We start from the raw sequence: 141,350 nt of genomic DNA on the forward strand, positions 1-141,350 counted from the left end.
TGAAACTCCCGTATTGCTAGACATGCTTATCTCAAAAATCACCAAAACAACCAGAACTTAACAGGTAGAACCCTGTCTCAACACGGGGCCCAGCACTGCGCGGGCCACACTTGGAGCAGGGACATCTAGCCTGTAAAAGCGGACAAAAGTGAGCGGTGAGTACCAGCTCGCTGCTGCGCAAATGTCTTGGATGGAAACAGCCTTGAACAAAGCCCAGGATGTAGCCAGACCACGAGTAGAATGAGCACGCAGGCCCGTTGGTGCCTGCAAACCCTGACTCGTATAAGCCAGTGCAATCGCTTCCACAATCCAGTGGGAGAGCCGTTGCCTGGTAACGGGCTCGAGTTACTTTGTAACAGTAGAAGACAGACTGTTTATTGTTTTTATTGTTTTTCTTTTCATTTTTATTGACTGCGCCCTTGGCTTCAAGCCTGGAAATGACAGTGGAAAATTATTTATTAGGAAACAATAATGATGACATGTGTTTGTGTGACTTAAACAGGCAGCAGAACTTGCTGTCTTTGATGTTAAGTCCATTTCCCTTATGGCGCAAACTTGAGGATGACGTTCTGGCATCACTCGAGGCGGCGGGAAGATGGGGGCATGATGGCACCCCGAAAACACATGAGCATCTAACACTGGAACGTGCTCTGGAGCTGGGGAACAGGGAACTTCCAGCTCTCTCGTCGAGGAGAGGAGAGGAGGCTGTCAGGCCGCCCGCTTCTTCTTCCTCGCCTGGTGGAAGAAAACCTGGGTCGGCTGTGCCTGAGCGGCAGCTGCCGGAACCGGAGATCTTCTTGGCCAGCTCACCCTCACCTCGTGCCTGGGCTGGGGACCCGGGACGGGCTGTGGTCTCTGCTGCTTTGGTATCTTGAACCGGGCAGGACGTGAGGCAGCTTGAGTGAAGGCCTGCCGCGGGACCGTTGAAGGTGGCAGCTGGACCCTTCGGGGGAGACAGAGCTGCAAAGCCTCGTCTTCCTTCTTTTTTGATTCGCATCTCAGCTGCATCGAAGCGAGAGCGGAGCCAAATATGCCCTCGGGAACAATAGGCATGTCCACATCCTCTTTTTCCCGGTCTGGAAGGTTTGTCAGGTTGAGCCACCTGGCTCTCTCCTGTACCACCATAATTCCCAGTGCTTTGCCCGTGGCTTGGACTGCACAGCGCTACACACGGAGGCAAATGTCCGTGATCACTGCGATCTCGTCCCACAAGGTACGCTCAGGTTTGCTCGACAAGTCTTCGCAGAGCTCCGCCTGGTAGGCGGTCAGCAGCGAGGAGACATTGAGTGCCCTGGCGGACAAAGCTGCGGCTTTATAGGCCCGTTCGGTCATCGCTGACTGAAAACGGTCTGCCTTTGCCGGTAGCGTGGGGTTCCTGCTCGGTGTCGAAGCCAGCCTCGGTTGGAGGTGGGCTGCCACCAGCGGTTCCATGGGTGGCATGCGGAGCAGGCCGAGCCTCTCCATACCGTCCAAGTCCAGGGAGGAGGCACTCTGGATTGGGGCCTTGTTGCTGAAAGGGCGGTCTCTCCACGAGACCGACACCTCGTCCAGCATCTCCGGAAAGACTGGAAGGAGCGGCCTCTTCGTCTTCGCTGCTTGGGGCAATTGCTTCCCCTCGTAGCAAGATCTGGAGTTCTCCTTGGCCACTTCAGGCCATGGGATGTCCAGCCTGGACGCAGCGCGTTGACACATGGCCTGCAGGTCCACACTTAGGCAGGGCGAAGCTGGTGTGCTTTCGCCCGGGAGAGCGGACATCGCTCCCGGCTTTGCAGCCTGAGCCGATGAAACGAAGATGTCATCCTCGTGCTCATCCGAGTCGGACAGGAGGAACTCAGAGGCATCCTCTTCTTCCTCCATATAGTCCAACTCCAGGACATCCTCCGCGGGTGGAACCATGGTGAGGTCCAGTTGGGACCCCCGGCTTGACACAGCGCAGGGCTCCGCTCTCGCGGCTCTTGCCGTCACCGGACCCCAGCCTGACACGGCGTGGGGCTCCGGTTCAGCGGCTGCCACTGTTATTGAGCCCCAGCCTGACCCAGCGCGGGGCTCAATCTCTGCGGCGGACACCACCATGTCTTGATTGCCGGCCGGCGAATCAGCGGACATGAGGGGGTCCTGTCCCGACAAGCTAGCTTGGCGTGCTAGTCGTCGGCGGAGGCTCTTAATGGTGAAGCGGGCACAATGCCCGCACGAGCCAGGGTTATCGATATCCTCCTGGGCGTGTTCCAGCCCGAGGCAGGACGAGCAGACCTGGTGTGAGTCTGTGCCTGAGATCTTAAACCCGCAGCCGCATAGCCGAGCCTCCGAGTCCCTGACTCCTCTGGTGTTAGGGAGAGAAGGCTCCCTCTTTGTTCGCCTGGGTGTCTGCGTGGAGTGGACACGCTAGTAACAGGTACGTTACTGAGAAAAATATCCAACATTGTCGTTAATCCGAAAGGAAGAAGCGACGGCGTAGATTTTATTCTTTAAAGAATATTAACTGGTGTGTTAATACCTTTTGTTTTTATCTCCGTCTCCTCTGGTGTGAGAGAGAAAAGAGAACGTCCTCGCTACCGTGGTGTCGGTGTGGAGGGAAGAAAAACTAGCAACAGGTATGTTACTAGCTTGAAGAAAAAATCAAACCTTACCGTAATTTTGAAAGAAAGAAACGGCGAGGCAGATTACAATATTAACTGGTGTGTTAATATTGATCAGTCTTCTTGCAAAGCAAAAAAGTAACCGGCAAGCGCCCGTCGACCGAATGTTAGCTTTGGGTTCAGTCTGTGGACCGTTAAGCTAGCCCGGCTACTGATAATTCGAGATGTGCTCTGAAGCAAGAAGAGGTGTTTGAATGACGCTGCGTCGTAGCGCAAGCTACTTATAGGGTGGGTGGATTCCCTGACGTAGACGTCAAGATCACCAGCCAATCAGGATTGGCGTAATGAGATTGATGCTTCTGTTTGCATACGCGTTGAGGCGTATCCCATAGTGAGACATCGAACGGAATGTTATGAATGAGAACATTCATAGTTTATTAAATATGAAGGTTCCTTAGACGTTGTTTCCTGCAAATGACGCGATTTCTGCCCCGGATAAGGGTCCGTGGAGTTAAATGATGACGTTGGTCCCAGCTATCAGCTCTGTTTCCTTCGAAAAAAAGTCCTTCCTATTTCTATGTGCTCCACATCCCGAGAAAACAATCTTCAATTATAGTCAGAGCCTCCAGCCAGACTGATGAATAATATCCCGCCTGCTTCGTCTTATTGACAAACACCTTCATTAATCACAGAACATGCACACAATTCAGTCTCCATCTGCTACCAAGATAACAATGGCCCTAGTTTGCTAAATTCTCCACACACTGGCTTCTTACTGCTCTCTGTCATTCCTCCCTCTCTTAGCCTTGAGCTTTTCTTTGGGTTTTTCTCTTATTCAAAGTCACTTTGAGGTTTTTTTTTCCCTCCCCAATCTGGACTTGAAGCCATGAAGCCCAGAAAAGATTCCAGACTTCTGACTGGTCCGGGCCACAGAGCGGATCAATGTGCAGCACACCCAAGATCAGGCTCTCTCCAGAGGCTGAGACTGACTCATATATAACTCATATGTCCATTTGATGAAACGCCAGCAGAATATATATAGATATATCAATATAAAGAGCAATCTGAAAGGAACACCTTTTACACCCTGTGACAGTATGAAATAGCTCAGGGGGTTTTATCAAACTGCTCAGGATTTGCTGTAAAAACATCAGCTCCATGTTGAACAGACTTGTTGTCGCCTCTAAATTTAAACCAGTAAAGGACTGTCAACATCTTGAACTCAAACTTTTCCGATGAGGGAATGCGGCACAACTTCTGCAGGGAAATTCACTGCAGTAACTCAGTAAAAATTGTGCACAAGTTATTATCAACAAATCAGCAACTTGGAAGGCCCTTTAAGAACATTTGTTTGATTTTATAGCCTGGAACTTAACTGTAACTGCACTTAAAACCCTGTTCCAGTCACAGCAGGCGGCTGCTTTCAGCAAACAAGCTCTGATAAACTGACTGTACACAACATGCTGAGCAGCACACAGTGAGAAATCAGAAGGTAAAGAAAGTGACAGCTGCTAACAGCCAGATCATTCTCAGGAGCTGGTGGGGACCAAAACAGAGCTGAAAGAAGAGTAAATATAGTACTGCCAGTGGTGGAAAAAGTATTCAGATGCTACTTGAGCAAAAGTACTAATACATTATTGTCAAAATACTTCATTACTAGTGAAAGTCCTGCATACAAAATATTACTTAAGTAAAAGTACATTATGTTGTATCAAAAATATGTACTTAAAGTATAAATACAGTTGTAGACAAACATAGTTGTGATTGACTTTTTGTAAAATATTTAAATAATTTGATTGTGACTTAAATTAATTCATATTTTTTAAATAGCGAAAGCTGTTTAATAAATGTAGAGGATTAAAACTAAACTATTTCCCATTTCTGAGTAGAAGTACAAGGTAACATAAAATGGAAATACTCAAGTAAAGTAAAAGTACCTAGAAATGGTACTTAAGCACAGTACTGGAGTAAAAGTACTTAGTTACTTCCCACCTCTGAGTACTGCTATTCATCATGTCGTAACAAAAATGACTAATGGGTTTTTATGTTAGCTATTACACAGAAATATGGTGATACTACTGTATGTCAGGGTTGTGTGTCTGTGAGTCTGTTGGGAGGTTCTGCAAATCAATGCGAGCAGCTTTAATGAACAAGCTGCACACCTGTGTTTAACAGTCTAAGCAGCAGAGGTGTGGACTCCAGTCACATGACTTGACTCGAGTCCGACTCCAGTCGCATATTTGTGGACTTGAGACTTGCTTGACTAACATTGATAAAAGACTTGAGTTGACTTTGACTTGGTATTCATGACTTGAGACTTGACTTAAGCTTGAGACAGATGACTTGAAAGGACTTGACTTTTTAAAATGAAATATTTGCGTTTGTTTTTTTATTCAGATTTTACGTTTAGTTTTTTCGAAACCTGGCAACCCACTAGTAGGCAGGAGTGTCAGTTAACATGGCAGCGGCTAGCGTTAATCCCATGGTTACTCCACAAATAGTCACGTTTGGCCAGTGCTCGACAATAACGGCCCATCCACACATTCGACGGATGCGTCAGCCAATCAAATCACGTTTATGAAAATCTGCCAGTACAACTGCTAGCCAATCAAACCGCGTGTATGCTGCGAGAGCCATACCGCAGGTCATTTCTACATGTTCCATAAAATGGAGGAGAAAATAATCATTGCGGTAGTGAATCACCCGGTGCTGTATGATCAGTCTCTGTTCATCTACCGGGATACAAACCGGAGGAGCCAGGCATGGAGGGAGGTGGCAGAGATAGTGGGTGAAACTGGTAGGTTTTCGCCTGTTTGGGGAGTTTATATCCAGTGTACCTCGTTTTAACATTGAATGGAATGCTAGCAGGCATAGACAGTATACTGTATATAGCTAGCATGGAATGTTTTTTGCTTTGTATGTCGGGGGCGGGAGATTCATGTGATTGGTTGTTGGTTGCGTTGCTCGCGTTGACTCCCCAAGCTTCAGACACGCCCACCGACAAGCGTCAACGCACGCTGCTGTGTGGACGCTCCATAACGGTTGCCAGGTTGCCATTGGCAACCATTCAGAAAAAATGTCAACCACTTATTGGCCTTTGGTTGCCAACAGTGGCAACCAGTTTTTAACATAGAGAAATAAGGACAGCAAACAGCTAAATGTGCACCCCAAAATAGATAAATTTGTTTGTTTTAGAACAAATGGCGAAGCAAATTAAGTTGTTTGACTGTGGGGTAAAAAGTTTGGCCAACCCGTCAACATCTCAAACGAATGTTCAAAGTGATTCAACTGATAAAGCGCAAGGTGAACCCGAACGAAAGCAAAGAGGGAATGTGTTGTGTAAAGTCTTGGGAGGCGACATATATATGTACATTCTGCCCGTTGTGCATTCACTTCCGGTAAAAGTTCCTTCAAAATAAGAGTCCCGATCTTATTACTACCAAAATAAAAGTGCAAAACGAAACTTTACCATAAAAAAATATTGGCATAAAAATATAATCACTTCTATAAAAAGGTATTTTAAATATAGTTAGACATATCAAAGGTAATTTACAGCATTAATAATTAATACCTAATTCTTAACTGTGAATGGTTTTCATTTATTTAACATTATAAATTAGGGCTGTCAAACGATTAAACATTTTAATCAGATTAATCACAGCTTAAAAATTAATTAATCATGACAATCACCATTCGAACTATGTCCAAAATATGCCATTTCTTTATGTATATTGTTGTGGGAATGGAAAGATAAATGAAAGAAGGCGGATATATCCATTTAACATACACATTTATGTTTATTATAACATTGTTCTGTGTGTCAAAATGAAAGACCTATCAATAATCAAACCGCGGGGTCTTATTTCATTACGTGTTGATTTCTATCAACACGTAATGTTGTATCGATGTAGGCCTATATAGAGATGCACTACCGCAAAAGTATTCTCCGTCAGGACTTCCTGCAACAACACCACGCCGTTATCTTGATTCTGATTGGCCAGAAGACATTATCCAAGATGTTCTATTGAGAAGACGATTACTACGTGACAAAAGTTTTAAAAAACGTTTCTAGTCTTCGGTATTTCCAGACAAGTGGCTGCTGAAATCAATCTTACTAACTGCTGTCTGTGCAATTTACTCGGCGCGAGTTGGCGGACTTTATTTTGATTACTTTAACATCATTTTTCAAGGTGGGGCTAAGCCATTTCTTGGTAGGGCTGTAGCCTACCCCAGCGCTGCCACTGGTGGGATGTATGGGGCGGGCCATTCTGCGCATGCGTTAAATGCGTTAAATCTTTTTAACGCAGTTAATTAAAAAATTTAATTACCGCCGTTAACGCGATAATTTTTACAGCATTATTATAAATGTATTAGTCTGGCCAATCCAAGATTTCAATGCTGAATGGCCAATGGATCTATGGTGGGGGTCAGCACAAAGGTCAAGAAAACCCACATTTGAAAGAGAGACAACGGATGGTCAAGAAACTAGTGATCTGTTATGAACCGAACAACAGCTGCACTACTGGTGTTTTGTATGCCAGCAATTGAGGGTGGAAAAGTTTCCTACCATTTAAGTTTCAAATAATTGTGTTAATTACCTATTGTAAAGCATTTGAACATTCTTTTGTGTCACATGTTCATTATTAAGTTGATGTATAACTGCAGTGTTTCCCCTATATGTTTTCAGCAGCGGCGCTTAAAAACATTAAAAATGTATTAAAAGAATTATAAGTGCTGCCCCCTAGCGCTCGCGGCAACTTCGAGCCACCGATACGCGGGAAAGCTGTCATTTTCAGAGCTGAAGGAAAACTGCCTGACAAGACAGACAACAGCAAGTTGAAGCAGACATAACTTTATTTGGACACAATCACCTCAAGAAGAAGGTCATAACGCCATAAATGTAAGTTATTATAATTTAAAATGTTGTTACATTTAGATTAAGTAAATTAATACTTTGATAAAAGCCTACAGTTAAGAATGAATTACATCTAGCTAACTTAGCTAGTTTGTAAGGGATAATGTGCAGCGACGCGGTCATTATGGGGAAAAGAACACCCGACAGGCTGATCAGGAGCCCAACGCGAAGCGGAGGGATCTAGATCTGCATCCGCTTATTACATGGCCACATTCTCAACAAAGTAACGATATGACTCCCAATATTAATTGAAATGCTTTTATAGATTTAGAAAATGTTTTTATTGATTTAAAAAATAGTACGCTATTATTTATTTAAAATGACATGCATCCGCTAAGAAAAATAGTCCTTTGTTACTTGTTTGAACTAACGTAGCAACGGCAGGAACTGCTTCGATAGCGTTTTTGAGGAGCTTTCTGATTACAGATTTGAAAACATCGCTGCTTGCTTTAAAAGTAGCACAATTCATTATGTCAAAGCTTGGAAAGTATCTAGATATCCCTGCCCTAATGCCAAAGTAACTGGCAACTGAATATGTGTCGCCGTTTGATGTCTATGTCTGGACCGTTGCGTAAAAAGGAGGGTTTCTGCCCCGTTAATTCTCCGCTGTTTTTCTTGTCCCAGTTTGAAAAGCAAACTGCATGCAGTTTGCTTTTCGGCCATACTATATACAGTTAAATCGACCGAAGTTCTTTGTAAGCGTCCTTAACAACGGTCAATAAGTCCTTGACAGCGGTCTGTCTGTTCTGGATTAACAACGTGTCACGTGTTCTGAATTGACCAATCAGAATAGAGTATTCAACTAAGCCATGTAATAAAGCTAGTTAACACCCAGTGTAATAGATTGTTCATCACATCTCATGTTATTTTCAGATGAGTTTAAAAGGCTGGCTTGTCAGCAAACGAAAGAGAAGTGATGATCGTGGTGATGAGGAGGAGGTTAGTTGGGTGAAGTTAGGGAGGTGGGTCTCTGTTGTCTGGCAGCAATGTTTTGAAAGGGGAGCAAATGGATACACACTTTTTGGGAAATCGTTTTTAAGTAGTTGTTTAAATTTACAATTGTATTGACTGATATCTCGTACTAGACAGGACATGCGATGAGAGTAGGCCAGAGCAGAGGAGGTGAAGGAGCAGGTCAGGATAGAAGAGAGGAGCAAGGTGCAGCTGCTGCTGCTGTCAGAGGGTCAGAGGTAGGACGATCAGAAAGAGCAAGGCACCGGCAATCAGGATTTGATCCAGGGTGGATGGAGGACCCGAGGTTCAAACCTTGGCTGTACAACATAGCTAACCATGGTGAGAATCTAACATATGGAGCAGTTAGGGGCTTGATCTCTCAGATGTTTTAACGATCATACAGTAGCCAAAACCTCTTAAAGAAAATAAATATATATCAAAGATCTTGTCCCGACAGGAATGTTCTGCCGCTTGTGCCGCCAACACAAGCAAGCACCGAAGCGGGGGGTGTCTACACGGCCATTTATTGAGGTTGGGTGCATGCTTTTCCGAAGCGACTACCTTGATAAGCATGCTGCCACTCGGCACCATCAAGAGAGTGTGAAGGCACACGCCGCACTGATTCAAGGTAAAATTCACTAATACTGTAGGCCTACTGTATCTTATTTTTAGCTTATTATTCACAAAACTCTCTGGTTTAGTTTATTTTTTTCAGTTTATTTATTTTAAAGAAAAGAATGCACATTAATCAACATATCAGGTTTTACATCAATGTAAATGTGACAGATTTAGCTAGTAGACCTAAGCTAGTTTTCATCTGCAGTCCCTCAGCAGGTCAACATAGTACAAACAACACAGTAGGCTATAATACATTACAATTTTTATTTTTATTTTTGTTTACCTTTCAACAGGGTCCTCAGTGCTGGTCGCCTTTGACCCAGTTATCACCCTTGAACACGAAGCGGTGATTGGTGGTTTTAAGTGCCTCTACCACCTCACGAAAAAAGAACATGCTCACCATACGAACTATGCTGACCTTTTGGAGCTCGCAGAACTACTTGGCTGCCAGTATTTTGAGAAGTTAAAGGTAAGTTAATGCTTTCTTTAATCAACTTCATCACAAAAAAAGTGTGCAATATTTAATCTTAAGTGCATTTGTTTTCTTTAAGATCGGGAGGACCAACTACACATCTCACCGAATCATCGATGAGATGTTAGAAATCCTGGGCACTGTCGTTGAAGAGCCTATCTTGGCAAACATCAGTGCTTCTGTGGCAATTAGGCTTGAGGTGGACGAGACCACAGATGTGTCTGTGAAGAAGCAGCTCGATGTTCACGTTAGGTATAATTTTATTCCAAGAATGACAACAATTAAGACTTAAAATAATTTTGATTGACGTGTCTTTATTATGTTTAATATAGTCTTGCATAGCCAGACCTATCTCCACACTTCGTTTACACTGTGCCAGCGCTGAAGAAAAGTCTGGCTGGACTCATTACCACTCGGGGACAGGGGGGCTCCGGGGGAAACGCTCTATTTCTTTAAACCAATCACAGTTGGTTGGCGGTTGCTAGCTTGTTGTTCTTTCACGTAGTCTGGATTGAATCTGATCGGGGCAACAACATATTCCACCGCCACTGATTGGGTAGTAATAATAAACAAATAAGGCTTATCCCAAAGACCTACATCTGTTGAGTCAGTCTGACTGTTTAATATGTTCATCAGATACATGGACAAAAATGGGCTGCTTTACAGCCAATTTCTGGACCTGGTGACAGTCAGCGATGGCAGAGCTGACACCATAGTCAAGGCAATAAGAACGATCCTTACAAAAAAGAACATTCCCACCCAGAGGATTTATGGCCTGGGGACAGATGGAGCAGCTGTTATGACTGGTATGAACTACCAACAAAAACAAGGTTGATATTCACTGCAGCTTAAAAACTAAAACATGACATAAAACATGTTTGTCCTGAAACAGGGAGAGTGAATGGAGTGGCCAAGCAGCTACAGGACACCTTCCCATGGATGGTGTCGGTTGCATGTGCCGCACACCGCCTCGCCCTGTGCTGCAAGGACGCCTCATCAGGAGTGGCTTACATGAACTCTTTCAGGGACCTTCTACAGCAGCTACACCTGTACTTCAGGAACAGTGCGAATCGCACAGCTGTACTCCAGGCTGCAGCAGAGTGCTTGGGCCTGGATAACTTGAAAGTGAAGGTAATTTAAAAGGGAAAAAACATCTTCCATATTTGGAGGCACCTGATATGACTTAATATGCTTTCATCTTGTGGCTCTAAATATCTTTAGGAAGTGAAGGACACACGCTGGCTTTCGCAAGCCATGGCTGTTTCCAACCTACAGCGGAACCTGACCGCTGTCCTGGCAGCCTTGGCTGAGGAGACGGAGCATAAGAAATGCCCAACAGCCAAGGGGTTGTATGGCTTTCTGGCCACCTACCGCTTTGTGGCATCGGTCTACCTGCAAGCAGATGTGCTGCCACATATCAGCAGGCTGTCAAGGCTGTTCCAGAAGGAAAATGTCAACTTCCTTGCTCTGAAAGTGCAGGTATACTTTCCAATGTTTTATTTTTGACACCACTGTCCATACACTGCTCATACTAACCAGATATCTGCTGCTGCTGCATTTACACCTACTCTGTCTTTGTTATTAGGTCCCTGTGACAATGGCCTGCCTCCGAGCAATTAAAGATGCTGGAGACCATCAGCCACCAGGGTCTTTCCTTTCAAAGCTCCACGCAGACCTGGACAACCCTGCGGGACTTGGGGCTTACAGTATTGTCCATGAGGAGGAGAGGAACAAGAGGGGGACAAGAAAGGGACTGACCAGGGAAGAGCTCTGGGCCCGGTTCAGGAGCCAGGTATGTTTGTTTTGGATTTAGCATTTAGCAGACGCTTCTACTCACCAGAACTCACAAGTGTATCTCCTTTCTAAACAAGCGACTAAGAGCATAATCTAGAGCTAAAGTCAAAGTGCAATCGTAGCAAACAATAATACAAAAGGTGCTTAAGAGGGAGGATCCTGTTAATACTAGATGCCTATTAAGTGGTTTGAATATGGACACAAGTTTCAGTTTAATAATCTGTTGCTGTTATGGTTAGGTGATGGATCCATATTTCGATGGCCTGCTGGAGAGCCTGGAGAGGAGGTTCCAGAATCTGGACCTTTTAGGGGCCTTCCATGCGCTGAGCCCTCAGGCAGCAACTGGAGATGAGGCCAATGTGCAGCTCCTTGCCGGCAAATTTCTACAGGCTGACTGTAATGAGGTGCTGCAGGAATGGTCCTCTTTTAAACAGCAGCTGATAGTTGGGCCATTCAAGGTATCATAATGAATTACAGTAACATTCCTTTTCAGGAGTTCTATAGCCTGGATTGATGTTCATGTTGTGTTTCAGGACTTGGATCAGCAGCAGGTGATGCAGGAACTGGCATCAGAGGTGGGTGAATGGGGGCTGCTTTACCCATCTCTGAGCAAGCTGGCTGCCATTGGCCTGACCATCCCAGTTTCCAGTGTAAACTGTGAGAGGGATTTCTCAACATTGAACCGGGTAGGATACTTGAACAAGTGATATCATTATTTGACTTTATTCAAATCTCAAACCCATGGGCTCCACATCCACTCGTCTGTTGATTATTATGTTTGTATTTACAGGTGAAGACTGACTTGAGAAATCGCTTGCAGGGGGAACACCTTGCCACCTGTATGCGATTGAGCATCAATGGCCCCCCAACCAGAGACTTTCCCTTTAGGAGAGCCTTAGAGCTATTCTTTAAGACCCCCAGAAAAATAAAGTGCTCTCAGGCAGGATGCCAACTGTGCCATCATCACTAAATGGAGTGAGTCATTTTATGTATAGAGCATAAAAAAAACATCATTTTATGTATAGAGTATAAAGAAAACATATATGGATCAAGAAACAAGGCAGGACAAATGATATATGAGAGAAAAACTAAGGAAGTAAACCCCTTGGCAGAACCCAAGATATTCAAGTCACTGGGGCAGTGGAACGAAGTGGAGACATTTGGCACATTCATTACTAGGTGCCATGCTCTTTTGACACCTGATATTAAACTAAAAAATTGCCTGATGAAAGTGATGTAAATGAACAACAAAAATAAAATAAGTTACATGTTATTGGCTATGGTAGTTTATTGGTATGTTCAATTATTTGATTATTAAAATGTAAAACGATCTTTTTCATATGGGTGTTTAGAGTTAGATCTAGTCTCTAGTCATTGTGTGCTCAAAGTGCACCAGATTGAAGCATTTTATATTAAAATGTAAAAACAAATCTTCCCGGGGGGGCATACCCCCGGACCCCCCTAGAGGATGTGATGTCCAACCACCAATTATGTTCATACAATACTGAATACATTTGAAGCCTTTAATGATGTATGTGTCTTTCTTGTGCTGGCAGACAAATAGAAACATAATGGCGGGAAGCACTTCGCACGCGCACACACTTAAAATGTCCATGCGCGCCGCGCTCACATTTTGCTGGGCCCGCGTGCCTTAGCACCGCTGCTATGACTCCATCCTAGGGGAAACACTGAACTGTATAGTATATCTTAGTTATTTAAAATATAAGATGACTAAAAATGGCAACCGTATTTTCAGTTTTGGCAACCAAAAGCTAATGCCTGGTTGCCAGCCTGGCAACCACTTTTAAAAGTTAGCGTTGAGCCCTGCAATTTGGATTCAATGATTATGTTGTCGATGACGCTAATAAGAAGAGAACAGCGGTATGCAGGGTCTGCAGCATAAAGATCAGTGACACGACCACCACAACATCCAACTTCATTTGTCACAACAACAAAAAAACACAAAGAAAGATAGGCTACGTGCATGTGTTGTGTTAGCTAGAAAGCTAACGTTAAGTTTAAGCTACGTTAGACTTGGTTTCATCAATTAAGCATTGCAAAGAGAAGACAAAACGGTAAATGAACACTAGAACCGCCAAGGGATTCATTTTGACTAACCCCGATACTGACGGGCTGTCAGGAGAGGGAGAGAGAGAGAGGAAAATAGATGCCTCGTTTATATCCCCTGTGTTCAGAAGTTACTGTAAACTTTTGAATAATCTACTTTTAGTAGTTTGTTTAAATGTTTTAATTATGTTTTTTTTGGTTTGTAGAAGTGCATCATTCTTTGATTTATTGTAAAATGAATCTGAACTTTTTATCTGTTATGATGATAAACTGAAACAATTTCAAAATTAACCCAATTAAGTGATTTTTAAATCGTCCTACTTAGTTTATAAGGAAATTATGAAGAGGAACAAATTAACTGATTTGAAAATGATATCTATGTAGGTGCTGATGCTGTTGGCGGTTCTAGTGTTAACAGCAATTTAAATAAAATATGTGTAATTGCAAATGCCATATACGATTTTCTTACCTGGAATTCTGCCTTTTTGAACAGACTTTTAGATTGAGTCCTAGCTGTTGTCTGCAGCTCTAGGGTTAATATTGATCTAATATGATTTTCATCGGTCTAAATTAGATTTCAAATGATTAACTGTGTATGTAATGGAGATCAGTGTGGGTTGAATCCATTTTCATAACCACTGTCTTTTAACTGATTTAAAAACTAATGATTTAAAAAAAAATAAACTTAGCTTATTCCTCAGAATTTTGTATGACTTGACTTGACTTGCTTGACTTGAGCAATGACTTGACTTGACTTGCTTGACTCTCACCACAGTGACTTGGGACTTGCTTGATACTTCTAGGTCAAGACTTGAGACTTGCTCATGACTTGCACATGTAGGACTTACGGTACGTCCACAGAGCAGCTTTGAGAAAATCTTGAAAATCTTGGAGCTGGGCGTGTCTGAGAGCTTGGGGATTTTTTGCGAGCAACGCGACCAACAACCAATCACATGAATCTCCCGCCCCCGACATAAAAAGCCAAAAAACCCAATATATATATATATATAAACTCCCCAAACAGGCGAAAACCTCCCAGTTTCACCCACTGTCTCTGCCACCTCCCTCCATGCCTGGTTCCTCCGGTTTGTATCCCGGTAAATAGTTCTGGTCGTAAAGAACCGGGTGATTTGCTACCGTAATTTCTCGTTTGGAATATGAGGAAATGAACTGCGGTCTGGCTCTCCCAGCTTGAAGGTGGTTTGAAGCTAGCGCTTGTACTGTCAGATTTGCATAAACGGAATTTGATTGGCTGACGCTTCCAGCTCAGCTTCAAAAGTTGAACATTGCTCAACTTTTGAATCCTGAAAATCATGGAAATCTTCGCTTTGCTTCCCCACAATGAAGTTCGGCGAAAAGGAAGGCAAAGTGACCTCACCCCCATTCAAAGTCAATGGGCAGAGAAGTTGGAAGATTTTTTTTAAGCTGCTGCGTGGACGTACCGAGGCCCCTACACACGGCGGCGTGCGTTGCCGCTTCAACGCTTCTGCCCATTCACTATGAATGGGGTGACATCACGATTCGCCGAACTGCATTGTGGGAGCAAAGCGTAGCTTCTCTCGCGGTGCTCGCTGCAAAAGTAGAGCAGTGTTCTACTTTTGACGCCTCGACGGAGGCGTCAGCCAATCGAATCATATGCCAGTCCAAGCTCTAGCCAATCAAACCACGTGCTTGTGTGTCTGGGGCGGGAGATTCATGTGATTGGTTGTTGGTCGAGTTTCAGCCCCCCACGCCGGAAAGCGACAACGCACTCCGCCGTGTGTAGGGGCCGTTACTCCCACCTCCTACTGCTAAGCAGGTCGTTTTTCTAACAATATCCATATGGGGCAACTAAAGCATGACCTTTGTGTGTTTATGTTTACTCAACTAAGGGCACTTTATCACAATAAAAGGATCTTGGCTAACAATAAGCTGACAGTTGAAAATTAGGACAGGGAAAAACTGCTCTTTGTTAGAGACCAACAATGATTTCAGAAACATAGCTAATCCGATTGTGGTCTTAAGGGGGGGGGGAACATTTCCCCCCCATAATGTTAAGCCATAGCCCTCTCTTCGAACCTTGGCTAACTTTTTAGCTCTTTTTCACAAAATGGTGTTGTGTTATGCTGATTTTTTGGACAACAGACACACTAAATCATTGGAAAGATAAAAAGCTCCACTTCCCAACAGCGTTTACAACTCCTAATATTTTTCTGAGTCGATGATTTTGAGAGCACGTCAAATATAGTGTACAGTATATTATTTAGTGGGAATGCTGATACAGCATTCCAACTACTTGTTCTTCTACGCACAAATTCTTTTTTTTTATTATTCCGCCGGGTTTGTTTGTGCCCCTCCTGCTCCCACATTCCACATCGCAGAAACTCCATTCAAACATCAAAACGTTCAGCTCAATCGGGAATCAATGGCTATTACTTTTCACATTCATAACTTTCATAATTCCAGAGATATATCCCATAATTCATTGCATTTTTAACATGGAAGTCAATGGAGAAACTCTTCAGACTTGAAAAATCTTCATGCGACTTCAACTGCTAACTGTTCCTTCATACTTTCACTCAGAAACCTCATTCCAAATCAAATCAAATCTATTTTTATTTATATTCAGTGTGCGAAAAAGTACACGTCCCACCGTCCGGGACGTGTTATTTACAATATCGGACAAGTAGATCTTTCAATTGACGTGTCCGCCATTGTTCGTTTTTAAATGTTAGTTTCGGTTCTGCTTGTCGATTCCTAAGGAAATGCATCTCGCCGAATTCTGTACAGTTAGACGGGGGCGGGGTATGAAGGTAGATATGGTGCAAAATACAAGAGCGTGTAAAACCTGATCTGAGCACTTGCAGAAAAAAAATCTGAGCTTGTGTGCATACATTTACACTTGTATAAAATATCCACGTAACTGTGAACCAAATGTACACTTGTATAAAATATCCACGTAACTGTGAACCAAGTTTGAAGTCACAGAAGAAAAAAAAAAGTTTTGTAGCTTGTAGAAAAATGTTTTACTTAGTGATGAAATATTCACTCGCAGAAAAATACATATTTTTTAAATATATTTTCCGTTACAACTGCAACTTGGTTATTACAACCTCTCAAATCAGTCATTACAACTTGACGAATCTGCTCTGTGGCAGTATAAATCGACGAATCTGCGGTCTTGACTTTTGCTACACTCCTTGCGATAAATGTGTCGCAAAAGTAATTTTCACCTGGAGATCAGCTGTAGATGTGGGGGGAGGGAGAGGGGTTGGAGCGAAGGGGCGGGGCTATCAGAACGACGAGGCTTGACTGCGGGGCTAACGGTTGTGTCGCTACCAGTCCGCTGACATGGCGCGTCAATCAACGGTAAGTTTTGCCCATTACTTGCCCAGTATTACTTTGAATATTATTATTGTGATTGAGGATTAAATCCGCTTTGAAGACCACCCTTTCATATCGTGCAGTTTAGCGTCAAAATAACGTCAGTTAGCCAGCTAACGCTAGCTTTGTTGAGTTTATGCTAGCTAAACAAGTAGTGGTTGTAGTCTACAGCAGTAATTAATATATTATAGCCTACTGCTTTGGCACTAACGGTGGTGTTTTTAAAGCCTTTGTAAATTATCCATGCTATTTTCTATTTAGCTAACGTCGAAGTAGTGTATGTGAAATCAACCTCACAATAAGATGTGTGTATATTACAATTATTAATGTCATATTTCAAGATGATTACTTAGATATTACAATATGGTTGGTTGAGCTGGAGTTCATTATTGAGCTTACTCGTTTACGTCAGTCATATCTGAAGAACAAACCCAAACCTTGTTGTTTTTATTAATTGCATTACCAAATGGGTATCAAATAAATAGTAAGCATTGGTAACACAACTTCCAAAGTTACATTAAAATAAAAAGGACCCTGACTCGGACAATATACACAATCCAACATGTTCGACAGAAGAGAATCAGTTATATTGTTTGTACACATGGTATTTTACATATATATATCTGTTTGTTTAAGGTGTCCAGGTGATGCAGACAGGCTGGACCAGAGAGTGAGAGACAGAACTGGACTCCTCACAGCAGTGAACTTCAGCACAGGTACAAATACTATTTTTTCATACTGTACAAAGAATCAAGAAAGATATTGGTTTACATAAATGAAGTATTGACTTTAATACACTGATATACATTCCATTAAACAATACTAAATCACCTACACACCAGTGAAGTTGAGGGTTTTTTCCATGCAAAAAGTTACATTTAGATGTTAACAAGCAATATGATTTTGTCAGCTTTCTAATTTAATGTATTGAAGGCAAAGATATTTAACACATAGTGAGAACTGCTACTATTTATCTCTCAATATTGTCTGTAAAAACGTGGTAAAAGTTATTCTTTCAGTGAGAGAACAGAGCAAGCTTCTATAGTTGCACTACGTTTTGTAACAGTTAAATATTATTTTGATAATATATATTTCAATGTTGATGAATTTCATACTGTTCATTCATAATCTGATTACAATTACAAAATAATTATATCTACAGCCCCTAAACACACAAACACACCGCTTTCATAAATAACACACTTGTTCTGCAATAATATGTTTTATGTTTCCTGTCATTTTTGTTAGGAAAGGACATGCCTGAAAGACATCTGCTCTTTCTCTGAGGGTCAAGAAGAACATCCAAGAGGAAAATTAAAAGCTGATTTTATGAGATTTTAAGACCAGTAAAGGACATTCACTAACAGGGATGCAAACACAGGTATGGTGAAAAAAGAGAGAACTATTTGAAGCAGGAAAAAAACAGCGTAATATACCATCTGACAAAGGCCTGTGCTATAATGCTTCAATTAACTGGCTATTCTTTATAATATGCTCAGATCAATAGAGACAGAGATTTTAAGTTATAAATCAAGGGTTTTTATTATTATTTACAGCAGGGGTGGGGAACCTTTTTCCTTTCAATTTTTACAATATCCTCCGAGGGCCGTACAAATTATTGAACTCAATCTCTGCTTAAAAAAACTAAAATCAGAGCCAATTCATTTTGCCTTTCTTTCATGCTGTGCAAAGAAAAAGAAACCTCTTAATCCAGATATGCAAGCATACGCACAGTGTGGCATGACCACCAAAGCAGAAAGATATGGACACAAGATGTGTGCAAATGTATTTAGTATCCATGTGAACATGATTTAAGTGGGGGGGACCTAACCTCCTCTAAAAGCATCGATCTGGTGCACTTTGAGGGCAACATGAGGAGATCTATGGGTACATCTTTCAACACCCATTTGAAACAGAACTGTAAGCAGATTTTTCTTTTTGGATGTTTTACAAATCACTCCCCTTTTAAACTCTATTCTTGTTATTTTTAACAACTTTTTTGTTACTGTCATATAGTATTTTATGCCTGTTTTTCATTTAGTCTCTAATGTCTCATTAATAATAATGATCATATCAAGGTGTGCCTTAACCTCACTGAGCTGAGTTTATTTGAGCCTCTCAGGAGAGAGCTCTCTTCCACCTGGTTGTAGAAAAGATCTTTAAATTCGTTAGCATAGCTAGCTAACCAGATGCTAATAACAACAGATCGCCACTGTGCTTATAACTAAAGACACAGCCACGCAAACACTGCGGCATGTGTACGGCTCCTTATGGGTACTGCAATATTTGAAGAGCTGGAGCGGCGTTCCGGTGCTCTCCGTTACTCCTTTCAGACGAGACATAACCACGTGAAGACACGTTACGCTCGTGTTGTGTTCAAGGAACATGTCCTTGGCCAGGAAAAACAGGCACTCGCTTGTTTAATTATTTTACGATCTAGATTTCTTCTTCTTTTTTGAAGTGAGAAGTTGAAACGAAAAACGAAAACTCTTCGGTTCTCCACGAATTACACAAGTCACCCAAAGCAGCGTTAAAAAAGCGGGAGGCGCCGAAAAGCGACTAATTTGCATCACTGACTAAGAAACTACTTTTATTGTGAAAATAAAGATCTGCACACCGAATATTTTTTTGTAGTCTAAAGACCATCATTTGTTTGTGACGCTGCCTGCACCTCAGAGAAGGGGTGGTTATAGTCAGGCTTATAAAGTGTGGCGAAAAACATAGTCAGCTGATGGGATGCATCTATTTCCACATCTACACTCCATCAGCTGATTATTTCTATTTGCCTCACTTTATGAGCTTCACAACACTTGTGCCTTGTACCGCGGAGTTTGCAACGTCACAAATAAATGAGGCCAATCTTCAGTTAGATGTGAATGTGTAATCTATTTTCAGTAAGAATAATGGACGAAAGGAGTGCAAATACAAATACAATTTATTGAAATGTGAACCAAAAGTTAATCAAAAATGTTTTAAATAAAAAGCACATATGGACAGAAGGTGTAAAGCCAATTAAATGTATAAGTAAACACATCTTGTCAAATAAAGTGACAGACTAGGCCTGTGCAGTTGGTATCAGCTTTGCCCAGCATGGGCTCCTCCATCAGGCCTGGACCGCCTCGCAGAGGAAAGACCCTCAGTCCTCTCCAAACCAACAGACAGGACCGCCATCACACGGAGGTTTCTCCCTGAAGTCTCTGCAGCTCTATGGATACCACGCTGTCTCAATCCGTCCACACTAAATATGAGAGGAACAAATAATAAGCAAATAATAAATGCTTTGACAATAAGAAATATAAAGTTGACAGTTGAGTTGCTCAGTTTTTTTAGATTGTCAATACTATTACCGTATAACTAATATATCAGGTTAAGATGCATCTTCAAATAAAGATTGGTCTTTAAATACATTTTGTCTCTTGAATTGTTTGTCTAAAGTCAAGGATCTAGAACTGGTACTTAGTTTTAATGATAGTCTGGTTATTATGCTGTTTGGAGGAGGCCTCACAGGTAAGAGTACTAACTAGCTACCATCACATGTACCTTAGCTTGACTTAAATGTATTAAACGTATAATTAAGTGATGGCAAAATATAAATAACTAATGTCATGCAAACATATTAATATTTGCTTGATTCCAGAGTTGAATTTAGCACAATTGCATACAAACGTCAAGGGATTTTAAGATTCTGAAGTCTTCGTTCTAAATAGAAAATAGCATGGATAATTTACAAAGGCTTTAAAAACACAGCAGGAGCCCAAGACAATTATAAAACGTTTCATTATTTCAGTACAGTTCAATTGGTTTTATTTTCATAAACGGTTATCAACCGTTAGTGCCAAAGCAGTAGGCTACAATATATTAATTACTGCTGTAGACTACAACCACTACTTGTTTAGCTAGCATAAACTCAACAAAGCTAGCATTAGCTGGCTAACTGACATTATTTGGCCGCTAAACTGCACGATATAAAACGGTGGTCTTCAAAGCGGATTTAATCCTCAATCACAATAATAATATTCAAAGTAATACTGGGCAAGTAATGGGCAAAACTTACCATTGATTGACGTGCCCTGTCAGCGGACTGGTAGCGACACAACCGTTAGCCCCGCAGTCAAGCCTCGTCGTTCTGATAGCCCCGCCCCTTCGCTCCAACCCTCCTCCCTCCCCCCACATCTACAGCTGATCTACAGGTGAAAATTACTTTTGCGACACATTTATCGCAAGAAGTGTAGCAAAAGTCAAGTTGTAATGACTGATTTGAGAGGTTGTAATAAAGAAGTTGCAGTTGTAATGGAAAATATATTTAAAAAATATGTATTTTTCTGCAAGTGAACATTTCATCACTAAGTTCCGGACCGTTTTTGGTTGCGTTTCCACTAGGCGTAGTTCCGGCTAGCGGGTACTTTTTCGCAGTTTTCTGGCTCTCCAAAATCGAGGTTCTTTCCGGGCCAACAACCGGGCTGAGTAGGCTATGCTAAACTAGTGAGAGAACCACTGGCAACTACAACAAAATGAACATATTTTACAGTGATTCAATTGTAATACACGTTTCAAAATTATGCCGAAGTAACAACATACTGATATCGGTTAGTGAAAACCATGAATTAATGCTTGTCTGCTCGGCAGACAAAAAACCTTTTAAAATGTGTGTTTTCTGAATGGAGATCGGCTAAGCTAACGTTGTATATGCTCCGACCGTCCACACTCACAACAACGGCCTATACAGCTATAAATAAAGCAGCGACTGTATTCGCCATGACACAGACAGTCTGTGGTTTGTACTTGTTTAACTTTTTTTACCAATTATAAATGGTTGTAACTCATTCATAAATGGGAATGTGTTTTATACTTTACCATAAAGCTCCCTTTTGGCAGTTATAAATGTTAGTAACTCATTCATAAATGGTCATAAGAGATGCCAAGAAACATCAAGATGGAAGGGGGAGAATCAACTCAGTGAACAACAGATACCAAGGATGTTGGCTGATGAAGAAGACAAAGTAAGCTAAGTAGCCAATATAAGGCTTAGCAGTACAGATAAATGTGGGCTCACTATTTGGCAAGGAATCGGTCACAGTTGCCCTGTTTATCTCATGTCTTATAAAAGCTTATTAATGATTTATAAAGTGTTCACAACCTAATTAATAAATGAATTACAAACTTTTCGTAAACCATTTATAAGGTTAGTCGTATAGTAAAGTGGGACCATTATATGTGTGTATTGACTGAATGTGACATACACAGATCTCATGTGCTTTCTGGTGGCAACACAGGAACCTGATGTGGGACCTCCTGTTTCCTCTGTGTGATGTGAGGTGTGAGGCCTCCTACTGTTTGAACATGATGAACTGAGGATGTTTGCAAACCGTCAACAAGATGCTGCTGATCAGACTGTATCCTGCTGGGAACTATCTGACAGAGAGGGCCTCCAACAGAGACCAGTGCTTGTTTACAGAGGCTTTTGTGTGTTTTTCACACTACTATCAAGTATTGGATGTAAAGCTCTGTAAGTGAGGGGTTTAGAAACGTCTATACTGCCTGAACATTATTAAGAAGTGTTTGCAGCGAGGTCGACTTCCTTTTCTACTTCATGAAAAGTTGCATGGCAGCTCAGACCGACCACTTACAGGCAGAGATATTTAATCTGGGCAACTAGGCTGACGTCTCTCAGAGGGAATTACTGGAGGGCACAAAGTAAGCACACAAAGAAAAGAAAATACTCACCACGGTCCATCAATTTCTCAGCAGTAAACTGCTCTGAGAGACCTCCAGCAGGTTGGCTGTTCACACCACAAATTCATCAGAGTGCGCAATGTAATGCCCAGGATACTTAAAATTGTTTCCTGTTAGTTCAGATATGTGTACATTTGATTCGTTTCATAAGATTAACTTGTATGAAAGGTTACATACAGTTGCACAATAAATCTCCCCTGCTCTTCTGACATTTCTACTGGTGGTGCACACGGTGGTGCAGTTATGTAGCGGTTGCTCTGCCACCCTGGAAACACGAGGTGGATGAGCAGCTCGTCTCATGAGGAGAACTGTCCTAGATTTTAAAGACACTGTATGACCTTGATTTCTACAGGAGAGAAACCTACAGAGCGCTGATTTATTTCCTCACGCCTAAAGGCAACGCTGCACCCTGTGTTTGAGCGGTGTGATCGGGTGCAGCCTACTTCAGCATGGAGGCTAAAGAAAGAGGAGTGATTTTGTAGCACACATGTCGGATACTGAAAATGGAGTATTGCTGTCTCATCCAGTGAGGAAACTTAGGGTAAGAGTTGCGGAAGCTACTTTGGAAGCATATCTTTGCAATTACTGTACACATGAATAAGTTGAACTACAGCAAAGTATAAGGATTATTGTAATTTGGTTGTTAAAGTAATAGTGTTAAAAAAAATCTAATTGACAAGGTACATAAGATTCTAAAACAAATAAAAGGCAGAAATGCATGTTAACTCAGTCTATTTTATGTGTTCCCACTTCTTCACAGATCATACAGTACATCAAAAAATAAATACCCCACTTGCACCTCTATGACCCTTGACCTTGAGAAACGGTCTAAAAACAGTGTCTATCTTGTCAATTTGCAATATATGACTTAAAGAAAATAGGACACATTTTCAAAACAACTTTTTGGTACAACAACGGCTTGGATCAGCAGGTTGTGTTCTGAAGTATAACTCAACATAAGGAAGTATTTTATTTCTTGTAGTTAACTTTGCAAAAAGTATTGTGTTCTCCTACAAACGGCAACAACACAAGCAGTCATTAAGCCTATGCAGGCACTTGAACCATATATTAAAGTATGTCATAGTGGGGCAAAACCAGACTGTATGAATTGCTAAATGAGAAGTGCCACATTTGAATCCTTGGATGTGAAAACCAGGCTAACTGGTAACCTGATTAACGGGGCTTCCCTCCTGTGTTTTGCCAAATCAGAGAGTTCTCATTTCACCCAGCACTGCATAAGCTACCTAAAGAAGAAGTCTGTCTTCACTTGTCCAGTTCAACTGAGCACACACTTTAAAAGATAAGTTAAGTGTGCCAATCCAGAGGTTCATTGACCTATAGGCAGTAGTTTTTGTATTCTGAGGTTACATTTTGAACAGGTAAACAGTGGTGGACAGCCTTACAATTGCTAAATTGACTCATTATCGCCTCTCGAGGAACATTTGGTGTTGCATGCTAATTTAACCGACATCTCTACCACACAATACATTGATGTTTTTGACATCAACACTGTGACACATTTGTTTGATTATGTAAATAAAAAATGTTTATTGTTTAAACTAAACTTCAGTCTCAATTTGACACATTAGAAATGTAAAGTATGCCACCAAGTTCATACAAACAAATTAAAGGAAGACCCTCTTTGTTTTTTGTTTCTCAGGCTTAAATTCCTGTGCTTCACTCTTTAGTTCAGTGACCATCAACTGGCGGCCCGTGGGCCACATCCGGCTTGCCAGACATTCTGATCCCGCCCGCACGGCAGGGGTGACTGTGGCGTTGGCGGAGTAGTTAGTGCGTTCGCCCCCCACTCGTCACTTCGAGTTACACCGGTTATAGCCCTACGCTCGTCAAAAAAACATTGTTGTGTTCTTGATCGAGACACTACATTCCCAAAGGTGCTGTATAGATGATATATGATATATTGTGTATATATATATATATATATATATATATATATATATATATATATATATATATATATATATAAAGATGATGATTACTTTTATAAAAAAATAATTTAGAAAAATACGAGAAGTTTATGTTTAATCCGTGTGTGGTTCGTTCTCTGGTTTTTCCGTTTCAAAACCGAATAGGAAAAACTATAAACCGGTGCTGTTTTTTTTTTTTCTGTTTTAAAATCGAAATGAAAAAGCAGAAAACGGACAACCAAAAAACCAACCTTATTCTGTTTTTAAACCAAAACGGGTTAACAAGAAAGTTACCGGTTCGCCAAGGAGGAAGTGGAGCACACAGGAGACAACCGTTTCATTGCAGACTGTTATGTTTATGTGGGGAAATGGCAGCGCAAGCATTATTTGGTATATGCGTGCCTGGAAAACAATTTTCTTATATCCTGCAACCGTTTCCCACCAATCAGGACACGTTATTAATAAAAAAGTTGATTCCTTTCCCTGCCAATCAGGACTGCTTTCAGTTGTATTACAGGCTTATAAAAAAAAAGATTCTTTTTTCAACAAAGAGAACATATTAATCATGTGATTTATTATGATTTATATATATTTATATAAATATTAATATATATATATATATATATATATAAATCTCTGGCCCCTGAAAGTGTCTCTTGGATTAATTTTGGCCCTTGGACAAATGTAGTTGGTGACCCCTGCTTTAGTTGCATTGTCAGCTGTTATATCTGCAGAAAAAAATCTCTGGAAGCCCCACCACTTAACTCCACAATCTTTTCTAATTCACTGTCTATGGACCTGCTCTGGTTTTTGTCTTCGGGAGCATCACTCACAGTCATATGTATCGATTTAAGTGTAAGAGAGAGCAGGAATAACATAAAAGACATTTTTAAACGTGTATTTATGGCCGGTTCTCACTGAGCCTGATAAAAAAAAAAACTGTTGACCTTAACTGGTGTGTACTGAAGAAAGAAGGAAACAGTGAGATAATAAGCAGTTGTTTTTCTGTGACTATTCTCAACTGTCCTGCCAACTTCTGCGAGTAATCTGCAGAAGAGAAAGTAAAGAAAGTCTTAAGTGTTTTGATCTCAAATGGCAAAAGGATTGCCCCTTTAAGGTCAAATCTCTTTGTTTTTCCACTATAAATCTGGGCAGGCAGCCGAATAATTAAAATGCGGTGTGACAGTTTGGAGCAAACAAAACCTGATCCAGGAGAAAAAAAAGAGTATGCTCATGAATAATTCATAATGTTAGTCTTTAAGCAAACACCACTTTATAATGAACTATGAGTGTAAGAAAATAAAGCTGCCAAGAACGTGTGGATACTGACAATGTTTGAGTCAATTACAAAGTGTGAATGTGCAGAAATTAGATATACAGTTTAAGTAACTTTGCCCGATAAACATTTTCTGACAAGCAGGCCTTTCTGGGGGTTTGTTTTGAAATGAAATTATATTCTTGTTCCTCTTTTGAAATGAAACAAGCCAAGACACACCATCGGCTGTCTAAATAGAGAGAAATTAAGGAGGAGATAATCAATTGTCTCAAAATAATCTGAAGGAGTTAGTCAATCAATCAATCAATCAATCAATCAATCAATCAATGTTTATTTATATAGCCCAATATCACAAATATTACATTTGTCTCAGTGGACTTCACAGTTTGTACAGAATATCAGTATGACAATACGACACCCTCTGTCCTTAGACCCTCACATCGTACAAGGAAAAACTTCCAGAGAAAACCCACAGTTTAAAGGAAAAATGGGAGAAACCTCAGGGAGAGCATCAGAGGAGGGATCCCTCTCCCAGGACGGGCAGACGTGCAATAGATGCCGTGTGTATATCGAAGAGATAATACATTTTACAGCGTAGGTAGACCAAATGTTTGGAAAGACCAAATGTTTGGAAATGCATGTGTCTATAATAAGAAGATGAATCCACGAGGATGTCAGCAATATTGTGGGAGCCATCAGGGAAGTAGTATGGTGAGAGTCAGGCAGGACCGCAGACAGGTTCAGCCACGACTCGAAGTCCAGGACTCGGACCCAGTACTCAGGATAGAGGATCCAGGACACACGACCACAGCAACAGGATTAGCCTCGACTCAGGATCCCGGTGTATACAATATATGGACCCAAAAAAGAGATTTGGGGGAAGCTGGGTTAATCGGAACATTTGAGTACACAGGTACAAACAGACAGAAAGACGAAGTAAGGTCCCCCCCCCGACAGTCCAAGCCTATAGCAGCTAAACTAACGTGTCTACGTACATGCACTCCCTTAGGATAGGTTGAGGGAAAAGGGTAGCAAGTAAGAAGTAAGAAACAGAGGTGGAGAGGCACACACAGGGAGAAAGGTCCCCACTGGAACCTGAATTGGTTAGAGGTATAGGAGTAGGTCAGTGGCTGCATTCCACACTCCAGGTGCCGGGCTAGGCGTTCTCTGCAACCTGTTACCCTCTAATAGAACCTCGAGAAGTCAGAGAGGGGAAAGGTTTTGGATAAAGTTTTAAATATAACATCTAAGTTTTTAGGATTTAAGTGAAAGAGTAAGAACTCAAATGTATACAGTAGGTGAAGAGTCACAACGTCTCTACGTCAATGCACTCGTATTCGATTATTTTATTTTATCACTATAAGCTTTATCAAAAAGGAAGGTCTTAAGCGCACTCTTAAAAACGGATAGGGTGTCTGCCGTCCGAACACAAACTGGAAGCTGATTCCACAAATGTGGAGCTTGATAAGAAAAGGCTCTGGCTCCCATTGTACTTTTAGAGACTCTAGGAACAACCAACAACCCTGCATTCTTGGAACGCAATGCCCTAGTCGGAAAGTAGGGTATAATGAGTTCTTTAAGGTAAGATGGCGCCTGCCCATTAAGGGCTTTGTAGGCGAGAAGAAGAATTTTAAATTCTATCCTGTGTTCTATAGGGAGCCAGGGAGTTAGTGTGCGCTGAATGAAATCTTTAGAGCTCAAAAAGCAAAGAGGAAGTGAGGCTTTCATCATCAGAGAGGAACTTCATCAATAAATCGCATCATCAAAACATTAACATTAATCCAATGTTATGTTTTGAAAGGCACACAAAAATTTGGTTTTAAGCTATTTAAACATCAGAGGACTCAAATGTTTAACTATGCTATTCTATATTTTTGTTTGTGTCAACTTATCCCATTGCAAGACCATCCCCAATAATGAGTTGATCCTTCTAACAACTTGTCTGATATATATTATTTTTCCATGCCAAAGAGCTCCATTGTTGTCCGAAATGTATTAAAACCACATCACTGAGCCACACTGTTGCACTCGGTGACATATTGCTTCTTTACCATCAACACACTAGTTTATTTTGACACACATACTGTACACCGTCCTGCTGCCCGAGATACTCAATAGAAAACCAAATGTGGATTCATTAGCCACTGAAAATAGTCCCTAACAAATGCAGTTTCTCATCCTGTAAGTGTTAGGATATTATAGGATATCAATAATTTGTGATATTGGGTTATATAAATAAACTTTGATTGATTGATTGATTGATGGATGGATGGATGGATGGATGGATTGATTGATTGGTTGATTGGTTGATTGGTTGATTGATTGATATAGAAGTGCCACAGACAATTGGGGATTAGGAAATGATGGAGCAATGTGGCTCTTTTAGTGAGACTTTTTACATTAAGTAATATCTTTTTTATTTTTTATTGTTTATCTATCATTTACAGTGCACAGTACATATTGTACCAAATAGTCAAAACCCTTTTTTCACCTTAAAATAGTTGAATAGTTTGAGATTAGGATTCTGACCAAGCTAGTCAGAACATTAGACGTAGGATTATCAACCAACCACCTACTAGATTTATTTTATAGGTTACAGTCTGGGCGCTTTATTTTATTATAAAATGTTCACCTAAAAGCTATCGATAAAATAGCGTTATATAAGTAGGACTCAAACTGTTATATCGTAAGGCCAAGAATTACATTTCAGGTGCCGCCATGATATTATATCAATAAATTGTCCTGGACTGACATTTAATGCATTGTTCTTCTGACATAAATCTCATAAATGCCTCCCTTTATGAGTCCACAATAGGAATTATAATTATATTATGTTTTATAGCCTTTCTGGAGAAGAAATGGTTAAAACAAATCCAGAGTGCTTGTGATTATGATCAAATACGGTTCGGGGCTCAAAGTGACTCAGTGCATCTCTGCTTTGTCCTAATGTCACCGTGCATAGCAAGCAATGCAAAAATAACAACACAATCAGCAAAAGTGCATAAAATCAATTCATACTTTCCTCAGACTGACATATAAATGGAGTGAGTTGAACAGGTGGTCTGACTTCATCTAACACTGTGTCATCTCCTCGCTGAGCAAAAATTAATGAAATCACAGCTTAGAGGCACAAGAGACCGGAGCAGCTCGACATGCTGCGTGTTTGTGAGTGTTTGTGAGAGCTGCTCCCTGGGGTCACACCAGCACATTGGGATGTATGCCAGGGTGTCAAAACTCAGGATACTGTGACATATGAGATGGACCCTGGTTCAAGAAATCATTACAAAATAAATACACAGACATGGTTGTTTGGACACGTGTTATAAAAGCTGTTTAAAGTTGAAAGGTGTTAAAAGGCTTTGACCTTAACCACTCGTTTATGTCAGAATACAATGTTACACACATTGTGAATGACATTGTAGTAGCATATTGGAGCTTTGCCCTGCTGTATATGTTTAAAGTTGCAATCCGTAGTTGTTTTAACAGACGTATGAATGATTTGGGTTCCTCAGCTGATCCAAACCAGTCTCACGGCATTTCTGATCATAGTTTTTGAATGCAAGCTTTGTTGCAGAGCTCTCCATTCACACGCTCACACGCCACACCTTGTATTTCTCACGCAGAGATTTCTTTCGAGGGTACCGCCCACCAAATTGCGCTGCAATAAACAAACTAGGCCTGTTTGAGACGCGTGCACTCCACTAGCACCCCCCCCCCCCCCCCCCCGTTGACATTCACGGTACAGACACCGCTGCCAAAATCTCACTCTGAACTGTGTTCAAAACTTGAGAGCCCTGTTGTTGTCAGACAAGCTGTCATAAAAAAGTACTTTTCATCCAGTTTTAAGTCAAATTTGTACGATACACTTTTGGATGTTGTTATTTTTTTACTATATATTTGACCAGATCTTATATTTTAGTGATCACATGTCTGGATCTCGCTTTTTTAGAGAAACCAGCTAAGCTAACATTAGCCTTTAGCTCGTAGCCAATAGTGTCCAGTGGGGCGGGGTGGAACTGCTTTATTAAGTATTGTTAACCGTTTTTTATCCCTGGGTCTGTTTGTTTCGAGAGGAAAAGATCCCTTTGGATAATTTTGCTCCTGAGTGATGGACAATGGAGGAATCCTGGAGAAGCCCAATGCAATGAAAAAGGGCAAATAAACGTACTTTGCTTCTGTTGTTGAAACAAATATAACATATGCACATGTTCACATTGTTATCTCCACCAAATATGTTTTGTATTAGATTCAGTTTGTTAGTTTGCCTCTCCTGTCCTGACTTTCATGAAACATATTGGATAGGAATGGTGTGAAATTGACCAAGGAAGAACCCATTTCATTTTTGTGTGGCTCACAGGGCAGATACACGCAGATATTTTTCCCTTTTGTAAACATTGATAGGGCAATTGGCCTTAGCCGGGGTCACTCCCAGAGTGCCTTTCTGCTTGCTTACTTATACATTTGAGAATAAGTAGTTTAATCGCTTCCAAATGTCTCTTTCAAGCGTCTAGACTTGTGGTGCTTTGAGCTGAAGCTGCAGAATAATAGTACAGTAGAAGGAAAGTTGATAATTGCTGTTGCTGAACTGTTTCCTCGGAGTAATCTAAAGTCTGCACCCCACAGGGAGTTTCTCCAGGTATCTCAGTGGGACCACCGTATTGACTTGTGCAGCATGCAACAAAAATCTCCCATTTATCTTGATTAGGCCCGCGCATCTGTACAGCCTCGGCCATCAAAGTGTCATTGAGCGTTAGTCTTTGTGAGTCTTCTCCGCATACACAAAAAAAATATGGAGGTATGCAAGGAGGTGAAATACTTTTCCATATGGCTGCAGGTTCTTCAGCTATGTGCTGAATCTGCTGATGGACATGCGGATCAATATCATTGATTGGTCCCCACTGCTCTGGGTGGAATTAGCATTTCAAAAGGAACTCCAGCTACAACTTTGAAATGATATTGATCGGCGGGTTTCTCCATCAAAGGTAAGACATGTCTAAGCCTTGACCTGAGATCCCGTAGCTTGGACAAAGACAGACTGTACCAAATTCTGTGGCTTTAAAAGCATGGTCGCCATGGAAACCGCGGCGTTATAGAAACCTGATTGTAAACCTCAGTCTTACACAGGCAGTGATGGTGGATAGTGTCGTTATCCCTTTGACCCCAGCTAGATTGCTCTTATTTCCCATGGTTCAGGAAGCCAGGCCCTCTTGATATCTGAAATTAGATGTCCGAGTCTCTCTAGTGAAGTAAAGTCATAACTCGCTGTATATTGCTCCACTTGGTTTGTAACCTCGGCCGAAGGCTCCCGACTCAGGGCTGACATCATTAGAGTTTTATTGCCTCTAAGAGGATCACACAGCACGGAAGATGGCAGGCTGGAAGTTTTTTAGAAAACAAACTGTGGTCAATCATATCAGGACTCCACAGTTTTAGTTTAGAGAATAAAGTTTCTTTCTCTGTCTCTATCTGAGTGATGTACAAAGTATATCCTTCAGAGAATTATGAGTTGAAAACTCTGCTGTGTGATGAATAAAAGTCCTGCTTAAAGATGTTACCTAAATATATAAACACAAGGATAAGCAATAAAAATCGATTTAAGTACAAAAACTAAAAGTACGCCCATTTTACAAAAAAGGAAAAATGTGTTTAACATTTTAGTTTTGCACCTTTTTCAAGTGTGTTACTTTACTGCAAGGCAGTTTATGAGTTTCTCCAAGTGATCAATAATGTTTATTCTGACGTATAATATATGATGTATTACAAATTTGAATCTACAAATTAGGAGCTATTTCTGCCTATCCCTTTCATTACTGACAAAAAAACCTCTAGCATCCATATTCTTCTATGCAAAACCCATCGACTAAAGTGGCTCGTTCCCAGAGGTCATCTTGTAATCCATAACTGTCAGACCTGTGACATCATCGACCATAGATTTTATAATGACAAAATTTGACCTGATGTTGGTGGTGCTTGTTCCTTTATCTTCTTTGGCCACTTTGTCTTGGTCAGCCTTCAAGCTATAGCTGTTTTTGATCTCATACATACAGTACCTTCTACCTCACTCTAAGGATATTCCAATAACATTGAAACTAAAAACATATAATTTTCTGCTTGGTTAGAAACAGATGTGGCATAACAGAGACATTATGAGCCTTCTAGTGAAAAGACACGTACCATACATATCAATCAATCATGTCTGCTTGATTACCTAAATCCCAATTTACTTTATTAAGAAAGACACAAATAGAAAATAAACCGGATACAGGCTAGTGATGTTGGTGGGAACAAACTATTTTCAAAGTATTATTTACTTTAAGTTGATACATGTAAATGTTTTGAATCTTGCATGTTTTGATACCTTTTGCACTACAGTTTATGGCGTCAGTTTCTCCATGACACTTTGCAAAGGTTTGCAAAAAGAGACCTTACTAGTGTGTTTGTTTTGTAGTTTGCTATTAAGAAGTGAACTGTATGAGAGCTAGGAACAAAGCAAACACCTTTTACGTAACAACAAATAGAACCCATTATTTTTGATTGGTAAGTTAACTTCAAAACTAATTTAACTTACGTTGGAAGTATATTTTTAAAAAGATTCTCGCGTGTTACTGGGACAATGACACGTCCAAACTGATGCAACACAGAGGTAAAGTACTAGTCAAAGCTTAAAGTGTGGCATTTTGGATGAGTTTAGAGCTGCATTGTGTCGTGTGCGAACAACAGACATTTTATCATTATTATTATTTTAGTAGATATGGCAAACAAGTTACAAACATATCCATTTCAGAGCATTTACAAAGCAGCATGAATATCCATATGGAGTTGTGTTTCTCCAACCGTATTAAATGTAAGATTATATTCTCTCTTTTCTCTCTTTTTCTGTTTTTGGTCTCTTTAGCTGCAAAATGATCCTGTATGTTCACCAGCTAGTCTCTATATGTGTCTGTCTGCTCTGCTGTCAAAGCATTCCTCTCATCGATTTTTGGTTTAAAACGGCTGCCTACTGAGGCCAGACGATAACACGGGAGAGGTGAAAATAAACCAAAACAGTAAATCTGCCGGACTTGAACATTGTACTCCTGCAGCAAAACGCTTTTCTGCTCCAATAGGTGCAAAGTAGCTTCTGAAGAAAAAATGATGGTTTTAATTGAAAAGACCACATGTTGGTTTGTAGAAGTGTTGTCATGACTCAATGTCGAAAACATATTTTTTTCTAAGTGTTACCTTAAAGCCTAAAATGGTCAGACTTGAACTTCGAGTAAGATTCTTATCTTGCTGCACAAAAGTAGAGCATTTATAGCACACTCATTTCTCTCTTGAACACTGTTCAAACTGTATAAATTAACAGAAGAGACACTTTCATATAGCCCCTAATAATGGCTAATGTACCTTAAGTACACCATCTGCACATTATTTTGTATATATCTAGCTAGGATTATACCTAAGTGCATATAACAAGAATGTCTCACGAGGCCTGCTGGTTTTCCATACATAAAAACACCTCTAATGGTCTTTGATGAAAGTTGTAGGGGTTCAATTATAAAGTATATGTAGAAAATATGTAGAAATCAATCCGGTGGCCACCAAAAACAATAATACAGAAAGGTGTTATCTTCCCACTCAATGTATTAGTGCTTTTTATAAAAGGTGTGTTGTGTTTCTCTCAAAAAGACTGCAGGTCCGCTCCTCAGTGCCTTTTTCTTATCCAAAATGGGCCATGACTCACCACAGACTCATTATTAGATAACATTTTTTTTAAACTGTCAAATTATTCATTTCGGGTGTGAACATCGCCCTTTGAGTGTATTCTTCCGGACAGTGTGGTTCACCCACTGAGACAGGCTCCGTCATCAAAGGCAGGTCCTGTTTTCTCTCCTGAAGCACTGTGTTCATGCAGACTGGCAGTGACTTTCACCCACCTCACTTATACCTTTAAAGGGCCTATTTGAAATGTCTGTTATTTGTCAAATCTGCTCTTGGGTGTTTTAGAGATAATAATTGAAGCTGCCTTTTTTATGGTTTGCATTATGACAATGCAGTGAGTCAGATATGTAAGAAAACTGTACTTTCAAGCTGCATTGGGCATTGTTCCACCTACAAGGCCGCAGGCAATGAAGATTTAAATGTCAGGAGTTTTTTTTACTTTGAGAAAACATTTGTTTGCTTTCTTTTGGCGAGTTAGACTGGAAGAATTATACTTCTTTCATATGTTTTTGTTAAATAAAAACTGCTAGCCAGTTAGCTTAGATTAGCTTAGCAGAAGCATGGGAGATATGTTGTGCAGGACACAAACTAGAACTGATGTCTTTGCCAGTGCAGCAGGACAAGTCAGACATGTGTTGGCACTGGGGCAAAATCCAAACCAGGATTCATTGTTGTTGTGCTATTTGTGTCTTTGTCACTGCTTTTGTGTTGTGCCCTTGACATCTCTATGTGTGACAGTTTGGACTACCTCAGGGTGAAGTGGATGTGGATATCTCTTCAACTGTAAATACATTTATTTGTTGTTACGCGCTAGCCCTTGGTGTTCTCTCTCTCTCCTTTCCTCTTTGCTCTCTTTGCTCCAGGTGTTCCTGTTGTTCATCCCAGTGCCCCTCCTCGACTACTCACTCAACTCTACCGTGGACGACAGGTGAAAATGCGTTATACCGGCCCAAAACATTTCCATCAGGACTCAGAGAAACGTACGGAGCCCCCTAGGAGGGGGAAAAAAATATTATTTGAACAAAAAAGAAAAAGAAAAAAGTTTTGCGTTGCAGTTTGTAGACGGTCCCTAAGTACTCCTCTCCCTCCTCAAGCTGCAGATTGTGACCAATTCTTGATGTTTAGCTCGGATGACGGCGCGTATCGAACTGTTCTGATAAAAACGACTCTGTAGCTCGTTGTCTACCTTGCTATGATTGTAAAGTAATGTTGTTTGTATTTTTACACCGTTATTGATCCGCGCAATTCGAATGTCAATAACTCAGCTCAGAGGGACGTGCATGTCCCCTCGCTCTGAGTGTTCTCTTGAGGTGTCTTCACTTATGTGAAACCCTTTACTTATGTGAAACCCTTTACATATGTGTATATGTGTATATACAGTATGTGTGAAACCTGTGCGTATTGCCAAGCACTGATGTTATAACTTTATATTTAACCTGTTAAGCCCCAAGGTCCCCGCCGGCGGGGACCCTGGTTTTTTTTTTCAGGACACTGTGTCTCAGGCAGGCACGTGCACACATAGACCTCAAAGTGGGCTTGAGCCCCTGCCCTTTTTCTTCCTCCAGAGAAAGTGCCCTTTTTATGGGGGGATTTTTTTGATTTTTTTTTTATAAATTAATATGTATCTACTGCTGTTTGCGCACACTTTCCAAACATATATTGATTGAATAAAAAATAAAAAGATCAGGTCGGGAGATTAGACTGTGAAGTTCCGCTGCTCTCTCTACCCTCCCTCCCTTCCACGTCTCGCGCACAGCGGTGCGGACATCGGGAGTCCCTCCTTCAGACAGACAGACGCAGCACCTTCCACTTTACTGTCCCACGTTATGCCGGCTTTTCTTTGATTATTTTGAAGGTGAGTGTTGATGAACAAATGAGTAAGCTGCCGGTGCCTCGAGTTTACAGCTAATTAGCCAAAAGACAAAAACAAATATAGTTAACTAAGGTAGGCTACTAGCTAATGGATAAGTTAGCTCAAGGTTTAGCTAAGGCAATTCATCATGGGCATACAGGCTAATGAACTGTACTTAAGGGGAGACACTAGGCTTGGGCGGTATGACGGTATTAAGGTATACCAGGGTATTTCGAAATACCGTCGGTATGATTTTCAATACAGTGACGTCACAGACTGTGCACCAAATCATAGATGCGTTTCATTTCCAGCACAACGAGAGACAGAGGCACTTCTTTGGGAATGTTTAAGACGGGGTGAGTGAGTGTTGACATTTTTTAATCCTATGCAACTGGTTGATGGTTTTGTAGTCCAGGTCGGACGGTTTTAAAAACGAAAGCATTTACGTGCTAAACATTCACGCGAGTAATCCAATGAATCAAATGGAAATAAGGTTTTTAACACATGCACGGAATAATATTGCCAAACTAGTTAGTGAATATAGCAAACTTTATTCAATAAGTCAAGTATTTACTCCCGGAAAATGTTTATGTATGATGATATATTGTTAACTTAGCTCACTATGGAAACAACGTCGGACATCTACAAACGCGTCCTGTATCCGATCTCAAAATGTGCCATTTGCACAATGTGTCATGTACGCAGCCCTTTTTTTTTTGCAATTGCGCGCACGTCGTGGCACTTTGCGAGCGTCTACCGGCTCGGGCTGCATTTTACACCGAACATATAATATACCGTTCGAAACATCTATTTGCCGCCGAACGCCACCTCACTCAAGTCGACCCAAGTCATACCGTCAGTGGCGGCTGGTGGAAAATATTTTTGGTGGGGCTGTTGATATAGTGAGTAAAAAAATCTTTTTTGGGAGAAATTACCCCTTAAATTGGGACTGATACCGTCATATACCGTATACCCCGGTATGATGTCAGCAAGGTATGACGGTATGAAAAAAATGATACCGCCCATGCCTAGGAGACACTACAGGTGAATACAGTAAAATGTGTATCTAATAACGTCATCACAATCACCACATTGATATGCAAATTAGGCGTTAACTAGGCCTGATTAAAATGCGCTAATTTGCATGCAATATTACAAGTAGGCCTACATGAAAAAACGATCTTTTTGCCTGCAATGTCTTGCCTTTTAATAACTATTATTTTTACTAGTGTGTTGTATGCTGATAGATCTTAATCATTACATGATACAGCGACCCACCCTCATGTGAAAGAAGGGAATTTATAGGTACACTGAAATTAAGTCCTTGAACAGTTATGTTTCGTTATGTGTGCGTTAAGTGTAATAATAATAATAAAAATGCATTGGATCATTATTGTATTCAGGCAAATCAGTATTACATTGCTTTGCTATAGAAGCTGAAGGTTAACTTACTTGTGAAACAAAAGTTAATTGAACAAATTCGATAAGCAGGTCAGCAGCGTAGTCAAAACCTGCTTTTTTTTAAAATAGAACTATTGGCCAAGACCAAGTCATTTTTATCTTTTAAAGACCTGGAAAGGTTTATTAACGCCTTTGTTACCTCGAGGTTGGACTACTGCAACGCTCTGTACGTGGGAATGGACCAGGCGTCAATTAAACGCCTGCTGTTAGTGCAGAACGCAGCTGCACGTCTACTCACTGGCCACAAAAAGCGTGACCACATCACCCCAATTCTGGCCTCACTGCACTGGCTTCCAATTCGGTTCGGAATTGATTTTAAACTCCTTTTATTTGTTTTTAAAGCACTAAATGGGCTGGCTCCGGCCTATATAGCTGAACTCCTCCAGCGCTACACCCCAGCCAGAGCTTTAAGGTCTGCTGACCAGATGCTGCTGATAGTGCCCAAGACCAGGCTCAAAACCCAAGGGCGCCGAGCCTTCGCAGCAGCTGGCCCTAGGCTCTGGAACACTCTGCCCCTCCATGTGAGGTCGGCCCAGACACTAGAGTTTTTTAAATCCTCACTAAAGACTCACTTCTTCTCTCTGGCCTTCTAGTCAGAGCAGAGCATGACTCCTGACTTTTCCCTGTGTTTTTTATATATCTGTTGTAATTTATTGTCTTTTATTTTGATTGTAGTAATGTGTTTTTATGTGATTGTAGTATTTATTACATGTACAGCACTTTGGCCCGACCAAAAATCGCTTTTAAATGTGCTTTATAAATTAACTTTATAAATTAACTTTGAATTTGATTTTAAATTATTTTCATCACTTCTGCAGCACAATGCCAAAAAAAGAAAGAATTCAGAAAAAGAAGGAGAAGGAGCGCCAGGAAACACCCAAGAGTAGCACATCTCTAAATGCATGGTTAAAACCAAGTACCAGCAGCAACACACAAGAGAGAACAGATAATTCAAATGTTGAAAGTGTTACACCTGAGAAAGCAGTAGAGATCTCACAAGCAACATTGGAGAGACAAGGGGAGGCTTTAGAGGCAACACCTGACACAGAACCGAAAGATGATCAGGAAATCCCTGTAACTGTGGAAGAGGAAGAGGCCACAGGAGGGGACGGTGGATAATGTTCAGTTTGAGGAAGCCATAGAAGAGGGTGGTGTTGAGGAAACTGTCAGTAGTGTAGAAGAGGTCATATCAAAAATTGCATCCTTAAAGTATCCAACAGATCCCGCCCACAACCAAGCTTTTGATCTCAAATGTAATGTCAGCTATGTGAAAATGTGTGTTGCTTGAGGACCATGCCAACCTATCCTTAGATTTCCCAAAAACACTGAAGGCCGATCATTTCAAAAGATGTGGTATGAAAATAAGCCATGGTTGGAGTATTCATCCGAAAAGGACAGTATGTACTGCTTCAGCTGTCGGGTTTTTCTCAATGAACAAAAGTACAGTAACAAGAGTGCTTGGAGAGTGGCTGGCGTAAACAACTGGAAAAGGGGACTTGATCAAATGCAAGAACATGCAGACTCAGAGGCCCATTTAACAAGCATGGTGCGATGGAACACTGCTTTACAAGCAGCTTTTGAGGTATCAGATGTTCAAGGAAAGGCAATAAGAGAGCAAGAGATACAAAGAAACAGAGAAATCTTGACCCAATTAATTGACATAACTTTATATCTTGCACGACAGGGGAAGGCTTTCAGGGGTGACGACGAGTCTGCCACTAGCTCAAACCAGGGCAACTTCCTTGAACTTGTTAAAATGTTTAGCCAGTACGATAGTGTACTCAGGCTACATTTGGATAATGTCAATGACCAGAAAATGGGTAAGAACAGATGTCAAGTTTCACTCCTCTCAAACAGAACACAAAATGATATCATACAAGCCCTCGCCACCTTCACAAAAAGAGAGATAAGGAAAGAAATAGAGGAGGCTAATATATATTCAGTACTCATAGATGAAACCACTGATGTATCTCATTGCGAGCATGTCTCTTTTGTTGTGAGTTATGTGTATGAAATGGAAGTCAAAGAGCGCTTCCTCCAGGTCTGCAATGTGTCAAAAACAACAGGTGAGGAGATGGAGAAAACAGTTCTTGACTTGCTAAATAACAATGACCCACAGATCCAAAACATGCGTGGTCAAGGCTATGATGGCGCTGCCAATATGAATGGTCAATACAGAGGACTGCAGTCAAGAAAACACAATAACAAAGCTCTGTATGTGCATTGCCAAGCTCACTGCTTAAATTTGGTCTTAGTTGAAAGTGCAAAATCAAGCCTCCACTTCATTACCTTTTTCAACCTGGTAGAGAAGCTCTATGTGTTTTTTACCAGCTCTACAAAAAGACACACTGCATTTGTGAAATGCCAAGAGGCCCTGCACCCTGGAGAGCATGTAATTCAACTGCAGAAGCTCTCTGACACACGTTGGGCATGCAGAGAAAAAGCCCTGAAGGCCCTCCTTAAAGTGATGAGTATTGTGGTCAAGGTCCTCACTGACATGACAGAGCAGGAGCCTCCAGATACTGCTGCTGGAGATGCCAAGATGTACCTTAAAGCCATAGACTTTGAGTTTTTCCTTTGCCTTGAGATCGCCACACCAGTCTTTGAGGTCACTGCACTTGCCTCTGATGCTCTACAGAACTGCCACATTGATCTGTCCACAGCATATACTGTTGTTGATGGAGTGATGGACACCTTGTCCAACCTCAGGACAGAAGAACAGTTTGGAAAACTGTTTAAGAGTGCCACTGAAAAGGCAGAAGCCGCTGGGATCAGCATCCCCACAGTCCCCCCAGGACAGCAAAGGCAGAAGAGGGTGCCTGCAAAGTATCGGCAAAGTACTAATGCAGCCACAGAGAGCCATTCCTTCAGTCAGTAGAAGACTATTATAGAGGGAAGGTTTACTACTCATTCGTAGATATTCTTTCTCAGGAACTAAAAAGAAGATTTAGGGGAGATGGCGAGACAGAGTCCAGTAAAATACTGAATGCACTCCACACTTTGACCAAGCCAACAACTGGATAGGCGAAGATGCAATGGGTCCTGACTCCCTTGATGCCGTTCACATGCTTTGTGAGTTCTATGGAGGAGAGGAGCAGAAGTTGAAAACAGAGCTCAGGGTTTTTCATGCCTCTTTCCCAAACACATGCACCATGAAGGGGATATTAAAAACACTAAGAGAGAACAGTGGACAGAATATCTTTCCAACACTGGTGGAAATGATAAGAACCTATGCAACAATTCCAGTGTCAACAGCAACAGTGGAGAGGTCCTTCTCCAAGCTCAAGCTGGTGAAAGACACACTCAGAAGCCACTGCACAGAAGAGAGGCTTTCTGATCTCTTCCTCCTCGCTATTGAGAAGGACATTCCTGTTATCCACAGTGAAGTAATAAACATCTACAGGGACATGGCCCCCAGAAGGTTGCTGCTGTAAGGGAGGAAGGAAAGACAAAAAATGAAGACACGAAAAAAGATTTAACAACTTCCAAGTGCAAAGAAAGATGCAAGATACAAAGAAAGTTAGTAACAAAAGAAGTTAACAAAATATTAGATTTCAGATTTCAAGACCTTGTTAAATAATTTCAGTAAAGTTGCAGTATTTTTGCATGTTCTTATTAAATACCTTTGCACAGTTTTTTGAGCATTTTTGATGTGTTTTGTCCAATTAAATTAAGTAAATGAGTAGGAGAGGAGAGCAGAATGCACTAAGTGTAATTGTTGCAACTAAACGTAGCCCTACTTGTAGTTTGGAGTGTAGGTTGGTTTGTGTATTTATGTAGAGAACAGCCTTTTTCAGTTTTGTGTGAAGATTTGTTGATTTTGAAGTGTTATTTTAAAACCACAAAAATAATTCAAAGGACTTAATGTTGTGCTAAAATAAACTAATTATTATAGCAATTAACTAGTAGCATAGAAAACATGCACATTGTGGCATAGTTTCCTTTGTTGATGTCTGCTCTTGTGCGTAGTGAATACTAAAGAAGACCATTGTCTCTGTGTTAACTGATTATTTTATAGAATTCTGTTGAGTATTAAAACATTGCGTGAGTTGGGAGGGTAAGTCAGATACAGCTATATATATATTTATTTATTTTTGTATTTATTTAAAAAATATTTTTTTAGAAATGGCTATGGGAAATGCCCTTTTCCTCACTTGAGCCCCTGCCCCCCAAAATGTCTGTGCACGTCCCTGGTTACAGGGGATCTTAATATTTAATAACCTATTAATGTGTTATACCAGATTAACGGAAATAATCTCAGCTAACTGACGATATAAACAATTTTTACCAAAACAAAACACAAGTCTCATAAGAAGCATCTAAATGACCCCTTAGCGAAAAATGCTAACGGATATTGGCACAGAACTCAAGATAAAAGTACTCTTATTACTTATCGTAGCTGCAAATACAAGATATCCGATTAAAGCTGAGGTTCCACAGATTATTTAGGTATATAGTATCATCACTGAGTGATCCGAACTTGCGACAGGGGAAGCAAACACAGACATCACAACACCTACCTTTACGGAGCTTCTAGGGAGATCGTCTCACCGTAGCTGTTAATCTGATCAAAAGACGTGTTCAGTGGTTCAATGGCATTAAAACGATAAAGAACGCGGCTGAATCGGTTAATCCATAGGTTGATAAAGTTTCTGGGCAATAATTTGAATTATTTATAATCCATAATTCCATTTTTATGTAAAAATCGCAGAGCAAAAGTTAGCTGCTAATGGTAGCCACCAGAGTGGCTGCTGCTTCCGGTCTTGACACACATATGACCAAATAAGGACTATGTGGGAGTTCCCCTCGATTCCATTGGCTCTGACGGTTAGAAAGAGATGTCACATGTCAAAATCCAGCAGGGGGAGCCAGAGATATGAAAAATCCACCCAAATGGCCCCAGAAGAGGTTTTTTTTGCTAAATCTGACTAAAAAGCTCAAATATCACTTGTTTTGCATCAATCTTGATACAGGGTACTTATTATATGTTGTACTTTGGATTCCTAAAGCTTTTAATCTACTAACCCATCATCCAAGGTTAGTTTTCACTATAAGTACAAAATATTTTTTGGACGGACACTATAATTTACAGTTTTTTACCATGTTCAATCTGAATTTTCTTTAAAATAAAAAAAAAACAAAATAGGATCTGACTTTTCTAAATCCAACTGACATGTTTATCATTACTTTGAGAAAAAAGAGTATTAATTTAACCCTTTTAGAAGGGAAGATATGGTCATTTGTTCTGGGAATGTCATTTTTCGAGCCTGAAACCTGAAAAACAGGCTCAGGGTTTAACAGGTTAAGGCCAAGCTCAAAGTAAAATCGATGAACCGCTCCATTGTTGTGGTTTCTGTGTTGCCGTAGCAGCCAAACTGACCAGGAAGTACATTGAGCTAAATTAAAAGTATTGCGAGATCTCGCAAAACATTATTATTTTTTTTTTTCAAATCTTTTTTTTTTTCTTCATGTCCCCAAGCGACTATTTACAAAATGAGCTGCACTAACAAAACACTGCAAATGAAAAACACTGCTAGAAGCTCAAACGGAAATGGGGACAATAAAAAGTGATGCACACAGTTGGGACCCGGGTGCTTGTTGACATTTGAGCATTATAAAGTTGGCCAACTGTCACTTTTTAGTGCCCCGTTTACATTGAGTTCTGAGCTTCTTGCCACATTTTTTTATTTGTGTTGCCAAGTGGGTAAAGGTGCTTTTTTCATTTGTATGTGTTTTGGCACATTTGTATTTTTATATGCATCTTTTTTGTGCAGCACGTTTTTCCTAATGAAAGTGGTTTGAGCCATTGTACTGCGTTTGCACTTGTCGGCCACTGTACTGCTCTCCTCTCTAATGGATCACTTGACACAAAAATCAGTTGACACGAGGAGAGAGGAGGGAGAATCCTTCAGCATTGATAGATAATGCTAAAATGTTTAATTAACTTGAATTTGAAGAAGAGACCCAAGTGAGGAAATGGAGGAAGCCAAATAATGATGTGGGAGGAACCTCCGGTATCCTCCTGGCTCTACGTCGCTCAGGTGTCCCTGATCTGCACTAAATGCCATAGAAAAGAAGGCTGGAGGCTCTCTACTGTTTGCTGCCAGCCACCTCACCGATCCTTAGTTTAGGATTTTACTCTTTATTTTGCCTTTAATCTTTTTCGTTGCTTCTTTTGGGGATGGGGGATCTGGTAGTGCAGTTTTTGCAGCTTTATTTCTCAGTTTTTTTTCATTTGCATCACAAACTGAGCCACAAATGTGTTATGTTGTCTAGTGGCTGTAACACAGGGTCTTTCTAAGGAATCTGATGCCCTTGTTTAATGATCAGCAAATTGGGTGAAAACCTAGTTAATCGCTCAGAAAAGCAAATCTTGGTGGGTTAAGGTTGAAGTGGAAACGCCTACAAAATATACCAATCTTAAACACAAAAAATAGAGCTGATTAAAGTATCCATGTTTTCATTTTAAAGTAAGTTTGATGGCTTTAAGAGAAATAGGAATATTACACATTTCCATGGGTGAAAGAACCTTTATGCCACGGTTGTTTTCAAGCCTTTCCCCCTGGGATTACTGAACAAAAAGCTGTAAATATGCAAAGCAGATTAATTAGTTTCCCAAGGTCGCCTGTACAGAAAAGGTCTCCATGCGTAAATATGAGATTTCTCTGCAGAAGTAAGAATATCTGCAGATGAGTCGCTGTACGGATTTTATTGATATTTGCTCGGGAGTTAACGAAGCTCTGTGTGAGGCCTCATTTGGCCAAAAAGTATCTGTTTAATCCACAGCCTCGGTAAAAAAAAAAGCAAGGGTTGGAGTTGTTAGAGCGTCTTAGTTCTGGTGGCTTTAACCGGAGGGTTTGCGTGCTGCACCTCAAAGTCCACAGCTCATTTGAATCCAGTCCTAAAGCCCTTCCAACCCAACAAACTCTGCGTGCTGACTCAAGACCAGGCTTATTAAGTCTAATCCGTGCAACCCTCTGTGTTTGTATTATCAAACAGGATTAGACTGATACCTGTGTGTCGCTATACCAATATATTGGCTCCACTTTTAACTTTATAACAAGGCTAATAATCCACCTGTGATACTCTTGACTATAGGAACATCTGAAAACATGCAAGTATATTTGAATTGCCCGTAATTAATATATACAAAACATTTTCATCACCATTGAGTGAATGTGCTCTCCACAAATATAAAAAATGATATTCGAAAAGTATTCCATGGTGTTTTTTTACGGCGAAAACTATAGTTTGTTGTCCACAGCTGACGTTACATTTACCAAACTTTTTCTGCTGATTGATATGACTGCACATAGTCTCTTGATCCTCCTTAGCAACCGTCTGATCTCCTTAGCAACAATTAGGGAAAACTAACCTCTCGAAGGTTATTAGGTCAGCAATACATTATTTTGCTGTATTATTTAAGACAAAGCTACTTTGAAAGATCCAAGTTACCACATGCGTCACAATGGAAGGAGTTAAACTGCAATAAATATACACTAGGGAGAATTGTAGTTTAGTAAATGAATGCTACTTTGGAAAAGCAAATCTAAGTTCTATGTAAAAAAAAAAAATGACTATGATTATTTGAGGGGAAATTTACAACAAAATATAAAAGAAATTGTGTTTTCAGCAGAGATTTTATTAACTCTGGGCTTGGTTTAGTAAAGAGGTCTATTTTAGTCTAGTGATACTTTTATTTTCCACGTGCACAGGCCCCTTTTGCACATGCAGGCGTTGCACAAAGGTGAAAGGTCAAGTGTGTTTGTGGCTGTCAGAAACACATTGAAGGAATGCGCTGCAGGGCTGCTCAAAGGGGTTCAAATGTAAGACGTAAGCACTGGAAAAACTACAAAACACAATAATCCTTTCCTTTTATGGAACAACCTTTGATGTTTCAGTTATTTTTGTGAGTTACATGACTCAGGTCAAACGCACATTAAATAGTTTGGAACATAATGTCCCTTAGTACATGTATCCTAAATGTTTCCCTTGTGTCTCGTCTTGATATTTGACCTTGTTGATGTTCTTAATAGACAATAAATCTGACAATAAAGTGTTATCCTATTGTCATATATTTTACCCCAGCACCAATGGCAGTGACAGTCTCCTTAAGCACAATGTTGTGTCATAAAAATGGTTTGTTTTGTGATAAAAACAGTCCCAAAAATAAAATAAATCTATTTAATAGAACATAAAAAAGTAACTGTCAATACTGCATTTGAGTGCCTATCTTATATTTGGCTTTTCACATACATTTTTGTGCATCAAGTGACCAATTTTGACAAATGGACTCCACATTTAAAAAATGGGTTTATACATCTTTTACCACATATATCAAGTCTAATCTTGGTCCGACACACAGTTCATCTTATCCTCCAGCAGGTTTACTCAGCAGTGTGAAATGCCCTGAGGCGACTTTGATAAAGTGAATGGGATACAACCCACTTAAATAGACCATTAAAGAGAATTAGGCACATCATAATCGCAAGATACTGTAGCACATTACATGGAATGGTTGATTAATTTCTCATATGTGGAAGCAGAAAAAGACTTTGATTCATAATGTACATCAGAATATACTAGAGCCATATGGTAATTATTCAACTACTGAATTAACTGATTAATTAACTAATCCTGCCACAAAACATTCCAATAAAAGTTAATGAGTCGACTAATCCTTCTGCCTTCATGCCAAAACACATGCTGGTACTGCCCTCTGTTGGATTGAGCCTCTCATTGCATGTATTGACAGGATTCATCATATCAGTGTTGCACCACAGGATGGTACACACAGTGGTGCATTTCAAACAGCAGTAATGTAATGACTCACCAGTACAAGTCGTGCAGGAGAGGCGTATTAGAGCCCAGCTGCTCTCTGTGGACTGTAATTGAGTTAAAGGCCAATATCATGTTCAGATCAATGGCGACATACTGACACTTGTGTCTTCCCAAAAGACAACACAGACACAAATGTAATATCAGGGGCTGCTTATTGTAAGCAGGAGTCATGTTGCAGAAACATCCCTCTTGTTTTCAACCCTGTGTATCCGAGGCAGGACAGATGAAAGATGAATTACAAGATGACACAAAGATCCTAAATTGGACCAAGGTTCCCTGACTTCCTCCATTTTCTGAGGGTTAATTACGCTACACGGATACCATTGATCTGATGTTCAGCGGACAAAACTACAACTTGCAGATAATTGCTCGGGGGTACTTTGTGATCAATAATGCACCAACATAGGAGGCTGTATTGGAAAGTATGTGTATGGGTGATTGCTTACATCAATCCTTCTACAGACAGTCATTTCCGAGCTGCTGCCCTGCCCTGCTCCTCTTTTGTGTGTACCAGCCTATTGAGGCAGATATATTTTTTCTCATTGTCTGGTTCCTTTGAGGCTTTTTCAAAGAAAAGACACCCAAGCTGAAGTTTTTGAAATCGTTTTTAAAGAATGGAGGCATCATCATGAGTTGTTGGAGGTATATGGATATCCTCTGGGGAGTGGAAGGCAAGCTCCTTGCCCTGCATGCAGCATCAGGAGTGACCGCCAGCGATGGTAGATGATGGTAAGGGGATGATGCCCACAGGATTCTCTTGAGGAGGTGGAGAAAGCATAAGAGGGGGAGAGGGGGGGGGGGTAGATGGTTGTTCAGTGGGAATCTGTAGCACTGCATTTTACTGGTTGCACGGTGGGCGGAAAATCTTTGTCTCCTTGAGATCTCTGGATGTTTTCCGATGGTTAAGAGATTTAAAACTTATTGCTGATTCCTCAAAAATACAGACAAGGAAACTTGATCCAGAGTTAAAGGTGGGTGTTGATTACTTCTGTGGAAATAGCAGGATTTTGATTGATGTTAAACTAAATTGTGCAACCCTGACTTAATTGGATAGGAAATGTGTTAGTCTATAACGCTGATTTGGATAAAGTCAACATTTTAACATTTAATGCTTATTTTGAAGTCATTTAACATAATTATCAGTTCAAAAGTGGCTTCCTGATCTGCACTTTTTGTCACTGTTGATATAAAAAAATGTATTTACAGGAGGGATTTCACTGTATTAGTCACAACGTCATGCATTAGACCTGAGAGAGTTGCATCTCCCCTAAACAGATTGACTCTTTGCTTCCACAGAGTCTTCCAGGAGGCCATGCCAGGCAGCCCAGAGAACATCCCCCTGGGAGAGTGCAGCCTCTCCCAGTCCAGGGACCAGCTGACTCCCCCTAGCCGCACAGAGAGCACCGTATTCAGCCTGTCCCGCAGCGAGTCCATCTGGACCACAGAGACCCCCCGCAACAGCAAGTGTGAGGAGTTCTGGTTCTCCATCCACCTCATGTCGACGGGGGGCAGCTTCCTGGCGTGCGGCATCATCATCAGCAGCCTGTACTTCGCCGGTCACTGGAGGACTGTGACTAACTTCCTGGGTCCGGCCCTGCTCAGCATCGGGATGATGGTTTTTGTTGTGGGTGTGGTTCTGATCCCCATCACCAGGGAGAACAGGAAGCAGGCGACCATGAAGAAGCCCCTCAGTTACTACAGGCCTCCGGTTTATAACCTGTGATCAACAAAATCGTTATTGGGGATAATCAACATGAGGCACTTTAAGAGCACGCTGGATTAAAGTTCAGCATGGGAGCTTATTATAAAAAGACTATTTTTTATTTCTCCAGGATTTACGAGCACTTATCTCAAGTGTGCATGAAAACATTTGCATTAGTAGCCATGGCTGTGGAAAATGAAGGTGAGAGCACAAGGACAACAATGTGCTGTAGAAAATGCAATCATTCGAGCACAATTTAGCGAGGAGGTAAACTGTCCTTATACATTTTCATGAGGGAAAAGTGGACAAGGGGATTTCCTAACGCTGTGTGGTAGAGTTTATACCAATTCATGAATAATTAAAGGTTGTGAGAGCTTATAATTGTCAGTTCCCAGTTTCCTGTGTCTTGTTGCATGCACTGAAGTCCTTTTTGTGGAACAGAGGCTTTGAATCTGCGCGCATTCATCTTCAAATATATGTAAAGGACGAACATTTGACTGAAAGACCTGAAAGCACATTTTCATAGGATTTAAATATTACGTGGCAGGACATTTGTATTAACCCCTTCAGACTTGGCCTCCATCAAAGTGGACATGAAATATTCAGTGCAATTGGAAATGCACTTAAATTTAGACTTTGGCCTAGCAATCAGGCAGATCGGCATTCAAAGTAGTAGTGTTAATCAATATGTAAGGGATCACAGGACTACTTTATGTTCATTTCAAATGAGCTTTATTGGCATGAATTGTACTACTGCTAAATAATATAGTATTGAATCATTACATTTAACAAAAAAGTATGTAATTTAACATTAGCCGTTAAAGAGCCAGATGCTTTAGTACCACAACATCATTAAATGGAGAATTGATATTGTCTAACTTGTATCTAGTGGACACGAACATTATGTCACCCAGATCAGGAAAAAGGAACCAACAACACTAATAATGTTATTTGTTTGTTGTTTGCGGATGCCCTGTCTGTTAGCTAGCATTAAATGCTAACATTAAAATTTGGGTAAAATTGTCCCAAACCCCAAATGATTGATGTCAGGTTTGTTTTCTATTGTGAAGTTAGTCTTCGATTTCATCCAGGGTGGCATTCAAAATGTCTTAGAATTGTAAGAAAATGCACTTGCCTTAATCTGTAGAAGCCATGAATGTATTTCAGTGTTTACAGCTCTTGCCCAATGGCCTTAAATAAAGTTTTATACAGATATAGCAAATACATTAATGTGTGGCAAAATTGACACAAGAACAGACACCTTTTCACCTTTTTGATATCAACATGCTAAATCACGATATGGTACATTTGCACTTTTTTGTGTGTGTGTGCTTATGACAACTATCTTTATAGAACTGCTATTGTTTTCAGTGGTTAACTTGTTTATTTTTAAAGAAATACTACTTCAGATTATGTTAAATTCATATTCAAATGATGATGTTTATTATTTAATCAATGTAATATCGTAAAGTGAATACCATATTATTTTACTTAATATACATACGTTTTGGTTATTGAAGTCCCTATTCAGTACACTGCAGTACATTTGAGTCCCCCAGCCTCTTAAACTATACAATAGTGTGTGTTAAATGTAAACATGTTAGACATCAGACACACATGAAAACGTACTCTGGAGGTGTCAGAACCCCAGCAGAGATCATTTATTGTTTTTGTTTTTTACATAAATAATAATGGAACTACTTTAATCAATGAATCCTCGGTCAGTAAAAATGATCTGATCGATGAACTCAAACAAGAACTCACTTTTCAGGATATTTCAAGATATCAAACTGAAGGAACAGGAATAAAACCTTTGGATATAAAATTGCATTTTGAATTTTTTCTGACATTTCATGTTGAATAATCGAGAAAAATAATGGTCAGATTTACCAAAAAAAGACAAATCTAATGACACAAATTATTCAATAAAGCGTTTTTTTCAAAATATAAAATAACCACATTTTATATATATTTGTATGTAAAAGACAGCCTTTACTATTATGTCTGTCTCTGTTGAACACTCCATTCGATTGGAGGCACACAAAAATGTAATAAAGCTTCCTAGAAATGTTGATTTAGCTTTATTTGTACAAGAGAATATAGGAGTATGTCTTAAATGGCAACATTGTATTTATTATATGGTCTATCATAGCCTAAAGGGCTTTACACAGTCCTCACAATTAGAAAAAGGCTGAGTCACGATACCTTCATTTGAATGTCAAACGATATGGTAAAGTTCCTGCATCTTTTGCATTATGTCACCTGGACATATATTGTGGACTTTAACCTGCTGTGTTGTAATGAAAGACAAGGAAACCATAAGCCTGCCACATGGAAAGAGTGTGTGTGTGTGTGTGTGTGTGTGTGTGTGTGTGTGTGTGTGTGTGTGTGTGTGTGTGTGTGTGTGTGTGTGTGTGTGTGTGTGTGTGTGTGTGTGTGTGTGTGTGTGTGTGTGTGTGTGTGTGTGTGTGTGTGTGTGTGTGTGTGTTCAGGGGTGTGTGTTCAGGGAATAAGCCTGGGAAAAGCCCGTGTTTATCTGCACTCTAAAGGTGGGGCGTTTCTACAGGTGCGCTGACTCAGCTCAGGTACAAACCCTGAAGCATCCTCCCGTTATGAAGCAGCTGTGATGTGTCCACCATGGAACGGATAATGAATGTTATAGGAGGATGCATTCCTGTATTCTTCATCGCCATATTATTCGATGTTTTCGGTCTGATACTGCTTTTCGTCGGCATATTCGCCAACGTGCGCCTCAGCAGCGGACTATTTTACGGCGATTTCTTGATCTACACCGGCTCTCTGATCACCTTCGTGAGCCTGGCCTTCTGGCTCATGTGGTACGTGGGGAACATCCGGGTGTCGGAGGACGACGGGTGGAAGAAGAGGAGCCGTATAGTGAAGCTGGCCAGGAAACTATCCGAGAGGTTGAGTCAGACGCTGAAAGGGGATTCACGCGTAAAATGTGTGGATGAGGAAGATGACTGCGGGAAGAGCTTACCTGCACACAAAGCCAGCCGGGTGACATGGGGCAGGTCCACAGCCTACCAAAATGAGGGCTATGAAGAAGGTCCAGACTCCCCTGCTGTGGAGAAGAAAGTGGAGATAGAACAACAAGAAGAAGCAGAAGAAGACGCAAACATCTGAACATATGCCATGAATGGGTACCTTCATATACAAATCTGCTGCAGGGACTATTTCACGTAAGATGCTAAAAATGCTATTATTTCCCAGCCCAAAACTAAAAGCATTGAGATAAAGTCATACTCAAGATTTATTAGAAATATGGAGATCCAAAGAAACTTAAATGTAGGCCTACTCCCTGAAACACTCCCTTTGTTATTGCACTTTGTTGCTTTTATTTTCAGTAACACTTTATGATATATGTCTGTAAGTTTCATGGAAAGAATGCTACTGGGGAAGGTTAGTTTTGCACTAAAGATAAAGCTACTGTACGTCAATATCTGTATATAGGCCAAGATGTGAGCATTGATCCACAGGCAAGCAAACAATTCAAAGTACATGAAGAACTAAGTTAATATTTATAGTCACTAAAAATGAATCAACTTGGTTTTCAAATGAAACGGTTGAGAAAACTCATACTTTCCCTTTAATTACAAATTGTCTTTCCAAGAAACTAATCATTGTTGACCTGAAAAAATATTTGTGTTTTACTTGAAGGGTTCAATTGTATAATATGTCCACTTTATTCACAAACATTAAGGTCTCAACTATTTCCAACCTTTCTCTTGTTAGTTATATAGTATTTACACGGAAGCACATTATAAACTTTAACAATTAAGGTCTTAAGGGCATTCAACTTGTAGCCGTGTCATATTTTAAAGGGGTGCCAGGTTAAAATCTATTTCTTAAATTAATATGTTGCGTAGTCAGCCATTCTACATTAAACTAATAATCGATAGTTCGTTTTTTATTTCTTATTTTATGTCTAGGAGTAAATCCTAATAATATATATTGTAATTTATATTGAATCCAAAAATAGTGTGCCTCCTCAGAAAGGCTGTTGTGTTAGTCTAACAAGCTGACGTGTCAGTTTATTTTAATTCAAAATTCTTTCCCACATTTCCAAACATTTCACTTATTTTAAACAAGTTGTTACTGCTACGAGACAAAGAAAAGTCAAGTCATGTTTGCTCTTTGGTTTGCTGTCAAAGCAACGTGCACTGGTCGGACTGGTTTTGTCTCAATGGTGTTGTGTTGTTTAAACAAACCTGAACATTCCGGACAGAGGATCATATGACCTGGGACCCCGAGGAACAAACTGTATCTACTAAAGCAAATTTGGTAATAGGAGACACAAATTGTAGTCCAAATGATAGCACACCTTGTGCAAATGTCCCGGCCGTACCAGGTATTTGTTTATTTAACCTGAAGCAGTCTTTACCACATACAGAGTTAGTTATCATGACTGACAGCCTAACACACTTGAAACGTGTGATGTTACTGTAAATAAAACCCATCGGTGCTGTGTACATGGGCAGGAGGTTCCGCATAGCAGAGATAAAATTGTGGCAGCCTGTCATGTCAAACAAGCAGCTCAAAGAGAAGTTTCCATTACGTGCATTTCCTCATTGTGACAGTCACTTCACAATAGGTGTCATTATTGTTGTCATGCACGAACCGTGGGTTATCAAATATTGAGGGAAGGCTTGAATGAAGTGCATCCACCCTGCAGAGCTGCTCCCAAGTTAAATATGAAGAGCAAGTTTATTTCCACTCTCTGAACTCAGTAGGAGTAAAGTCAAGAGCGAGCTTTGAACCATCAGATAAAAGACGCAACACACTGATGCTACTCCAAATCACTTTAGTGTCATTAGCTGAACAAAAAGGATCAGGGGGGCCTCAATTAATGATAGCAGGCTTATCGCTGTGCACACACAAGCTCAATGGCAGCTGATTGCGAAATATATGTGCATAAATCTGCCATGCAGCTTAAAGACAATGGTTGAGGTGTCGCCTTAATGACATGGAAGTAGCAAAACAAGTCGGCCCTGTGCAGGAATGAAGGACCGAGAGGCTTTCATGTTTATGAACAGCTCAACCAGTTGTTGTGGTTGCATACCAGTCTTCCCAACAAGTCTTGTGCTATGACAGAATTGTAAGGTGTGCTGAGGCTGAAACAGTATGATCTTGAAAGCTCTTTTGTCTAGAGACTTGCTCTCACTCCTGTCAGACGTTCAGACGACATCCACCTGTCCGTCTCTCAAGGCCCAACAATGAAGGAGGGGAAGTATACCAGCCTCTTTGTGTCGATTGCTGTGATTTTGGATGTCGCCGGACTTATCCTCTTCTTTGTTGGGATCTTTGTACCTTTGAGTTACTGGGACTTTTTTGTGCTGTCCGGACCTTTGCTGATCTTCATGAGTACGTTTTTTTGGATATTCTGGTACATGGGAAACATCAAGGTGTCTGACGAGGAGCTCAACCTGACCAAACACGACATACTGTGAGACAGTATGTGTGAAGCAGGGCCGGTCGAGCCCGACTCCTTCAACCCAGCAGCACGATGATGAGGAAGGGACTGAAGGGACAGATTGAAGCAGAAGCTTCGTCAAAAATCATGAATTTGTGAGCCTGGCACTCCTTGAAGTTTTGCCTCAAGTGAAGGATGTGTGATAAAACGAAATCCGCGCACGACCAGGAACACATTTGACTAATCCCAGGAGATAAAAAGAACTCTTTTCCACCCTTACGACTTCAGGGTAAAACAACTTGTCATGTTGCATGTGGACAGCATTGATTCCTGGACTTTGTTGGAGTGGAAAATGTATTTCTCAGCACTTTCATTGGAAGGAAACTTAAAAAAGATGTTTGAAACTGTATGCCTTATTTATGTTGTTATCATGTACATTATGATTTTATATTTATATTTCAACATATCTTTGCACATTCATGTTAGATGTATAAGCTTTTGGAATTAGGGACTAAACATGCTTTAAAATGACATTTGTTGTGATCTTTGTTGTGTGTTGTTGGGCTGCACCTCCATAAGAACTGGCCAAACAGGAACTGTAGGTTTCTGCTGTGGGTTATTTTAGTGTTTAGTACAGAGTTCAACAGGAAGAATTAACATCTCTCTCACACAAACAAAATCACTAAGTTATCCAGAAAGACAGGAATCATGATCATTCACAAAGCAAAGAGGATCTAAATAGCAGAGATTTGAAACCATGGGTATTTTATTTCATTACAATAATATATCCACATATGTAAACATCAGCTGTAACACCTGTAGGCCTAATATTGCATTTATGTTTGTTAAAACTTGTTAGCAAGCAAGCACAGATGCTTTAGGTTAAAATGCATCCATAAGTCGTCGATTTAATTAGCCAAAAGGATTGGAAAACAGTAAGCTAAAAGAAGGCTATTGGAAACAGATGAAAAAGTCTGCTAAAAATAAATTGATAAAAAGTTGAAATAGTTAGTTAAAATTATTGCAATAACTGTATAAATAGTTCGCTAAAATAAGGCATAAACCATGAAATTATAAGCTTATATAATGCATTAACTGTTGAAATAGTTAGCTTAAGTTAGCTACAAGTATTGGTATACAGTTGAAAAAAATATGTGAAGTAATGCTTAAACTGTTGAAAATGTTAGCTTAAAGTTATGGATAAACAATTGCAATAGTTAGCTAAAAATGATTGATAAACAATTGTAATAGTTACCTAAAAGTCATGAATAAATAGTTGAAATATGTAGCTCAAAGATAGCTTCAGTAATGGATGAACAGTTAAAAAGGTCTGCTAAAATGATTGGATAGATGCAAGAATAGTGTAACTTTGGGGTTTACGGTGTGTATCTACTGTACTGGTACGTTCTGTAATTTAGCAATAGGTTTTCCCTCGAAAGAAAACCAAAGCTGTGCGAACTGAGCTTCAGTTTGTTCACCACAACAGCCATTGAGAAGAATGAAACTAATACCTCCCTTCCACGCCCAATTCTTCCCAGGCTTAATCAGCACTCAAGGCACCATTAGCCCCCTCAGACATGGAGAGTGTTATTAATGTGTCCATTTGGTTCCTGCCCCTGAGAGAGGAAATGGAGGAGAGGCGTAATGGGGCTCTCTCACTGCAAAGAGATGGAAACCCTGCTGCTCAGCCCCTCCTCCCCCGCGGGGCGCCGCCTTCACCGTTGTGCTGAAATTCCCAAGTTGTCTTGATGGTATATATCTCATTATAATCTTAATCACAACTGTACTTGTCAGTGCATAATAGCATCTCCAGTGATATACATGGCATTATGAGAGGCTCTACTTTACAAGAGCACGAGGCTCAGATACACTTCCTGGTTGGTTACAGCCTTAATCAAATAACACAGCATGATGAAGCATTTTGTCGGCAATGCTGAGAAAACAAACGTCATGACTCCTAATCATGTGGTTTTAAAGAGCTTTAGCTAATAGTTGATTTCCATTAGCTGTGCTACAATTCCTACAAAAAAATGGGACTGACTGTCGCCAGTGGAAAAACCACCAGTACACAGGAAGTATAATAAGAAACGCTTATAAATGTTTTAAGTTTTAATATTTTAGATGTGGCTTTATTTATTCATCTTGATACAAGAGATAAGAAGGGATGAGATAAAATAATAGTTTGAAAAAAGAATGTAGGCTAAATACTTATTAAAGAAGCTCAAGTTTTGAAAAAAGCAGGGCTAACAAAGCAATAAATAAAAAAGATGCAAGATAAGACACAACAAACTACACAGATATTTGCATAATACTCCTACACTTTACAGATATGATCCATGAGGGATAATGGTACCCATAAATTGTATTCACACGATGTGTGTCATTGTACTATGATAGGATAGAGATATTCCGTCAAGTTAAAATGGTAGGTGAGAGAACAACAGGGTTACGATATGATATGCTATCATGTGTTAAAAGTTCTGCCATCGGCATATGAATGATTACCAGAGATTTGTAATACAAGAACTGCCATCAAAATACTTTCTTCAAGTAATAAATCTGAGGTGTGTGAATGTATTCTCAGATAAGGATATGTCTCATTAGGGAACTTGTATTGATAGTATCCAACTTTCAAATGCTTTTCATAATAAGCAGATAAATACACGTGGTTGTGGGCACATACATCTGTCTTTAGGCATGTGATGAAGTGATGATGTTCATTATTCTGCTTGTGCACACTACCTCAGTTTAAAAGCTTAAAATGGCTGGCGATTTTGTGATGTCATTTTTGGAGGATTGTGGCGGTGCATGTCTCCCTCCAGTGGAGAAAAGTTAGAGGTGAATGATGCCCTTCGACCATACTATGATTAAGTATATAATCTTCTCAAATAAAATACTTAATTTAATTGATTTCATATGTAGGCCAAGTATTGAAATAATTGATGGGCATCATTGAAGTAGTATGTTTTCATATCTTTGCAGTTGTACAAATTAATTCTGTATTTTAACTTAATGCAATAATAAAATGTGGGGTAATAACAACGAATATTTTTGACCAATCATTAATATGTAATTATTTTTGTGAAAAAGTTGTGAGAATGCCAAAAGCTATTTCTTCAGATGCTTGTCTGAACAAACTTCAGAAATATAATAATGATAACAATATTATTAATGAATTAACAATATCAAAAACAGGCAAAAGCAAGCCGTTTTGGATATTTTTGTATGATCACTTTTTGTGACAAATAACTGATCATATAGCTTTATAATTGATGACAATTTAATGTATAACTATAAAGGGACTCATATTTTTGTTTTAAGTGGCAAAGTATGTCACATAAATCTTGTGTATCAAATCGCTATATTAATATATTAAATAAAAGCTTTTGAGACACATAAGGCTTTATGACCATGTTACTCTTTTAGTTCTCTATGTGGAAATGTTTTCTGACCTACAAACTAGAATGTACCATGAAATAAATGTATTATATTGATTGTTTTGCATTCATGCTGCATTCAATGAAACCAATCAGTTAGCGAGTGATCATTACTTTACTCTTTACTCGCCATGGCTGTTATCATCTGATGTCTGCTTGCACGCGCGCACACACCACTTCCGCACAGACAGTGTTTACAAACAAGTGGCCTACAGATGGCAGGGTCACTCACCCGTATGATAACAAGGCCTGCATACAGGACAGCTCAGGATTATAAACCTGCAGCCCCGGCAAGGGCATATAAAGCCCCAATCTTTCTGTCGAGAATAAAACATTTGGTTTTAATGAGGAATCTTTTAAATTAATTTCTGTATTCAGTTCAAAATGACAATATGCTGCAAAGGGGGCAACGTGCAAAACGTGTCATTGATTCTGTAGTGGAGGAGGAAGACCATCATGCAGTGTGGCTTTGCGCTGCTGCGACGTAGAGACTGAAGGGAGAATTGATCCTGCAAAATAATCTCATACATGCGGTAGTTTGTGAGATTTAATACACGATTGGATGGTGATATCGATGCATTATTGTAGATTGTCGATAATTTCTCTCTGTAGTGATTATTGTGACAGATTGCACGTGTAAACCGGTTGATCCACTCCTTTCCTGCTTTGGTAAAAACCGTACACGCCACTTCTTGCTTCTCACCAAGCAGCATATGCGCGTATTTCTACTCTCCAACCGACCTTGAATCTGTCCTCAGATTAATACTCGCGCGTGATTTGTTGCAGTCCCAGGGCTGCATCGGCTTCCTGTATTCTGATTGGTGAAGCGCGCTGTCAGTAAAAGTATATCCGCCTCTTGCTCTGTTTGGTTGGAGCTCTCTGCTACCCTTTCTCTCGGCGGTGGGTCGGAGCCGCTGTCCCTGGCCTCGCATGTTCCCCTCTAAATTCCTGTTTTCTATTTGATGCCCCTATTGTACATTTGATCCATTTAGACCCTTCTGTTAGGCCACAGTCGGGCGTCCATACACCGTTTTATTTTGCCCCAGTATTTGGCATTTTGAGACTTAAACACGAACATGGCCGTGGTGAGCGGATCGTCTGGGCCGGTTGCCCGGCTTGAGGGCCGTGAATTCGAATACATGATGAAAAAGCGCTCGGTGACCATCGGGCGGAACTCGTCTCAGGGCTCAGTGGACGTGAGTATGGGCCACTCCAGCTTCATCTCCCGGAGGCATCTGGAGATATTCACCGCCAGCGACGATGGTACCGGCAGCGGGGATTTTTACCTAAGGTGTCTCGGTAAAAACGGGGTGTTTGTAGACGGAGTGTTCCTGAGACGGGGCGCCCCTCCTCTGCAGTTACCACGAATGTAAGTTCCCCCTCTCAGCGAACATGTGGATGCTAGCGCTAGTAGCCGAGAAGCTAAAGTTAACAGTCAACAACATTGGGTTGATAGTGGCTAGCAGGGTTGAGAGCACCACGTGTTTTAGCATGTTAGCAAGAACTCCGCATCCTGTTCCCTATGCCATTTTCTTTGTTGACATTTTTGTTAGCAACAGTGTGAATTAGCCGACTGCCTTCACCCCACATTCCCTCCTGTGGTTATCTTTGCGTTAGCCGCATTCCACTGTGTCTGTTTTGGTGGCTACATAGCCAAAATAACTAGGCTAGCACACAGCTTTGGGGACGCTGTTGTTGATATTGACTAGTAGCAGCTTTTTCTGTCACGTGGACACCCGTAAGCCAGAAATGTATATCTCGTGATACTGTAAACATTCGCCCTTGTTGTTATACAAACACGTTAGCTAGCAGTTAGCTGCTGCTTCTCCGTAGTTGTGAATGGAGGTCCTCTCGACCGCTAAATGTAAACAAACCAGCCCGTCCCCGCCCTACCGGCTCTCAACAGAGCCTGCCGGACCTTTGGCCTCTGTTCAAATTCGAATTCATGCTCGTTGGTGTATTTAACTAGTTTAATTATGAACAGTATTGATAAACGAGAATTGACCCTCCTCATTCATTTCAAAGTTAAATGAGAAGTTTTTCCCATAGAGGTTGGTTTGCCTCTCCAAAAGAAAGTTCCAGAGCTATGTTGCAGGTTGTAGCCTGTACCGTGCCATTGTTTATCTTTTGAGGGTTGTTGATAATGTGCTGTTGTGAAATGTTCTGCTTTCTCAACACACTTTTATTACTCAGGAATTTATCGCCCTGATCTGTACTAACATTTAGCAATGGGATTTTAAATATATGCCGCCTGGTGCGGATGGCCGGAGAGAAAGTTATATACAGGGGTGCACATTACTTTTTTAGTGAGTTACTCAGATGAGTTGAAGGATCAAATACTAAGAAATGATCACATGACTTCACTTGAAGTCATATCTGATTTCAGATGTGGGAAGTTACTAAGTACACTTATTCAAGTACTGTACTTAAGTACAATTTTGAGATATTTGTACTTTACTTGACTTTGATCTACTTTGTAAAATTAGCTGCACCTTTACCAGCTTTGATAACACTATAATGATCAATCATAACAAAACATATCCTATATATTATTCTGAAATGGACCAATCTGCACTTTAGGCGCATTCACACCGCAGTACTTTTCCCACAAAGGTTCATGAGAACTCTTTAGTGCTCATGAACTAAGTAAGTACCGATCGCGGCGCTTGACTTCACGCCGTATACTGCCACCCGAAGTCCTCGGAGTTGGGGACTGGCTTCAGTAGGCACGTAGTGACACAAGTGACGTTACGCAGTTCAGATTTTTGCCGCGTACCAGTTATGTGCACCCATGGTTATATATAAAGATAAGCAATAAAGTCATAATTATTCAGATTCTACAAGTTATGTGTGCTGGTAATGCTTAAAGGTGGGGTAGGTAAGTTTGAGAAACCGCCTCGAGATACACTTTTTGTTATATTCCATGGAATGCTCTTAACATCCCGATAGCAATGAATATCTTAATTGCTTTGACAAAAAATCCATAAAAAAAAATCTGTGGAAGCCTTAGTACTGTAAGAAGCACGACCAATCATTTTGGCCGGCCCGGCTAAAATAACTGGATGGTAGGGGTGTAACAATATTAGTACCCGTACCGAAATTATTCGGTACGGGTGTACCGAACCGAAGGGCCCGAATTGTACCGAACAAATATAACGTTAAACGTAAAAAAATTGAGAACGTGAACAACTTTTTGGAAGTAATCTCAGGTGCTGCGTCACAGCGTTCGAGTAGCATGTTCCCGAAACCCATGCACCGGGCGGGGCTGAAGGAACGCAGCGTTCAGTGCAATTTCAACGCGTCATAGAGCGACCAAGTCATTTCATTGGATGAGAAGCATACTATGAGAGCTGGTCACAGGGATGCGTTAAAATGTAGTCAGTAATTTGAGGAACTGTCTAAATGTCGAACGCAGATCAAGTTGAGCTCAAAAATCCTCCAGCATCATTGAAGTCTCCGGTTTGGGAACATTTTGGTTTCGCAGTTACGTACAAGGATGACGGACAAAGACAGGTGGACCGAACCAAAGCTGTTTGTCGGCATTGTTCAACTAAAATTGGTTATGCGTCTGTAGGCCTGTCACGATAATTAATTGTGTTGGACGATACATTTTTCTGGAAATTATTGCGATAAACGATAATATTGTCGGCACCGTTTTAAGACCATTTTAGACATAATGATAATATATAATAATAATTCAAGTACATCCTTTCAAACATAACTTTTTATTGAACATTCAACATTGCAAATGAAATGTGAAATAATATTAAAATATATAAATTAATAAATATAATAAATTAATTAAATCACACGCAACCAAAACAATAAATTAAATAGAGTCAGGCTGGAAAACAGAGCTCTCTCTCTCATATATATATATATATATATATATATATGAGAGAGAGAGCTTTATATAGACCCTCCAGAAAAACGCGATCGCAGAATTTACCGCATAATCAGCAAAATGGCGCAGATTTTTAAAAGGCCGCATCATCCCCGCATTTTTCCACACAAAGTTGAGAAGAAAAAAAAGTGAACTCGTCTTGACGTGACGTCATCAGCTCGCGCATCACAGAATGTAAACAACACTGTATAGAGCTCAACTACCAACAAACATTTCTACTAAAGACCGGGCAAAAAGTGGGGGGAAACTATTCTGCACCCCGTGCAACTGTGTGTTGGAGCATAAGAGAAAATCGACGGTGGCGACCCACTTTGATTCATTCAAACATTCGAAAATGCTTTCTGCTGCTGCGGACAAGAAAGCCATTCAACTCACGTTCACCGAGGCATCAACCTCCAAAACCCTTTCGAGGGCTACAAGAAACGAAGTGAGTAACCTACAAGATTGAAGCTGGTCAGATAACGAACGAGTAAATGAAAACAGAATGAGGCGGAGAAGTGTGTGTGTGTGTGTGTGTGTGTGTGTGTGTGTGTGTATGGGAGGGGGGGTGTGAGATTAAAATAGCCCAATTGCTTTTACAATAAATAAACATTGAATGTGTTTAATTGAATAGTAAAGGGGTTTAACGTTAGTGGCAGGTTGTGTGTGATAGAGAATAAATAAGACAGCCCAATATTTAAAAAAATTGTTATTCTTTTCCCCCGCATATTTCGCAACTTTCCGCATATTTCGCAACTTCCTGCAATTTCACCGCATAAAATCACATAAAAACCCCGCATGTTTAATCTCATAATCAAGGATTTTAGTCCGCATAATCAAGGAATTTAGTCCGCATAATCAAGGATTTTTGCCCGCGTTTTTCTGGAGGGTCTATTTATAAATAAATAAATAAATAAATATGAGCACACATTATCTCACAAGCAAAAAAAACTCCTTAAAACAACAGTCAAGTGTACAGTCCACTGTCAAAGACCCAGATGCCTCAACAGGCCATATCCAAATCAGTTTTTCTAAGTTTTCGAGCAAGGAACACCAACATGTTTGCATTGTCGGGAGGGGGCTCTCCATCTCCAGCTGCCGTGTTTGCTCCCAGCTGGGAAAACGGAATGGGGTGGTTGTGTTTTAGGTGGTTTAAAATGCGTGGTATTGCCTGCTTGTGTTGCTACCTTTTTTAAACCAATGCGACACACCGCCCGGCTCATTAAAGTCCGTAGGTTCGCCTCGTTGATTTGGTTTGAATCCAAAATACAGCCACAACGGAGAATCAAGATGTGTCGTTAGGTTTTGTAACCAATTCCATTTCACTTTAAATTCCCCGCGAGTAAGTCACATGTTGTCTCCCGCTTGTCGCTATATAATTAATTTGGCTGCTACGTTGCTGCACGTACACACGGAGTGTCCTGACCTGGCTGTGTGTCAGCCCCGCCCCTCACAGCGCGCCTGGCAGCCAAAGCGCTCCAGGCTAAAATGCTGGTCACATCTTTATGTAAACGGCAATTTATCGAGCTCAGAAAAGTTATCGAGTCCATTTTTATTTATCGTACGATAAGTCAATTGATCGATTATCGCGACAGGCCTATGCGTCTGACAATACATCAAACTTGCACACTCATTTGAAAAGGCATCACCCGAACGTGAATATCACCAGTACCAAAAGAAAAAAGACTGAAGTGCAAACCCAACTCCCACTAGCATTTAAGCCTCCACCACTCGCAAAAAGTTCAGACTAGGGATGCATATCGTTGACTTTTTTACGATACCGATGAACGATACCGATACTCAACCGATGCATATTGTGATACTTTGAAAATGTATCATCCCACAATTACTCCCATGAAGCGCTTTACGATATAGTTAACATGTGAAATGAATATTAAATTCAATTGTGGGACTTCTTGGACCTTTTTAGTACTGAACAAACAATGAAAAATACATTAAAAATATGAAGAAAACCGATTATGGAATATCTTTTATATCAGGTGTGCCGCGTGAATAGCACATCTTGTCAATGCAAACAGACCGTTACACAGTGATGCAAATTAGTCGCTTTTTGGCGCCTCCCGCTTTTTTAACGCTGCTTTGGGTAACTTGTGTAATTCGTGGAGAACCGGACAACTTCTCACTTCAAAAAAGAAGAAGAAATCTAGATCGCAAAATAATTAAACAAGCGAGTGCCTGTTTTTCCTGACCAAGGACAGGTTCCTTGAACACAACACAAGCGTAACGTGTATTCACGTGGTTATGTCTCGTCTGAAAGGAGTGTGTACTGTAGACTAGACTAGAGTGCTTACGGAGAGCACAGGAACGCGTTCCAGCTCTTCAAATATTGCAGTACCCATAAGGAGCCGTACACATGCCGCAGTGTTTGCGTGGCTGTGTCTTTAGTTGTAAGCACAGTGGCAATCTGTTATTAGCATCTGGTTAGCTAGCTATGCTAATGAATTTAAACAGCTTTTCTACAACCAGGTGGAAGAGAGCTCTCCTGAGAGGCTCAAATAACCTCAGCTCAGTAAGGTTAAGGCACACCTTGATATGATCATTATAATTATTAATGAGACATTAGAGACTAAATGAAAAACAGGTTTAAAATACTATATGACAGTAACATAGAGTTTAAAAAGGGAGTGATTTGTAAAATATCCAAAAAGAAAAATCTGCTTACAGTTCCAGTGTTTCCCCTAGGATGGAGTCATAGCAGCGGTGCTAAGGCACGTGGTCCCAGCATAATGTGAGCGTGGAATTTTTTAGTGTGTGCGCCCCTCCAATTTGTTTCTGTGTCAGCACAAGAAAAGTTCTTGAGGCCTAGTACCAGGGGCGGTTCTAGACAATTTGCTGCCCTAGGCGAGATTTTATATGTAAAGAATAAATGAAAAATCTCTACAAAAGGCAAATACACTACAAAAAAAGAAACTGATTGACATAGGTAATATATGTCAAAACGGCTTCAAATGTATTCATTATTGTATGAACATGTTTGAATTGGGGGGTGGATGTCACTTCCTCTAGGGGGGTCCGGAAGATTTTTTTTTAACATTTTAAAGTAAAATGCTTCAATCTGGTGCACTTTGATTTTACAATTACTAGAGACCTGATCTAGGGGGTACAACTCTAAAACACCCATATGAAAAAGATCGGTTTACATTTTAATAATCAAATAAGTATATGAACATAACCAATAACCTACCATAGCCAATAACAAATAAATGTAGTTTATTTTATTTTTGTTGTTCATTCATATCTTATTTTACCTAGTTAACATTTATTTATTTATGCATATTTTTGTATCTCTCCAACTTTAAACGATATTTTTGGATTACTGTCCTATACATTGGAATGATTTCAAACCTGTTTTTATTTATCCTAATAATCATAAAGGATTGCCATGGAAATATGTGTTTACATAATTTGTGGTCAAAACGTTTGAGACCCACTGAGATAACTTAGACTAAAATTAACTTATCTAAACACTCAGAGTCCTTTACCTCACTGAGCCTCTCAGTCTGACAGGAGAGCTCTCCTCCACCCTGGTTGTAGAAACATCTACTTCTTATATCCGTTAGCGCTGCTAGCACCAGATTCTAATAACAACAGCGCCGGTACCGGTGCGCCCTCTCTCTCTCCCTCGCTCGCTCGCTCCCACGCTCGCACTTTGGCTGTGAGCTGCGGGCACCTGATAAGCCAACATCCCCAACTTTCATCACTTACAGCGCCCATCGTAAAGAGCAAATGAAAAGTGTAACAGGGTGTTACTTTTACTTAATTATGAATGTTGTGACATCAAGGCCGAAAATTTGGATCAGCGTCAACGGTCAAAAAGGTTTTTTCCCTCCCAGAGCTACCAGCGCAGCGCCCCCCAGATCTGGCGCCCTAGGCGACCGCCTATGCCAAAAATCGGCCCTGCCTAGTACATACAGTGGCAATGTCTCAACATTTAGCAAAAATACACCTTTATTGAACATACAGTAACACAAATACTACAAAACCACATAACAAACAATCAAAAATGAAAAATTATTATATTATTATTTTTTATAAAAAAAAAAAAAATCTTTTTTTTTGGGTACCTGGCTGGCGCCCCCCAGCAGCGGCGTGCATATTTCAGCAGTGGCGCTACGCCGCCACTATTTGTATATCGGGGAAACACTGAGTTCTGTTTCAAATGGGTGTTGAAAGATGTACCCATAGATCTCCTCATGTTGCTCTCAATGTGCACCAGATTGATGCTTTTAACTTCAATATTTAAAAAAAATCTTTCCGGGGGAGCATGCCCCCGGACCCCCCTAGAGAAGGTTAGGTCCCCCCCACTTAAATCATGTTCACATGGATACTAAATACATTTGCACACATCTTGTGTCCATGTCTTTCGGTTTGGGTGGTCATGCCACACCGTGCACATGCATGCATGCGCGAGTCATGGTGAAATGGATCAAGAGGTTGCTTCTCTTTGCACAATATGAAAGAAAGGCGAAATGAATGGGCAGTAGTTTTTTTAAGCAGAGGTTGAGTTCAATAATTTGTACGACCCTCGGAGGATGTTGTAAAAATTGAAAGGAAAAAGGTTCCCCACCCCTGCTGTAAATAATAATAGAAACCCTTGATTTATAACTTAACATCTCTGTCTCCTATTGATCTGACATATTATAAAGAATAGCCAGTTAATTGAAGCATTATAGCCCAGGCCTTTGTCAGATGGTATATTTTACGCTGGTTTTCTTCCTGCTTCGAATAGTTCTCTCTTTTTTCACCATACCTGTGTTTGCATCACTGGTTATAGCACCGTTATAATTAATGTTAAACCTGAGATTCGACTAGAGAACAAATAAATAATAGAATAATGGCCATGAGATCTCGGCATTGCACAAAAAAACTAATCTCATCTTTAAAATCAACATTTGCCTTCACTGGTGATTGAAAACAAATCCCATCATAGTTCATTTGTGGGACTTCTAGTATTGAACAAATAATGAAAAATACATAAAATATGAAGGAAAAACGATTATGCAATCTAATTTATAACACCCGCCATCACGGGCCACGGACTCACTTTATAAAGAAAAAAAAAAAATTAAAAAGGGATTTTTTTGGTTGAATTTTTTAAGTATCGAAACCGGATCTGATTTCGGTATGGTATACCGTAGCCACCAGTAACCGGTATTTCGGTGATACCGGTATGCATCCCTAGTTCAGACCGAGCCAAAGCTATTACAAACGCCAAATATCCTTATGTTGCAATGTTAGCAAACCGCTACCTGGCTGTATCTGCTACCTCTGTCCCTAGCGAGAGGGTGTTTTCCACAGCAGGAGACATTGTTAGTGCCAGCAGATCTGCCCTTTCGGCAAGCAAGTTCATTTTTCTTTAAAAAAACATGAAAATACAATGACAAGCAAGTCCTAATGTCAAACTGGCTGCTTAGGTACTAGTACAGTACAGTTCAAATAGAGATTAATTCAGTTCATCGAAATGCTGCCAGGGCTCGACAGTAACGGTTGCCAGGTTGCCATTGGCAACCATTCAGAAAAAATGTCAACCACTTATTGGCCACCAGTTTTTAACATAGAGAAATAAGGACAGCAAACAGCTAAATGTGCACCCCAAAATAGATAAATGTTAATTATTTGTTGTATTAGTCGGAACCTGATACTTAAGTTGCACGTGCATTGGCGTGATTACGGAGCCAGAAAGCGATGCATGTTTACTCGCGTGCGTGGTGCGCCGTGTGTTTGTTTTACAACAAATGGCGAAGCAAATTAAGTTGTTTGACTGTGGGGTAGAAAGTTTGGCCATCCTGCCAACATCTCAAACGAATGTTCAAAGTGATTCAACTGATAAAGCGCAAGGTGAACCCGAACGAAAGCAAAGAGGGAATGTGTAAAGTCTTGGGAGGCGACATATATATGTACATTCTGCTCGTTGTGCATTCACCTCCGGTAAAAGTTCCTTCAAAATAAGAGTCCCGATCTTATTACTACCAAAATAAAAGTGCAAAACGAAACTTTACCATAGAAAAATATTGGCATAAAAATATAATCACTTCTATAAAAAGGTATTTTAAATATAGTTAGGCATATCAAAGGTAATTTACAGCATTAATAATTAATATCTAATTCTAAACTGTGAATGGTTTTCATTTATTTAACATTATAAATGTATTAGTCTGGCCATTCCAAGACTTCAATGGTGAATGGCCAATGGATCTATGGTGGGGGTCAGCACAAAGGTCAAGAAAACCCACATTTGAAAGGGAGACAACGGATGGCCAAGAAACTAGTGATCTGTTAAGAACAGAACAACAGCTGCACTACTGGTGTTTTGTATGCCAGCAATTGAGGGTGGACAAGTTTCCTACCATTTAAGTTTCAAATAATTGTGTTAATTATCTATTGTAAAGCATTTGAACATTCTTTTGTGTCACATGTTCATTATTAAGTTGATGTATAACTGTATAGTATATCTTAGTTATTTAAAATATAAGATGACTAAAAATGGCAACCGTATTTTCAGTTTTGGCAACCAAAAGCTGATGCCTGGTTGCCAGCCTGGCAACCACTTTTAAAAGTTAGTGTTGAGCCAGGGCTTGGCGATATGTCGAGTTTACACGATACATCGTGGATTGCACTACATGCGATGTCGTAAATGACCACATCATGAACATCGAGTATTATGTTGTCAAATCAGTTTCCCGCCGCGGCCAAAATGAGCTTTCCTTTCTCCCTCATAGACACAGTCACATACGCAGGCCCCGTCTAACTTGCACACAAACATTACACACAGGCACAGTGACAGAGAGGCATTTGTTTTGAGGAGAGCGAAAGAAAGGTTAGCTAGTTTAAACCTTAGCACAACATGTTTTGTTTTTTTTGTATGTCTTGTGAATGCAACGCCGGCATAATATGATGTGGCCTGCTGACATGGCCCGTGTTTAATTCAGCCCAGATGCGGTGAGTGATGGCCAAATCCATGAATGCGGCAGGCAGGTGTCCGAAATAAAGTCGCACCGGTATGAAGCGCAGTGAGAACCACGCACCTCTGTCAGACTAGCGATTGGGCACATTTACATTTCAGGAGAATAATGAAGATGGTTGTTCCACTCCGTTTATCACGAGACCAGCGCGCTGCTGTTTGCATTAGTGTGGACTGGACCGACTGAACTGACACCGGCAGCCTTAATAATTGTGGAAGGATGGACCCCCATCCTGCGAAAAAAAGGAGGAAAGGTGGTGCAGAGAGGGAAAGGGAGAAAAAAGCACACGAGGAGGAGGCAGCGAAATGTGCTAAAATCACAGATTTATTCAGAACCCCCCGTATGGTACAGAATGACGAAGCAGAAAGTAAGTTAGCCAACATTATGAGCCACATTTCTTTCTATATTGTAGCCTGATGTGCACATCGACTGAATGTCAATAAAACAGTTTCTCAGTCCAATGTTAAGTTAATCGCAGACCCTGTGTGACTGAGACTGTGAGGCTAGAAAAAACCCAAACCTCCTTAATGTTACTCAAGGCAAATATATGAATGCTAATATAACCGTGACACTGCAGCTAACTGTGGGGCTACACAAGTATATATGTTTTGTTTGTTGGGTAAAATCGTTTTAATAGAAACCACGAATGAAGACAGTATAAATAACAATGGTTTAATGGAGACATATGTTGCAGGGACTACTAGAATCATCATACTGGCGTGACTGTAAACACCAAGGGGTTAAACAATTTTTTTTTAATGTGTTTTAGAGGAAATTTCAGAATATCGCGATATATATTGTGTATCGCGATATAGTCAGTAAATATCGTGATATCATTTAGAGACCATATCGCCCAGCCCTACGTTGAGCCCTGGCTGCACCTTAATGTTTATTTTATTATATTTTATATTTATTTGAGTAAATACATTATTCAGAGTTTAATAATTTAAAAAAACTAAAAATATTTTATGTTTTGTGATCCATATTTTACATCTGGTCGGGGACTTGAACCGGCGACCCTACAGCTCCCAGTGCAAGCCCCTACTGACTGAGCCACTGCCATTACAGGCCAGGCTTTGCACACTGCTCTCGGCTATTGTGCAATCTTTCAATGTGAAACCACGTTTTACTGCACAAACAAAAAGCTTGTTTTGCCTCTTTTTTTTTCTCAAACTGGACTTATGCTCAAAAATATTGTCTGCAGCTGAACATGTTTGTGTTTTCATAACTAAATAGTAAATCAATGATTGCACTGCCACATCGTACATACACCCATGCATTTAATTAGTAGGCACCCAGAGGACCAAGGGAAGAAGCAGCAGCAGCAGTGGTTTCAGGTTCTCGTATTGATCAGGCCCATTGCCAATAAAGAGCTTTTAATCAGTTGCACTATTTACAACAAGCACTTCTATAAGTAAGACACCTAGCACAGGCTAACATGATTTACTGTAATCCGCAAGCTCACTCAGACGACCCTCACTGTACAGGATAAGACTGCTAAAGCACAGATTGACAGCATGAGAGAACTCGCACAGCTTTGGCCCAGAAGACAGGTCTGTTGTATTCCAGGGATTCCTATTTGGTGATGTAAACAGAAAGGAACAGCATTCCCTTCCCCTTTTTTTCCCTCCCCTCCATGTCCTCTCCCACACCCGAAAAACACTCCAAGTTCTTCCTGTCTCCTTTTGTTTACATTCTTATTTTGCATTTTGGGTGGGGGGGTGGGGGTGAAAATCAAGTGAATGTTTTCAGTTGACCAAGCTTTGTTTGTTGCCGTCCTCACAGCTTAGCAGCATAGCAACTGTGCGTTAGTGTTCATGGAGTTCGGCCTCATTGTTCATACAGGAGAGAAATAGGGTCGATTTAAAGAGGCTTCAGTGAATGCATGCTTTCAGGAGGATACTCAACAATAAGGACACAGTTTCCCATGACATTGAACCACACCCAGACTATATAAAATGTCCAATTATTAATTAAAAATAATTTCTTTTTAGTAGGGCTGAAAGGGTTTGGTAATCAGGGAATGAATTGCAGTTTGGTCTAGGTGAGGAACCATTTGATATCATCAAATAAGTGGCGATAAATTAAAGTCTATCAGTTTTGCCATTAAGTCCTTGGTTAGATCCTCTTGCATATTAACTCTCTCTTTGATCAGATATTTCCTAAATTAAGCTTTCTTGACTTAAATTGAACTCACTTTTCCTAGCTCTTAAAATATCTGCTTTTAAAGATTGAGAAAATAGTGTACATTAAATGTTTTGGGTCATTCAAATGCAACAATATAAGGACATTGCTGGTCCAAGCTTTCAAATGTGATGTTTTATTTCAATGTAAATCCAATATCTTTAGGTTTTTTGTTCGGACATTTATAGACTCGACAACATGTATCAGTGTTTCCCACAGAATTTGATTCCCCCCCCCCCCCCCCCCCCCCTCCGGCAATGGGCCATGCATCCACCCCCCCTCAAATAAGATAATACATGCGAGTTCACGGCTACTGTAGACAACAATCTTGTTGCTCTGTGTTGCGTTGTTAATGAGTGAAACACACCGGAGTTGAGGATCTGTGGGTTTTATTCTCCCAAAAATATCATTTACAATTTACTTCAGGCATTTAGCAGACGCCTTATTCCAAAGCAACTTACAATTACCAATTACAGGGACATTCTCCCTGGAGTAACCGAGGGCTAAGTGCCTTACTCAAGGGCACACTATTAGTAGTGTTCCAGGCAGGATTTGAACTTGCAACCTTCCGATAATCAGCCCACCTCACTATCCCTTAGACTACCAACAAAAAAAACACAAAAATGAATAATAATATATTTTTTTTTATGAGATCCATTTGTGGCGGACAATATTTAATTTTGGCGGCCCGCCACAAATAAATCAATGTTTGGAAAACACTGTGTATATTGATTAATTGAAAACTGAACTGATAATAGTAATTTGCACCCCTAGTTCAGGGGTAGACATTAAGGGTAAAATGCCACTGGCCATCCGGGCCGGTGGAGTTGTATTATCATTGGCCCCACCATTGTAACCACTGGCCCGGAGCATTCGTCCAAAAAAAATCGACTAATAATGAAGAAAATGAACACATTTGTTGCAATAGTAATTTATGCACTAACTACATTACTACTTGTACTACAACATTTTAATCATCAGTTCTTCCTCACTTTCCTCAATTGTTCATATTTGGTTTATTAAAATAATGATATTGTGGCCATTGTTAAAAAATGTCAGCTATTATTATGAGTATTATTATTTGTATAATGCGATTTCTGCCTTCCTGTCATTAGTAGTTAGAAATGTAATGGCTATGTAATAGATTAGATTAGAACCTTCATTATCCTAAACTGCTGGGACATTTCCCTAAAGCCAATACCTTTTATATTTTCTACTCTTCACTTACTTGTCAGCATAGGTCGGCATTGATGTATAGAGCCGACAGAAGACCTTGTTTATATTGGCATCATATTGAGAGTTGCAGTGACGTGTCCTAAAACCAGGAAGTATAAGCTGCTGGTTTCCTCGACAAAAAGCAGTGACTTTCTTTTATTTGAAGATTGTTTTTTGCCCGGCGCTTGGCCGGTTACCGCTGGTATTAAAAACATTAATGGCGAATGGTTAGGTGGCGCGATAGTCTGTAGTGAAGGAGCGCGCTCCCGCTCACGGGAGCCTGCTCGCGCTCCGCTCCACAGCAAACAGCTGTTTGCTTTTCACCCTACAACGACAACCGAGTCACAAAACGCTAGGTTGCAGCGTTAATAAACGAAACAATTTAACTAAATTGCAAGTCTAAATACCAATACCACAGGAAAAATCTTTTTTTTTAAAGCAATATTTTTTGTGGCCCGAGCGGGCAAGTGGAAAGTACGTTATGCTGGCCCGGGGTGTCTAAATAGTGCTTCCGGGCCAGCGGGCCAATTATAATGTCGAGCCCTGTAGTTGCATTATATGGATTAGTTGGCATTTATCATTAAAATAGTATTCAACCCGTTTCTCAAAAACCCATAAACCAAACATTATAGGTGGGGTATGTAATTTTGGAGAAACCAGCTCGAGTGCGCTAGAATTTGAAAATACACAGCCGGAAAAATTCTGCAACCACTTCCTTACAGAGCCCCTCCTCCAACACACGAACGCGCACATGACCAATGAGGGCACGAGATAAGTTTGTGCACAGATGGAAGGCTGACAGGCAGGTAGGCCATCCAGACATTTTAGCCGGGCCGGCTCAGATGATTGGTCGTACTTTTTACAGTACTACGGCTTCCACAGATGACATTTTTATGGATTTGTTGTCAAAGCACTTAAGACATTCATTGCTATCGGGATGTTAAGAGCATTCCATGGAATATAACAAAAAGTGTATCTCGAGCCGGTTTCTCAAACTTACCTACCCCACCTTTAAGTCTTAGCCACCCCAGCCAACCTGTGTCAATAGCTTTTAAAAACTGCCAAGTATAAAAGATCGATGTCCTATTCCCATAAAAAAATTCTCAATTCAGCCCACCTTTTTCTTATTATATCTTGGATAATTTCTTATAAGGCATCTTGTTTTTCTACAATGTTAAATATTCATTCATTTGAGAAGATATGCTTATTGTAAGTGTCTAGTTTTAAATAAAGGACATCTCACATTATCCATTAAACCAAGGTTTTCCCTAAAGCGTCGTTCCTTGCGTATTTTTTGTATAGACGGACCACTTACCATTACCAAAGACAAAAGCCATTCATATGTAAAATATGAAAGGAAACCTTTACCTTGATTATATGCTAAGATTTTTCTAAACGATCTATGCTGCCAATGTTATCCTTATTATTTAATATTCGTTTATCAAAGCTTCACTAATGGTTAACATTCAGGCTTTGTCATGAGCCAAAATGTAATATTGGACATACAGCGATTCACATTTTCAGCAGCTTGTAATACAGACAAGAATACAAAAGAAGAGGATCGTTTTTGATATTTTATTAGTTCTTGATATATTTAGATATCACTGCCCTCACTCTGTCAGCTCTCCACAGCCGCTGGATATTGAGAAGTGCTCAGATGTTATTTAAAGGATCCTTCGTGACTTTGCCAGATCCACAGTAAAATCTCTACCCTTACTTAGTGGGTGGTGAGAGCAAACATGCATAATGAAAAGTGTCTCCCCTCACCAGTCTGGCCCCAGGAAGTGTTTCAGTCTCCTCCTGTGAGCAGCAAGATGTAGGTGTCAGGGATCCAGTTCTCTCAGCAGATGCCAGCTCTGTGAGGGCCTGGCAAAGAAACTGCTGTGCCTGGCACTCTGTGACTAGAAGAAAACAAATGTGTGTCTGCTCCTTCTCCCCGGTGTCAGACCGCCTGATCCTAACAGTGATTTAGAAAGGTTCCTTCTATTCACCACGATCTGTGACTGTTGAACATTTCTCGTCACCAGCAAGGAGTCTCTTATTATCTAAGACTAAATTATTTAACTGTAAGGAATCCTCCCAAAAATATGCGAGTTTCTGTTGGCAATGTTTCTGCATTCCTGAGTTAGTTTTGTTGGTTGTTTCCGTTTTCTTTTTTATTCTACTGCATACCAAATGGAGAAGCAATGAGTTACATTTTTCATCCATTTATAGGCGCCCTGTTATGCTCATTCTTAGGTTAATGTTTGTATTTTTTTGCCTCTACTATGGTGTAACGGTATATGTATTCATACCGAAAATATGTATGATATACAGGAAAGGGAAACCCCAAAAATGCATAATAGGGCTTTCTTTGAGACAAGTAATGTAGGTTACATATTCTCTTTTCGAATAAGAAGCAACATGTATGTGAATTAGGGCTGAACGATATATCGTGTCATGGCGAGAACCGCGATATGCGCATGCGCGATATTCACACCGCAGGGACGTGCGGTTTTATTCATTTAAAAAAAAAAAATGCTAACGCACTTTAGCACAGAATTCAAAATAAAGATACCCTTATTACTTATCGAAACTGAACATACAATTTATCCGATTAAAGCTGAGACTCCACAGATTATTTAAGTATAGTATCATCACTAAGCAATCCGATCTCGCGACAGGGGAAGCAAACAGACATCACAACACGGAGCTTTTACGGGAGATCGTCTCACCGTAGCTGTCAATCTGATCAAAGGACGTGTTCAATGGCATTAAAATGAGAAAAAACGCGGCTGAATCGGTTGATCCATAGGTTAATAATGTATCTGTGGCTTTGAAGCAATTGTTTATAATCCATAATTCAATTTTTATGTAAAAATCGGAGCACAAAAGTTAGCTGCTAATGGTAGCCACCAGAGTCTATGCAGCTTCCGGTTTTGGCTACGCGTCACTCTCACTCCTAATAGAGAGCCGCAGTCCTTAAACCCGGAAGTAAACTTCTTTCGGTTCCTTATTCAAAAACCAATGCAAATTCTCCATAGGATTTTGGAAAATAGCTCGAAATAAGGTCTGTGGTTGACACACATTTAAGAGAGGGATCACGTTTTGTTCAGCCGGATAATCTCCACATGTCAACCCTACTTTTATAATTGTTTTAATCGTAAATCTAGTCGCCAGAAGCAAAACGCTAACGTTATGCTACAAACAAACTACAAGCCAGTACAGCAGCAGGGCTGCTGTGGCTGCTTGCTACAAAAGGAAAACTTGCGCAGCTTTCATGTCAGGGGTACTTGAGTGAGTGACATGCAGGCTCTGCATGCACCGTAAACCACCAATCACAATCATTCTTGATCAGATCACAGCAGGCCCCGCCCCGCTAGTTTGCAGACCATCAAAACACCGGTAAAAAATGTGCGAGGCACAGGAGGACAATACCTTCATCCGGTTAAATATAGTTAAAAAAAACGCAAAATATATATCGCGGGGGGGGGGGGGGGGGGGGGAAATCGCGATGTCAGTTTTTTTCAATATCGTGCAGCCCTAATGTGAATTCAAAGGCATCCCATGATGCTTAATCCTGTCCATTATGCCGTTGAAACAATGTTGTTGGTTCATGTGCGGCCACTCTGCTGCCTCACAGCTCATTTGTGATAGTCTAACTGATATGGGGCATTTTTAGCAACATACTTAGACTTGAAACTTGAGTTTTTACCGTTTTGTGTATAGTTGTTTATCAACAGACTTTTATACCAATACTGTACATTTGTGATAAGCTCTTATTGGCCCGACCCTGATTTACTGACGCTAGGTGTCTTGTGGAAATGTTTCTGTTTTCATTTTTGAATGCCAATAACCCTCATAGTAGCATAACAAACATTTCCAAATTGGTTTCGGGTCTTAAATAAGTATTAAATAAACATGGCATTAAAGCGTTTGCATATTGACCATTTTATACTTGATGAATAAATCACTATTATTGTTTAGCGTTCATTAGCACAAGTTAAGTACTTGCAATAAAGTAATTTGTTGCAGCCTTATTTATTACACAAGAGGAGTTAACATACAATTGAATGCAAGCATTGTGATTTTGTACATGGTGCTGAGACTAGGGTGTCTTAATTTGTGTCCCTCTGCTTATTTCTCGCCGGTACTCCAGTGAGTAATAGCTCTGTGTTTTTGTCCTCTGCAGTGTAATAATGTGCAGTACTGTGATCATTTGCAGTTAGAAGCTGCACAAACTAAATATTTCCATCAGTGTGGAGGTAGAAGGGAGCTTCATTAAGCCATTGCATCAGTATTCAAATGTAATTAACTTGCGCATTGTCTCTCCGCTAATTAGAGCCCGTCGGCTGAGGTTTATATGTGGTTATTAACGCTCACTGATTTGCCTTCGTAATGTTGATATGATTGACGGGTACCTCTTCCTCACTTGCCAGCTCTTTTAAAACTGTGTCTTGTTTTGTTTTGCAGGTGCACTTTCAGGTTTCCCAGCACAAACATCAAGATCACGTTCACAGCGCTGTCCAGCGGGAAGAAGGTGAAGCGTGAAGCTCCAGAGTCTCCGGTGAAGCCCGTACAGCCCATGATCTCCCCGCTGACCATCAACATTCCAGACAACATCGCTCACCTCATGAGCCCCCTGCCATCGCCCACTGGCACCATTAGGTACGCCCTTCAGCAAACTGTTATGTGTCCCATAGCTAAAAGCAGGAAGAACTTTTCCTAATACCAACAACAATTTGTATCTAGAATGTATCTTTAGATGAGTTGTCTACTTGCCAGGTCATTTAGCATTAATTTGCCTCCTACTTTTTATTTTAAGATAATTGTTTTGGCCTATTTGTCTTTTTTCCTCGCAGAGAGTTGTTTTAAACCGGGCTACAGCTAAGGCTTCAGCCTTGGTACAAGGGCACCATTGGCCCCATGTTTTGGGCTGAAGAATATGAAACATTTGAGTCCTGGCCAAAATAATTGCCATTCACTATGTTATCCTGAGAATCTCTTAAAATGGCTCTAGTGGACTCCCCTAACCTGAAATGTTAAACAAATGTCGGCATTGCATCACATATTCACAGGACATCCTTTTTAGTGAACTCAACAATCTTAAATAAGTTAATATTTAAAAGTAAAGTCCCCTGCCCAAATATAAGGTAAATAAATGTTGAGGCTCAGCTGTTTCTTTTATGATAATTACTGCGGGGTTTTCGATTGTTTTTGAAAACCTTTTAAAGTTTCCATAGAGGATAATTATGAATACCCGGATGATGAAAATTCTCCCCTTTTTTTCTTCAGTTGTGTAAACGTACCATTTTCTGATTCTAACACCTGAGATCAGTGCTCGGTGGTCCCTCCCTCTCCGCCTGTAGCCGACCTTGACATGGCCCTGCAGGGTGATCAGCTTAGGCTTAGTTCAGAGACTGCAGGGCTCAGAGAGGGAGGGCGCCTCCATCTCAGACTCTCTTATCCTTTCAACCCTCTGATCTCAGCCAGATGGCTAAAAACCAACCAGGTTTCTTCTGTCATACAGGTCCCCTTTTCAAGGTTATATGATATAATGTGTTTTCTCTTTGTAAATGAGCAGTTGGTGTAAGATAAGCGGCACCAGGTGTAGCACAGTCCAGCGCTGCTGCTTCTTTGTGTTGTGTACCAACTTCTCCACAGTCCCCTGAGTCCTGAAATAAACATTAAAATATGTAAATGTGACTTAATGTTAAGTCTCTTCCTCCTGGGTTATTCAAATAGATAATTGGACTTGGTTAAGATTGGTATGTGTTGTTGCTTAAGGCCTGATAGTGCCTTCTTAAATGACTGCAGTGTTTGAGAGGTGAGGCAATTTGCATAGATGTGGGACAAAAGCGTGCCTCTGCAGCACAGACTGAGCTTACTCTAACTGTGCCTCTTCTGGGATATAATAGCCTAGCTATATTTCCGATGGAAGCACCTAATAAACAACTAAATGAGACTAAAACGAATTAAGTATTGAAAATATTAAAAAAAATGTCTCTGCATCTCACGGTTGTTATTGTGTTTCCTGCAGTGCTGCTAATTCATGCCCCTCAAGCCCGCGGGGCGCAGGCTCCTCCAGCTACAGGATGGGGGGCCGCATGGTCAGCTCTGCAGAGCTGCAGCTCATGAATGACAACTCCCAGCCCGACAACGACAAAGACGCCTCTGGAGGGGACAGTCCCAAGGTGAGAGTGGGACCGCAGGACAATCCCTCTGTGAGGGGGGGGGGGTTGCATCAAAGCTGACCCTCAGTTTGTGACACGGGTCAAAGTTTCATCACAATACTATCTTATATAATTTGATGTTTCATCTTATCATTTTGCATCGTCAGAATATTAAAAACTATAGTCCAGCATAAATGGCAGATTATCAAGTTTAAAAAGACAGAACTAATAAATATCAAATATTTAGAAAGATTTCTTTAAAAATGTAAATGATCGGAATGTTTGATAATTGGTTTCTCTATCAATTAAATGATTCATTTCAGCTCCAAGCTATAACAACATATCGCCATCTCTACCCTCAAACTAATAAAGGCTATATTTTGGTCCAGCAACCTTTGTTATTTTTTGCAAAAACTGAATTGTACCTGACAAAAATCTTATATACTAGATGTTTTATACTATTATGCCTAACATTTCATAGACAATATCTAGTTTGGCAGTGTTTTTAGACTCTAGTAATACAATAACCACAAGACTAAAAATGGCATTAAATCCACATCTTTAAACTGAGAATTGAAAAAATGATATACTTTTTTTGTTATGTTTGTTTCATACTTAAATATTAATTTCTCCTCTGCTCCACAGGATGACTCCAAACCTCCGTACTCCTATGCACAGCTGATAGTCCAGGCCATCACACTGGCTCCAGACAAGCAGCTCACACTAAACGGAATCTACAATCACATCACAAAGAACTACCCCTACTACAGGACTGCAGACAAGGGCTGGCAGGTGAGTCCTCTGAAGGGTCTCTGCCCCAGAACCTGCTCAGAAGAATTACAAATGCATCATCAAAAATACTTTTTTTATTTTCACGGCAACACCCTCACACAATTTCTCCTCTGCTGCAGAACTCTATTCGACACAACCTGTCATTGAACCGTTATTTCATCAAAGTGGCGCGGTCGCAGGAGGAGCCGGGCAAAGGCTCCTTCTGGAGGATAGACCCGTCCTCAGAGGGCAAGCTCATCGAGCAGGCCTTCAGGAAACGAAGGCCCCGGGGTGTGCCCTGCTTCAGGACCCCACACGGACCCCTCTCCTCCAGGTCTGCTCTCATCCCATCCCACTGTCACACACTCAAGATTTTAGTCATACACACCATCATTCATTAACTGTAGCATTCATTTGCACACTTTTTTTTATTTTGTATTACTAATTGTAGTTTTATTTTTTTTATTTTTTTTTACATTTCTTATAAATAAAAGATCACCTTTTTTAATTTTGTTCTGATAAAAACATGCTGGAGATACATTGCTTAAAATAAATGACTTGCGAAGCATAAAATGATTAAATTTCACTAAAGCCTTATATGGCAACATTTAAAAACATGTCCAGGGTCCAGTACTTCATTTATCAAAACATTTTACTAAAAAAACTACCAGAAATTGCTCCCACTCTCAAATATTCCTTCATTGTTGTCCATAAACTATAAAAATGGTTTGCTTTTGATGTCATTGATGTTCACTCATGGTGCACATGAAGGTCAGCTTCAAACTGAACAAAATCTTAACCACCTCTTTAGGCCTGTCACGATAAATAATTTTGTTGGACGATAAATGTTCCTGGAAATTATTGCGATAAACGATAATATTGTCGGCACCATTGTAAGACCATTTTAGACCACTGACATACTGATAATATATCATAATAATTCTAGTACATCCTTTCAAACAGAAATTTGTATTGAACATTCAACATTGCAAATGAAATGTGAAATAATATTAAAATATATAAATGATATATAATAAATAAAACAAATTAATTAAATTATAATAAATTAATTAAATCACACACAACCAAAACAATAAATTAAATAGACTCAGGCTGGAAAACAGAGCTCTCAATCCATCTATCTATCCATCTCTATATAGATGGATAGATAAATATATATAAATATATATATATATAAATCAATCAATATGAGCACACATTGTCTCACAAGCAAAAAAAATCTCCTTAAAACAACAGTCATGTGTACAGTCCACTGTCCATACAAAGACCCAGATGCCTCAACAGGCCATATCCAAATCTGTTTTTCGAAGTTTTCGAGCAAGGAACACCAACATGTTTGCATTGCCGGGCAAATGCATCTTTGATTGTAAACTGTCGGGAAGGTGGGGGCTCTCCATCTCCAGCTGCCGTGTTTGCTACCAGCTGGGAAAACGGAATGGAGTGGTTGTGTTTTAGGTGAAGTTTAAAATGCGTGGTATTGCCTGCTTTTGTCGCTACCTTTTTTAAACAAATGCGACACACCGCCCGGCTCATTCAAGTCCGTAGTTTGGCCTCGTTGATTTGGCTTGAATCCAAAATACTGCCACACCGGAGAATCGAGATGTGTAGGTTTTGTAACCCATTTCATTTTAAATTCCCCGCGAGTAAGTCACACGTTGTCTCCCGCTTGTCGCTATATTATTAATTTGGCTGCTACGCTGCTGTACGTGCACACAGTGTCCTGACCTGGCTGTGTGTCAGCCCCACCCCTCACAGCGCGCATGGACGGCAGCCACAGCTCGTCTGGCAGCCACAGCGCTCCTAGCTAAAATGCTGGTCACATCCTTATGTAAACAAACACGCATGTAAACGGCAATTTATCGAGCTCAGAAAAGTTATCAAGTCCATTTTTATTTATCGTACGATAAGTCAATTTATCGATTATCGCGACAGGCCTACACCTCTTCAATAACTGTTAAATATTGATATAGCTGTAAGATGGTTAACCCTCCTCTCTCTGACCCTCAGGAGTGCCCCAGTGTCTCCCAATCACTCGGGCGTCCTCTCCGCTCACTCCAGCGGCGTCCAGACTCCTGATAGCCTCTCACGAGAGGGCTCTCCCGTCCCCCTGGAGATGGAGACCACCTCGGCCCCTGCCCCGACCACTCCCACGGTGGTCCAGCCCAAACTGGCAGTCATCCAGGAAGCACGCTTTGCACAAAACACACCAGGTATAAAACCCTTTTTCACAATTGCATTTGTAGTTACAACTTGAGTGACTATAGAGACTTCAACACTGGATATTTTTGGTTTAGGTACTTTGAACATGTCTGAATTTTACTCCTAAAAAGCGGTTGGAAGCAATAATATAAGTTACCTCCATGATTTCAAATAAACAAATGTGTATATTAAATATCCCTGTGTCCCTCTCTGTCTCTACTCCAGGCACGCCTGTTAACAACCAGCCGGTACTCATAGCAGTCCAGCGCCAGTTACCTCAGAGCATCAAGCCAGTGACCTACACCATGGCCTCCCCGGTGAGCACCAGCAGCTCGCAGCCGGCCATGCAGACGGTGCATGTCCTGCAGCAGATCCCCGCCGGCTGCATCAGCTCCGCCGTACTCGCCCAGCCAGCCACCATCATCAAGGGCGAGCTGCAGGAGAACGGAGACCACACAGGGCTCAAAGGTGAGGCAGGGGCATGCTGGGTAATGTTGTTATCCACCACCATTTTGTAAATTGGCACACATCTGGAGTTCATCTCAATTATTTTGCCTCCTCCTTTCCCTCACTCGCGTCCCTTCCTTGCGTCTTAGCTCTGCCTCCGCAAGACATGAGGAAGAGACGCGAGGACAAAGGAGTCCTCAGGTATTAATTGGGATGTCCTCGTTCATTCCAGCGTCACCATAAACAACGCCCTTTACTTCTGGTGCGCGCGGTTTTATCACCTGTCACTGGACTCCCTCCACATCAATCCCTTCAAACCTGAGAAAACCTTTAGTTTTCTCATTGAAATTATTTCGTCCATCTCTTCCATTCATCTCTTTTTATTATAGTTTTCTATGTATTATTTTCTGTCCTGTATTTGTTTTTCCAGGTATAACATTTCATTTAAGTTATAATCATAATAATAATAAATGTAATTTCCAAGCGCTTTTTCAAGTCTTCAAAGACTCTTTACAGTGGTGATAAAGCTAGATATAATCAGTGATACAAATTAGTCGCTTTTCGGCGCCTCCCGCCTTTTTAACGCTGATTTGGGTGACTTGTGTAATTCGTGGGGAACCGAAGAGTTTTCATTTTTGGGGGTGGGGGGTGGGGGGGTTGGAGTCAGTCCGACTGACGGACGAACAACTTCTCACTTCAAAAAAGAAGAAGAAATCTAGCCAGTGACTGTTTTTCCTGGCCAAGGACAGGTTCCTTGAACACAACACGAGCGTAACTTGTCTTCACGTGGTTATGTCTCGTCTGAAAGGAGTAACGGAGAGCACTGGAACGCCGCTCCAGCTCTTCAAATATTGCAGTACCCATAAGGAGTCGTACACATGCTGCAGTGTTTGCGTGGCTGTGTCTTTAGTTGTAAGCACAGTGGCGATCTGTTGTTAGCATCTGGTTAGCTAGCTATGCTAACAAATTTAAAGAGCTTTTCTACAACCAGGTGGAAGAGAGCTCTCTCCTGAGAGGCTCAAATAACCTCAGCTCAGTGAGGTTAAGGCACACCTTGATATGATCATTATAGTTATTAATGAGACATTAGAGACTACATGAAAAACAGGTATAAAATACTTTATGACAGTTAAAAAAAAGTTGTTAAAAATAACAAGAATAGAGTTTAAAAGGGGAGTGATTTGTAAAATATCCAAAAGGTAAATCTGTTTACAGTTCTGTTTCATATGTGTTGAGAGATGTATCCATATAACTCCTCATGTTGCTCTCTAAGTGCACCATATTGATGCTTTTAACTTCAATATTTAAAAAAAATCTTCCCAGGGGAGCATGCCCCCGGACCCCCCTAGAGGAGGTTAAGTCCCCCCCAGACTTAAATCATGTTCACATGGATAGAATACTAAATACATTTGCACACATCTTGTGTCCATATCTTTCTGTTTTGGTGGCCATGCCACAACCGTGCACGTGCGTACGTGCATGCATGCGCGAGTCATGGTGAGATATCTGGATTAAGAGGTTGCTTTTTCTTTGCACAGCATGAAAGAAAGGCCAAATGAATGGGCTGTGATTTTAGTTTTTTTAAGCAGAGGTTGAGTTCAATAATTTGTACGGCCCTCGGAGGGCAACATTATTGGTACCATAATAAAAATATTGTAGTCGATACAAAAGCCGTGCTGGCATCTGTAGCTTTCACATGAACATTCATGTTCTTGGCTGGAACATTTTCCTGAGTCTAGTGTCCCTAGATAAAGACATTCACCAACGAGGACAAAAAGTATAATTTCAAACATAATAACTGGTTATGTATCCATTTTCAATGAAAGCTAATACAGAAAACCTTAGCTTGTTATATGGGAAACAAATACTTTAAATACTTTATTATTTAGAACCTTTATTCAATTTTAGTGAAGCATAAAAAGTGGCTCTAAAACTTCATTCATAGAAAAGTTTGGTCTCATGTCGAACTAGAGCTGAAGATTAATTCCGGACCTGATTTTATGATCCTCTGAATTAAGACATGATACAAGATATACATCCACATGTTTGCTATCTTTAATGTTATTTTCACATGCTTGTTAGCTTTAACCATATCTTTACTGTAAGAGAGCCTGGAGGGATTATTGAGTGAGATGTAGCTCCTTTCTAGTCAATTATTTATCGTCTTTAATTTACTAAATTAATCATACTACTGCTGGTTTCCTAACTGTCAATTCCTCTTCTTACTGTTAAACTAGAATACCTTCTTTCCCTGAAGTTATTGTTGAAATGTCTGTGTCTCAGTTAAAGTGGAGACGGTTCCCACCATCACCTCTATAGGCGGCTCCAGTCGCATCATCCAGAGCTCCCAGTCCGGTGGCTCGCTGCAGACTGTGACCATCGTGCAGCAGGCACCCATGGGTCAACACCAGCTGCCCATAAAGGCCATCACACAGAATGGCACCCACAGCGTCACCACTGCCATCCACGGAGCCACCAGCTCAGGTGAGAAGCAACGCTACGACAAGCAGGAAGAGAACATGGAGGGTTTATATGTTGATTATTAAGAAAGTATACATCATGTATACGCTGAATAGTTTATATTAACAGGGTTCCCGCGGGGTCTTAAAAAGTCTTACATTTGATAATCTGAATGTAAGGCCTTAAAAAGGTCTTAAATATGACCAAAAAAAGAAGAAAGGTCTTAAATATGATTTGAAAGGTACTTCTGTGTTGCGATAGCGTCTAAAATGTGTTTTGGGGAAAATGTCCGGGCTGCAAAGTAACCAGTACAGTAAGAGCCTTTCAGTTCCCCCCAACAATTTGTATTGAATTAAATCAACATGGAACCAGTAATCACTAACTTTGTTTCCACCTGCCCCTTATTGGAGAACACCCAGCTAGTAACCTAGCAACCAAGCTTCAGCTAGCGGCAGTCAGAAACTCAGGTATCTTCGAATCTACTTACAAATAAATATGGGGAAGTGTAAGTTCAACCGTATTTGGTTGGAAAACATCTAATTTAGTGCTTGGTTGAAACCAGTGGAGGGAACGTGTTTGAAGCCCGCTGCACCTTTTGCAAAAGAAATTAGCGTTTGTTTTGCTAATGCAGCGTTAGCTAGTGCAGCGTTAGCTAGTGCAGCGTTAGCTAGTGCAGCAAGACCGGGGGACCTCCGGGCGACGTTTGGGTCTACGGCAACCCTAAAAGCAGAGGTGCTGTAGACGCTAAATACCGTAGCCAAACACCAATCATACAACAGCAACGATGAAATAATGTAGCCAAGGCAGCAGAGCTCTGAATATAGCTCTTGTTACTCTCTCTCGCACGCACGCACACACGCACACACACACACACACACACACACACACACACACACACACACACACACACACACACACACACACACAAGCAAGCTGCTCGATTATGGCAATAACCACGATTGTGTTGGTCAATAATTAATATCATGATTATTAAATACGATTATTCATTGACTTTGAAAACAGCCATTTATTGAACTTTAAAAGAAATAATAAGTGTGTGGGAGAAAAACTCCCTCTGAATGGAACACAGGGATCCTAGCTTTCGCAGAGCATTCACATGCAAACAAACCTATAGCACACTACAAGAAAGGGAAAACCCCAAAAAGCCAAAAGGGGCCTTTCTAAAAAGTGTTCAGATTAAACCGACTGATTAATGAACTTCTGCTTTCCACTCTAGTTTTCATGACCTAATATTAGTGGGATTGTTACTCACCCTAATATTTAAGGCAGTACTCTGACACAATTTAAAACTTTCTCTGCCTCCACTGAATCACAGAAAGCCACAGCTCCCACAGGCTTCTTGCTTACAGATGTTGGTTAACCACACAAGGACTTCCACGGCTAACCCCCCTCTTCCCATCTGTTTCCCCTCCAGCTGTGGCCAGCCCCCTCCACCTGCTGGCGGCCCACGCCTCCGCCTCGGCCTCCCTCCCCACCAAGCGTCAGAACGGGGAGCAGCAGGCCAGTGAACAGCCGGACGCCAAGCGCATCAAATCAGAGGACGAGGCAGCCTCGACCCCGGCGGACTCAGACTCGTCGGCAGCTAACGACCCCGGCCACAACTAGTCTGTACAACACACACCACACAACCCCCTCCCCCCACCACCACCTTCTCTCTCTCGTCCCCGTCGTTTTGTTTCGTTTCTCTTCCTTCAACCACTGACTCCTGAGGTGCCAAACTGAGAGGATTCTTTTCATTTTTCTGTTCTAGAGCAACATGAGAAAAAAAATGATAATGTCCACCCCTTTAAAGACTTGAATGTGGGTTGAGAACAAAAATAAAGAAAGATGAACTCAAAGGTGTCCCCCCTGTGAGCCACTGAAACAGGAGAGTGACTAAACCAAGACCACAGGAAGCCTTAACAACAATTAACCCTTAAGAGCTGACCTTTGACCTGGAGCGGCCCTAACGGAGCTCGGGGCCGAACACCACCTTTCTGTCGAAACTACCTCAGAGCAGAGAGGAGACCACACCTTCCCACCCCCCTCCTGTCGGGGCAGCTCGGGACGAAGCAACCAAGCGACGAGTACGACGAGCATTCAAAGGTTTAAAGAAAATAAATGAAAAACGGTCAACGCATTCAGAAAGGGATCAACTCGGAGCCAATAATCCTGAAACTCTGGCAGCTAGCCTCTCACAATACTGACCTTCCTTAATCGCAGCTGTACGTAGATATGCAGTATTTTGTTGTTCAAATGTGGAGCATAGGATTTTTTTTTTTTTTAATGTATTTTCATTTATCTAGATAAGTAATAATTTAATGAAAGGAAGCGTACAAAATAATGAGGTCGACGACATTTCGGTAACTAAGTTAGAAATCTCACTTTTTTTATGTGGACTTCCTTTTTCTGTTCGGTGAAACAGTGTAATTAGTTTTTTTCGTAATATTTGTTTCTTTTTCCCCCCTCGTTCTGACATATCCATATAAAATTTGCTTAGTTATACCTACATATTTTAATACTTGCACAGATAACCGATATAAGCATATGAAATCTCTCCATGTGTAGTTCCAGATGTTGACCTTTGCATGTATCCGACAACATGAGAGTTGTTAACTGTAAATTGAACGGAGGAAAAAAGACCTGCTTTGTCCAAACCAGACCTGCACTTGATTAAATGTTTGTGTTTTCATTTCCCTTCTCCTCCTCCTCCTTCTTTTTTGTTTTCCTCCTCCTCCTCGTCCCTCCCAGCTGTGTTGACGTTGTGGTGTTGGCAGACCCCCCTCCCCCCACCTTTGCTTGATTATTTTACTACTCTGTTCCGGCGACCTGGCGAGTCTGTTTTCTGATTGTACACGTTCCAAACAATAGTAAAAGAAGAAAAAAATTGATGTTTGTTCTGCTTAAGTGGAGAAATGCTTTTTTTTAAATAAATTAATTTAAAGCCCTTTTCTGTATCGGTACATTTTGCTTTATTGGTGTAATTGCTGCTCCACTCCACAAGGGGGCAGTGTGCTCCTATACTGCACCAGATAGAACCATATAACTTGCCCCATGAATTTTTTTTCTATGAATTCTGATGTAGCAGCATTGTTAAATTGGCACACATTTTTATTCCTAAATTGATCCGTTATGCTTTAGTATGATCCATCTCGCACATATCCAGGATTAAAAATCTACATTTACTTGAACAAGTCACTCTTTCTTCTTCACAACAGCATTACCGGAATCATACTCTTTTAACATCAACACCCTGAAATCGATTCAGTGGAAATTGAAGAGTTTATTTACAGAGTCCCTGCTCTCTGAGTGTTTCTCAGCGTTGATGTGTTTTTCGATAAACAGACTCCCAGCGACTTAAGAACAATTATTCAGTTTGCACCCCGCCCAACGTTCCTCCTTTGTGTTGGATGGGCTAAATAAAGCTGCGGTGCCAAAGGTGTTTCCATACATTAGAGGCTACAGGAGATTCAGATAAAGCTCTGAGCAGATGTGCAGCAATAAACCTGACTTTGTTAGCCACTTAGCACATAATTTATAAGAATATATAGAATTCATTTTTGAACACCCTGTTCCCAGTTAATCAGTATCTGTGTTTGCCCGCCAGCTAACCAATCAGAGCAGACTGGGCTCTGGTTTCAGACAGAGGCTGAAAAGAGGTGCTGCAGCACAGGCAGTATGAGAACAATAAAGAGTTTTGAACATTAAAGCATGGAGACATGTCAGTAGAGATACACTATACTAATATGAACCTGAAAAGGAGGATAATTTGTCCACTTTAAACAGGAGTTTGCAGACGTCCTCACATTAAAATCCAAAATATAACCAACAAAAAAAAAGATAATGTATTATTAAAGGTTAATATAAACTTCATTGATACTTGGTGAAACTCATAAGCAACCTTGAAGTATATAGTGAAAAAAGCTCCTTTTAACAGCTGCAAAGGTGAAGTAGGTTTAATACAATGAACACTTTTTTGGAGAGTTTTAAGGTCACATGATATAGAAGCTAAATGAAAGCATGACATTTTATCAGTAAGATATTCGTGTAAAATAAAATAAGAAAGGGCATAATTCCAATTACAATATGTGTATAAAGTATAAGAACCTCTAAAATCCAATTTAAAAAAAAAAGCTGTGTCATTACATTATTTTACTCTGATTCATTTGATAACATTTCATGGAAGCTATTGAACAATCAGGAAAAAGCTGCATTTTGATAACCATATTTCAAATCCTAAAGATGTGCCCTATTTGTCTAGTGGATTATAACAATGCTGCATTTATTTAAAGTCACCAGGTCACATGATATGGAAACTATTTTTAAAAATCTGAGCCTTTTCAATAAGAAACCTCAGTTAGCACTTGTGCTAAAACACACTGCCTCCGAGTCTCTCTCTGAATATTCCTCATACACTGACGCATGCTTCCACTCTCCAACATTAGCTGTACGGCGTACTGACAGACAGCAGAGGAAGGTGACTAACAGGGAGGATGTGTGTGTGTCTCCACTGCTGGCTGTGTAGGTGGAGTCTCCATAGAAACCAGGAGCTTGTTGCGACTGCCTGCATCGAGCTGCTACACTCGAGGGACGAGCAATAGTGCTGTTTATCCAAAATTCTCTTGTGCATGATTGCTCCTCATCCAAATTGTTCTCAGAATTCTCCCTTCTTTTCAAGAATAGAGACCTAACAAATAACAAAACCTCTGGCCTCATGTCTGGTATTAGCTGCTCCTTAAGGTCATGAGGCTGTTTGAGCAGTGGGAAACTATTCCAGGTCTCTGATAATATCTGCAGCTTCTTAAATCTGCAGTTTTTTTATACACAAGTAGCCGGGATCAGCGCACTATGTGAGGAGCCATTAAAACTGGGTCTTATGACATGAAAACATGTCATTTAAAGACAAGATGTAGCGCGATGACGCACAATTCTCATTACACTAAATATTCACGTGGATTTTCCTCTTGTGATGCTGCTATTTTAAGAAACCAAATCCAGTTATTTGGTAATTATTGCAATCCCTGTTTAGACATAGCAGCAAAAACAAAAAGCCTTTTATTCGTTCAGCCTCAGGACTCAATGAGAGCTGCAACTGGAGCAGAAACTGCCTGCAAGCTGCAACTCTACTGTTTTTAGTGTTGGCTAGTTCTTTTTATGTTTCCTGATGCTCTTTCTAATATTATTTTCTCCAATATTTGATGTGTTGTCCTAGAGGCAGCATTTCATTTCAGAAAAGATTGTCCCTATCAAATAAAATATAAATTCTCTCCTAATTATTTACCTTATTTGTGTCTTGATTTTTTGGTTCTAATAGTAGCCTACGGTGGCCGACCCATGCAAATGCGCTACAATTAGGAAAATCGTGCCGCACTTTCAAACAACATGTATACTGTAAATTGCATCTCAATCTCACAGAGTTTGTCTGTTTCATAATTGTAAATGTTTTGTCAGCATTGAAATGACAAGGTTAGCTTCGAGCTAGCATACAGCAGATCTTTAATAATATCAAAAGTAGTCATGCAATCACATTGTTAAAATAAGCAGATAAAACTTTTTAGGTTAGTTTCCAGTGACAGTTCAGTTGGCAATCTTTATAATCTCCATTTTCCGTGTTGTTTTGAGCGTCTTGCATAGTTTTTTTATTTGCAGTGTTTTGTTTATGCAGCACTTTTAGAAAACGCTGTGCATGTTTTGTCAAGTTGGTGAAGATGTTTCTTAATTTTCATGTGTTATGGCACTTTTGTGTTTTTATGTTTTGATTGCCACGAGTCTCTCCTAATGGAAGTGTTATGGGCCGCTGTATTGCTTTTGCCCGTCGGCCACCGTGTTATCGAGTTCTTCCTGAGAAATATGATTTCCTTTCAAAATGTCGCTCTATTGATATCATCTACATTTCCTCTTAAGGGAGATAACTTACCAAAGACAGAAGTCAGTTCACAGTTTTTGTGAATGATTCTTGCAGTGTTAACGCACCTCTTTATGTGTCCTGGGGGATTTTTCTGAATTAATCACCACAAAGTTCATGCACTCCAAAAGCTACCTGATGCAAGTACAACTAGAAAATCTGATAATCAGATAAAAACACAATTCATAAGAAAAATGCTGCAGGTGAACAATCTCCTATGAGACTGCAGTACTCTCACTGACCCCACTGTGGCAGTGTAGAGCAAAGCACGCACACTTGCACGTCCACACACATGGAAGCTTTCTCATTTCTCTAATTCCCCTCCTCGACTCCTTTCCTCGTGTCTTAGTCCCGCCCACAGGAGATGCGAGCGGAGGAGTCGAGGAGGGGAACCGAGGAGAGAGGAGGGTAAGTGGTAGTGGTGGTCTAATGCAGGGGTTCCCAACCTTTTTTCCCAAGAGCCCCCCCAAATGACTCCTACTGTCACAAACTGGATGAATGTGAAGTATTTTGTTAAAGGAGGATGAAAGCGTAATTAAGGAGCACTATTGGAGTGACTTTGATGGTTATTGGACTCAGGATTAATTTATTTGGATTCCCGCTGTATGAAGAATTTAAAGGCTGGCACAAGTGGAAACAAAGGGATTAAACTGTTTAAAACACATGCTCAAAGTAAGCCGGATTTTGCCGATGTGTTTATGTGGATTCAAAAGTCGTAAATAATCTACAAAATGGAGGAGACCGATCTGATTGGAGCAACTGTGACAAATAATCCAAATGAAACCGGCATGGACAATGACTATGTTTTAAAAATGCGCTTATCCAGACAAGCCAGGTTTGGACACTTTATGGGCAGAAACATTTCTATTAAAGAAAGAATGATATATTTCTGTCTTTTTATGCCTTTAATACTAACTTGAATGTTTATTAAAAATGAATTAGTCAATTATTTTTTATATTTTATTGTAATGTAGAGACAAGGCTTTTAGTGACAATCATGTATTGCCTTACAATTATATGTAAAAAAAAAAAAAAAAAGTCTAAAAATGGTATTGGGCCTCAAATCATCTGAGGCCTGGCGCCCCCCCCCCCCCCCCCCCCACTGGTCTAATGGATAGTGAGGTGGGCTGAAGATCGGAAGGTTGAGAGTTCAGAGTTCCTGCCAGGAACACCACCACTAGTGAGAATGTCCCTGTAATTGGTAATTGTAAGTCGCTTTGGATAAAAGCGTCAGCTAAATGAAATGTAATGTAAGCAGCAGGCGTTTAGAGAAATGAGAAATCCTCTCCTCTGAGCAGTCATTTTAAAGAGACGTCCATTAATTATGACAGGAGGCACAGCAGAACTGTGTTCATGACAACGTATATATTTACTTTTAATTCATTGACACTGACAGTGCGGTATAATGAGACAATAACAGGCTACAGATGCGGACATATACACACACACACACATATATTTATATATATAAAAGTTGTATTTACAAGTAGGGCCTACCAACTGAGACCCGTCTGTCTGCCGCATCTACGCACACACACACACACAAGCCCACCTTAACCTGCCATCAGGCCCTGGGGGCCGGCCCGATTGTAGGCCCCCTATTCAAACAACAAATCAAAGTCATTTATAGCCTCGGCAGGCTCTGTGATCGCAGTTCTCCACTCTGCTCTATAGAGTGACGAAGTCCCTCCCCTTCCGGGGGAGCTCCATGGGACCTTTTTTCTGAAAAATGATGTATTGGAAGATTGGATGGAGAGAAAGATTATCTTTTGATCCCGTTTGAATTGAGCCACGAATTAAACATATGACAGGGTTGCCAACTCTCACGCATCTGGCGTGTGACAGACGCTTTCACTCTCAATCTCACGCTCTCACGCTGCCCAAACTATTCTCACGCCAAAAACAAGATGAACCGGCGGTCGTTTTTGGTTGGTTAATTACAAGCTGTCGATCCACTCCCTCCCCGCCCCCACCACTCTTAACAACGTTAACAGACAGCAGAGCAGTGGGAGCCGGTTGGTCAATCCCCGACCCGTATTGCGCATCCGCAGATCTAAGATCCAGTAGAAATGATTAAAAAGTAAAAGTCTGCTTATTGTTCTACTAGGCCAAAATAGAGTCAAAGAGTATATGAGAGTGAGAGTGTGTTAATTAATATATTTGGCAGTTTGGAGTAAGTCTGTAGATTTGTGTGTGTGTTTCATGTTTAGGCCTCTCACGATAATTAATTTTGTTGGATACATTTTCCCGGAAATTATTGCGATAAACGATAATACCGGCACCGTTGTATCACCACTGACATAATGATAATATATAATAATAATTCAAGTGTATCCTTTCAAACTGCTAGTCACATCCTCATGTAAATGGCAATTTATCGAGGTCAGAAAAGTTATCGAGTTCATTTTTATTTATCGTACGATAAGCTAATTAATTGCTTATCGCGACAGGCCTAGGCACACGATAAAACAGTGGAAACAAACATGTGTTTGACTTTCATTAGTGAATGAAACGTTGTGCCCTTTATAGTCTGTGTCCAATATTGTGTATTTGTATATATTGTATATATATCCTATATATATGCTAAGGTCCCGCTACTGACACGATAGCAGTCATTTAGTGCGCATATGTGTAATTAAACCCATGATATCAAAATCTCACTCCACCCAAATTTGGCAAGCACTTCTCCCCCGGGCTTAAAGGTGTATTATAGAATGATCACACCGGTGTGACAGTACTCTTCAAAGGGTTCACGAAATATGACTAATACTCTTACTGTTTAACATTTTGGGTTACTTGATGTTACTTCATGTTAAGGCAAATAAAAATGACAAGGCTACGACTGTAATGCTAACTAACGTGCTTGCTACTAGCTAGGTAGCTAACTTTTTTTTTTTTGACAAATGTTTTTATTGTCTTTTTTCAGTTACAGTACAAAAATACAAAACAAAACACAACAATAGGCACAACAATAGGCATATAAGGCACTTGAAAAAAAAAAATGCAGATATTAGTGGTATAGTGCTGGTTTGATAACTAACTGTTACATTGTGTTTTCCTACGAAACGTAAAGAATGAAAAACATTTTTACAAGCATCCACATGTTCATGTGGACATCAGTTGTATCCCACATACAAGTATTTCCTCAATACATATTGTGATTTGTTAACAAAACAAAAAGCAACAAAACTAAATAAAGCAAGAACAACAGACTACCAAGCTGTCACGAAATCATCCCCCTCAAGAAACTGCATAAATGAGCCCCAAATCTTTACAAATGTGTTATATTTCCCTTTAATGGCATATGTAAGCTTTTCCAATGCAAGGCATTGCAGTAGCCCCTCAATCCAAATTCGTTTGCTTGGTCTATGAACAGACCTCCATGATAGTGCAATTTTATGTTTAGCTTCAAGAAGACAGAATATGACCATCTTCTTACAGCTATTGCTAAGCGTACAGCTTGTTGGGAAACGACCAAGAATACAAAGTTTGGGACAGAGTGGAAGTTGTTCCTTAATAAAGATGGATACAATTGTGATAACCTCTTTCCAAAAATCTTGAATGAGGGTGCATTCCCAGAGGCAATGAAACAAATTACCTTTATGAATACCACACTTGACACAAGTATCTGGCGTACTGGGGTAAATGCGATGCAATAATTCTGGAGTAAAGTATGTTCTCATCAACCATTTGTACTGGAGGAGTTTAAACCTTGTATTTATTGTTTGCACCTGGCATTGGAAGCATATATCCTGCCATTCTTCTACAGTTATATCTTCATTAAGGTCTGAACACCATGCCAATCTTTTATCTTCTGAAGATTCTTTTGTTGCATCTATGATAATCTGGTAAAATTTTGAAATTAATCCAGCTGCTCCATGTTGGTTCAGGACTGTCCTTTCCAAAGAGTTTTGTGAGGGAAGATTTACAGAGTTCTGTGTCTTTGTTATGAAGCTTCTTATCTGAAGATACTTGAAAAGGTGTTTAGGCTCAATGCCAAATCTTTGCTTGATCTCCATAAAACTTAAAAGAGTATCATTCTCATACAGATCTGAAATCTTCCTGATCCCTCTGTCTGCCCATAACTTGAAACCAGGGTCATTAGTACCTGGCGTGAAATTTCTGTTCCCCCAAATAGGTGAGAATTGGGATAGTGGAGCATTTTCCCCAAGATAATTTAACACTTCGTGCCATACTATCAGTGTATTTCTAACAAAGGGGTTTGCGGTGTGCCTTTTCAAAGTGGCTAAATTTGCAGAATAAATGTAGAGGTATAAGGGACCTTTAGAAGTTGTTGTTTCCTCCATCTTTATCCAGTGCAGTGGTGACTGATGGTCAAACCAATATGAGGCTGCTCTTAGTTGGGCAGCCCAATAGTATCCTTGGAGGAAAGGGAGTTTTAACCCACCTCTTTCATACGGTAAGTACAACAGAGTCATACGCAGCCTTGGGCGTCTATTGTTCCAAATAAAATTACAAAAAAGTTTTTTCATTTTGTTAAAGAAATTATCAGGCGGAGCGAGTGGGATGGATTGGAAAAGGTACAGGAACTTAGGAAGAATATTCATCTTCAAAACATTAATACGTCCTATCATTGAGAGTGGCAAAGATTTCCATCTGTTAATAGATTCCTCTACTGACTCAATCACTGGGTTATAGTTAGTTGGTATAACGGATTCTATTGTAGGTGTGATTTTAACTCCAAGGTATGTAAAGCTGTCCGTAATATTCCTAAAAGGAGTACTTAGTGGCGGATTCAGTCTCTCAGATTTTTTCAGAAAGAGAATTGTAGATTTAGATGCATTAACCTTGTAGCCTGAGAAGCTGCCATATGTTCCTATTAAAGTTAGTAATATAGGTATAGATTGTTTCAAGTCTGTCAAAAAAATAACTATATCGTCTGCAAATAATCCTATTTTATTCTCAATATTATTAATTTTGATACCAGTTATTTGAGTGTTGCTTCTAATTGCAATCGCTAAAGGTTCGATGGCCATAACAAAAAGATGGGGAGACAAAGGACATCCCTGTCTTGTACCTCTGGACAGAGAGAACTGTTTGGATACCATATAGTTGGTCATTACTGAAGCTGTTGAGTCATGGTATAAGATTTTAATCCACTTGAGAATATATCTGCCAATTCCAAAGCGCTGCAGCACCTCAAATAGGTATTCGTGCTCGACCCTATCAAAGGCTTTCTCCGCATCAAGTCCTATCACAGCCATATCAGATGTTTCTTGTTTGGCATGTATAATATTCATTAACCTACGAATATTGTGAGAGCCTTGTCTTTCTTTAATGAAGCCATTTTGATCTTGTGCAATAATATATGGCAAGTGTTTCTCTAACCTTCTGGCAAGGACTTTGGCTATTATTTTCACATCATTATTAATCAGAGAAATGGGGCGATAGGATTCACACTTTGTAGGGGGTTTCCCTGGTTTTAATATTAATGTTATAAGTGCGTTCCGTAATGATGGCGGCAGCTCCCCCTTCTCAAGCGATTCTTCGCACATGTTCAATAACGGAACCAACAGCATGTCTTTGAAGTTTTTGTAGATTTCAATAGGAATACCGTCCGGTCCTGGGGCTTTCCCTCCTTTCATACTGTCTATGGCCTCTGACAATTCAGATGCTACGATTGGGGAGTCAAGCTCCTCTTTTGCGTCCTCTGTCAGGACTGGTATTTCTATCTGATCTAGGAAGCTGTGAAGATTATGAGCTGAGGCTGGACATTCTGACATATACAATTTAGAGTAGAATTTCTGGAAAGAACTATTAATTTCTTGTGGATTAGTAATTGTTGTCCCTTCCTCTGACTTTATTTCTAAAATTAACCTTTCATTCTGCATTGATTTTAAACGCCAGGCTAGTAGTTTCCCTGCCTTCTCTCCTTGGTCGTAGAATGTCTGTTTCAGTTTCATTATGCTATTTAATGCTTTATTTGAGGACAGCTCATTATACTGTGCTCTTAGAATAGCCAGTCTCTGTCTAGTTTCTGTTGTATCATTAAGGTTAATTTCTATCTCTAGTTCTTTAATATCTTTTTCTAGCTCCAACAGCTTAAGGTTCTGTTTATTAGAGATACTGCTTGTATAGCTGATCATTTGCCCGCGTATATAGGCCTTGAATGCCTCCCACCTCGTAGATGCTGATGTTTGAGTAGTGTTCACTTTAAAGTAAATATCAGTATTGTCCCCGACAAAGGTTAAGAACTGTTTGTCATGTAACCATCGTGGGCTTAATCGCCACATTGTTAGACCCCTGGTAGCTGCTTTTACAGTGTAATTGACTAGTAGTAATGCATGATCAGAAATGACAATGCTTTTATACACTGAGTCATTAACATTGTCTATCATAGGCTTAGAAATGAGGAAGTAGTCTATGCGGGAGTAAGAGTTATGTGTAGTAGAATGACATGAATATTCCCGTCTGGAAGGATTCCTATTTCTCCATATATCACAAAGATTTAACTCACTCATAAAGTGTTGTATTGTTTTCCTACTCTGCATATGTGAGGTGTCCATACCTGATGACTTATCCAGTTTCGGATTTAGAGTACAATTGAAGTCCCCTGCCATACATATGTGGCCATGTAATGTTGATAGAGTCAGAAACAAGTTATTATAAAACTGTGCATCATCGTTGTTAGGCCCATATAGACATACTAGATTAATGTCTTGATTTAGTAAAGAGCCCTGGACGATAACAAATCTGCCTGCAGTGTCTTGTATGAAATTATAAACCCTTAATGGCACAGATGAGTGTATCAGTATTGCCACCCCTCTGGCTTGAGAGGAAAATGAGGCAGATATGACTTGACCTTGCCATCTCCTTTTTAATGGAATATATTCACTGGAAAGTAAATGAGTTTCTTGAATAAAAGCTATCTGCGTTTTGAGCTGCCTCAACCTAGACATTACTTGTTTTAATTTCACTAGCTTCCTAAGACCTCTAACGTTCCATGAAATCATATTTATTTTAGTATGACCACTCATGATGTAAACAGTAAACTAAGCTTGTGTAACCACCTTATTAACCATGCCTTATAATGAAATAAAAATAAAAAGTGTGCCTTTAGAACAAACAAATACAACAGGGAATAACAGGGGCCTCTCCTAAAGGAGGCAACAACAAGTAGACCTAGTCTAAACCCTGTGCAGCTAACCAAGCACATCTCCCCTCCCTCCCAAGTACCGGTTCCGATTTGACTAAACTCTGATCCTCTTGAGGAGCAGCAAGCAAGCAACCAGTAGTTGTTATAACACTAAAAAGAAAAGAAAAGAAAAGAAAAAGGTCGGAGCTCGTTCCGACTACATGCATATTTATATTACGAATGGTAAATACAATGTTCATTTGTGACCTTGTATCAGTCTTTGATTATTAGCCCGAGAGGACAGATAATGTCTCTATACTCCAATTTCCAAGCTCGTCATCAATCAGTCCATTTTAAAGCTTACCAGAACAGATCAATGTCGATTTCTTTCAGTCAAAGTCATCTGAAAGCCCTTCTTGGCGCGTTTCAGCTGGCGACTCTTTCTACACGTCTGGATTGGTATTCACCTTCTTCATCTTTAGGATGAATTCTTCAGCCTGGGATGGGGAAGTGAAGAAGTGCCATCTTTTGTCGTGTAGAATTCGCAGTTTTGCCGGGAACATAAATCCATATTCCTTGCGCATTTGGCGCAGACTTTGTTTCACACCATCAAAAAGTTTCCGTTGTTTCTGGACTTCAGTGGAAAAATCAGGAAAAAACATGACACGGCTATCCTCAACTGTGATGTCTCCTTTCAGACGTGCTGCTTTCATTACTCGATCTCTGTCTCGATATGTGAGGAATTTCACCAGAAGAATCCGTGGTCGGGTTTTATCCGACCCATCCTGCTCCCGGGTCTGTTGCGGCGTTTTCCCCAGTCTGTAGGCTTGCTCTATATTCAATGGCTGTCCCGTTTCAATGTCAAGCACCCTGGGAAGCCATGTCATTAGGAATGTACGGGCATCTCCACTCTCCGATCCTTCGGGTAGTCCAACCAACCTCAGATTGGTGCGGCGTTGTCTGTTTTCCAGCTCTTCCATCTGTGAGATGAGCTTCTGGACTGTTTTCTGCGTAGCATTAGCTTGGGTTGCTAGCGAAGCGATCTGGTCCTCCGCTGTGCTAATGCGGGTTTCTGCCTCTGTGAGCCTTTCAGAAAATGCCCCGATAGCTTCTTTTATCTCTCGGTTGGAAGAAACCACTTCATGTAGTTGTCCAGAAAAGTCATTTCTCATGGATTGTATGGCTGCTAAGATCTGATTCTCATCATGGCTATAGTCCACCTGGGCTAGCATCGTGCTATCGCTAGGTGTCTGTTCGTCCGTGATGTCCTCGTGTAGAGTTCCAATTTCTGTCTTTTTATCGTCTTTCTGTCTTCTCCCTCGATTTTTCGACATTATCCGAAATAAAGCCTATATTGGCAAATGTTTTCGGTCACAAGTAGCTCGATTTGGATACTAAATATGGTAGAAATATATTAATTTCGTCGGAGCCTCGCCCCGCCCGACCTCTCAGCTGCGTGTCATAACCGGAAAACCCTAGGTAGCTAACTTGATCCAGCCAGCCACTCCTGGTCCTTTCATCAGACGGGAAGCGAAAGAACGAGCAAGACCCATTGCTGGTATGATAACAACCTGGTACTAAGCACACAGGCATCTTGTTAAAGTTATCTTATCTTAGCTATCTCTTATATTTAGCGGAGGAAAACATTTATTTTGGATTTGTCTAGGACTGTCGGCTTCCTGTTTTTCATTCAAGGAGGTTCACCCCCTGTCTGTCATGTCTATTTGTTTCCTGTCTGTGTTTTCCCTCCTGTGTGATTACCTGATTCTGTTCACCTGTGTCTGTGTTTTCCCTCCCCTCCCGTGACTTCGCCACTCCATACGCGCGCGTGGTCCTCTCCTCCAGAAGAGTGATGTATCGGCCCTCCCTCATGTGTTTGACCGGATGCCGTTGGCTCCCCTCCACGTAGCAAGTCCTCGTCAAATAACCGGTAAGCCTCGGCATTTTTTGTAAAGCTGCTTGTCTCGAAACTCCTTTTCCCTCAACTATTTCCTTTTCCGAGCGCCACTTTGATTACTATAGCCACTACGCCTTACATTCATAATTTCAGCAGAGGGAGGGGAAGCGGCGCTGTGGAACAGCAGTGGCGAGGGAGAGCTGTCTTCTTCCATTTACAAGCTTCAAAAATGTATTTATCGTGTGATTTTGGAAATAAAAGTTTCATATTCTGAAAGCCAATACGTTTGAATTTTTTTTTGAATTTTTACACTCCAGTGAATTTTTTTATTTTATTTGTATTAGCTCATGATAGGCCCCCGATCTCCGTAGGCCCCTGGGCTTCAGCCCAGGTCAGTCCGTGCATTAAGGCGGCCCTGCACACTCTCACCTACATACTGTACCACACGCACCTACTGTACTACACGCACCTACACACTGTACAACACACACTGTACCACACGCACCACACTGTACAACACACACCTACACACTGTACCACACGCACCACACTGTACAACACACACCTACACACAGTACAACACGCAGCTACACCCTGTACCACACGCAGGGCTGTCCTGTCCCTCCCAACAGGAAGATCGCGCAGAATGCGTGGGGCCTCAACTCGCAGAGGGGGCCTCATCTTGCGGAGGGAGCCTCATCTTGTGGAGGGAGCCTCAACTGAGCCGCAAATGCGTGTGTTTATGCGGCGCAATTAGTGTGTCCCGGCACGGTGTCGCCAAGGCTCCACTAATACCCCTCTAGGTAAAATAATATTTGTATCATGCCAAAAAGCTGCTGTGTCGTTTATTGCACCTCAAACATTAAAACAAATCCAGAGTTACGTTTTTCTGTACTTCCTCTAAGAAAAAAGTACAGTAAAAGAAGGTAGCTTCAGCCTTGATCGCTATTCAAATGACAGTGTTGTTTTCCCTAAAATTGGGCGGGGCCGTAATTTCCGCCCGGAAGGGACGTAGATGTTACTCTCATCTATGGACATCGATCACCTGCTGCTATATTTAACCATATATCGAGCCAAATACATCGATTTCCAATGTTTTAATGTCATTGTTTGCCTGTCTGGCCATTGTAATCGGGCTCTTTGAAGATCATAAAATCCACGGTTTTCTTACATTTCTGATTGGATTGGCAAAATCTTCTGAATTTGAATGGTGGGCGGAACCGTCATTTATGCCCGGAAGTGACGCATTTGTTACTCTCATCTATGTGCCGAAGTCCCTCCCTTACCGGTGGACCTCCATGGGACCTTATTTCGGAAAAAATCAACTCAATGGCGAGAGAAAGATTATCTTTCGATCCCGTTGTGCTACGAATTACACATATGATGTTTGTCAATTTCAAAGATAATTTTGCAAGTCAACATTTTTTAAATGTGTCGTAAAACTGTGAAGTAACACTTTTTTTTGTGTGAAACCGCTCAATGAACTACATCTCCGGTCTCGCACCCAGGGGCGCCGTAAGGGGGTGAGAAGTTAGGACGATTCTAAGGGCCCGTGACTGACAGGGGCCCCAAACATTTTTAGAACATTAAGAAAAAATGTTTAAGTAACCTTTCATCAATCATCAACAATTAACATTAATATAAAGTCAAATTGATAATGTAATCACCAAACTTACGATTTATTTCACATTTTTTCTTCCAAAGGTTAATTATCCAAAGCTGCTGTACACCCCCCTTTATTTACATGTAATGGTTTGGTCCTGCCTCCAAATGCTGTGCGGCACCACACTTTCTGGCAAAGAGTGAGAGCATGTGAGGAGGGATGCTAGTACTTATGTGTGTGCGATGTCTTAACGACTAAGAAAGTCAGGCTTTCAAAAAACGAAAAGAAAGGAGAGAAAGACAAGAGAGAGGGACTAAAGGGCGACAGTATGTCGCCCAGTTTTTCAAAAGAAAAGGTGGGTGTGGTGGTCCATGAGTGGTGGAAATTAGTCTGTTAGCTTAGTCCATTGTAAATAGTAATTGTGATGTTTTGCTGACATTAAGTACTGTTAATATCTTCACAGAAAAGGCTGAGGTTTTTCATTTCACTCCTCTTTTAGCAGACTTTTAATAAAGAGGCGCGTTCACACCAAGTACTTTTCCCACAAAGGTTCCTGAGAACTACAATTTAGTTGCGTTCACACCAAAAAGTCCCAGGAACTAAATTAGTTCTCAAGAACCTTTTTTACCCCCTTTTCAGTCCCTGTTAGAGAGCAGGGACTTTCGTGGGAGAAAAAGGTCCCTGTGTCTGATTGGCTGGGCGGAATGCAAACCATGCCCCGTCAAACTCCCCAAAACGTTTGGAGCCGCCATTTTATTATCATTATTAGCATTAGCATTAGCCCAGCGCATTCTGGCCGTTTACTCGGAAGGCTTCAGTAGAAGCTGCTGGGAGTTTTTTTTATTTACATTTACTCGCCTTTGCAATGTTGTGGTTGTTAGAGTGTTAGGTTTCCTGTCAGCTCGTCTGTTGGGAAGATATAAAATATTAGTTTCATGGAAGTCACACCGTCACATATAAGAGCATTAAGACATACAGTACATAGGCTAAAACAAAACATCTAAAGATATAACCTTGCACTTCTATAAGTCTCCGGAACATTTTCACTACTTTGACATTTTTATAGATGAAAATTGAACTAAAGAAATAAATGGTAGATTAATCCATATTGAAAATAGGTATCAGCTGCTACACTAATTATAATAGTTATATTTCTTAATTAATTAAGATAAGATATTACTGTATTGATCCCAATTTGGGAAATGTTTGTGTTGCAGCAGCATAACAAGAAAAACAAAATATAAGTTATTATATATACAAAAGTATGTGAGGGATGGAATATTAAATTGAATATAAATGTAAAGTGTACATGTGATTTTATGTCCAAGAGAAGCTATGGAGCAGAGAGTTCTCTGCCAGCCAGAGGTGATTTGTTATGAGTTCAATATGTCAAACTGATTTCCCTGACTACAATCTTTAGTTACATGGTGAAACGTTATGCTGCTTGTACTAATTAGACTTCTCATATAAGCCACGCAGGTTTTAATAGGATGTATTCATTATCTTTACTTATGTTGCGGTCTTTTCAGCAGCGCCATCTCTAAAACGGCGATACAGTCACTACCCATCATTTACATTTCACCGTGACATGGACAAAAATGTAACGTCAGCTTACCTCATGACACGAATCCAGACTCTCCTTTGGAAAACATCGGCCGGGAAACGATAGAACAATATGTTTCATGCGAAGACCTGTGGCTGCAACCCGGAGCAAAGCAACAAACCACTGCGTAGCTAACTAGTAGCGCTAGCTTTAGCTAACGTTAGCTAACGAAACGAACTGCCGAGTAAAATTGGAAAACACTGGTAATTAATTATTCTATCATTTGTAAAACTACGGTGTTAAAAACGACAATTTCAAAAATGCAGATTATAATGGTCAGATATAGATATACAGATACTAAAGATAGGCAGGTACTTGCTTTCAAGAAGAACACAGGGGAAAACAAACTTAGCGGGAGTGTTTACGTGTTTGGCGTAATGACGTAAAACGGCCTCGACAATTTCTGTAGTCCTATTCAGCCATTCGGTAACAACCATCGTTTTTCAGACACGTAAACTCTTCAAAAATCCCCAGTGGGGTCACTGCTGATGTATTTAATGTCGTAGAACAAAACGTGATTTATCTCTTAAATTTGTGTCAACCACAGACCTTATTTCGAGCTATTTTCCAAAACCCTATGGAAAAAATGCATTGCTTTTTGAGGAAGGAACCGGAAGTGCTAAAAATGCTAACTTACTTCCGGGTTTTACGACGCGTCACTGCGGTTCTCTATTTGTATTAATGTGGACCGGAGGGAGAGGGTGACGAGCATAAGTTTCACTTTCCTTTTTTATTTAGGCGTCTCTGTTGAGTTTGTCGATACCTACACATATCTGGGGTTATGGTTGGACAGTAATCTGAACTTTAAACACCGTATTGAAGTTCAAACAAAGAAATTGAAGTTCACTCTTGGGTTCCTTTTCAGACTTAAATGTTGTTTTTCAACTTCATCCCGTAAAAGGTTGGTCTCTGGCTTATTCCTGTCCCAGCTGGACTACGGTGATACTATTTATACATTTGCCTGGCTGTCCCGCTGTTTTGGCCAAACTTGACCCCCTCTCAGACCCGGCGCCAGAACAAATCTAAAGGGAGGGCATATGATTTTCATGGGAGGGCACACAAAACCGTCATGTGCTGCGGGCCTGTGGCACAATATATATCAAACAGCAAGGCCAACAGCATTGCTTAAAGACGCACACGTATCGCAAATACATACACAAATAAAGGGCAACATAGAAACCACTTTTGAAACATTGTGTGCGTGGCAGCACAAACACTGGTAAATCACGAGCAAGGCACACTGGTTAAGGATGGCAGCTTCCTCATCGTTGCACTCGGAGAGAAATAGTAGAGACGGAGACGATGAACTGTTTAGCCCGCCTTGGGCATGGTTTATTTTTCTATGCACTGCAGGTGTATCCTTTCACTAACTTAGAACATTATTTTGGCCAACTCTGCATCTTTGTGCAGCGTATACTCAAACAGTGATAGGAAGAGCCCACTGCCTGACTCGGACATGCTGTGGAGTGAATCGTGGTCACCTCTGAGAGGGATTTGGTTGACAGCTAAAAAAGCTATAATATCAACGACAGCTGACACGTAATAACGGTTCCGTGCCAGCTGATCTGCACCAAAGTACTAATTTCCTTATTTGTTTCCTGGCGTATCTGTCTCTCTCTCCACAAACTCTCACATGAAATGTGTTCCTTTGATGCGGAATGCCTTACAGTGGCGGTGCCAGAGATTTTCTCTAGGGGGTGCTGTGGGGTAGCTTGACGTTTCATAGAGGGTGCTCAAACATTAACGGAGCGTCCACACAGCAGCGTGCGTTGACGCTTGGCGGTGGGCGTGTCTGAAGCTTGGGGAGTCAACGCGAGCAACACGACCAACAACCAATCACATGAATCTCCCGCCCACGACATACAAAGCAAAATGCTAGCATTCCATGCTAGCTATATATACTGTCTATGCCTGCTAGCTGTCCATTCAAAGTTTAAACGAGTTACACTGGATATAAACTCCCCAAACAGGCGAAAACCTACCAGTTTCACCCACTATCTCTGCGACCTCCCTCCATGCCTGGCTCCTCCGGTTTGTATCCTGATAGATGAACAGAGACTGATCATACAGCACCGGGTGATTCAGTACTCGCAGCATACACGCGGTTTGATTGGCTAGCAGTTGTACTGGAAGATTTTCATAAACGGGATTTGGTTGGCTGACGCTTCCGTCGAAGCTTCAAAAGTTGAACATGGTTCAACTTTTGACGCTGAAGGATTATTTGAATTATTTGAAGTATTAAAGTAACGTGGTATGGCAGGAAAGTTCAATCTGGTATATTCCTTTTAATGTCACCTTATATATATTCATGTGTGTTAAATTTGAAGGGACAAAGTATCTTTTCCCTCCCCCAATATATTGAGGTGAAGTCCTTGTGTTTAGAGAGAGATGGGAGCAGGGGACACCCTTATTTGGAGATAGTGCCAAAACTCTGGAATGTTTCCCTCGTAAAAGAAGGGTGTGCGATTACACATGCTTGGAGCAGATGTGTGTGTGTTTTCATTGCAGTAAATATATGTGCTACATGATTACTGGTCAACTATACCTCTGTTCTTATTCTTTCATGTGTGGGTACTAAATGGCTACAAACATTGTGGAGAAATTAGCTTAAACATCTTTTATTACTCTATATGAAATGGAAGCAGTTTTTTATGACAGGGACGAGAGAGTTGGGGGAGGGGACACATTCCGAAGAGTTTCAGCATGTCAATTATCAGGGGAATCGACTTGTTTTCAATAGATATGTGTGGTTGGTTACTTTGTATTAATAATAACAGTATGTGTAAAGGAAGCTGGAAATATACAATGTGAAACCTTTTATTTGAAGTAAAGATGTGAACAATAGCTCAAACAAATGGAAGGGCCATAGGACAAATGAGTGTGTTCTCTGTATTAGGCCTGTGTGAAGTTTGACTATTTGAAAAGCATCTCTAATACTGCTTAAGAGCATAGGTAATGTGTTCCTCGTTATTATTGATATGAAAGTAATTAACATGTATTACGTATATTTAGCCAACTATAACAACTATATCTTAAAACATACTTTTAACTTGTGTGTGGTAACCTGAAGGTGGGAAGATGGACTCAGGGACAAAGGGCCATAAAGGAGGTGTGTGCTGGCTACAAGATGTGAACCAGGTTTCTTCTGCTGTGTCGCACTGATTGGGTGCGACAGGCCATGTGTTGGTCTCTGCCAATAAGATGACCTCGGGGGGAAAGCCCGCACACACCCCCTCCTGTGTTTTTAGTATGAAACACTGTGTTTTCCAGGGGTTCGACCTCTTTTTCTTCAGGCTGACCAGGAGGGTAGGACAGGAGAGAGAGCAGGAAGTACTTCCTTTGTCTTTGTGTTTGTATTTGTATTTTGTATTGTTACTGTTTATCATTAAAGCAAGATTATTGTTTAACTTGTATTCTGGTGTTTCTTAATCCCTTCCTTTTCACGAATTTACCCAGCTTATCAAACGACACGCGGAGACGAGGTTGGTTTTCAACATCCTCCAAATCTCCAACAAGTGGTGAACCCGACGTGTCTGAGTGGGGTGTTTTCGGGGAAGAGACCACCAGCAGCAAGCGGACGGAATAGTCCAGGGCTAAACATCTCGGCTTCTTCTGACAACTAACAACAGAGCTCTGACAATAACAGGTAAACAGATGCCAGTTTAATTCGAAATCTGTGATTTGACCATATTCCAAATTTTAGGGTTGTCACACGAGGTTTACAGTGTTTTTTATAGTAACAATGCAAATGCGTGTTTTAGTTGTTAAAATCGGATATTGAGTTCCGGCAGGCCAGAAGGGTATTGAAGTCCCGGGCTTGAAAGTGGAGGTATTGAGTCCCCACAGTTAAAATCGGATATTGAGTTCCGGCAGGCCAGAAGGGTATTAAAGTCCCTGGCTTGAAAGTGGAGGTATTGAGTCCCCACAGTTGAAATAGGATATTAAGTTCCTAACGGGCCAGAAGGGTATTGAAGTCCCGGGCTTGAAAGTGGAGGTATTGAGTCCCCACAGTTAAAATCGGATATTGAGTTCCGGCAGGCCAGAAGGGTATTAAAGTCCCTGGCTTGAAAAGTGGAGGTATTGAGTCCCCACAGTTAGACTGTCTAGAGTAGTCAGTTGGTTGTATTAAGTCTCCATATAAGACTGACTCAAAATAACGAATCCACAGCTCGACGGGGCTGGAGATGAGTTATTTTTTTATAAGTGATCCAAAGGAGAGTAACGCAAACTTCAGAAAGTCATTCTGAAGTGACCGGGCCTCACTATATCCTTTGGTGTGTTGTGAATATTTACTGGTAACAGAAACAGCCTAAGTCAGATGAATAGATACGAAGTCATAATGAAGGGAGAATTTTAACGAGAGGAGCGTGAGTTAAGAGCTTACGAGGACAGTGGGTTCAAGCAAAAAAAAAAAATTGAATAAAAGGATAGCAGAAGTGTTAATTGTTGAAAGAAGCCCCCTTTTCCAAAGGAGAGGCTGAGAGCTACAGCAGGGGAGAGAGAAGGGGGTGTCAGTATTTGTCTGTGAGAGTTCCCCCCACCCTTTTTCCTCTCGAGAGCAGCAGCAGCAGCCCGGAGTGTGTCTGCTTGCTTTTTTCTCTAGTGATCTGAAGTTGGAGTGAAATACATAGAAAATTAACAGATCAAGGTGTGATTTGAAGTGGAAGATATATTGAAATAAATAAGAAACAATGATTTGCTGCTATTTATATATAGTCGTTGAGAACTGATTGATACCGTTGCATTGCGTTGTGAATTTCATGGTATTTGTCATTAACTAAGGATTGTACTTAATTATATTCCAAGGGGAAAATTATATTAAATACAAGAACAAAAGAGTAGAAAGTAAAGAGAAGGTTTTTGTAAGTTTGTCAGAGGGAATCTGTTAATGTTTAAGCATGACAGAGGTCCTGCACGAGGTTTTGCTCCAGCCATCTCACACGGTTACACAAAGGGGTGATTTATGAGAAACTTGTGGTCAGGAGAAATGAGATGTTTTGGAGAGTAGACAGAGAGAGAGAGAAAAGTAAGGTTGTTGCTAAAATATAGAGAGTAAAAGTTATATAAAGTTAACTACTATTCGGGAGAATGTCATATTGTTGAATGAGTAACCTAAAATAAGTGAAGATGGTGAAATAGTTTGATTAAGGATACAACCGGTAACTACTGATTAAATACACAGTGATGGTGTACATGAACATTGAGAGTAGATTAAGTTGTTTTGTTCTTCATGCTTTTCACCAGAAGTCATTTGAATTGTTATTATTTTTAAGTAGTGTTGTTTTGTGTTATATTTCTAGACTATAATGTACCCACATGCATGTGGTTTCTTTGTCCCAGTTCATTTTAAAGTCAGCCGCCTCATGGCTAAATCTATTTGACCCCATGAGGTCAAGAGTCATTCTGTGAGACCACCATCTTCTGAAAGACAAATCATTGTTCTTTTGTCACATTTTGAATTAGAAAAGAGTTCATTTTGCTAGATCAATTTATCTATAAATGTTGTAGTGGGAGTTTTGTGTTTGCTAACATTTTTAGGAACGACAACACCAGGAGATGAGTAAACTCAAGAATCCGTGGAGTGTAAATACATTGAGAAAAACACATTTTTATACTCTAACTTTTTGCACATCATAGACAAGGTATTTAGACAATATAAATAAATATTCACCAAAAGTAATAAGTAAAATGGAAAGTGTACATGGGCCTACACTTGAGTCAAATTATATTACTGTGATCTGATCAGTGTGCTCTGCAGGTTTACTATTGTTCTAAGTAACAGTGGGATTTAAAATATTGGAGAAAGTATGGAGATGTTCTTTCGTAGTGTGTGAAATATGTGATGCTTGAAACAGGTATTTCAATTTATGGAAGAAAATGGTTTCCTGAAAGAGTCAGGTTGGGTAGATATGTAACAATGGATGAAACAATTTATAGAGGGAGTTTTTGTAATATCATTAGTAGACATTAATGGTGTTGTTTAGATGGCATTTAGCAACTAAGACAGATAGTATGATTAGAAAGAGACAGAGTGGAAAGGGTTGGATTGATTCAATCTCAGTGTGCTAGATTTCTTATGGATAATGCGTCCCGGGACCTGGACTCCCCCTCTGAGTTAGAAAGGCTACGACCCCGTCCCTCCAAGCAGACAAAAGACCCAACCCAAAAGGAGGCTCATCCTTCTCCATCAAACAGACAGAGAACCGGAGCTGAACCGTCTCCACCTGAGGCATCCAGAACCGAACCGCTTGCTGACATACAGAAATACTCTCATCAGTCCCTCAGACAGGGCTGAGCCACGAGATTTGGCACAGGAGCAGAGTGGGGGACATGAGAGCAGAATCCGCCCTCCATGAAGCAGCAGAGAGACTGTAAAGGAGGAGATGAAATGCAAAGCAGTGCAAAGAACAGTGGCATGATGTGGGCTGCAGATGTGACTGGGCCAAAGGCTGCCTAAAAGAGTTACAGCGGATGGATTCAAGAGCTGATGGACTGAAGAGAAGACAGAATCAGAGGAGTTGGCATAGTCGATTTGAAGTGAGGAGGTCGGGGTCACGGCTTGAGACAACCAGGGGAGGAGAAAAGGAAAACGGGAATGAGTGAGTTTACACATAAACACACTTATTCACAAAACGCGCATAGAAGACACCACATTTAAAGAACTTGAATTGACTTGATAAATAAGTAAAGATAAAAAGAGGTATTAACCATGAATTAATCGATTGGTAAATTCAAAATAGCAGTAAAGAGGAAACTATTAAAGTAAAATGAGAAAATCATCCTAAAAACACACTGAGGGTTAAAGGGGGAGACATGAGGGAAATATGCACTACACTTTAAGCAGGGGGTGTTTTGGAGTAGCACGGTGTAGAACCATATTCTTCAATCTTTCCATCATATTAATAAATTATTCTTCAAGAGATTTTTATTCATGTGTGAATAAAGCAGTGATCTCATTTGTTACAATATTGATTTCACCATTGTGGCATAGTTATTACCATAGGAGGGCTTTAGGATGGAAACTGTTTTTAATCCTTGGTAAAGTAAAGGGTGATGGTTGCATGTTCGGACACCCAAGGTTCCACACACTGCTAAAGAGTTTAACATTGTTTTTAAGTAGACCAGAATTGAAGATACATTAGTATAATGAGCTATGAAATGCAGAGCTACACAGATCCTAGTAATGTTTTGACTCAAGATAATAGTTATGTACACAAGTTTCTGAATTACATTTATTAGACATTTTAGTACTACTTAGTTGTAAATAAATTGCAGTAGTAGTAGTACTATTATGAAGTGAGTTTTGTACCAAGTTGCAGGAAATGTGGGAAGCAGCCGTCCCGATGACAAGTTAGAGATATCTGACTTAAGGTGGTAATCGTGAATTGATAAATGATGGCGCTCCATATATGACGGATTTTTGTAGACAGAGGATACTGGCCTATGCTGAAATATCAAAGTCTCTGCAGAGCACGACACATGGCCAATGAAACTGAGACCAAATGACCTTTGACCCTGACTGACAGTGTGACTTGAGAACAGCACTATCAATGACTGACTCTGGGGCTGACCAAACTTGACTTTACAACCTGACAGTGTGGGTGTGAATGAATTTCTGCATGTGATCAGTGTAACTGCATGATTCTAAAACAATAACTAACCGAGCATGTCTTTGGACTAATACATTATTTTGGAGCTCCATGGGAAACACAGATTTCCTACAATTCCACACATTTGGAAAAACGCACATGTGACCCGTTTCTAATTCCCACAGGAGTTGGCGGTTTGCAAATGTAAAACTCAAACTAAAATCTAAAGATTCTGTTTCTTTTAGGACTGCCAGCTGGAAATGAACACTTATTTTCCCTGGAGTGTTTACTGTGAAAGATGATGGATATACTTTTGTGAATGATGTTTGGTATTTTCTTATAACCACTGGTTACCTGAAGGTTTTCTTCCCATACAGAAGTTTGTTACACATGTTTACATGTGTAAAAAGGGGGAGTGTGGGATATTTTCATTTAGGGACTGGAAGAAACCTGCCGCCCCAACTCAGATGTTCAATCTGACCATTGATTGACAGTTTTAGATTTAACCTGCTCCATATCTGGGGATAAGATACTGTTTGATTAATGTTGACATGTTTCTAATATTGATTGAGTTATAACAGGTAACACAGATGCAGAATCAGTGGCCAAGGGTCTACTGAGAGAGGTAATTCCAGAATGAGAATGAGAAGGTGAACTGTGATAATGAAAACAATTTTGTAATATTTCAACAGGTATTAAAGTAACTGAGGTTTGAAATGTAGAAAGAACATATTACAGCTAAGTTAAAACATAGTAATGTAATGAGATAGAATTTAATTTAGACAACATCTTGTAACTAGCCTGGTAAAGAAGTAAAGGCCATAGACTGTTTAGATCATTATGGGGATGTACATTTAATTTAAAGTCATAATAGAAAGACATTTGATGACAGTATGTTGGATTTCTGTATTCATTTTTCAGCTTGATAATATCTAAGCACGGACAGGTAGAAGCAGTCTCGCCTGGAAATTATTCACTTTGTCAGTATCATGATTTTAGTTTGTTTTTAATCCATAACATTAGTGTGTTCCATTACCAGAAACATTAGCAGTTCATATTATATTTAGATTTTAAATGGGATCTCAAGGATTTCATTTATAATAACACAGATGCTGGTCAGGAATTCAGAGCTATTGAGATATGTTATTTAGTTCACCTGAAGATGTTGGGGTTTATTTTGTTGACACAGGCCAAGTATTAGAATTCTGAAGCGGCCTACCAGCGGTGGGTCAAACACCTGAGGGCCCAGAAGCACTGAGCGTAGACTTGAGGGGTGGGTATCAGATTTCTCCACACAGGTTGCTGACGCCAAAAGGGGGACCCGAGGAGCAGGAGGCCGACACAGCGGAGTTCGTCTGGCTGAAGGTCGTCAGGCCTACGTGACTCAACCCCAGGTTCTCCGGCCTCTACAGAGTGACCCAGAGGACATCTCATGCCGTCCGCCGAGGAGCAAAGGGGGACATCTGGTACTACTGGAGCCAGTGTGCGGCGAGGAACACTCCGGCTAGGACCTTGGAGGACATCAGGATGGACCTGGCTATCGTCAACGCGGACATCCCTATAGCAGACGACTTGGAAGCTGTCATCAGCGGACTGGAGGAGAAGGACCTCGCGGACATCCCTACAGCAGACGACTTGGAAGGAGGCGTCAGCGGGCTGGGGGACTTCTCGAGGCAGCAGAGGAGTCTACTTCTCTCTGATCAGATTCATCAGTTCCACCTTTGAAGGAAAGGCCGCATCTCCCCCTCCCTATCAGCTGCCCTTGTTGGCGTATGATTCAACAACATGCAAGGATGCTGCTTTCTGGCACTCAGGCTCTCACTCTGATAGTTTCTTCACTGTAATTGGAGGTTGTTTTCTGTTCCCAAAGGTTTAATGAAGGGGGACAGACACAGTATCAAAGAATGACAGTACTTTTGTTTCAAATGTCTTATGTGTGTTGGTCTCGTGAAGCGAGACCAAAAAGGGGGAATTGAAGGATTATTTGAATTATTTGAAGTATTAAAGTAACGTGGTATGGCAGGAAAGTTCAATCTGGTATATTCCTTTTAATGTCACCTTATATATATTCATGTGTGTTAAATTTGAAGGGACAAAGTATCTTTTCCCTCCCCCAATATATTGAGGTGAAGTCCTTGTGTTTAGAGAGAGATGGGAGCAGGGGACACCCTTATTTGGAGATAGTGCCAAAACTCTGGAATGTTTCCCTCGTAAAAGAAGGGTGTGCGATTACACATGCTTGGAGCAGATGTGTGTGTGTTTTCATTGCAGTAAATATATGTGCTACATGATTACTGGTCAACTATACCTCTGTTCTTATTCTTTCATGTGTGGGTACTAAATGGCTACAAACATTGTGGAGAAATTAGCTTAAACATCTTTTATTACTCTATATGAAATGGAAGCAGTTTTTTATGACAGGGACGAGAGAGTTGGGGGAGGGGACACATTCCGAAGAGTTTCAGCATGTCAATTATCAGGGGAATCGACTTGTTTTCAATAGATATGTGTGGTTGGTTACTTTGTATTAATAATAACAGTATGTGTAAAGGAAGCTGGAAATATACAATGTGAAACCTTTTATTTGAAGTAAAGATGTGAACAATAGCTCAAACAAATGGAAGGGCCATAGGACAAATGAGTGTGTTCTCTGTATTAGGCCTGTGTGAAGTTTGACTATTTGAAAAGCATCTCTAATATTGCTTAAGAGCATAGGTAATGTGTTCCTCGTTATTATTGATATGAAAGTAATTAACATGTATTACGTATATTTAGCCAACTATAACAACTATATCTTAAAACATACTTTTAACTTGTGTGTGGTAACCTGAAGGGGGGAAGATGGACTCAGGGACAAAGGGCCATAAAGGAGGTGTGTGCTGGCTACAAGATGTGAACCAGGTTTCTTCTGCTGTGTCGCACTGATTGGGTGCGACAGGCCATGTGTTGGTCTCTGCCAATAAGATGACCTCGGGGGGAAAGCCCGCACACACCCCCTCCTGTGTTTTTAGTATGAAACACTGTGTTTTCCAGGGGTTCGACCTCTTTTTCTTCAGGCTGACCAGGAGGGTAGGACAGGAGAGAGAGCAGGAAGTACTTCCTTTGTCTTTGTGTTTGTATTTGTATTTTGTATTGTTACTGTTTATCATTAAAGCAAGATTATTGTTTAACTTGTATTCTGGTGTTTCTTAATCCCTTCCTTTTCACGAATTTACCCAGCTTATCAAACAACACGCGGAGACGAGGTTGGTTTTCAACATCCTCCAAATCTCCAACAACGCGAGCAACGCATAGCTACACTCCCCACAATGCAGTTCGGGGAAGCGTGACGTCACCCCATTCAAAATGAATGGGCAGAAGCGTTGAAGCTTCAACGGACACCGCTGTGTGGACGGGCCGTAAGGGTTTCCCATTAATGCACCAGCGCTACAGTTGAATTTTCTACTGCAACACTCCCCACACGCACACACAGTGTGCCCGCGACTGTTACAATGAAGGCTCGGTAATCAGCTCACGGCATATAGGTGTAAGCAGGGGTAAAGTGCTATTTTTACAAGTGGGGAGTGGACCTCACCTCCTCTAGGAGGGTCCTCACCTCCTCTAGAGCAAGCTCCCCCTTGGAAGATTTTTTAAAAATATTGAAGTTAAAAGCATCAATCTGGTGCACTTTGAGAGCAAAATTAAGAGATCTATGGATACATCTCTCAACATACATATGAAACAGAACTGAAAACAGATTTTCTATTTCTTTATAGATATTTTACAAATCACTCCCCTTTTAAAACAAACCGCTTGAGACCCACTGAGATAACTAAAGTTAACTATCTAAACACTGAGAGTCCTTTACTTCACCTGAGCTGAGGTTATCTGAGACTCTCAGTCTGACAGGAGAGAGTTCTCCCTCTACCTTGTTGTTGAAAAAGCTACTTATATCCGTTAGCTTGGCTAGCCTGACGTAGCCTGCGATTTTTTTAGTTACTATCTGACATCACATACATTGTAGCATAAAAGTTCACAGTGTATTTATTATAAAAAAAAATTAAAAATATATATTTTAAATTTTTATAAATAATAAAAATCGTGTTTATTGGGGGAGGGCAGGAATGTCAAAAGGGAGGGCCTGGCCCTCCCACGGCGCCGGGCATGCCCACTCTACCATGCTGCACTGCGTTATATATCAAATGCACCCTATAGCAGGGGTTCCCAAACTTTTCAGCCCGCGACCCCCAAAACAACAGTGGCGACCCCCCTGTCGACGGGGTAGTGCTAGTGAATTAATTTCAGTTTTCCGCACAAACACTGCACTAGTGCACTGTCAAAGGGGGAGCGTCGTTGCGGAGAAATTATACAGATGGCTAGTCCGCCCCTGAAAATGTCTATGCAAACGTTATTATTAATAATAAAAAAGAAAAAATTAATCAATTTTTTTTTCTTATTTTTACATTATTTGTTTTTATTTTGCAATCTTCTCGCGACGACATTTATATTATTTTGTAATCACCCCCCGGGGGGTCGCGACCCCCACTTTGGGAACCCCTGCCCTATAGGACTCATTGCAAACTGTATAGCCTAACTCAGGGGTCGGCAACCCGCGGCCCTCGAGCCGCATGCAGCCCTTTATGCCCTCTGCTCTGGCTCACTTGAGCTTAGACGAAAATAAGAAGGAAATCAAATAAAAGTATTTGTAGGACTATTTATCGTTTCTTGCATGGTTGAAAATGTTTTGTATCTTGTATTTTGAGGTTATACTGTGACACATAAATAAAAAACAAAACGGTTTTAATTAAGTCAACTAAAAGATGCGTCACATCCTGCTACGGTCCCGCGCTAGCGCCTTTTCTTGCAGGCGAATAACCTGACCCCCGGCTCGATAAGCGAGCTATGGATAAATCAAAGAAAATAAAAGTATTGGAGGAACAAAGCCAGGATTTAATTCTGCGTGGACAGAGTTATATGTTTTCACAGCAAACGATGCTGGTTTAACGGTATGTTTGATATGTAGAGAGAAGTTGTCAAAGGTATCGAGGAACAACCATACAACACGGGAGAGGAAGACAGCTGACGATCTTCAGTCATAATTCAATGGGGTATGCAATTTATTTCACAAAATACTTTTTGTTATATTCCATGGAATGCTCTTAACGTCCCGATAGCAATGAATATATTAAATGCTTTGACAATAAATACATAAACAAATTCATCTGTGGGAGCCGTAGCTGTACAAAATAATTTTAGCCGGCTCGGCTAAAATAACTGGATGGCCTACCTGCCTGTCAGCCTACCATCTGTGCACACATTTATCTCGTGCCCTCATTGGTCATCTGCGCGTTTGTGTGTGTTGGAGGAGGGGCTCTGTAAGGAAGTCTGAAGGAAGAGGCAGATGCTAGGCTTGTTTGAGACAAGCGAGACCTGCGCAATTTTGATCAACGTCTTGCTCGTGCGTTGCATGATGGTTAGTCATTTTGTCCGACTTGCTCTGGAGGCTCGCTCACATGAGACATTGAAATCTCGCGGGACAAAGACGCCCGCAGTTCTTCTCCACGGGCTGCGGAAGCGAAATGCTTGATGGGAAACGACTCGCCGGTATCTCGAGCTGAGCGCTCATTGGTGGTTTTTACCCCGTGCTGCTGATGAAACTTTCCAATTGGCTCGGCAAAAGTTTGTTGTTGTTTTGTGTCACTTTTACGTCGCCCCCTCCATTAACATTTTTCATAATTGTTCCACAATGTTTATCATCATGAAATTAATATCTATATATTTGTATACTATACTTGCACTGCTTACCGTTTTCATACTTTATATATCTTAGCATATTCATACACACTGTTCATACTGCTCACAGGCTACTGTGTATATCTAGTGTATTCATACCCCTCACTGTTTATTCATCATTCACTTCATTCTATCTTTTATTCTGTAGATTGTGTACATTACTTTTGTGTGCATTTCGTTGTCTCAGTAGGCTACCTGTAATCTGTGCAATAACAATAAAGTTGAATCAAATCTTGAGCAGGAACAAATGTATTTACATAGTACATATCTGACATTAACGATTAAACTCATGTGTGCATTCTTTATAAATGCAAACCGAGTCAAGCCGACTCCGGAGGTGGCGGTATGCACCTTAAAGTTGTTTGTAATCCGCCAAAAAACCGAGAGAAGAAGAATAAGAAGGCGAAGAAGAAGAAGAAGAAGAAGCCGACTCGGAGCTGTCCGACTTCAGGCGAGCTTTTTGAGACCTCCCCCGTCTGCGATCGGCTATTCTCGTTTACTTTCGAGGCGAGCCGCAACGCAAACAACTTTAAGGTGCATACCGCCACCTCCTGAGTCGGCTTGACTCGGTTTGCATTTATAAAGAATGCACACATGTGTTTAATTGTTAATGTCAGATATATACTAAGTAAATACATTTGTTCCTGCTCAAGATTAGATTCAACTCTATTGTTATTGCACAGATTACAGGTACTGAGACAACGAAATGCAGTTTAGCTTCTAACCAGGAGTGCAACAAGCAGTAAAGTGAAAAGTAATGTACACAATCTACAGAATAAAAGATAGAATGAAGTGAATGATGAATAAACAGTGAGGGGTATGAATACACTAGATATACACAGCAGCCTGTGAGCAGTATGAACAGTGTGTATGAATATCCTAAGATATATAAAGTATGAAAACGGTAAGCATTGCAAGTATAGTATAACATATATAGATATTAATTTCATGATGATAAACATTGTGGAACAATTATGAAAAATGTTAATGGAGGCTGCGACGTAAAACTGACACAAAACAACAACAAACTTTTGCCGAGCCAATTGGAGAGTTTCATCACCAATACGTGGTAAAAACCACCAATGAGCGCACAGCTCGAGATACCAGCGAGTCGTTTCCCATTAAGCATTTCGCTTCCGCAGCCCGTGGAGAGGAACTGCGCCGCCTCGCCGCACCTCGGTTATGGCTAGAAAGGATCTGTCTTGTGTAAATATGACGCCACGTTCTCGTTGTAACTCTCGTTGGAGCGGCTCGGAAACACATCTCCAGCAGTAACATGCAACATACACATTAATGCAGCAGGATAATAGTTAAACACTGAAAGGGAACATGTTATTGCACCAGGAGCTATCTTGGGACTTTTACTGCGACAATGTTGACTTGCCTGTGAATAAAAAATAAACCATAGTGTTGGTGATCTACAGTGTTGTCATTCTTCTTTGAACAGCAAGACCGCTAACACCCTATTTCAACAATCACACTCCCTGTCATTGACATAATTAATAGATGGTTTAGCTTCTCATCATCATTTGCTGTGGCCCACTGATGTTAACGATCCTAACTGAAAGGCTGCCTCCCAAACGTAAACATTCAGCCACGTGACTTGCAAACTCTCGCGAGAGTTTTACACAAGACGGATCCTTTCTAGCCATAACCCCGCGCCTCGCTCTCAAGGCTGCGGGCGTCTTTGTCCCGCGAGATTTCAACGTCTCATGTAGGCGAGCCTCCAGAGCAAGTCGGACAAAATGACTAACCATCATGCAACGCACTAGCAAGACGTTGATCGAAATTGCCCAGGTCTGCGCAGGTCTCGCTTGTCTCAATCAAGCCTTTTTTTTTTTCGGTTGTGTATTTTCAAATTCTAGCGCACTCGAGCTGGTTTCTCCATTCAGGGTTCTTACGGTCATTAAAAACCTGGAAAAGTCATGGAAATTAAAAATTCTAATTCCATGCCCTGGAAAAGTTCTGGAAAACAATATTTTTCCCAACGTTTTGGAAAAGTCATGGAAATGTAACTAAAGTTGCATCAAATATAATTGATATTTTATCTAATCGCCTAAATAGTAATACTATAATGATAATAAATACTGTATCGTATAGTAATGAAATGTAAAATGGCATTTAACTGAAGAGGTATTTTGCTGGTGGGAGATTTTAGTTGCTCTAGCCTGCAGAAGCTAGTAAGCCTACTATTTGATTTGTTTTAGATAGGCACAACATGTTTCATATGCAGGTCTTATTTTCCTGTTCCATGTTAAAATAAACCATTTTCAGTGGTACCGCTGAGAAAGAGTAATTTTTTTGGGTGATGGAAAATTAGGTAAAGGTCATGCAGAAGTAATTCAAAATCAAAAAGTGTATGAACCCTGTCCATTCTTACATACCCTACCTTTAACTATTTTTAGGGTGCAGCAATATGTTTTATGTATTTCAAAGTGGGCCCATTTTAATTATATATGTTTTGCATCAAATTTGCAGAGGACTCCCCAAGTGCTGTGTTTAATTTATTTTAAAGTAGGCCTGTGTAATATTTTTAATTCTCCTCATAGGAGTTCTTTTTTTCTTATTAGAGGTTAAAGGTGGGGTAGGTAAGTTTCAGAAACCGGCTAGAGATACACTTTTTGTTATATTCCATGGAATGCTCTTAACATCCCGATAGCAATGAATATCTTAAGTGCTTTGACAAAAAATCCATAAAAAAATGTCATCTGTGTAACCCGTAATACTGTAAAAACTACAACTGATTGATTGCCGCCCTGTCAGTCAGCCTTCCATCTCGTGCACGCACAAATGTATCTCGTGCCCTCATTGGGCGTGCCTTCATTGGGCGTGCATTGCAGCAGTACTTCAATGACTCGCCAGCAACAGGCGGCCACTTTCACCATTGCAGAGTTAGGTTCAACATCGTCTACTGGTCGCAAAAGAAAAAATGTAACGGAGCAAGTTAAGAACAAAAAGAAAGTGGAAACTAGGAGAAGTCAAACCAGAGTCAATATCGGAGTTGCTTTGGCTGTGTAGTATTGCTAACCTAGATGTGTTTAGCTTTGCCTGATATGTAACGTTACTGCAGCCTGCTCTTGCGGAGGAGGTGCTCTGTAAGGAAGTCTGACGGAAGGGGCGGATTCTTTTTGGCTGTGTACTTTCAAATTTTAGTGCACTCGAGCCGGTTTCTGAAACTTACCTACCCCACCTTTAACAGTTTTATATAATGTAATAAATAGCCTAATAAATGCAAAACAAATGTAGTTTTTGTCTGATATAACAATAAATACAACTTTATAAGCTATCAAGCTATGAAATATGTTTTGTGGCTCCAGACAAAAAAATGTTTGGGAAAAAGGAGCAAAATGGCTCTTTTGGTCAAAAAGGTTGCAGACCCTGGCCTAACTGGATGGTCCTCACTTACTATGCGTAGGATGCAGCATTAGTTTTTATTAATGTATAAAGTCATTTTAGGTAAGCTTCCACTGTACATATGTGCCAGATTTGCTCCAGTTTGTGACTCTTACAACCTCCGATCCAGTGCCTGGATACGGTTCCAGGTACCTGCTGTGCGGACTGAGGCTTGAAAGTGGAGTCTTTTCGATTATGGTCCTTGGTCTTGGAATGACCTTCAATCAAGCCCTAAAACTGAGGGCACTTGTCTCAATAGCATGTTTTAAATTGAAGTCGTCTGAAGTCCTTACCACCAGCTGCTCTTGCAGTAATAAGTAGTGTACCTTTCTTACTGTCCTAATGTGCACAATGTAGTGACTGCTTTTTCGTCTTTTGTTTTCTTAGTTATATTCTCTGTATTTTATATGTTTGTGTTATGTATAACGTTGCTGCCTTCTTGGCCAGGTCAGCATTGAAAATTAGATTGTATCTCAATGCTTTTATCTGGTTAAATAAAGGTTACATTTTAAAAAAATTTTTTAAATTAAATTCCAACTTTGGTCATGAAGAATATGTTCCCCTGTTGTCCACGTTCATAAAGCATAACACAACACCATCAGAGCACGGTGCAGAGTCTCTAGATGAGTTTACAGTAGTCTGTTGTTCTTATTATACATCCATGTAGTCCGTTGTATAGAAAACTGTAGTTTCCATAGTTTCCCCACAGCAGCAGACGCACATTTATGACGTCTGCTGGCGCATCATAAACACGTTGGAGAGTGAAAGTGCTGTCGGATTCTCAAAGCAACGCATTCTCTTCTCCTAAATCCTTTTGAATTCTCCTATCCACTATCCCTTAACCCCATGACGTTTCACTCAGAGGTCAAGGAATAGACAATAGGACGATAGGAGCTGGTTTTGGGACTATTCGTCTGCAACCGAGGAGTCGAGGAGGGGAAATTAGAAAGCTTCATGGCCCCCACATTCACATAAACACAAACACAGACACAAAACAAAGTCACAAGTGCGGCACCAGATGATGCGTTCACAATACAATGAACAGCAAAAGTGCCACATATGTTGAATATAATGGATTATTTTTCAATCTCAGACTCTTAATGCCCTTGACATCTGATTGAAGACGAGCGAATGTCAGCCATTTCCATAAGCAGCAGAGAGGGGAGTGAGGGCCGAGTGATTGAGACAGAGAGAGAAAGGCAGTGAAAAAGAGATGTGGGTGGCTGTGAGCAGAGAGGAAAGATGCTCTACTCTGGGCAACCCTCTGGGACGCTGTATGGACGTTTGTTTGGTAGAGAGGAGTAGTGCAGCCTGGGGAAGCTGTAACCGCGGGTAACAGCTTCTCAAAAAACTGGCCCACACTGGATCCCAGAGTCGTGAAACATGCAGGACTCTTTCTAATCTGAGCGCTTTAAAAAACTCTGACAGCAGCAGCTGGATGCTAAGAGCACTTGAAGGCATTTCACTGAGGCCTCGATGTGCACACAGACCGTGCTGCCGCTGATGTTTACATGCTAATGGTTTGCTAAAAACACTTTAAATGTCAAGTAGGGGAGACCAGGGTTGGTTGGCAGACAGCTATTTTCTGGTTCGGTAAAGGTCACAGAAGCAAAAATGGAACATCAACATTTTTGTGTTGTTCACCTGCACTCATCTACTATTTTTAAACCTTAACAAAGTCACCAACCTTTTTAGTTGTTTGGTAAAAAAAGTGGTATTTTCACTGAACGTATTATACAACTTTGTTCGGTAGAGACATAATAAATAGATAGAAGACTTAAATATGTTTTGACATAAGATTTGAAAGTGTGTGATGAGTATTGGCAGCAGAATAACACAATTTCCTTAAAAAGTTGGCTAAAATGTGAGCAGGGTTGGTTGGGTCATGTACCCATTAATGTCCTTTTACACAGTTAATGTATATTATGTTGGAGCTTTTTTTACCAATTAAAAAATATGACGGGAATCATGAATCACCAAATTTGAGAAAACCCCACATTAAAATGTTTTTAATTATAGCGTTGATATTTTGTTGACGGTTAGAATCTAAAATAAATTATGCTATAAGAAATGTGCAAAAGTGTGCTGTGACAACCCTGTGGTTGTCCACCATGTGGTGCTGTTGTAACCTGGGTTTTCCTTCTAATCAGCAGTGATGAGACCCACCTGTGGCACCTGGTTCCACTATTTAAAAGGGCTGCAGAACAGGCCCTCGCTCTCTCTGCTACCCTGATCGGTGCACCAAGACACTGCTCCTCTGTGTGTTTTATTGTTGGTTGTAGCCACTGTGTTGGGTTAAATAAATAATTGTTTTGGGCAACTCCTGTGTGGAACTGTTGTCCTTATGTTACAAGCAGAGCCAGCAAACCTACCCTGGTTCCCTGTATAAGGAACTGTAACAGAGGTGATCTTTGGGGCCATAGACCTCTGTTACGAGTTGTGTAGTTTTGTTGGTGGCAAAATGTATGTAGTGTGTGCATCTGTCTGTGTTTTAGTTTGTCTGTCTCTGTTTGCTGGTTCTATTTCGTCCCTACTGACCGCCATAGGCGGTGCTTTAAGCACTGTATACAGTTGCAAGAAAAAGTATGTGAACCCTTTGGAACTACCTGGATTTCTGCATAAATTGGTCATAAAATGTGTTCTGATCTTCATCTAAGTCACAACAATAGACAAACACAGTCTGCTTAAGCTAAAACCACACAAACAATTATATGTTTTTATGTTTTTATTGAACACACCATGTAAACATTCACAGTGCAGGGTGGAAAAAGTATGTGAACCCTTGGATTTAATAACTGGTTGACCCTCCTTTGGCAGCAATAACCTCAACCAAACGTTTCCTATAGTTGCATATCAGACCTGCACAACGGTCAGGAGGAATTTTGGACCATTCCTCTTTACAAAACTGTTTCAGTTCAGCAATATTCTTGGGATGTCTGGTGTGAATCGCTCTCTTGAGGTCATGCCACAGCATCTCAATTGGGTTGAGCTGACAGTCGGCGCTACGGGTCGTTAACGCGTCCTCCGGGAGCTGTGGCCGGCTGTGCACTGTGCAGAGCCTCGACAGACAGGTTTGTGTCAGCTTGTTGCTGGTGAAGCCAAGTTGTCCTGATTGCCGTCTTATTTTTTGTTTGGCTTAGACTTTCTGGTGACGACAGTGTTCCCGCTTCCTCTCCCATAAAGTTGCCCTTATGCTCTTTTGAAAGTTCTGCTTGTGGCATTGTGCCCGAGCTATCATTAGCATTTGAGTCCCAGCTTTGGATGCGTCCCTCATTCAATTTAGTATGGAAAGCCCAGAGTGTCATATTTTAAACCCGTTTTTCGTTTAGATGCAGCTTGATTGTTAGCAGCAGCCGCTTGGCTAACACCTTGTATGTACTGTTAAGCTTAATTATTTAACTCAGCCGGTGAGGGCAGTGCTCTCGCTCCCGGTAAACACATGGTATGGTTGCAGTAGGGCTATATCGTTGTATTTACTGCTCCTAGTACTATACTCCTAGCACTAGGACGATATGCAGAGAACAATCTTCACTGTCTGTGCTGTGTGCTCTGCATGTGTGGCCATTAAAGAGGATTTTATCCTCCCAATATTATATTATCTAGTGTGCAGCCGTTTGGCTGACACTTTTAGGCACCGGCCACAGTTACTACTGTAACTACGGTTCCAAGCTGCGTAAGTACTGGCCATAGTCAATACCGTAACTACGGCTCTAGGCGGTGTAAGTACTGGCCATAGTTACTACTGTAACTAAGGTTCTAAGCCGTAAGTACTGGCCATAGTTACTACTGTAACTACGGTTCCAAGCCGTGTAAGTACTGGCCATAGTCAATACCGAAACTACGGCTCTATGCTGTGTAAGTACTGGCCATAGTTACTACTGTAACTACGGTTCTAAGCTGTGCAGGTACTGGCTATAGTCAATACCGTAACTATGGCTCTATGCTGTGTAAGTACTGGCCATAGTTACTACTGTAACTACGGTTCCAAGCCATGCAAGTACTGCCTATAGTCAATACCGTAACTACAGCTCTATGCTGTGTAAGTACTGGCCATAGTTACGACTGTAACTACGGTTCTAAGCCGTGTAAGTACTGGCCATAGTTACTATTGTAACTACGGTTATATGCCGTGTGAGCACTGGCCATGGTTACTGCTGTAACTACGGCTCTGTGCTGTTCTCTTTTTTAGAAGCTAGTTATCTGGTCTTAAACATGTGCGTTATTTGACTTAATCTCGCTTGATCGTTAGCAGCAGCCGCTCAGCTAACCTCTTGCGTGTACTGTTAAGCTTCTTTATTTTACCCAGCTAGGTGAAGGCAGTGCTCTCGCTCCCGCTCCCTCTGCCGGTAATGCGGATGTAGCTACATCCCTTTTTCTGTTCGGCGAGTAGCAGCACCGATCTACTCTTCCCGTTCAGCAGGTAGCTGGTGAAGGCTGTGTTCCCGCACCTGCTCCCGGTTACGCTGCATCTGGCATTCGTCTCTAACTCAACCAGTGAAGGCAGTGTTCTCGCCCCCGCTCCTGGTAGACGCTGAACTGCCTCCTTTTTCTGTTAATCAGGTAGCCGGTGAAGGCTGTGTTCCCGCACCCTCTCCCGGTTACGCTGCATCTGGCATTCGTCTCTAACTCAACCAGTGAAGGCAGGGTTCTCGCCCCCCGCTCCTGGTAGACACTGAATTGCCTCGTTTTTCCGTTAAGCAGGTAGCCGGTGAAGGCTGTGTTCCCGCACCCGCTCCCGGTTACGCTGCATCTGGCATTCGTCTCTAACTCAACCAGTGAAGGCAGTGTCTTCGCCCCCGCTCCTGGTAGACACTGAACTGCCTTGTTTTTCCATTAAGCAGGTAGCTGGTGAAGGCTGTGTTCCCGCACCCGCTCCCGGTTACGCTGCACCTGGCATTCGTCTCTAACTCAACCAGTGAAGGTAGTGTTCTCGCCCCCACTCCTGGTAGACGAGGAACTGCCCTGTTTTTCCGTTAAGCAGGTAGCTGGTGAAGGCTGTGTTCCCGCACCCGCTCCCGGTTATGCTGCATCTGGCATTCGTTTCTAACGCAACCGGTGACGGCAGTGTTCTCGCCCCCGCTCCTGGTAGACGCTGAACTGCCGTGTTTATTAATCCAGCCAGGTGAAGGCAGTGCTCTCGCTCCCGCTCCCTCTGCCGGTAACGTGGGTGTAATTACATCCCTCTTTCTGTTCGGCGAGTAGCAGCAACGCTCTACTCTTTCCATTAAGCAGGTAGCTGGTGAAGGCTGTGTTCCCGCACCCGCTCCCGGCTACGCTGCATGTGGCTACTTACAGAATGGCTCATTCATGTAGCGCCTGTATGGCTTCTCTTGAGCCCGAGGACGGCCACGACCGCTGCCCCTCCTGCCTCGGCCGCCTCTGGCGGTCAGTGGGGACGAAATTCGAGCATCTGAGGGTAAACGGTTCTCACGGTAAACGCCTGCATGAGCTGTAGCTGCATGTCTCGGGCACTCAGAGTGGCTAGAATCACTGAGGTGGAACGTCTGGCAGCAGCCAACAGACACCTCTCCTTGTCACATCCTCCTCCAGATCAATTTGGCCGTTCCCGGCGACTTGAGTGAGCGATGGCAATGGGTGCTCCCCCCAATAGAAGAACTAGAAACAGGCTGTCCTCTAAAGTGGATCGGCTAGCTGAGTCACCTCTTGGCCCTTCAGCCTGGGCCCGGTGTAGGGGCTGCTAGCGGGCCGCCTGCCCCCCCATGTCTGTTACTCCTGATTATGTTCACCTGGTGCCCTGTGTTGTCCCCCCCCCCCACACCTGTGTCTAATTGCTGATTAGGGTGAGTGTGTATTTAGGCTCTGTTTCCCTGTCTGTTGGGAGGCTGGTAGTGTGGTGCAAAATCCCTATGGTTGGTGACGGTGTGCACATGTTCAGCTTGATTGAGGCTGTGAATGATGTGTTTGATTTAATAAATGCCCACACCGGGTTATATTTTTGGACGTTCTGCCTCTGCCTCCGTGCTTGGTCGGGCCGCTCAATTGTCAGCGTCACAGGAACCTTCTTAACTTTGACCTCTTCTCTCTATCACATGTTTCATCTTTCTGTCTCTGTTGAATGAGTTTGGACATGTGGCCGGCTGCTGCTCGCTCTACATGTTGATACACCGGGATCAAGCGGTTATGGGCTCAGAACAGTTTCATAATACACACATGCACACAGAAGGATTCACACTTGTATTTCATGATCCGCAAAAGGATTCACACTTGTATTTCCGGATCCACACTTGTGTTTTTCAATGCACACACAAATGTGTTCCGTTTCATATACATGTAAATACAATCCAAATACAGAAAAAAGGTTTACATATGTGTTTTTGATCCTTACATATTTGTTTACCGTTTAAAACCTCTGAACCTGCAAACACAAACCGCTTTCTGTGCATGGATCGCTGTGCATTCGTGTGTGGGTTTTTTGAGACTCCCCTGACGCTCGCCTGATTGGTACTTGTAATGTTTTCTATCTATAGCCACGAGGGTATGATTTATTGCGTTTATGAGACTTCATATACTCATTTTGCGCATACCGGTCAGCTCGCTAAACAGAGGGCGGAGCTTCAGGTGATCATGCAGAGCTGTGTGTCTCCGTCAGACTCAGCAGCTGATCTGATCTCTCTCGCGCGTCCGGTTATACTTCACTCGCGTTTATGTCCATATCAATCAGATCCAGCTCTCCTGATCGGCCTTTATAGAGAGCACCGATCAAACTATTTAGAGTGAATATCGGCCAATAATGTCCGGCGGGGCTCCCCCCGTTGACAGTTCACTGTCTAGCACTGGCTTCGTAGTGCACTGATCGATTAGGCTAAGCTAACCTGTAGCTGCTCCCTCCACACTCACAACAACTTCATACAGACATAAATAAAGCAGCTGTATTCGCCATACAGGAAACACACATTTAAAACGGTTTTGCCTGCCGTTCTCGTGTACACAAAGCATTCATCAATGGTTCGGAAAGTGGCGCTGTACCTTAATAATATAAAGGCTTTTATTTGCGTGCATTTCCTGTTCTGAAAGTGGCAATGTACTGAGGGTGGAGGTGTCCTGAGATTAGCGCCTGCAGGCAGGCTCCATGGACCTGTCAGCTCCGGACTGCGCAAAATGCGTACATGAAGCGCTACGTCATGAACGCAATAAATCTACCCTCGTGGGGGCGTGCTCATGTGATTGGCTTAGAATTGAGGAGACATCTGATTGGCTATAGATAGAAAAAATTACAAGTACGAATCGGCTGACCGTCAGGGGAGTCTCAAAAAACCCACACACGAATGCACAGCGATCCATGCACAGAAAGCGGTTTGTGTTTACAGGTGCAGCGGTTTTAAACGGAAAACAAATATGTGTCGATCAAAAATACATATGTAAAACTTTTTTCTGTATTTGGATTTTATTTACATGTATATGAAACGGAACACATTTGTGTGTTCATTGAAAAAAACAAGTGTGGATCCAGAAATACAAGTGTGAATCCTTTTGCGGATCATGAAATACAAGTGTGAATCCTTCTGTGTGCATGTGTGTATTATGAGACTGTTCTGAGCCCATAAGCGGTGCCTCTGGGTTATCAAGTGGTCTTAAAGGTCACCTATTGTGCAAAATCTACTTTTTCATGTCTTTTATACATAAACATGTGTCCCCTCTGCGTTAAGAGATTCTGAAAGTTTCATGAACAAATATTTGATCTCTTTTTATCCTGATCCATCCTCCTAGAGCACCATTGTGTTCTTTTTAACCAAATATCTCTCAGAGGGGCTCCTTATTTTCATCTAAAATAACAGACAGAGAATCAGCACTTTTGAAACAGGGCTGAAACAGAAGAATTTATGGGATGCTACAATGATCTGTTTGGTATTTCGAGCCAAAAACTTCAGAGACATGTGTTCTATATAAGTGAGAGCTATATATATTGATGAATAACCGTATAATAGGGGACCTTTAAACCAGACATGAGATCCTCCCTAACACATTTCTAGCAGGCCCATTTTACTGCACAGCTACCAAACTGTGGAAAACAGTTCAGCTGTAACAATTGAGCAGGAGGATGCTTCCCTCACATGATATCATGAACCTGACAGTCTTCAAAATTGAATAATTGTTCTATTCTTATAGCGAGAAGTGCAATGTGAGGATCACTGCTTGTTTCAGTTTTCTAACTAGCACAGTTTCTTTCACAAAGGCCAAAAACCCAAATGGTTTTGGAAATTGAAAAACAAAAGTGGAAATGTTCGGTTATTAGTTGCACAGTTTCGATGTGCTCTCCTTTGCTGTGGCAAAAGTGTGTTGATGGATCAAATGTTACATTCTACTCAATTAGCGCCTGACTACCTAGCTATCCTGCTAACTTATGAAGCTCATTGCAAGTTCAACCAGGAAGACCTTCTTTACTCATTAATTTACAATGCCAAGTTACTACTCTCCTCTCAATAAGTCATCGGGGGCGTCACTCCCCAGCTTAACCTATCACTTCGCTCTATTCTCTCAAGCCTATCATAGCACTCCGCTAACCCTTTTAAATTTGCTCTCCCCCTCTGTCAGCTGTCATTTCAGGCAACTCAACGCAAACCTCCTCCACTCCTTTTCACCTCCTCTGAATCCAGGGTCAAGCTAAGCCACTCCCCCTCCGACCGAACCCAACTATACTTTCCACCACCACCAGTGTCTAGACCCCGGGAGGTTTCATCGGATCAGAGTTTTCCCCTCCCGAATGATACTCCTCCACTACGGGGCCTAATCACCAAAACACCATTACATTAATTTGTGTATTCCTGGCAATAAATATGTATTCTTGCTAGGGCTGTCAAGTTAACGCGTTAATGCAAAAAATGTTTGTCATTGTTCCAATGATAATAAACAAACGTTTGCATAAAGCATATTTGTCCACTCATATGTTGATAAGAGTATTCAAAACTTGAAAAATATTCCGCTAAGGTACATTTAGAACAGATACAAGATGTGCGATTAATCGCGATTAACTATGGACATCATGCGATTAAATATTTTAATCGACTGACAGCCCTAATTCTTACATCAAAACCGTCTCTCCTGATTGAAATGCCAAACATGCTTTTATTTTAAACTAGTAAAAGAAAACGAGACAAACAGCAGGCTACAAGACTACAGAGACACTGCTGGGTTTGCTAGCTAGCTAATTATTATCTCTCTTGTCGTCCTTCAATATGTAAATTCCTCAAATTCAGTGGAAGATGCTTAAATTGGCTACTTGTTCACCATTCACCAATGCTAAATCAATATGGAACTTTATTTTATTTTAATGTTTTATAATTCTGTATTGGCTAAAATATGTGCTCCCCTTTTCTTGACTGCACCCTCAAATGTTCTACCAATTATTTAAACATTCTTGAAGTGTGCTGTCTCATATACAAGACTCTCCCTTTCTGCTCAAAGTAGGTTATGTTTTCCGTGTCTGAATTATCAAATCTTCTGGCAAATATGATCACATTTAAATACAAGTGTGTCAAATTTGTTCCACATTTTCCTGTCATGATCTGTGTTGATAAAGGCTCAGTGAGTGTGAAACGCTGCCAGCCTCTGTCTCATTACATTTGCACGGGCTGTAATGACAGCCTCCATCATATTACAACTACTCCTATGTCATAAAATGTGACAAGGGAAATTTGTGTTGATACACGACTTGTTTTATTTGTGCTAAGAGGCCTACAGAAGCCCTAAAAAGCAAACAAAAAAATGGTGATTAATTTGAAAGTAAAACAGAAAATGGTTTTCAGGCACATTTGTATTTGTTGTTGTAATATATATTTCGGCCACTATGGAGCACCACTCCCTCATGGCCTTAATTCTAATAAAAGAGTTCATGTTTTGTCAGAGGTTGCGCTAGACTTTTTCGCTATCCTTCATTATGACGGACAGGATTGTAACATTTCCCTCAAAATCCATTATTACCCGTCAGTCTGTACAACTCTGACGGGGGCTGGGGGGCTTGTGAACTGTTATCACCGTGTTACGGAGGGGCTAAGCCTTCCCAAATATTTTCGTCACTGCATCCTGGTAAAATTATCATTATCATTTCCTTTTTGGCGGGCATGCATAGCACCGGAGCCTCGCTGCGGGGAAACTTTGGCGCTGTTCTGAGTTTGTTGTAATCTGTCAAAATGACGGACTGCTTTCATGTTTTTCCGTCATTGTTAAAAAAAATACGTCGTAGACATAAAATATTCGGTTAACGCGACCACTGGTTCCAGGTGAATTTTTATTAAAAAAAACTCACCTTTAAAAACAAGGTAGGCTATATACATATATTATAATGTAATTGTCCTAGTCTGTGCATATGACAGGCCTTTGTGTTTGATGTTTACAAAGTATGGTGATAGCAGCTTTAAATTACTTTAAATGTATGAGATTTACAATAAATGTATTTGATTTGGCTTCTATTTTCGATGTCAATGTTGTAATTGCCATCGAAAATGAATTGTTGTGTTTATCTTCAGTCAAATACAAAAATCATGGTGGGGCTGATAAAGGGAGGCAGACATTAATGTCATGACATTCAGCTGAGCGGAAGACAAGATCTCATGTCCACTTGGCCCGTTTACAAGAATCCATGAAACCAGAACACGTGTTACATCGAGTATTAACATTAGTGAGTGATGATTCCTCTGAACCCAACATCCAAGACCAAAACATGTGCACTCCTTGACCTGCAATGTATGACGTGCATATATTAGTTCAGCTTGTTTTCCCAAACATTCAATCAATCATTTAAAACGGCAGGAAGTATTTCATTTTCAACATAACAGAGTGTGACTTGTAGTTTGTCAGCAAACTAGATTATTATTTGATATTGATGCTCCCCAGAGGTTGAATAATTACAAGTTTGGTGGCTCCGTGATTAATACAATCTTGGTGTACATTTTATCCAAATGCGTCATTAAAAACTCCATTTACAAAAATAGACTCAAATGCCACTCCAGAAATGCACTAAGAGAAAAAAAACAGTACATTTAAAGATCTCCTATCATGCTATTTTTAGCCATATATTATTGGTATCAGATATATACAAATATATAAAAAACATATCTATGATGTGTTCTTCTCAACATACCAAACAGATCATGCATTTTAGACATCCCTCATGTCCTTCTATTTCAGCCCTGTTAGAGAATGGCTGAACCTCTGCTTGCCCCGCCCCTTTTGAGCAGCAGGCACAGAGATGCAGCTAAATACCGTGGTGATTTAACGCCATATCATGTTCCAAACCACTTCAAGGATTATTTCTGAAACAGCATGGAGCTCAAATGCTTATTTTCTTTCTTTTTTACACATATTCTCTCCAGTACAGGTTAGCTCTGAGTGTTAGCAATGCTTGCTAATGTAAACAAATATGCTGGTCCGACTCACGAACTGACAGACAACTTCTCACTTCAATTTTTTTTTAAGAAATCTAGACCGCAAAATAATTAAACAAGCGAGTACCTGTTTGTCCTGGCCATGGACAGGTTCCTTGAACAAAACACGAGCGTAACGTGTCATCACGTGTTGTAGTGCTGACGGAGAGCACCGGAACCCCGCTCCAGCAAGCCGTACACATGCCGCAGTTTTTGCGTGGCTGTGTCTTTAGTTGTAAACCCAGTGGCGATCTGTTATTATTAACATCTGGTTACCTATGGGATTAGTTTTGTTTCATAAAGATAAAGCAAAACTAAGAGTTTAAGAGAAAAAAAAACTGGGTCAAGTAAAATAAATTTAATTTAAAAAATAAAACTATAACTTGCAAACAAATCATTTGTGTAATCATGTAAACTATAAGTCTTTTTTCTTTGTTTTAGCATATATCTTTTTGTCTGCAGTTCTTGTTTCTTCTTTCTCAATGATCAGACTTTTGCCCTCGCTGCAGCTCTTCTCGTTTGTGCTCCCTCATTTTTTGTTTTCAATACTGACACAAACCTCCCAGGTAGGCGGGACTTTCAAGGGTGCGTCCCCATTGGCTACTCAGTTTTTGAGTGACAGCCCAGTCCTCCAGCGATTGTACAGTGCAGCTGCGGTGTGGTAGCTGAGCTAGCTGAGCGTGGATAGAACACCCCCAGAAGAACCAGCATTTCAATTATTATAATACTACAAGTGAAAATATATGTAATTATTGATCATTTGTGTTGTTTGTGCTGTACTATACGGTCTGTTTCTTTATTGTGTTAAGTGAGAAGTAAAGCTGTGCTATGAAAGTTAGCTTTTGTATACCAAGGTCAAAATCGAAAAAAATAAATGAGGGAGCGCAAACGAGAAGAGCTGCAGCGAGAGCAAAAGTCTCATCATTGAGATGAGAAATAAGAAACAAGAACTGCATACAAAAATCTATGTTAAAACAAAGAAAAAAGACTTATAGTTGACATGATTACACAAATGATTTGTTTTGCTTGACTCAGTTTTTCTTCTCTTAAACTCTTAGTTTTGCTTGATTCTGAGAAAGTGTTGCTTTATCTTTATGAAACAAAACTAATCCCATAGTTAGCTAGCTATGCTAACGAATTTAAAGAGCAACTTCCAGGTTAAAGACACCTGTGAATAAATGTGTAGGAAAATGATGAATACACTAGATTTTCAAAAAAATATACAGAAATATACACTACAGTGACATCTGGCGTCATTTTTGTAAGAAATGTTCACTTCCGCATAAAAAAAGCCTCGGCACGTTACCTCCCGCGTGTGACGTAACATGGGGGAAACAAGGGGGAGAGCGGCCGGTGTAACATATTAATAAACATGGATCCCAATGCTAGTTTCGACAAAGAAGACACAGAAGAAGTTGAACATGAATATTCGAATGCATATGACGGACCACAACCTTATAATTATGAGCCTGCTAGGCGTCCAAGAGACCAGGAGCAGCCAAGGATTAGAAGAAATAACGGCCATCGGAGAGAAATTGAGCTGTGGTGTGAGGAGAACCATTGGAGAACTGGGCAGCTATCTTTGTGAGTGACCGGCGTTAGCTACAGAATGTTAGCTAACATCACATCACAACATTGTGAAGTTAGCTATCATATATCAGGCTATAACTAAAGTAGCATTGATAATATAGTAACGTTACTGGCAGGACTGTTGATACTGATCCATAACAGAAACTAATGCGCAAGTATCAGCCGTATCTCGCGTTACCTAATGCAACTCCACACTACGGTGCTGTGTACCGGAGGGGAGACGCGAGATACGACTGATACTTGACGATCTGGCGGAGAAAGGTTGTGGAGCCTCCGTTGATATGCCGTTGTAAATGGCTTGATGGAAAGCAGGTGTGTAGTCGTGGAGGGTGCAAAGCTGATTGCAGCAGGTGAGTGGAGGTTGAGCCGGGAGCCAGGAGTGACAGCCACCATGCACACACAAACAACACAGACAGGGGGAAACAAAAAAACACAAAGGAGACGGCTGGAGCAGTATAGCCACCACAGCGTTACCTAATGCAACTCCACACTACGTCTTACGGTGTCGTGTACCGGAGGGGAGAGAGAGAGAGAGCAGCAAAGGGGGGGGAGGAGAGAGATGTAATACGGTTTCCTGATAAAGCTGTGGAGAGTATGTGCTGCAGGGAGGTGGATGCACAACGCACACAGGAACGAACGCTAGCTCCGGTCCTTTTCCCGTGAGGGAAACTGTGGACTCTATGTCCTGACAGGCTGGTATTTGTGCAACCTGCACAAACACAATACTGCACCATGATTACAAATGGTGAAATACAATGTAAAACTACCGAAAAATACCAGCTCACTAAAACACAACCGCTCAACTCAACGCAACTACTAACTATACCCGCGGTCAGAGAGCGGGGATGTTTACCCTTTGTGATGTAATATGACGCGTTTGACGTATGACCTTAAAAAAAAGCAGTTTTTAAGAGCAGAGCTCAAAATTGCTCCTTTCCCTCTGAATTCCTACCCTTATTTCTCGTAAAACATATCAAATCCTACATTCACTTTTTTAATTGTAATTTTCAAGCAAGTTTAAGCATAAATGTAGAAAAAAAAAAACCTGCAAGATGCTCTTTAAAGAGCTTTTTCTACAACCAGGTGGAAGATAGCTCTCTCCTGACAGACTGAGAGGCTCAAATAACCTCAGCTCAGTGAGGTAAAGGCACACCTTTATATGATCATTATAGTTATAAAAAAATAAGAGGCTAAATGAAAAACAGGTATAAAATGCTCTATGACAGTAAAAAAAAGTTGTTTTTAATAAACAAGAAAGTTTGAAAGTGGAATGATTTGTAAAATATCCATAAAGAAAAATCTGTTTACAGGTCTGGTTTATAGATCTCTTAATGTTGCTCTCAAAGTGCACCAGATTGATGCTTTTAACTTCAACATTTAAAAAAAACCTTCCCGGGGGAGCATGCCCCCGGACCCCCCTAGAGGAGGTTAGGTCCCTCCCACTTAAATGATGTCCACATGGATAGGATACTAAATACATTTATAAACATCTTGTGTCCATATCTTTCTGTTTTGGTGGCCATGCCACAACCGTGCACGTGCATGCATGCGCGAGTCATGGCAAGATATCTGGATTAAGAGGTTGCTTTTTCTTTGCACAGCATGAAAGGCCAAATTAATGGGCTGGGTTTAGTTTTTTTAAGCACAGGTTGAGTTCAATCATTTGTACGGCCCTCGGAGGATGTTGTAAAAATTGAAATGGCCCTTGAGAGGAAAAAGGTTCCCCACAACTGCTGTAAATAATAATAAAAACCCTTGATTTATAACAACATCTCTGTCTCCTATTGATCTGAGTATATTATATAGAATAACCAGTTAATTGAAGCATTATAGCACAGGCCTTTGTCAGATGTATTACGCTTTTTTTTCTGCTTCGAATAGTTCTCTCTTTTTTCCCCATACATGTGTTTGCATCCCTGAAAATGGACAAACCAGCTGCGCCTAATTAGGGCATGGCCATCTTTGATCGTCAGGTTGCTACTATGGTGTTGTCCTGGCTGGGTACCTTGTTTTTGTCTTAAAAAATTAACCCATTTACAATCTTTTCACTTTATGAAGTCAGTGGTAACATTGTTGTAATGAAAACATTTCTAGTTTAGTTTAAATAAGCTCTACCCTCTTGTGTCACTTGTGCAAAAAATGCAATGCCAAAACATTCAATAATTTCTGTTCTTGTTTTTTGAATTGCATTCTTCACTGAGGTGACTGGAAAGCAGTATAATGAGGATAATTTAACAAGGCCATGTGAGAGAAACAGCAGCCTCTTGTCGGTGATCAGTCTCTCTCAGCCCTCAGCTTGGAGATGGAGAGCCATCTCTCTGTATCCAAGGAAACAACAGCCAATTTCACACTGCAGCATTTTTTTTTGTTTTTTTACTCTTGCTAGTTTAGCATTCTAACAGGCAAAATGTTTTTTGCCATCACTAGTTCTCTTTTCTACTGAGCTGAATGTACTGTGGCTTAATCAAAACCATCATCGTCTATACATAGGACTTCCTTCTTGCCGCGTTTTCATTTAGTAACGCTTGCTTCACAACCTGATATTAGTGCTCCATTTGACTGGTTGCATCATGTCTCCAAGACTACCGATTCTCTGATAGCACAGCCTTTCATAACAGATGAGATGTGGGTCCTGCTCTTGTTTCTTTTTAAAGGGAAAACTCACCTGTGGCTGTAAACAGTGTGTATGCACTCTGATGCTAATCCGGGAGTAGTTCATTAATTTGTACATCTTCATAACACATCAGTCCTGCTTCTGAATGATGCTCTTGGCGTAATGTGATTTATTTTTCAGTCAACAACTCCAATGGAAAAACCAAAACTAACCATAAATTGATCCTCCTAACAAATTTAGTTTGCATGCGAGAGCTGCATTGTTGAAATTAAAAACAGATCAATAAGCCACTATTGCACAGGACAACGTGTTCCACACGCTGTAGTGTATTGTTACTTAATCCCACATACACTGTCCTGCTGCCCCAAATAATTACTAGAACATCAAATATGGATTCATCTGCCACTGAAACTAGTCCCCAATAAATGCGCTATACACTTGTTAAAAACTAGAGTGACCTTTCTTTATACAAAAAGTAATTGTAGATTTCTGACTCATTTCTTTTTTTGGTTTTGAAGGGCTTGTGGCTAAGAGTAGCGGAAAGGGACATTGATTTTGACGTTTTCGTGAAGTGCGCTTTTATTTTTTTCCTGTTCTTACGCTCCCATCTCTTAAAAAAATTCAAATTCTTAAACCCTTTCATTTTAAAATATGTTTTTATGGTGTTTTTTGTTTGTCTCCAGCTTTCATCTCTGTCTTTATGAACATAATACATAAACTTTCACACTGCGACAAAACCTTCCACACGTTTTTAAAAGCTATAATATATTTCAGTTAATTGTCTTATCTGCAAAATATGCAACTTTAAGACCACGAAATAAACACTCTTAAGACTAAAACAATTACTTACCTTAGGAGTTTACATATTTTATTGTCTCACAACATTGAATAAAAGCAGATTTCATCAGGCTTTTTTAACAGAATAATAAACAGGAAAAATCCCTTTAATGTTAAACCGAAAACTATTCTTTTCATATGCATCCACAAGTATTAAACATGTAAAATCCATGTTAAAAACGTGTTTAAAAAAGTATTCACCAGTTTTTAATTGGACACAAAAAATAGACAATCAAACCAAACTGAAAACAAAACCTCCTTGTTGAAGGAAAGTAATCATTGACCATGCAAGGGAGTCAATCATGAAAGCGAGAGAATGACACAGCAAATTCAAAGCCACAGAATTTGATTGCCATCTTCCAACAAACTATTCAAATTACATAAATGACATAATGTCACAAATTTGAACAGGATTGGTGAAAAATAAATGTAAAAATATGTTGCTCTAGTCACGAATTCTCCAATTGGAGTACTTTGGAATACTGCAGCGATATGCAAGATAACAGTTGTTTAGCACTTTAGCCCTTTATCTTTCTCACACAGTACCTCTTTTCACCCTCTGTCTGAAACCAGAGCCCATTCCTCTGATTGGTTAGCTGGCCAGCTCTGTTACACTCTAAAAACAAATGCCTTGGCTCAACAAAGAAAATCAACGCAACAGTTTGCATCGATGTTTATTGAGTTAAGACAACTTCTAATGAAATTGTCTTAAAGCAACAAAGTTATTTGAGTTAGGGGAGAAGGCTTTTCCTCTACAATCAGAGGGGTTTTTAATTACCATTTACTTAATAATTGGTAGCATAAACACAAGTTTTGAAGTTGATTACTCCAAAAATTAAGTTGCTCCAACTTGTTTTACCGTATTATTTAAAAGGTATTTTAAGTTGTACGTACTTAATTACCATCATTGTGAACACACGCTTTTAAGTTGACAACCATTTATAAATTAAGTTGCTTCAAATATATTGTATTCAATACTTTTTTTTCTTAGCTTTTTCATGTTTTTGCCTTTAAAGAAAGAAATTAATTGATTCCACAACAAAAATATTAGGCAATTCACTTTTTATTTTGAACTGCAGTTGTTTATTTCAACACATGATGTTTCAATCAGGAGAGAATTCATTTTGTTTGAACATTTATTGACACCATAAGGTGCATGAACACCTGAAATCACAGCTGACTGCAGGAGAGAGGAGAACCATTTTATAGTTTGGCTGCAGCACAGTGATTGGCTGCTGGAGAATGAGGTGAAATGTAATAGGTTAAAGAGAACGCCTGTGATGAGCTGATTATATGCAGCTGCGGAGTGAATGTATATACACCCAGTCTTCCTGAAATAACTTGCGCTGAGCTTCATTTAAATCTTGAAAAAAAAGATAAATAACACAAATTTAAATTGCCCCACAAATAATAAATAAACACATTAGCCATATTACCATGGGAAATGGGGACACAGCAAATACATGCTGCCATCACATCGAAGTTAGAGGCCTTTGCATATTTAAAACCAGTGCCAAATATGTAAAATCTGTAAAGTTTTTGTAAAACTACAGAAACAAACTCTCAATGGCCACCAATCTGCAGATCACACACATCAATTTGACAAAAGATGTAACAAAGATGTTTACACTGCCGACAGTCATTATTTCAAACAGTATGAACACATTTAAAGCAGAATGCTTGCTCATTCATTTGTTTCCCTCGACCACGATGGTTGCCATCGTATGGTCAGATCCTGGGATGGACCGGTCACTGATGAAGGCGATATTCATGTCCTTTACATTAAATAATAGGTTAGCGCATAAGAGATAATGAATTAGGTAATTGCATACTTTTTAAACTGTAAATCTTAGCGAATTCAGAGCCGTGCAAGTTTTAGTGTACCTTCCCATCTTTTTTGCAGGTTCCATACAATATTTGAACTGGTTAAGAAGAGCAGAAGCCACTTTTCAAATTTTACACAATCCTTTTTCCATGCCATTACTGTCAACACCTATCCATGCTGAACGTTGCTAAGATATTATTGATTGGGGTGTGGCCAAAAGTGCAATATGCTTCAAAATGTAACTGACAGAGAGCAGTGCTTTTGTCCTGTGTCCACTGTGCCCGTGGATTTTATTTTATTTCAAGATTTTTAATTACGTCGCTAAACTCCTTGAAAAGGTCCTCTTCCTTTTCTCCAAGGTACACGATAAGGCAGGGGATGGCTATAGTTCTCTGCATATTTCAATTGTATTGTGCTATTTTTGAAAAAGGAAAAAAAGAGAAATTACCTAAATGAATATATTCTGAATGGGTGACTGCCAACAACATACATTTCAATGACAACTCTAAATAACGATCCTACCTCAAGAAGCATGTCCTTGCTCTGCTTCACCGAGATTCATTTTTAATAGAAAGCGATATCACAATAGTAACCAAAGTATTTTTGCTCTCACAGTAGCCTCTACTACTTTGTATCCTCTCACATAACTATTCACAGTTCAAAGGCTGCTAATTTTGGTCTAAAAGCAATTTGCCTATACAGTGCAACTAAAAGGCTATATACTGTATCTACTGTATTTGAATGAAAAAAGATGACGCTCACCTTAAAATGTCCTTTGTATATTTCTATTTGTCTTAACTGTCGGAACTTGTCCAGGCATGTTAAGTGGGAGTGGACTTGAAATCCTTAACTCAAGGTGTAGAACAATTAAGTTATCAAGCCAATTGCATTACTCACTGCAACTTGAATTTAGTTTTAAGTCAATTAACGCAGAAATTAGAGTTCAAATTACACACAATATTAAGTTGATGTAATTACCAACATTATTACGTCAACACAACTTATAAATTAATGTTTGCAACTTAAAATGTTTATCAAAATCAATTAACTCACATTTTTATCTTGCAACCATGCATTTAATTAAGTGGAGGTGAAATGTCGCCTGAATTCGCTTTTAGAGTGTAAGATTGCTCAACTGCTTAGAGATGTCCCGCCCCTCATGTACAATGTGTAGCCCAAGCCAGTGTTAAATGGTGATTTCAGTATGTTACTGAAGTAAACAAAGGAGTCCAATGGAGGCGTTTAAGGCCAGGGGGGAGAGAAACTCCCTCTGGAGGGAACTTTGGAATTGTTTTGCCTAAAGGCCACATAGATTTAAAATAACAGACAAAAATCAAGAAAATGTATGAATGAAAAGCAATCCTGCCAAAACATTGAAAGAAGTAAAAGAAGCCCCTATTTCTGACTTAATTGTCAGTACAACTCATCAAAAAGAAGCAACTCAATGCTACTCAGTTTCAGCATAATTGCATAATGACAGAAAATTGCTTTGTCATAAATTAAGTGATGGATTCAAAACCTTTGAAATGTTTTTGGATACAGGGTTGTAAGGTAAATCACAGTTTGATTGTGCTCAGCGCACTTATTTTTTACAACAATTTAAGCTAAATAGTCGTTCTTAAAAATCAGTGGACATTCAAGTCTTTGCTGCTGATTATAATAATACCTAATGCTGAGCTCTTGCGTGTGTTATGTGCAATGAATCTCTGAGTGTCTGCGGACATCTGCATGAGACTAACCAGTTTCTTCACTTGTGGCTAAGCCATCTCCTTAACCTCTCTTGGGATCCAAGACAGGAAAGTAGTAATTACGTAAAATGTTTTGAGACAGTAAAAAGAAAAACCATGGTTACTAAGTTTTGTTCATGATGTGGTGCAGTAATGAGTCCTAAATCCAGGAAAACAGTTAGCGTTTTACCACTTCCCATTTCAATGTGTCTGTGGTCAGAAGCCTGAAATAAGATATTTGGCTAACACAAGCTCACCAGATTTTCTATGTTTTGTTCTAAATATAAAATACGTCGGTAAATACCCCACTCGTGAATGTCCGAAACGATATAATAACATCCAATGGAGAAATTCCATTGCTTTTTTTCCAGAGAGACTTTGCAATGCTAACTTCTGGTTCGGCCTACAAAAATATGTCATCACTGCACCACTCTATTGTAAGGAAGGTGCTGATCAATAAGTCGTTTTTCTGAACATGTTAAGGTTTCCCCTAGTTTTGATCAAGTTAAAAACACGTCAACCTTTTTCTTAGTTCTGAGTTCATTTGGCTTATTTCTTAATTTTTAGGAAAATTGCCACCATAGCTGTGTGTTTCATTGCTAATGATCACGCTGGTTTGTTTTTGCACATAGAAATGTCAAGTAGACAATAAATTCAAGTGTTAAAAAGAAACTGCAAGTTAAAATTAGTCGACAAGACAACAGTCTAATTGAATGACTTATTAATTGCCTGTTGACAGCAGGCAGGTGACAAACTGGGAGCTCAGTTACCCTCCCGGCCACGTGAACTTCAGCCCACTTTATGTGTGTGTACACTAATCTATTTTTACCATGTTCGAGGCCCACATAAAGTATAAATACATACATACTGCTGCCGTGTCCCACATTTACCTCTACACAGACATTTACTACACCTCTGGGGGCTGTGAATGAGAGACTGGCTTTCAATTCGCTATGCGAGTATGCCAGAGCTGACGAGAAGGATTTATGTCTTAATGACAAATCAATCCACACATATTTATTACCTATTTATTGTATGACCTATATGTATGGTGGTTTAAACAAGGTCAGAACATAAACAATCCACTGCAAGCCAATAACACACATCCCAGCTAGCGGGGAACGTTCTCACAACTTTGGCTAACGTTACCTATTGGTTCTAACAAGGTTTTAAAGAAACGTTTTAATCTGATGTTCAAAGAACCTTTTTAGGATGTTTATTTGTTCAAATAATGTTCCTATAAGGATTAAGGTTAACTAAGACATAACGTTTTAACTGCAACATTCAGAGGATGTTTTGAGGATGTTATTAAGGCCGGAGATGAAAGAAAGTGTTTTTATAAAACGTTCCTTTAATGTGATATGTTAACAAAGGTGGAACGTTTTGCCTGCAACATTCTAAGGATGTGTTTTGGACGTTGTTGGGTAACACAATAAAGATGATCTTTATCAAACGTTCCCTCAATGTTACATGATAATAAATGAAGAACATTTTCAAAGAAACATTCTGAAATTGTTTTCAGGATGTTATTGAGGCCTGAGATGAGAGAAAGGGTTGTATAAAATGTTCCCTCAATGTTACATGATAACAAATGAAGAACATTCTCCAAGAAACATTCTGAAAATGTTTTCAGGATGTTATTGAGGCCTGAGATGACAGAAAGTGTTTTATAAAATGTTCCTTTAATGTGATATGTTAACAAAGGTGGAACGTTTTGCCTGCAACATTCTAAGGATGTGTTTTGGACGTTGTTGGGTATCACATTAAAGATGTTCTTTATAAAACGTTCCCTCAATGTTACATGATAACAAATGAAGAACATTTTCAAAGCAACATTCTGAAAATGTTTTCAGGATGTTATTGAGGCCTGAGATGAGAGAAAGGGTTGTATAACATGTTCCCTCAATGTTACATGACAGCAAATGAAGAACATTCTCCAAGAAACATTCTGAAAATGTTTTCAGGATGTTATTAAGGACTGAGGTGACAGAAAGTGTTTTATAAAATGTTCCTTTAATGTGATACGTTAACAAAGGTGGAACGTTTTGCCTGCAACATTCTAAGGATGTGTTTTGGGCGTTGTTGGGTAACACATTAAAGATGTTCTTTATAAAACGTTCCTTCAATGTTACATGATAACAATTGAAGAACATTCTCCAAGAAACATTCTGAAAATGTTTTCAGGATGTTATTCTTTTTTTATAAAACGTTGCTGTTATGGCAAATATTAACACGGTCATGGTCAACGTCAGATTTATTTCTAGAGCGCTTTAAAAAACAAACTTGTTGCATTTGTTTGAAAAGGATGTTTTAAAAAACATCTGATGTCACCATATTTTCCTTTGGAAAAAAACAAACAAGCACGTAATTCATGATAAGCTGTAAGCAGATATTACATGTTTGCGGTGGCATGTGTGAGTTCCCAGCTAGAAATGTTTGTTACCATTCGTTGTTCTAGGAATGTTTTCAGCGGGACGTTTTATTTTGGTTCCCAGAATTTTCTTCTGAAAGGTAGGATAACGTTCTTTAAAAACATTTTTGAAATGTTTGGTGATAACCTTCTTAAGATGTCTTTGATAACCTTCTTAAGATGTTTTTGATAACATTATTAAAACATTATGCCCTACAGTTTTTAAAACGTTTTCAGCGGGGCGTTTTATTTTGGTTCCCAGAATGTTCTTCTGAAAGGTAGGATAACGTTCTTTAAAAACATTCTTGAAATGCTTGGTAATAACCTTCTTGAAATGTTTTTGACGACCTTCTTAAGATGTTTTTGATAACCTTCTTAAGATGTGGTTGATAACATTGTTAGAACATTATGCCCTACTATTCTTAAAACGTTTTCAGCGGGAAGTTTTAGTTTGGTTCCCAGAATGTTCTTCTGAAAGGTAGGATAACGTTCTTTAAAAACATTCTGGAAATGTTTGGTGATAACCTTCTTAAGATGTTTTTGATAACCTTCTTAAGATGTTTTTGATATTATTAGAACATGATGCCATACTGTTCTTAAAACGTTTTCAACGGGACGTTTTATTTTGGTTCCCAGAATGTTCTTCTGAAAGGTAGGATAACGTTCTCTAAAAACATTCTTACAATTTTTGGTGATAACTTTCTTAAGATGTATGAGCGCATACATCTTAATAATAAGTGACGTTCAAATTCTCTACATGATAGGAAAGGAGGTTTCAAACTTCCTTTATAACCTACTTTAGCTTAGGAACCACTGAACCTCCCTTACCGAAAGGAGAGGAGAAAAGTGCTGCCCCACCGCAGCATTTGCCATCACACAACAGTCGGCCGTTCACGGAAGAAACCGATTATGACGGAGAAATTATATCATGAAACTTACGGTGCTTATTAAGCATTTTAAAACGTATGTGGTAAGTTGCCAAAATGTTTTGTTTTGAACGTTCATCAGTATTATAATCAAAAAGAGAAATATGAACGTTAGTTTTTACTGAAATGATTAAATAAAGTCAACATTTCACAGAGCTTTGTGGGGTTTGTTCAACTTTTAAAATATGTTTGAATGGTGATATACACAGTGATAGCTTTAAGGACTAACGTTTATAATAAATACATCCCAGCTAGTGGGGAACGTTCTCACAACTTTGGCTAACGTTACCTATTGGTTCTAACAAGGTTTTAAAGAAAGGTTTTAATCTGATGTTCACATAACCTTTTAGGATGTTTATTTGTTCAAATAATGTTCCTATAAGGTTTAAGGTTAACTAAGACATAACGTTTTAACTGCAACATTCAGAGGATGTTTTGAGGATGTTATTGAGGCCTTTCATGTGATATGTTAACAAAGGTGGAACGTTTTGCCTGCAACATTCTAAGGACGTGTTTTGGACGTTGTTGGGTAACACATTAAAGATATTCTATATAAAACGTTCACTCAATGTTACATGATAACAAATAAGGAACATTCTCCAAGCAACATTCTGAAAATGTTTTCAGGATGTTATTGAGGCCTGAGACGACAGAAAGTGTTTTATAAAATGTTCCTTTAATGTGATAAGTCAACAAAGGTGGATGTTTTGCCTCCAACATTCTAAGGACGTGTTGTGGACGTTGTT

General features: G+C 40.5%; 4 protein-coding genes and 1 long non-coding RNA gene across 9 annotated transcripts; all 5 read left to right on the forward strand.

The window, feature by feature from the left end:
- The first annotated feature begins 7,278 nt into the window (after positions 1–7,278).
- Positions 7,279–12,856, forward strand: LOC307015186 (zinc finger protein 862-like). 3 transcript variants are annotated; one of them, XM_079643656.1, is made up of 13 exons: positions 7,279–7,476; positions 8,365–8,430; positions 8,577–8,784; positions 8,903–9,073; positions 9,357–9,532; positions 9,615–9,787; positions 10,172–10,341; positions 10,428–10,666; positions 10,757–11,014; positions 11,121–11,327; positions 11,569–11,787; positions 11,863–12,015; positions 12,120–12,856. In XM_079643656.1, the coding sequence occupies exons 2-13, from the start codon at positions 8,365–8,367 to the stop codon at positions 12,297–12,299; spliced, it is 2,220 nt and encodes a 739-aa protein (XP_079499782.1). In that variant the 5' UTR covers positions 7,279–7,476; the 3' UTR covers positions 12,300–12,856. The 3 variants fall into 3 exon arrangements, with proteins under 3 accessions (XP_079499782.1, XP_079499783.1, XP_079499784.1); XM_079643657.1 differs by lacking the exon at positions 8,365–8,430; XM_079643658.1 differs by lacking the exons at positions 8,365–8,430; positions 8,577–8,784.
- A 9,774-nt stretch (positions 12,857–22,630) lies between these two features.
- pirt (phosphoinositide interacting regulator of transient receptor potential channels) lies at positions 22,631–48,393 on the forward strand. 3 transcript variants are annotated; one of them, XM_079646070.1, is made up of 2 exons: positions 22,631–23,033; positions 46,848–48,393. In XM_079646070.1, the coding sequence occupies exon 2, from the start codon at positions 46,864–46,866 to the stop codon at positions 47,272–47,274; it is 411 nt and encodes a 136-aa protein (XP_079502196.1). In that variant the 5' UTR covers positions 22,631–23,033; positions 46,848–46,863; the 3' UTR covers positions 47,275–48,393. The 3 variants fall into 3 exon arrangements, with proteins under 3 accessions (XP_079502196.1, XP_079502198.1, XP_079502197.1); XM_079646072.1 differs by lacking the exon at positions 22,631–23,033 and adding an exon at positions 24,319–24,387; XM_079646071.1 differs by lacking the exon at positions 22,631–23,033 and adding an exon at positions 46,110–46,280.
- Positions 48,394–49,812: 1,419 nt separating this feature from the next.
- tmem238l (transmembrane protein 238 like) lies at positions 49,813–53,215 on the forward strand. Its single transcript, XM_079644189.1, has one exon. The coding sequence runs from the start codon at positions 49,891–49,893 to the stop codon at positions 50,395–50,397; it is 507 nt and encodes a 168-aa protein (XP_079500315.1). The 5' UTR covers positions 49,813–49,890; the 3' UTR covers positions 50,398–53,215.
- A 3,766-nt stretch (positions 53,216–56,981) lies between these two features.
- Positions 56,982–85,384, forward strand: foxk2b (forkhead box K2b). Its single transcript, XM_079645443.1, has 9 exons — positions 56,982–57,490; positions 74,839–75,033; positions 76,406–76,559; positions 77,184–77,330; positions 77,450–77,643; positions 79,338–79,540; positions 79,755–79,997; positions 82,260–82,460; positions 83,872–85,384. The coding sequence occupies exons 1-9, from the start codon at positions 57,198–57,200 to the stop codon at positions 84,060–84,062; spliced, it is 1,821 nt and encodes a 606-aa protein (XP_079501569.1). The 5' UTR covers positions 56,982–57,197; the 3' UTR covers positions 84,063–85,384.
- A 4,782-nt stretch (positions 85,385–90,166) lies between these two features.
- Positions 90,167–111,299, forward strand: LOC307017334. Its single transcript, XR_013802129.1, has 2 exons — positions 90,167–97,367; positions 103,997–111,299. It is a non-coding gene; the product is annotated as an uncharacterized lncRNA (long non-coding RNA).
- Positions 111,300–141,350: the final 30,051 nt, after the last annotated feature.

Source organism: Notothenia rossii, assembly GCF_949606895.1.
Source record: "Notothenia rossii genome assembly, chromosome: 8".
NCBI lineage: Eukaryota > Metazoa > Chordata > Actinopteri > Perciformes > Nototheniidae > Notothenia > Notothenia rossii.

What these genes read in the sequence shown, in the direction of transcription:
- LOC307015186 (XM_079643656.1), top strand. Translation starts at nt 8,365, where the DNA reads ATGAGTTTAAAAGGCTGGCTTGTCAGCAAACGAAAGAGAAGTGATGAT. An exon ending in AGTATTTTGAGAAGTTAAAG is followed by an intron (nt 9,533 to 9,614) that starts GTAAGTTAATGC and finishes GTTTTCTTTAAG; the next exon opens with ATCGGGAGGACCAACTACAC. An exon ending in TGGATAACTTGAAAGTGAAG is followed by an intron (nt 10,667 to 10,756) that starts GTAATTTAAAAG and finishes AAATATCTTTAG; the next exon opens with GAAGTGAAGGACACACGCTG.
- foxk2b (XM_079645443.1), top strand. Translation starts at nt 57,198, where the DNA reads ATGGCCGTGGTGAGCGGATCGTCTGGGCCGGTTGCCCGGCTTGAGGGC. An exon ending in CTGCAGACAAGGGCTGGCAG is followed by an intron (nt 77,331 to 77,449) that starts GTGAGTCCTCTG and finishes CCTCTGCTGCAG; the next exon opens with AACTCTATTCGACACAACCT. An exon ending in CTTTGCACAAAACACACCAG is followed by an intron (nt 79,541 to 79,754) that starts GTATAAAACCCT and finishes TCTCTACTCCAG; the next exon opens with GCACGCCTGTTAACAACCAG.
- tmem238l (XM_079644189.1), top strand. Translation starts at nt 49,891, where the DNA reads ATGGAACGGATAATGAATGTTATAGGAGGATGCATTCCTGTATTCTTC.
- pirt (XM_079646070.1), top strand. Translation starts at nt 46,864, where the DNA reads ATGCCAGGCAGCCCAGAGAACATCCCCCTGGGAGAGTGCAGCCTCTCC.